This window comes from Elephas maximus, chromosome 16 (assembly GCF_024166365.1).
Source record: "Elephas maximus indicus isolate mEleMax1 chromosome 16, mEleMax1 primary haplotype, whole genome shotgun sequence".
NCBI lineage: Eukaryota > Metazoa > Chordata > Mammalia > Proboscidea > Elephantidae > Elephas > Elephas maximus.
The window spans coordinates 68,654,947-68,799,125 of NC_064834.1; the positions used below are offsets into that span (position 1 = coordinate 68,654,947).

The 144,179-nt window shown below is 38.8% G+C and overlaps 1 protein-coding gene, 1 non-coding gene and 1 pseudogene across 2 annotated transcripts; 2 read left to right on the forward strand and 1 right to left on the reverse strand.

Annotated features, from left to right (window-relative positions):
• Positions 1-60,872: 60,872 nt before the first annotated feature.
• On the forward strand, positions 60,873-60,978 carry LOC126060067 (U6 spliceosomal RNA). Its single transcript, XR_007513532.1, has one exon. It is a non-coding gene; the product is annotated as a U6 spliceosomal RNA (small nuclear RNA).
• Positions 60,979-61,093: 115 nt separating this feature from the next.
• RAB11FIP2 (RAB11 family interacting protein 2) lies at positions 61,094-119,847 on the reverse strand. The gene is made up of 5 exons (XM_049855075.1): positions 119,048-119,847; positions 104,700-105,142; positions 103,530-103,998; positions 79,852-79,897; positions 61,094-73,974 (listed from the first exon to the last, which is right to left on the reverse strand). The coding sequence occupies exons 1-5, from the start codon at positions 119,398-119,400 to the stop codon at positions 73,747-73,749; spliced, it is 1,539 nt and encodes a 512-aa protein (XP_049711032.1). The 5' UTR covers positions 119,401-119,847; the 3' UTR covers positions 61,094-73,746.
• Positions 119,848-128,949: 9,102 nt separating this feature from the next.
• LOC126059374 (40S ribosomal protein S15a-like) lies at positions 128,950-129,333 on the forward strand (annotated as a pseudogene).
• The last annotated feature ends 14,846 nt before the right edge of the window (positions 129,334-144,179 follow it).

Here is a 144,179-nt window from a genome sequence, read left to right on the forward strand (position 1 = left end):
CAGGGTGTCGTCCCTGTCGATATCTCCTGAAGCCTCTGAGGGAGAATGTGTCCCATGTCTGTCGCCTAGTTTCTGGTGATGGCTGGTAATCTTTTGCATTTCTTGGTTTGTAGATGCATCACTCCAATACCTGCCTCTGCCTTCACATGGCCATCTTCCCTCTTTGTCTCTGTCTCTGTGACTCTTATCCTGTCTTCATAAGGACACAGGTCATATTAGATTAAGGCACACCCTACTCCAGTATGACCTCATGTTAACTAATGGTATCTGCAAAGATGGTATCCCAAATACGGTCACATTCATAGGAGTGGGGGTTAGGACTTGAACATATCTTTCTGGGGGGCACAATTCAATCCATAACACTCCATATTGGCCTATGGTAAGTACTTAAGCCATTATTATTATTGTTGTTGTTGTTGTTATATTGTTATTATCAAAATAAAGTAGAAGCGTATGGTTCTCAAAGTATTACAGATGTAAAAGGTTGAAATTTCTATTGTAAATACTTCTAACTCCTAGATTCTCTAACAACTAACAAGACAAAGCAATCCTACCCACAGCAGAATGAAAAGCTGCCCAATCCTGCGCCATCCTCATAGCCATTGATATGTTTGAGCCCATTGTCGCAATCACTGTGTCAATCCATCTTAACAAGGGTCTTCCTCTTTTTCGATGACCCTCTGCCTTACCAAGCATGACGTCCATCTCCAGGGACTTGTCACTCCTGATAACATGTTTAAAGTGCATGAGACAAAGTCTTGCCATCCTTGCTTCCAAGGAGCACTCTGACTGTACTTCTTCCAAGACAAACCTGTTCGTTCTTTTGTTAGTCCATAATAATATTCGATATTCTTTGCCAACACTTTCACTCAGAGGCATCAGTTCTTCTTTGGTCCTCCTTATTCGTTGTCCAGCTTTCTCATGCATATGAGGTGATTGAAAATACCATGGCTAGGGTCAGGTGTACCTTAGTCCTCAAAGTGACATTTTTGTTGTTTAACACTTTAAAGAGGTCTTTTGCGGTAGGTTTGCCCAATGTAATACATGGTTTGATTTCTTGACTGCTGCTTCCACTGGCAATAACAATAACCAAGCAGACTGAGTCCTGGATACACATACAGGATTTTGAATACCCATAGAGTACACATTGCATGGAGATGGTGCAGGACCAGATGTTTCATTCTGTTACACGTAATGTCTCCATGAGTCAGAGCAGATTCAACGGCAACTAACAACACACTGCAAAAAATCATTTTCCTCCACTTTAGTAGAATTCAGCTCAAAGCTTGGTAGCACCTTCAGAAAACACAGCAGGGAAGAAAAGGACTGTGGGCTAGCAAGCGCCTAGATGCCAGCCCTGAACGCCCAAATCCACGATACCATTCCACCATGTGTAGGTAAGACAGAGGCTAGATGCTATTAGTCGTGCATGTGTGTTTGTGTGTGTGCATGTGTGTGTTTCTTTTGCCCCTAGTAACGTGCTATTGGAAACCCTGGTGGCACGTGGTTAAGAGCTACGGCTGCTAACAAAAAGGTCAGCAGTTCGAATCTACCCTTTGTTCCTTGGAAACTGTATGGGACGGTTCTACTCTGTTCTGTGAGGCCGTTATGAGTTGGAATTGACTCGACAGCAATGGGTTTTTTTTTTTTTAGTTTAACATGCTATCAACAGAACTGAATAACCATTCATATTGCCTGGAGGTCATTTTTTTCTCCAAAGAAACTTAGAGGAGGTCACTGAGGCAAAAGGGAGAAAAGAGTGTTCAGGATGATAGGGCGAAATCAGAGAGGATACGCAGTTTCACTCAGCTTCAGATTAGTCTAAATTAAGTAGCGTGGCCTGCGGAGGGGTCTGGGCTTCGAGGGCAACCTGATAGTGAAGCTAGGATCTCCGTCTATCGATGTACTAAATTGATGGCAATGAAAAGAATCCTCCTCAGACACAAAAGTACACTTGTTTCCAGATTAATGTAACCTGAATGTCAGCTTTTCAGCCTCTTCTCTGAAGGAGTTAACGCATGCTTGCCTCTTTTTTTTTTTTTTTTGCCTCAGGTTATTATTTTTTAAAGTTTTTATTTGCAAGGGTGACCTGACCAGTTGCTCAGGAGTGTACTGGTGGACTATTCTTTTCTAACATCTCAGGATGCAAATTCGCAAGGACATTAGGGGGTTCGTTTCAATTGATGGCGACAGAGGGACACCGCAGAGTGATTGCTGGAAGGACATTACACGCTTCCCTCGGCCAAGTCTAAAGTCAGCGATGGTTGCAGCCCCCCACTTCCTCCTTCCCCTTGCTACAGACCATCTCAGTTACCCGCTGTTAAGCATCTCGGCCTTATCGCTGTGTAACCAATGCCTGTTTCTCTTTTCAGAAATGACTAACAGGAATTCAGGGTATTGTGGTGAATTTTAATGGGTTATTTTGTTTCTCATGGGCTGGTTTTAAAAGCTCCATGGTGGTTTTCTCCTTTAAAAAGAAGATTGGGAATCCTCATCTCTGATAATGCTGACAGTCGGCATCGTGCTAGGAAGGCTCAGTGGTGTGAGTGAGATATTGGGGTGGGGGGGAACAACACAGGAACTCATATTTTAGGTTCCGTTCCTTTGAAATTCACATATAGGGTTTACTGGAAATCATAAAGTGAGCAGGGCCAGGAAGTGTAGCACTTCCCCTCGGATGTGTACTGTTGAACTGGCCTCTCACAGCAAATGGTGAGCACTGCTAATGTCGTTTTGGTTGGACCTTGACTTCACACAAGTGGCAAGATGAATAACTACATATGTTTTATTAAAGCCATCTCTAGGTTTTTGAACACTGGTGGAGTACAGATGTAATTCATGGAAACATATGAGCCTAAAGGATTTTCTTTTCCTCTCTTTCTTCTCTCTCTCTCTTTCCCTTCTGTGATGGTTAATGTTATATGTCAACTTGGCTAGGCCATGATCCTCGGTAGTTTGTCAGACATTGGACTGATTGCCCTTCTATAATGTTATTCCATGATGAGATCTGATGTAATGTAATCATCTCCATGATGAGATCTTCTATGAGCAGCCAATCAGTTGAAAGGGGAGTTTCTTTCCGGACGTGGCCTGACCCAAGTATATAAATGGATGTTCCAGCAAGGCTCACTCTTGCTCTGGATCCTGCATTTGACTTGTCATCGTCTGACCTCCAGCTCTTGGGATGTGAGCCAGCAGCCTCAGCCTGCCATCTGACCTGCTGATTTTGGGTTTGTCAGCCCCTGCAAACACGTAAGTTAGGAGAAGCCTCCAGTCTGACTCCAGACTCATGGGTTTGGGACTTGCCAGGCACCACAACTACATGAGCCATTTCCTTGAATTAAATCTCTCTCTCTCAGTCTTGATCTCTCTCTCACTCTCTCTCTGTATATACATACACACATATATATATTCATTTCACTGGTTTTGCTCCTCTGGAGAATGCAACCTAAGACACTTTCCTTGCCCTTTCTCCGTCTCTCTCTCTTTCTTTCTTCTTTCCCTTCTTGCCTTGCTCTCTACCTTTCTTTCTTTTTTTTTTTTTTTGTGATAAACGAAATTCAGAACTTTTGCCTTCATATTTCAGTAATTTTCTAGACTCCCTGCCATAAGAAGTTTTCTATATTGCAACTATTGGTCTCTACCCATCTGGAGCAAAAGAGAAAGAAGGAAATCAAAGACACAAAGGAGAAACTAGTTTACAGAACTAATACTTGTTATACCCATTGCCGTTGAGTCGATTCCAACTCACAAAGACCCTATAGGAGAGTAGAACTGCCCCATAGAGTTTCCAAGGAGCACCTGGTGGATTGGAACTGCCGATCTTTCGGTTAGCAGCTGTAGCTTTTAACCACTATGCCACCAGGATTTCCCACAGAACCACAAGTCTACACAAACAATGGCCTCACCTACCTTGAGACCAGAAGAAGTAGATGGTTGCCTGGCTACCACTATCAACCATTCTGACCAGGGACTCAATAGATGTTCCCAGATAGAATGGGAGAAAAATGTAGAACAAATATCAAATTCCTAAAAAAAAAGGCCAGACTTACTGGGTTGGTAGAGGCTAGATGAACTCCCGAGATTGTCACTCTGGGATACCCTTTAAACTTGGAACTCAAACTACTCCCAGAGGTCACCTTTCAGCCAAATGACAGATAGGCTCATAAAATAAATAACATCTCTTGTGAGTACTGTGCTCCTCAAAACAATCATCTAAATGAAACCAAAGGGTAAACATTTTCCCTAGACCAAAGACGAGAAGATAAGGGGAAACGAGGAAACAGAACAACCAGAATGGAAATAATCCTATATTGTGAAAAAAGCATACAATGCCACTGAACAATGTGTATAGAAATTGTTAAATGAGAACCTAATTTGCTCATAAACTTTCACCAAAAATACAAATATTAAAAAAGAAAAAAGAAAGGGAAAGAAATTCAGAGCTGTATTTGTCAAATCCCTCCTGTCTTGGAAGAAGAGGTTCTCCTGCTCCTAGCTCAGCCCATCAAAGTCCATGATCCCCTGTCTCTATCTTCCTGTTTCTCTAGATCTAGCCACCTGACCACCTCCACTGGCCCTCCACCCACAGCACTAAATGTGCATAACTCTGTCCATAAGGCTTTGCAGCAACAGCCCCATTCTTCCTCCCTTCATGGCATACTTGCTGGCTGTGCCCTCCTTCTCACCATCCTCCTGGCCTCCTCACACCACGTCTCTCCAAGGGTCAGGAGGATCCTCTTCTCCTTTACATGCAGAGCTATCTGTGCTGCCTGCCAGTCCCTCCGCTCTCCTCCCCCACCCCCGTTCAAAAAGGGAAGGATTCGGTATCCAATGACCTTGGTTTAGGCTGAATTTGGTGTGAGCCATGATGAAGTTCTCATATATAATCATCACCTTTGCCAAGATCTCCAGGAGGGATTGTGCTCTTTACACCATACAAAAGGACGATAAACTGGAATACCTTTTCCCTAAACAGAATTTGGTCTCATCTCAAGTATAAACTCCCTCATTTTTGAAAGAAGCCACGTCGTCCTGGTTTTGAAAGCTGGGGGCAATAGAAGTAGCTCTTCCAAAGGCAATTCTTTGAGCTTTTTTATGGTTGGTATCTACTGTACAATGATGGTTTTAGTTTCTTTTTGCATTTATTGTAAGGTATGTGTTTGATTTCTAGGTAAGCTATAACATCATTTTAATGCAGGCTTAATTTTTGTTGTGACTCAAAACCTTGTTTGGATAACTGATACTTTGGGCAAATATAAGTCTGTTTCAAGAAACACATCTTTTATTCATTCAGTGAATATTTATGGCCCATGTCTGATGCCATCGAGTTGATTCCGACTCCTTGCAAACCTATAGGACAGAGTAAAACTGCCCCACAGGGCTTCCAAGGAGTGGCTGGTAGATTTGAACTTCCAACCTTTTGGTTAGGAGCTGAGCTCTTAACCACTGCACCACCAGCGCTACAAATAATTATTGGGAGCATTCAATTTCCAGGCCCTATTTATAATTCATCTTCTCTCCCGTGAAGTTGTATTGAGTCAGTACCCATTACTCGGTAGCAAGTAAAGGTTTGCTTGCTTGGGCTGTTGTAGTAACCAGTGTTCTCTCCATGCCCTAATCCAAGAACCATTTCACATACCACACCAGCTACATATTCCCACATCATGAGTCAGATCCAATCTACCAAAATTTTCAATGGATTCCATCAATTCCTAGAAAATTGAGTAGAAAGATTCCTGTTTGGCTTTCAAAGCCTTAGTTACAAGGTTCCAAACCACTTTTTCACCATCATCTCCCTCCTCTTCCACGCTAGTATTGTAAACTCTAAAACTGGACTCTGTGTTGTCTTGGACATGTACTGTAATTTCTATTTCAGTTTTCTGTTAATGTTGCCCTTTCCACTGGAAGTCCCTTCTCCACTCCTAGCTTTTGCCTGCTGAAAGCCTCCTATTCATCCTTCAAATTCCATCGGTCCATGATCTTTCCCTACTTTGTCAACATAGCCCTTCCTTGACACTGCTCTTATTATAGACTTTTGCTCATTCGTAATACCATCCCTACCAAATCATACATTTACAAAAGGCAAAATCAGTGTCATCTTTACATCCTAACAATGCTTTGCATTTAGTATTTTTTACGTTGGACTAATGGGCTGTTGGTGCCCTTTGAATCCAAAAGCTTCAGGAATTGAGGAAATACCAATTGAGACGTTTCAACAAACAGATGCAACTCTGGAAGCACTCACTCATCTATGCCAAGTAAATTTGAAGCAGCTGCCTGGCCAATCAACTGGAAAAGATCCATATTTGTGCCCATTCTGAAGAAAGATGATCCAATGGAATGTGGAAATTATCAAACAATATCATTAATACCATATGCAAGTAAAACTTTGCAGAAGACAATTAAAAAATCATTGCAGCAGTACATTGGCAGGAAACTGTCAGAAATTCAAGCTGGATTCAGAAGAGGACGTGGAATGAAGGATATCATTGCTGCTATCAAATGGACATTGGCCGAATGCAGAGAATACCAGAAAGATGTTTACCTGTATTTCATCGACTAGACAAAAGTGTTAGACTGTGTGGATCAAAATAAATTATGGATAACATTGCAAAGAATCAAAGATATTAGCAATATGAAACAACTCTAGCCTATACCAGCAGTTGATGCTCAAATTGAATCAGAATCACTTGGGAACTTTTTCAAAAATATTCTGTCTCACATCTCCATCCAAGATTTCTTAAAAAGAACCTTGCCAAAAGGAAAAAAAAAAGTCGGGAGGAGAAAAAAGGGAAAAGATTATATAGCTGATCAGTGGCAGAGCCCTGATCACAGCTGGTGTGACATAATAGAAAGAGCATGGGCTTTGAAATCAAATGGATCTTGAGTCAAATTTTGTCTCTGAGTAAGTTACTCAACCTCTCTAAATGTTGGCTCCCTCAGCTGTAAATTGTGGATACCACCATCTTAAGAAGTATTATAACAAAGAAGTGAGATGGCTCATGCAAAAGCATCAAGTGTGTTATGTGGTGCAAAGTAGGCATTCTAATAAATGTTAGTTCTCTCTTCCTCCCTCTTTCACGGATCCCCAGTTCAGTGTCTGACCACAACACCATTCTGCGGTGCTCAAATGAATAAAATCAGCATTTGTTTACCAAAATGTATTGAGAACTTTTACATACCCAGCGCTGTATATTAAACCTCAGTGTGTGGTTGTTATTGAGTTTCAACATCATCTCTTTCCACAGATGTAGCCAGTTTGATTCCTGTGTATTCCACTTGGCAAGATCCATACGTGTAATGTTTATGTAGTTGAAAAAAGGTAGTTGCAATGAAGAAGTCTTTGGTCTCGCAAAATTCTATCATGCAACCTCTGGCATTGTTTCTATCACCAAGGCCATATTTTCCAACTACTGATCCTTCTTCTTTGTTTTCCAACTTTGCATTCAAATCACCAGTAATTATCAATGCATCTTGATTGTATGTTTGATCAATTTCAGACTGCAGAAGTTGGTAAAAATCTTTAATTTCCTCATCTTTTTTTTTTTTTTTTGGCATTAGTGGTTGGTGCATAAATTAGAATAATAATAAATAGTAATATGAAATTTGATCAATAATAAAATTGGTCTTCTTTGTATACGGATATTATCCTATCAATGACAGCATTGTGCTTCAAGATAAATCTTGACTTCATCTGTGGAAAGAGTCAATGGAGAAGCTCAATTCCATCAGTTAGAACAAGGCCGGTGGGCAACTGCAGAACAGACCATCAACTGCTCATATGCAAGTTCAAATTGAAGCTGAAAGAAATTAACACAAGACCATGAGAGCCAAAATATACCACCCCTAAATTTAGGGATCATTTCAAGAATAGATTTGATGTGTTGAACACTAATGACCAAAGACCAGACAAGTTGTGGGATGACATTAAGGATATCATATATGAAGAAGGCAAAAGGTCATTAAGAAGACAGAAAAGAAATAAAAGACCAGAATGGGTGTCAGAAGTGACTCCTAAACTTGCTTTTGAATGTGGAGTAGCTAAAGTGAATAGAAGAAATGAGGAAGTAAAAGGGCTGAATAGAATATTTCAAAGGGCAGCTCAAGAAGACAAAGTAAAGTATTATAAAGAAATGTGCAAAGATCTGGAGTTAGAAAACCAAAAGGGAAGGACACATTCAGCATTTCTCAAGCTGAAAGAACTGAAGAAGAAATTCAAGCCTCAATGCAATATTGAAGGATTCTTCAGGGAAAATATTGAATGACACAGGAAGCATCAAAAGAAGATGGAAGGAATACGCAGTCATTGTACCAAAAAGAATTAGTCGATGTTCAACCATTCCAAGAGGTAGCAATGGTTCTTACCAAAGGTACTGAAGGAAGAATTTCAAGCTGCACCGAACGCACTGGTGAAAAACAAGGCTTCAGGAATTGAGGAAATACCAATTGAGACGTTTCAACAAACAGATGCAACTCTGGAAGCACTCACTCATTTATGCCAAGAAAATCTGAAGCAGCTGCCTGGCCAATCAACTGGAAAAAGATCCATATTTTTGCCCATTCTGAAGAAAGATGATCCAATGGAAAGTGGAAATTATCTAACAATATCATTAATATCATATGCAAGCAAAATTTTGCTGAAGACAATTAAAAAATCATTGCAGCACTACATCCACAGGAAACTGTCAGAAATTCGAGCTGGATTCAGAAGAGGACGTGGAATGAAGGATATCATTGCTGCTATCAAATGGACGTTGGCTGAATGCAGAGAATACCAGAAAGATGTTTGCCTGTATTTCATTGACTAGGCAAAGGTGTTAGACTGTGTGGATCAAAATAAATTATGGATAACATTGCAAAGGATGGGAATTCCAGAACACAAAATTGTGCTTATGCAGAATCTGTACACAGACCAAGGACCAGGAGGATACTTCGTGGTTTAAAATTAGGAAAGGTGTGTGTCAGGGTTGTATTCTTTCACAATACTTATTTAATCTGTATGTTGAGCAAATAACCTGAGAGGCTAGACTATGTGAAGAAGAACGCAGCATAAGGATTGAAGGAAGACTCATTAACGTCCTGCCATATGCAGACGAGACAACCTTGCTTACTGAAACTGAAGAGACTTGAAGCACTTACTGATGAAGATCAAAGGCTACAGACTTCAGTATGGATTACACCTCAACATAAAGACAACAAAAATCCTCACAACTGGACCAATAAGCAACATCAGGTTAAATGAAGAAAATATTGAAGTTGTCAAGGATTTCATTTTAGTTGGATCCAGAATCAATACCCGTGGAAGCAGCAGTCAAGAAATCAAACTACATACTGCATTGGGCAAATCTGCTGCAAAAGACCTCTTTAAAGTGTTAAAAAGCAACGGTGTCACTTTGAGGACTAAAGGTGTGCCTGACCCAAGCCATGGTATTTTTAATTGAAGAAGAATTGATGCCTTTGAATCATGGTGCTGGTGAAGAATACTGCCAGAAGAAAGACCAAATCTGTCTTGGAAGAAGTACAGCCAGAATGCTCCTTAGAAGCAAAGATGGTGAGACTCCGTCTCACATACTACGGACGTGTTATCAGGAGGGTCCAGTCCTAGAGAAGGACATCATGCTTGGTAAAGTAGAAGATCAGAGAAAAAGAAGACCCTCAAGGAAATGAATTGACACAGTGGCTGCAACAACGGGCTCAAACATAGCAATGATTGTGAGGGTGTCGCAGGATCAGGCAGAGTTTTGTTCTGTGTACATAGGGTTGCTATGAGTTGGAAAAATCTCAATGGCACCTAAAACAACAGCAACAACATTGTTGCTGTCAGTTGCTATCAAGTCAGCCCTGACTCATGGCAGCGACTTTACATATAACAGAACGTGTAACGGGTAGATTTGCCATGAGTTGGAATCAGCTCAATGGCCGCTGGTTTTTAAACCTCCGTGTAGCCCATTTGAATGCAAACATTTTCCCAACATAGTTTAACAATGGATCTGGAATGACTATTTTAAAAAGCTATGTCATTCTTTGGAAATCCTGGTGGCATCGTGGTTAAGAGCTATGGCTGCTAACCAACAGGTCAGCAGTTCGAATCCATCAGGTGCTCCTTGGAAACTCTATGTCATTCTTTGGAAACAAATGTCAGACTCAACTTCTGTCATCAACTACTCCACGAAGCGTTCAAATATCACAAATCATACCTATTTCTTTCTTGCTTTTATTAATCTATTTTAACTCGTAGTAACATGAATGAGTGGATTTCCAGTAGAATTAAGACCATGATGTAAATTCTAATACTCCAGGGAAATAGAAATTTGTTTTGCCAATACCAGTATAGTTAGCTTTTCACTTGGGCATCCCTTTTCTTTTCTTAGTCTGGTTTTTAATAAAAATGTTCTATAGTTTATGGGTTACTGTTTTTCTTAGGAGACTAGAATAAAACTGAAATGGCCATTTCGATGAATCTGAGATGGCATGAATGAGTAGACTGCATACATTATGATGCTGTAATGCATTTCACAATCAATATCTGTTTTCTTTCATTGCTCTGCCTTCCTGCTCACAATTCAATCTAGTTCCCTAGAACCTTGTTTTTAAGAATACATTGGTTTCAAGGATGTATCTTTTATGTTGTGCTTGTAAGTAACTTGTAAGATCAATAACGTGTTCATAGTTAACTGTTCCACTGAATTGGCTGTTGGGAACTGAGAATGGTTTCGTATATAAGTCCAACGCTTGAGAGAAGTCTCCAGGTTGTCAAACGAAGTCGTAACTCTAATTTAGACAAGTAGAAACATTTTTTGCAAAGAACAATTGGAAAATGAAATGTGGATTAGGTTGACTCATCACCGCATGTGGCGAGAAATAAATAAGTGCACACGGTTTGGTCCAATCCTATGCCACCTCCCTTCTCTGACTTACAGGGATAGCAATGACAACAATAACACATGTGGAGAGTCTGCGTTTTTCCAATGTTTTTATATGTATTTACTCAATTGGTTATTCAGTCATTCAACAAACATCTGAACACTTAACTATACTTCAGGCACTCTGCTAGATAGTGAGGGTTCGACGGTGAAAGAGGGGGGAAAAAAGAATGGTTTCTATCCTCACGGAGTTTAGAGTCTAATGGGGGAGAAAGTAACTAATCAAAATATCAAATAAGCTCCAAAGAAGAAGGGCCAATTGATACTACACAAAAGTGCAAGAACAACTCAATGCAGGAAGGATAGTCTTTTCAACAAATGGTGCTGGAGTAATAAGACATTCACAGATAAAAGAGGAAAAAAAAAAAAAAAAAAACAACTTGACCTAAACATTATACTTTATACAAAAATCAGTTCAAAATGGATTGTAGATCTAAAACTATAAAATTTTTAGGAAAAAAAGATAGGAGAAAATCTTTGTGACCTCAGGTTGGTATCTTAGTTTCTTAGTGTTGCTATAACAAAAATACCACAAGTGGGTGGTTTTAATGAGCGGAAATTTATTTCATCACAATTTAGGAGGCTGTTGTTGTCATTTGGTTCCGACTCGTAGTGACCCTACATACAACAGAACAAAACACTGCCCAGTCCTGTGCCATACTCACATTATTCATAAGGTTTTCACTGGCCAGTGTTTTCAGAAGTAGAATGCCAGGTCCTTCTTCCTAGTCTGTCTTAGTCTGGAAGCTCCACTGAAATCTGTCTGCCAAGGGTGATGCTGCTGGATTTTGAAATACCAGTGGCAAAGCTTCCAGTATCACAGTAACATAGCGCAAGACACCACAGTATGACAAACTGACAGACCACGGTAGTTTAGGAGGCTAGAGGTCCAAATTTAGGGTGCCAGCTCTAGGGGAAGGCTTTCTCTCTCTGTTGGCTCTACGGGAAGGTGATTGTCTCTTTTCAGCTTCTGTTCCTTCGTTTCCTGGTGGTCTTCATGGAGCCCTGGTACCACAGTGGTTAAGAGCTTAGGCTATTAACCAAAAGGTCAGCAGTTCAAATCTACCAGCTGCTCCTTAGAAACCCTGTGGGGCAGTTTTACTCTGTCCTATAGTGTCGCTATGAGTTGGAATTGACTTGACAGTAATGTTTTTTTTAATGTGGTGTGCCATCTATCTTCTGTCATTTGTGCTTCCTTGTTTCTGTGCCTAATCTGCTCATTTTATATCTCAAAACTGATGGGTTTAAGACACACCCTACACTGATAGGTCCTCATTAACATAATGAAGAAAACCCTATTCCCAAATGGGATTACATTCACAGGTATAGGGGTTAGGATTTCAACGCATATTTTGGCGGGGGGACAAAATTCAATTCAATCCGTAACAGCTGGGTAAAGAGTTTTTAGACCTGATACCAAAGGTGTAAATTCATAAAATAAAAAATGCATTGGACTTAATCAAAACTAAAAAGCTTTTGCCATGCAAAACATCTATTAAGAGGATAAAAACACAAGCCCCACACTGGAATAAAATATACGTACATCATATATCTGACAAAAGACATGGATCCGGTACATATAAAGTGCACTCTAAATTCAACAGTAAGAAAACCAGAAGCCCAATCAGAAAATGGGCAAGACTTGAACAAATACTTCACCAAAGAGGATATACGGATGGGAAATAAGCACATGAAAAGATACTGGACAACATCGGCCCTAAGGATATGAAAATTAAAGCTATGATGAGATACTGCTACACAATTATTAGATGGCTAAAATGAAAAACACTGACAACACCAAGGTGAGGAGACAGAGCAAGTGGGCCTCTCTCACATTGCTTGTGGGATATGAATTTTTACATCTGTCCTAGAAAGCCCTTTGTAGTTTCTCATGAAGTTAAACGTACACTTACCATGTTGTTGTTAGCTACCGTCAAGTTGGCCCCCTGTTCATGGTGAACGCATTGCACAACAGGATTGGACCGTTGTGATCCATAGGGTTTTCAAGAACTGACTTTTCAGAAGTAGATCACCAGGCCTTCCTCCCTAGTCTGTCTTTAGTCTGGCGTTCCACTAAAACCTGTTCAGTATCATAGCAACACACAAGCCTCCGTTGACAAGCAGGTGGTGGCTGCTCAAGGGGTGATTTGGCCTGGAATTGAATCCGGCTCTCCTGCACAGAAGGTGAGAATTCTACCATTGAACTACCACTGTCCCCACTCTTACCATGTGACCCAGCAATTGCACTCCTGGATCTATATCCAAGAGAAATGAAAATGTATGTTCACACAAAAACCTGTACATGAATGTTTATAAAGTCTTTATTTGTAACAGCCCCAAACTGCAAAGATCCAAATGCCTTCCACAGGTGAATGGATAAGCAAACTGTGGTACATCTGTCTCATGGAACCACCAATAAAAGGGAACAAACTTTTGGTACATGGAACAACTTAGATGGATCTCAAGAGAATGATGCTAAGTGAGAAAAGCCATTCTCAAAGAGTTCGATATTGTATTATTCCATTTATAGGACATTCTCAAAGTATAAAATTATAGTGATGGAGAACAGGTCAGTGGTTGCCAAGGGTTAGAACTGAGGAAAGGGTATGACCATTAAGGGATACCATGAGGAAGTTTCTTTGTTGTGAAGAAATAGTTCTGTGTCCTCATTGTGTAGGTAGTTAGTAAAATCTAAAATTTCATAGAATTACACACCAAAAAAAAAAAAGTGCATGTGAAAACTGTTGAAATCCAAATAATTTCTTTTTACCTGAGTTAATAGTATCAAAACAATGTTTCCAAGTTCTGACAATACACTGTGATTACATAAGATGTATCATTGGGGGAAGCTGGGCAAAGGGTACACAGAATTCTAACTACTCATTTTTCCAACTTCTTGTGAATTGTAACAATTTCAAAATGAAAATTTACATTAAAACTGCACATAAAAAAGTGTAAAATTACAATTATGTTAAGTGCTACAAAGGAGAAATAAGTGATGCTCTGAAAGCCTGTGATACTGGAGTTGACCTGGTCATGAAGGTCAGGGAAGGCTTGAAAATGAGCCGAGATCTAAAGGAAGGATGGAGGTTAATGAGGTGAAAAGGGCTAGGAAAAGTTCAATAATGTAGGAAAGCGATCTTTCTGTGAACCCCTAAAGCTGGAAGACATATGAAAATGCAGAAAAGCAGTGATTGCCTCATCTAAGGTGGGTGGGGAAAGAAGGGCCCAGGGGCCTAGAAAACCTCTAAGTTTCTGGGCAAATTAGAAAGGCAGGGGGAAGGGAAGTAAGAGAGATAAGACCTCAGGACATTCCCAAAAGAGACTGGTCAGGAGTCCTTGGAGTTAGAACAGGAATCACTACATGGCTGTTGGGATGTGGCTGACTGGTAAACCCCCAACCACCCCACATTTACAGGTGTTTTCTTATCTTCAGGTGTTTGTGACAGCTAGAGGGGAGCTATGGAGAGTAGTGTGTGTCAGTGAGCTTCCTCTGACTTTGTAGAGTGTTTGGGGAAGAATGAAGAGTAGAAGTCAGGCTCTCTCCCTTCTTCATAAGCCTTCACTTTCTCTTATCCCCCAGCCTGGGCCATCCACCCCAGGGGTCCCAGGAGTGAAATTAGATCCAGGATCCAGGGTTCCCATCCAGCAAGTCACTTTACCTCTGTGGACTGCAGCTTTCTCATCCATAAAGTGAACTTAGACCAGATGACCTCTCAACCCTTGCATTGGGTGATTCTGGGATGTTGTTGCTGTTGTTAGGTGCCATTGAGTTGGTTCTGACTCAGGGACCCCGTGCACAACAGAATGAAACCTTGTCTGGTCCTGCGCCATCCCCACAATGTAGTAGGTATGTTTGAGACTCTGTCAGCTATCGTGTCACTCCATCTCATTGAGGGTCTTCCTCTTTTTCATTGACTGTCTACTTTACCAAGCATGATATCCTTCTCTATGGACTGGTCCCTCCTGATAACATGTACAATGTAAGCAAGATGGACTTACCATCCTGGTTTCTAAGGAGCATTCGAAGGAACAAATCTGTTCATTCTTCTGGCAGTCCATGGTATATTGATATCTGTATTCAAATTGTACTTTCACTTTTGCCTAATAGCCCATCTTTATGAAACCTGTTGCCATCTAGTCAACTCCAACTCATGGCAACTCCACGTCAGAGCAGAACTGAGCTCCACAGAGTTTTCAATAGCTGGTTTTTCTGAAGTAGATTGCCAGATCTTTCTTCTGAGGTGCCTCTGGGTGGACTCAAACCTCTAAACTTTTGGTTAGCAGTCAAATGTGTTAACCATTTACACCACCCAGGGAGTTCAAATTCTTTAGGAATGTTGTTGCTGCTGTTAGCTGCCATCAAGTTGGCCCCCGACTCATGGCAACCCCATGAACAACAGGACAAAACATTGTCCCTTCCTGCGCCATACCCACGGTGGGTTGAGGCTCAGACAGTCGTGATTCATAGTTTCTTCCACTGGCTGATTTTTGGAAGTAGATTGCCAGGCCTATCTTCCTAGTCCATCTTAGTCTAGCAGCTCTGCTGAACATCAGAGAAATGTGCAAGCGTCCACTGGCAGAGGGATGGTAGCTGCATATGAGGTGCACTGGCTGGGAACTGAACCTGGGTCTCCCACATGGAAGGCATTAATTCCACCACTGAACCACTGGAACTGAGAGAAATCATCATATCTGTTTTACAGAGAGAAGCAACTTTTTGAAGTTTAATTGAGAGAAGTAAAATGAGAATCAGGAAGCTCAGGTGCAAGAAGGTACAGCTTGCGTCTGTCCATCCCGGGAAATTATCTCGGTAGGTCAAAGACAAAGAACCGTTTCACTCAGTAAGTTCCAATGAAAGTGAGAAACTGGATGTACTGCTGTATTACTTTCCCACTATGGGAGAATTTCAACTTTCTCTTACTAGTTATTTGACTGAGCTAATATTTATACATTTAATAAAAATTTCAACTTTTTAGTTAAAGTGTTATTTTTACAGTAGACTTCTACCCAGAAAGATTTAAATTATATTCGTTGGTGACATCACATGCCATGACTGAAAGCATAACATTAGAACGAACCTAACAGATGGGCAGAAATATATTTGCTTAGCAAAAAAAAAAAGGGCAAATGAAAGAAAGACAGTCAAGAGTAGGAAGGTTTTTTTTGTTCCCACTTTTTTTTTTTTGGAAGGCTGAAATTTTTCTCCTGATGTTCTCCTTCCTTCCAACCACGTTATTACATCCCTTTCCACCCACTCTGATAAAATAATTGCAAATATTTTGAAGGACGGCATTGAAAGGTGGATTTAGGACATTCAGTCCTCACAATGGCCAGGGCCAGGGGGACAGAATGGTTATGTATGGTTTCATTTTAACTCTCAACCAACCAAAACATGGGTGTTTATCTTTAAGCCTGTGGAGCAGAAGCATCTAATTGATCCCACTTGGGAGACAGACTGTGAATAATGGGCCATTATATTTTGACGAGACACACAATTGCCTTGAACTTGTCAGGAGTTCAGGTGTGGGGATCCAGCTACCTGGAGCAGGAGTTGGAATGTGATGGTGTGCACGCTCTGACTCACGCATCTGCCTGCTGCAGTTCTTGTAGGGCCCGGCTCCATTTCACGGGAATAACTCACCTATTCATGAACAATGAGGTTCAAATTGTACTTTTCTTTAACACAACATTAACTCTCAAAGAGCTGGAAATTCAGTACTCTGTTCCGTGAGCTTAGATTGTAAATCAGTCACCGAGAACATTATATGAGCGGTAATCCCATTAAATATATCATCTTGCAAATATCTAAATCCAGTTAATTAACTTGTATTGCAAAAGAGTGCAGAGATAGAGTTTTCAGAGAGGAACCATATATTTTAGACCCCTAATTACACTTAAAGTGAATTTTAGGCTTCACTTTTTATACAAAATAGGTGAAAAACTGCCTTCTAACAAAAAAATGAATTTGGTGGAGGGCTGCGTTTGTAAGATTTGAGCAGCAAAGATAGTCAAACATTTAAAAAATTAGCAGTTTTCTTGCATAAACTTTTTACCTGCGTCGTAGGGAGCTGTTTTAATAAAAGGATTAAACGAAGTCTGCCATTTTAATTAAAATTCATAGCAATACAATGTCATCTTTACAATGGTTGTAGAAATTAACTAGCTCATGGATTTAGCTATCCTTCAGAGTTCATAATATGTTGACTTTAGCTTGATACCAAAACTCGCAAGATTTTAAAATAATCACAGCAGGACTCGAAAATAAAAATAACTAATTTCACTGACTGAAAAGTTCTTACTGAGTTAGAAATGTATGACAACAATGACTTAATATTTTTTCAATGGTCAGTAATTATCTGGGATGTGTATGTAACTCTATCACCATTTGCTATATATACATAAAACTCGTTGCTGTCCAGTTGATTCAGACTCATAGGGACCCCATAGGACAAAGCAGAACTGCCCCATAGCATTTCCAAGGTTGTAATCTTGACTGAAGCAGACTGGCACATCTTTCTCCTGTGGAGCTGCTGGTGGGTTCAAACCATCAACCTTTCAGTTAGCAGCCAAAGGCTTAACCATGGCACCACAAAGGCTCCTTGACAGTATACAAGCATACTTAAAGTCCCTGGGTGGTGAAAACTGTTTTCACTTAGCTGGTAAGCAAAAGGTTGGCAGTTCAAACCTACCCAGTAGCACTGTGGAAGAAAAGGCCTGGAGCTCTGCTTCCATAAAAATGACAGTCAAGAAAGCCCTATGGGGCAGTTCTGTTCTGTCACACATAGGGTTGTCATGAGTTGGAATCGACTCAATGGCACAAGACAACTGTATATACACAGACATACACATATATGTACATCTCTCTGAGTGATATAAAAGGTTTGCTTTTTGACTACTTACTGAAAAGTTGTTGGCTGCTCGAATCCACCCAGATGTGATGCAAAAGGAAAGCCTGGCAATATACTTCTGTAAGATTAAAACAAACAAACAAACAAACCTGTTCCCATCGAGTTGATTCCAACTCATAGCAACCCTATAGGACAGGGTACAACTGTCCCGTAGGGTTTCGAAGAAGTGGCTGGTGAATTCGAACTGCCAACCATTTGGTTAGCAGCCATTTGGTTAGCAGCCATTTGTTTAGCAGCCGAAAGTCTAACCATAGTACAACCAGGGCTCCTCTGTAAGATAATGGCCATTAAAAACCCCGTGGAGTGCAGTTCTACTCTGAAATACGTGGGGTTGCCATGAGTTGGGACTGACTCCATGGCAATAGGTATATATATATATGTACACACGCACCCACATATACATATATATATTTACCAATATACGTATACACACATGTACATTCCACGCCTATTCAAAGTCGTCTTAGAAAAACTGAAGTTATCAAGAAGAAAGAAACTGGGGTTGGTTTGGAGGCAAGGGTCAAAAGCAGTTGCCCTCCGATGATACCCCTCCCTGCGTTCCTGCTCTGGACCAGCCCGATACCATCCACTGCAGTGGATCTTCAGTGGTTTTTGTCAGTAAAATAAAGTCTCCCAATATATGCTTTTCATTATGCATCCTGAAAAATCCACACCGTCTAAGTGTGAACTGAAGACTGGCTTATTTTGAAACAGTTTAAATTGTGGTTTCTTTAGACTATTGTTCGTGTATATACATATACACATTTGCTATTCTAAAGAGAATAGCAATAAAGTATAAGATTTTAAATATAAACGGTGCTTTTCCTCCAAATAGTTCAAATTCTCATCCTATGTGTACATCCATTTATATGTATGAAGGATATATGAAATAAAAATTTTTTTTTTTTTTTTTTTTAATCTCAGTGCCACTTGAAGTCTGGGGCAGAGACTTTTTTTTTTTATATATATATATATATTGTACTTTAGATGAAGGTTTACAGAGCAAATTAGCTTCTTATTAAACAAGTAATACACCTACTGTTTTGTGACATTGGTTGCCAACCCCACAACATGCCAACATTCTCCCCTTCTTGACCTTGGGTTTCCTGTTACCAGCTTTCCTGTCCCCTCCTGCCTTCTTGTTCTTGCCCCTGGCCTGGTGTGCCCATTTAGTCTTGTTTTGTCTTTGGTTGAAGGGTGAACCTCAGGAGTGACTTCAATATTCAGTTCAATACTGAGTATGGCCAGGGGGCATACTCTCGGAGTTTCTCCAGTCTCTGTCAGACCAGTAAGTCTGATCTTTTTTTGTGAGTTAGAATCTTGTTCTGCATTTTTCTGCAGCTCTGTCCAGGACCCTCTATCTTGATCCCTGTTAGAGCAGTTGGTGGTGGTACCTGGGCACTATCTAGTTGTGCTGGACTCAGTCTGGTAAAGGCTGCAGTAGTTGTGGTCCATTAGTCCTTTGGACTAACCTTTCCCTTTGGGGCAGAAACTTTTTTTTTTCTTTAGTTTTTTTTTTTATTGTGCTTTAGGTGAAAGTTTAGGAATTTCTCATGCAAAAATTTGTACACATATTGTTATGTGACAGTAGTTGCAATCCCTATAATGTGACAGCACACTCCCCCTTTCCACTCCAGGTTTCCTATGTCCATCCAGCTCGCTCCTGTCCCTTCCTGCCTTCTCATCTTGCCTCCAGTAGGAGCTTCCCATTTGGTCTTTTGTATCTGCTTGAACTAAGAAGTACACTCTTCACGAGTATTATTTTATATTTTATAGTCCAGTCTAATCTTTGCCTGAAGAGTGGGCTTTGGGAATGGTTTTAGTTCTAAGCTAACAGAGTGCCTGAGGGCCATGGCTTCGGGGGTTCCTCCACTCTCAGTCAGACCATTAAGTCTGGTCTTTTTACGTGAATTCGAGTTCTGCTCCACACTTTTCTCCCGCTCCGTCAGGAACTTTCTGTTATGTTCCTTGTCAGGGCAGTCATGGGTGGTAGCTGGGCACCATCTAGTTCTTCTGGTCTCAGGCTGATGGAGTCTCTGATTTATGTGGCCCTTTTGGGCAGACATATTTTTTTTTTTAAAGATGTCAATAAGAGCTGATTTATTCATGCTAAAATCCATGACCCCATTTGGCTCATTGTCATGATAATATTCAGAGAAGCTTTCTAATATACCATTTTATGACCCAAATGTGACCAACACAGGGTGCACTGTTCCTATTAGGAAAATGTGTCTTATTTCATACTTACAGGAGTCCTGATGGTACAGTGGTTAAAGAGCTTGGCTGCTAACCCTAAGGTTGGCAGTTTGAACCCACCAGCCACTCCTCATTAGAAAGATGTGGCAGTCTGCTTTCCGTAAAGATTCACAGCCTTGGAAACCCTAGGGGGCAGTTCTACCCTGTACTATAGAGTCGCTATGAGTCGGAATTGACTCTACGGCATTGAGTTTGGTTAGGTTTTTGGTTTGGTACTTACACCAAAATAATTTAGAGGAGAATGTTGTATTCAAAAGCAGATTTAGAAAATAAAGAATTAAGCTCATCAACCAGCCTTTAGGCACTTTGCAACTGGAATTTACAGAAAGTTACTTAGCATCTGCAGTGGGTTGATTTATGTCTCCTCAAAAGATATGTTCAAGTCCTAATCCTGGCACCCATGAATGTGATATTATTCCAAAATACGGTCTTTGCACATGTAATCAAGTTAAGATGAGGTCATACTGGATTAAGGTGGGCCCCAAATCCAAAGACTGGTATATTTACAAGAAGAGAGAGATCCAGACACACACAGAGGGAAGAAAGCCATGTGACCACGGAAGTGGAGATTGGAGTGATGCACCTACAGCCCGAGGAACACCAAGATGGCTGGCGAGCACCAGAAGCAAGGAAGAGGCAAGGAAGGATTCTTCCCTTGAGCCGTTGGAGGGAGAGTGGTCCTTCTGACACTTCGGTTTCAGGATTCTAGCCTCCTGAACTGTGAGAGAATAAATTTCTGTTCTTTTAAGCCACTCAGTTTGTGGTACTTTGTTATGACAACCCCAGGAAACTAATATAGCACCTAATCTCAGAAACAGGAAATCAGCCAGTCAGGTTCTTCATTATAGGAGACTCATCTTAAGAAAACTTACAGAGACTACCACTTCACAACCATTTTCTAAGTGCTTGCTCTATGTTTTCTAAGCACTGTTAAGTGCTGTACAAGAATCATCTTACTTGTTCCTCCTAACCGCTCTGTGAGAAAGGCACTATTATCCCCATTTTATAGATGAAGAAACCTAGGCTTAGAAATTCCAAGTAATTTATGCTAGGTCACAGATCTAGCAGGTTATGAGGCTGAGCTTCAAGTCCAAATCAAACCCACTGCTGTCGAATCGATTCCGGCCCAAATTTAAAAGCCATACTTTGAACCACTAAGCTACATCGCCCCATGGACACACTGCCTTATATACTTCACTCTGCAGGACCCAATTTTCCTGTTGTGAACACACGATGGAAATAGGAATGTTGAAGTACCGTCGTGTGGTCATTCATTGCCCAGTGGTGTGGAAGCAATTAGAATGATGATATAGTCCACAGGAAATATTGTGTCCATTGGCTGAGCTTTAGGGAACTTGGAACATCACAGTATGGAAATGGAACATAGAAGTGATGGTAGGTGCACCAAGAGTCTTTCTCTAATAAGTCTTCCCATGGCAACATACGCATTGCTTCTGTTGACGCCTCTTCTGTGCAATGTGAGGAGAATAGTGCAAAACAGATTAACAACACTTGGGTTTGATTTTAAGGACTTGTGTTGTGTCTAGCGAAAGGGTTAAGTGCTTCCCAGGCCTCCCAGCTTTCACTGTCTCCTGGATCATGTTGTCTAAAAGCAAGGCTCCCTACACCATGACCAACTGAAGACGTATCCTAATGACAGTATAATTAGAAGTATCATTGTGGTAATGATTCTTTTCATCTGGAGCGAGGGCTGCACAGAAAAGGGCTCTCATTCAGCTAATCCCACCTGCCTATCCTTTTGCCTCTTTCCTGACTTTTTCCCCTAGGTCAGTAGCACAGGGTTAATACCAGGTGTTTGACAAGTCCTCAGACTTGGGGCTCATCAAACTAATTAAAGAGAAACACATCCAAATTCTAGTGAATTATTTTGCTTTAAAAAATGCTCCCCATTCATCTGGCTTGGTGGGTTTGATTAATGAAGACGACAAAGAAGCTCTTGTTCCTGCAAGCCACAACCACTTGGTTCGGGTTCAGTGGGCTCGGGGAGAGGCATCCGTGCCTAAATCTGGTCTTTCTTTCCTACTTAAAAATCCGAAGGGTAGAGAAGTTTCTGATTTTATCAGACCCGCCAAGGCAGGAAAGGAAAGACAAAAACCATCTTGATCCACTAACTGAATGCAGCCAGAATTTGGTTGTTTAACTTAAATACCCCTCAGAGGACTTTCATTGTGTATTTGACACACAGAGAACAATCCAAGACATTAGGAAAGCATTAGATTCATCAGTGTATTTTAATATCCCTAAAACTAATAAATCCCAGAAGGATGCCCTTCAGAGAACCCTTCACAATACCTACCCACCCACCTACCCCAGGCCCAGGACTCTACCATGGTGTCACCATGACATCTGTGTTTGTGTGTGTGTGTGTGTGCGTATAGTATATAATGAAGGTCTGAATTGGGGAGAGGAAAATGAAGTTTTTGATTCTAATGGAAGTGCTTTTTTTTAATCAAAGGATTTTTTATTCTTATGGATAATTAGGCATCAAAAGTGCATCTTGGATGGAGGTATTTGCTGCATTAGCAAGTTATGTCTGTATAATTAACTAAGAGAAGCATTTGAAGATAAATTCAAGCATTTAGATTAAATTTAGATTAAAATGTATACGTGCCTATCAGGTTAAAAATAAAATCCAGCAGACAACTGTACAAATAAATTTAATATATTAAGCAAAGCATAGATATTTAAGATGTAGCTTTAATAACATTAACCAAATTCATCATCAGATTTTTGTTTTAAGACCCCATATGCTGTAAATACTCTCTTCAAATCTCCAAACCCTAAAATGCCAAATTATCCAATCCAATATCTACCCATTTGGTATTGAGACATTAAATTTCTTTTTAGTATTATTTTTAAAATATTTAGGGATTTTGAACATCACTTTTTAATTTCATAATTTATTTGAAACTAAAATTTATAAGAGATTTTTTTACCAGCAAGTTTCTTTTAAAAAATTGAGTAATTTTTGGAACTTAAACATATTGTTTATTAAAACCGTGTGATGAAAAATACCTTTTCCCTTCTCTTGAAGGACTGAATACAAATTCAGTCTTGTCACATTACTGGTACTAATCAAAAAAACAGAAAATAACAAATGTTGGAGAGGTTGCAGGGAGATTGGAACTCTTATCCACCGCTGGGTGGGAATGTAAAATGGTACAATCACGGTGAAAAATGATATGGCTCCTCCATAAAAAGCTAGAAATAGAAATACCATACAATCCAGCAATCCCACTTCTAAGAATATATCCTAGAGAAATAAAAGCCATCACAAAAATAGACATATGCACACCCATGTTCATTGAAGCATTATTCACAATAGCAAAAAGATGGAAACAGCCTAAGTGCTCATCAACAGATGAATGGATAAACAAACTATGGTACATCCACACAATGGAATACTACGCAACGAGAAAGAACAATAATGAATCTGCATAATGTCTTACAATATGGATGAATCTGGAGGGCGTTCTGTTGAGTGAAATAAGTCAATCAAAAAAAGACAAATATTTTATGAGATCACTATTATAAAAACCCAAGAAAAGGTTTAGGTGCAGAAAAAAAACAATCTTTGATGGTTGGGAGGGAGGGGAAGGGTAGGAAGGAGAAATCACTAACTAGATGGACAAGAGTTAACTCTGATGAAGGGAAAGACAAAACACGATTTAGGGGAAGTCAGCACAACTTAACCAAGGCAAAGCCATGGAAGCTTCCTAGACACATCCAAACACTTTGAGGGACCAAGTTACTGGGGCTGAGGGCTGAGACCATGGTCTCAGGGAGACATCTAGGTCAACTGACATAAAATAGTTCATAAAGGAAATGTTCTCCTTCCTGCTTTGGTGAGTAGTGTCTGGCATCTTAAAAGCTTCCGAGTGACCATCTAGAATACATCTATTTGTCCCATCTCATTCGGAGCAAAGGAGAATGAAGAAAACCAAAGACACAAGGAAAATATTAGTCTAAAGGACTAATGGACCACATGAGCCAGAGCCTCCACCAGCCTGAGCTCAGAAAAACTAGATAGTGCCTGGCTACCACCACAGATCGCTCTGACAGGGATCACAATAGATGCCTGAACAGAGCAGGAGAAAAAATGTAGAACAAAAATCAAATTCTTTAAAAAAAACGACCAGATTTGCTGGTCCGACAGAGACTGGAGGAACCCCTGAGACTATGGTCCCTGAACACCCTGCTAACTCAGAACTGAGACACTCCTGAAGTCCACCTTTTTTAAAAAAAATTTTCACCTAAAACACAACCATTTTTTTTAAATCCAGTTTTGTCAATACCATCTCAATAACTTTGACTAACAAGGAAAAGTACTGTGTGTTACGCAAATAACATGCACTTTATACGTCTTTTTTGCCAACCTTGCAACTGCCCTTGCTATTTTCATAAGATAGCTACTCATGCATTATACGTGCGGGTGCATTATTTGTGAAAAAATAGCGGTATTTTAGATATGAGAAATGAATTCGCAACTGTGATGTCCAATAGTTTCCAAGTTCTAAAGTTTCCTTGTTTAATCAGCAAGTCCTTCTTCAGATGACTCTCCTGTTCATCTGAAGAGAAGAAAAACTTAGCAAATAGATGACAAAAAGGGTTCACTTAGAGCAATGTGTCCTATGAGGTTTTTGGGAATGCTAACTCTGTAAAGCAGTCTATGGGTGATACAGATGCTTAATGCACTCGGACGCTAACCAAAAAGTTAGAGGTTCGAGTCCACCTGGAGGCATGTTGGAATAAAAGTCCTGGTGATCAACTTCTGAAACATCAGCCCTTGAAAACCCTGTGGAGCATGGTCCTACTCTAACACATATGGGGTCACCAGGAGTCAGAATTAACTTGAAGGCAAATGGTTTTTAACTCTGTAGGATGTTGATAGGCATTGTAGGAAAAAAAGTAAAATTATTATAAACATTTAAGAATAGAAGAAAAGTTAAAAGAGTAGTTTAAAAACAAAACTCCAGGTAAAAGAAAATTAAGCAGGTTCCTTTACTGCAGGACTTCTCAGGGCCTTTAATATGCCAGTGTGCACGAGCAGTTTCCAAGACGGAAAACGCACCATGTTCCAAATTTATTCGGCGCCTTGTGTGTTTACTGTCCCTTCTAATACACTTGAAAAACGCTGGTTCAGGGCAAGTTTAGAGATTCTGCGGTTTCCACTTAGAACTCTACTCAAAAAGCAGAGTACCTGGTGCCAAACAGTGTATTCCAGAAGAAAGATGCCTTAGAAAATCATGGTTTAAAAAATTCATCAACATTTCAAAGGTCCACAGTGCAAAATTTACAAAAGAGTTTGAAAGCAGATTCTCTTGTGGGTAATTTAAATATGCTACCTTGTTCTGATTCGCTGAACTTGCCTCTCAAATGGACTCACATTTTTTTAAAAACCAGGCAAGGATTTGAAACCAGCAAGAAAATAATCCCAATGAATAAAGGTTTTGTTTCTCTTTAATCCTTTACCTTATAAAGTCCTTTAAAAAAAGCGAAATTTGGCAAGTTAGATTCTTTTTTTTTTTTTTTTTCAATTTAATGTGAACCTTGAAAGTAGAATTATTGATGGTAAGTCAGCTAGAGGTTTTAGCAAAAGTTATTCTGAAATTCTCATTTGATTCTTGCTTAAGACTATGGCATCCAATCAATGCAAAATGTCAAGTGCTGGGTTGCAGTTTCCTGCTTCCTTTCTAATGGTAAGAATCGGATTGGGGCATGCATGGGTTTTCACATGTTAATGGTAAATCAGATTCATTTGTGAGCATGTTGAAAGATACGATAAGAAAACTATTATCAAAAAGCAGCTGCAAACCTTTACTTTTTTTTTTTAATCATTACTTTGTTTTACTTCTTGCTCTAACCCTAATAAGCGCAAACTCAACCCTTTAACCAGCCTTCTAAAGAAATTACTAATATCCACAAAAAACACATCTTGTCTTTCACTCTTATTTCCATACCAAATAGTTCATTATTATTATTGTTATTTTTTCCAGAGTCTTCTTTTACCACCTAGGGAACAAAATCCCAGCTATGGATTCAAAATGACAGATTTTGTGGGTTTTACTTTTCAGAGATGATGTCATTTGTGGGGAATTGTTGGGTAAACCATATACTCTTTTCAGAAACCTGCAATTACCTCTCTGAATAAAGACATCAATGTCATGTTTCTAGAAATAATGGCTAATGATATGTCTCCCGAAAGGAAGTGGCGTTATTAATTACCTCACTGTGAACACACAGTTTATAGACAGCTCAGAGGGCCACTCGCCCAATTAAGTATAATGACTAAAGCTTCAGTTAGTCCATCTGCACAGCCTTCTAGATTAACAAGCCTGCAGCTTTACAAGACTTGGAAGGCTGATCTGCTCAGTGAAGAGAACTCAGAGGCAATACCTGGGCTGCCTTGGAGATTTCGTATTATCACACAGCAGGAGGGGAAATCCACACCTCTCATTTTTTTTAATCACCCAGCTTTGTTTCAATGAGAGCGGGGTTAGTCTTGGCCCACCGCTCCCGAATCTCCATCCTAAGGTGCATTCGTTTGTTATACATGTAAGTATATATATATTTGTCTAGTAAAGATATTTTATATGTATAACTGAATAAAATTTAAATATATTTTTATACTTATATATAAATTATATAAGTATTTTATATAATAAAATATAATGTACAAATTATATGTTTATTTATAAACTAAGTAACAACATAAGCATATACTTACATAAAAATAAAACACATAAAATATATTAACGTGCTTAACATACGAAGGTGATAAGAACAACACATTATAACATGAGCGGGGGGACAAGGTTAGAAGCTAGAATTTGCCTCAGTTAAAAATAAAGATCTGTAAAGTGTAATTTATTATACACACACATACATACATACTTATACGTGTGTGTATACACATAAAAAAAATAATACACATACACACACATATATATAATATATATATTTGTTGTTGTTGTTAGGTGCCATCAGGTCGACCCTGGCTCACAATGACCCTGTGTGGTAGAGTAGAACTGCCAATAGGGTTTTCTAGGCTATAATCTTTTGGGAGTAGATGGTCAGGTCTCTTCTCCTGCAGAGCCAATGGCTGGGTTCGAACTGTCAACCTTTCAGTTAGTACCCCAGCACTTAACCATTGTGCCACCAGGACCCTTTACACAGACATATACACTTCTTATTATTATTAAGTGCCCTTGTTCTTCCAAGTAGTAATGTATGGTGATTATGGAGCGCTTGCACATAAATCCATGTTTTAAAATTAGTTTATGTCTCTCAAAGGACATCCTGTTCCTTTCCGTTACACCATCAGCACCGTTTACTGGATGGCTCATAGCCGGCTTGCTTGCTTGTTTCTTTCCTAGATGGCTACAGGGCTGCATGTTGAACTCTAAGGAACACACACAACCTGTAGGGATGAATTGGCAGGCACCAAAAGGTCCAGGGCGCCTGGGTCCTGGGACCCAGCTTTCATCCCCATACTTCAATGACCTCAGGTGAGTCCCCAAATCATGCTCTGACAAGGGCTCCTGGACTCTGGGCCCCCATTTTGGGATCTCAAGTCCTGAAGATTTCTCGGCTGCTCTCAGCTGCCCAGCCCAATGATTTATGGCTTCCACAATGATCAGGCCTCCCCACCCCAACCTGGAGATAATACTACCATCTCACCAGGGCTTGGAGGGATTAGGTATTCCTCCTTATAAGTCTTTTGAAATCCTGCAGGGAAGTCAGGGATGGCTTACTGTCTGGGGGCTTCCTGAGCAAACACAGAATTGCCAGTGTTGTGACTACACCTCCAGAGACCAACATCTGCCCTGCCAGCTGTTGCTGCACTTTAGGTCATTCACTTTAGGTCACAAAGTGTGAGGATTCATCCAAGACAGGTGGCTGTGCAGAGCCCTGGGCATTCCTCAGGGCAGAGTCCCCTCGGCCACTTCTACCCTGCCCTTCTGTTCTGCCGCACTGATGGGGTCCCAGAGACAAGGGGGCAATCGCAGCAATAAGCTAATTAACTCTGGACGTATGAGTCCTCAGAGTTTTCTGTTTTGAAGATCTAATCATTCCGTTTCTTTCTTCCTCCCTACCTTCATTCGACAAATATTTACGGAGCACCAGCCTTGTGCCAGGCACTGTTACCTAAGAGAAGAAATGATAAGGCAAGACTGGATTCTCACCTGCACCACCTACTCATGGTAACCTTGAGCAAACAACTCAGCTTCTATGAGCCTCAATCTGTCTACCTGCAAAAGGGAGACAATACTCCTTATGTCAAAGGGCAGCTGTGACAATTAAATGAGATCACAAAATGCTCCATGTAAAAACCAAATCAGACCTAACTCGTTGCTTTTGAGTCAATTCCAACTCACAGCAACACTATAGGACGGAGTAGAACTGCCTGTAGGGTTTCCAAGGAGTGGCTGGTGGGTTCAAACTGCTGACCTTTTGGTTAGCAGCTGAACTCTTAACTGTGCCACCAGGGCTCCACTCCATGTAAAGCGCCTGCCATTTTCTTAATATGTTTTAGATACTCAATACCTGGCTGTTCCCTTCATCCTGCTCTCAAACGTTAGTCAAATCATTGTGGCTATTTGTCACCAAGTAAGGAGATGTCACACTCCACAGCTCAGGCAATGGTGGACTCTCCACAGCCTCTACCTGGGCTGGAAGAGCTCTTTCCTTGTGAATGGATAGGCAGCTGGTGCTGCAGAAAAGGAATTAGGAGCGTTGCATGTCTGTGTGTCAAATGTACCGTTAACTCCAACTCGACTGTCAGGGAACCCCTGAAACTTTCCCCCGGCTGCTTTAAAAATGCCTATACTTTCATTATAAAAGTCCCTGAGTGGTACAAATGGTTAAACGCCTGGCTATTAACCAAAAGGTTAGTGGTTTGAATCCACCCAGAGGCGCCTTGGAAGAAAGGCCTGGTGATCTACTTCTGAAAGATCACAGCCCTTGAAAACGGTCTGGAGCACAGCTCTACTCGGACACACATGGGGTTGCCATAAGTCAGAATCAACTTGATGGCAATTGCTATACTTTCATTGTAGAATGTATAGATTTAAGCTATTGATTACATTTATATTCATGAATATGACCCACCGATGTGCATGTGCCCCTGGGCACAGGGACAAAATGTTCACAGCAGCATTGTTTGTGCAGCAATTATAAAAAACAGCTGAAATCCCATTGTGGTAAAATTGTTAAATAAACCATGACATAGTTACTCAAAGTAATACTACAGAGCGATGAAAAGTAATAACATGTATCCACCACTTCTAAGTCTTAGAAACATAATACTGACTTATTAAAAGCTCATCACAGAAGAATGCATAGGTTATGACTCCATTTATACACAGGTCAAAGCATGCAAAATAAAAATATGAATATATATTTTTAGGGAATATGTACACCTACAGGGGTTAAGAGCTCGGCTGCTAACCAAAGGGTTGGCAGTTCAAACCCTCCAGCCGCTCCTTGGAAACCCTATGGGGCAGTTCTACTCTGTCTTTTAGGGTCACTATGAGTCAAAATTGACTCGATGGTAATGGATAGTTAAACTAAAAGCAAAGGAACGCCAATTGTAAGATTCCAGTTAGTGACTATGGCTAAAGGGAAGGATAAGATCATCAGAGTCCGGGGCAATGCACAGTAGAGGGACGGGGCACTTCGTATATATCGTTAATGTTCCATTTCTAGAGTTGGGTGGTAGATTCACCAGTGTTAACTTCACAATTACTCCTTAATTCACAGATACGTGTGATATATACTCACGTGTGTGGTATACTTCTTACATAATAACATGTTTTACTGTTTCCCTTTACATTGGGTTCCTGGCAACCAAGGAGTTCCTAGGAAAGCAAATATGTAAGCAAAGACACATGCATGTTCATTACAGCATAATCCACTGGAACAAAAGTGGAAGCAACAAGACTATTCAACAATATAATTATTATTATTTTTTTACTAGTAGCAGTTAAATAAACTATGGCTCACCTTTTTTTAAGAAAAGTCCTTGGGTATTGGTTTATACAAAACTAATGAAGCTGCCACCTTCCAAACAGCACTCAGGAGACAGGCTAGACTAGAAATTAGGTGGCAGGGTTCCTCTTGCTGTTTGGACCATTTATTGCTCAGAGATGTTCTTTTAAATTTGATTCCTGCCTCAAAGTCTAGCCACATCAGCACAATGACAAGTAACACTAAGCTCACGTTTTCTAAAATTTTTCTTAAAAGTATGAGTAATTGCTGACTGATGCTTTTTAAAGACTGTCTTGAAAAGCTTATGTAAGCAAAAGAACTAGATTTTGAAGCAAAATATGGTGGTGAAAGATCAATGCTTCCCTTTCTTCCACCCCCAGCACCCTCCCCACATACTGGGAGGTCAAGTGATGATGCTCTGGGGCCATGCCCTCCACCCAGCCATTTGTTTTCTCACAACTGTGTTGTCTTCAAGTGTCCACTGAAGCCAGAATGGGAACCCCACTTGTACAAACTCTCCAGGCATCCTCCGTTTTGACATCCCTTGGTTCTAACATCCTGATGTCACTCACAATGATCAGCAAGCCGTCCTTCAAACTTCCAAGCCTACCTTTCTATTTCCCTCCTTATCCCTCCAGATTTGAGAGGGACTCATTGATTATTTGGGCCAACATCCACCTGTTGGCCAGCAGGTAAGATGAACACCACCTCCTCAGTCTCTGTCACTCCCTCTCTTGAGGTGGAAGGATAGCTCTTCTAGATGGCATGTCTTAGACTCAGTGCACAAGTCCAGCCTTGAGCCACAGCAGCCATGAGCAGTAGGCAGCCACTTTATGTTGGCTCTGCTTTAGAAAACACTACAGTGGTTCATCACACATTCAGGCATTCACTTACTCATTCACTCAGCAAACATCTATGGAATCCCTACTATATGTGTTCTAGTTGCGGGTATACAATGATGAACAAGACTGACGCAGTCCCTGACCTCATGAATATTACAATTGAGGAGGGAAGGCAGAGAAAAAGCAGATTAGCAAACCAGCAAATAAAAATTACACTTTCTATGGTAAAGAAACAAACTAGAAGTTGGAATAGAGAATAATCGGGTCAGAGTACAACACACTTGAAATAGAAGAAAGAGAGAGAAAGTCCCTGTATAAGCGGCCCTTTGGGTTGAGAAGGATGAAAAGAAGCAGGCCATGCAGAAAAGAGAGGGGGGAAGGGTCTTCCCAGAATTAGAAAGAGAAAATGCAAACATCTTGATATGGAAAAGTATCTGGCAAGTCACCTGAGCTGCACAAAGCCCAGTAAAGTAGAATGGAAGGAACAAAGGGCAGAGTGGGAAGGTAGACATGGGCCAGGTCATGCAGTTCCCATTCCATAGAGTACAAGGTCTGCTCAGCCTCCTCTGCCTGTTCTTGCCAATTAACGTGGGCCTACATCACAGGGCCAGGTCTTTGTTCAGTCTCAGAGTGGGCACCCCAGTGAGTCTGTTCCAGAAGGCAGGTGTCTGGTCACTCTCTGATTGCCTTCTCCAGGGCCATGTCACACACTCACAAGCCATGGGCACCCTGTATCATTGCAGACATGTTATTTGGGGAACTGACCTTCAGGGAAGAGGAGGCAGATCAGCCAGTACTCACAGTTGGCAGTCCCCCAAGCTCCTAGTTACTCACCATAAATTCCTATGTATGGAAATGGAATCATCAGAAAATTTTCAACATTCTCAGGCCATTCAAATATCCTTGCTCTTCATAAAACTGGACTGTGGCCCAATCCGCCTGTTGATCCAACTGGCCAGCTGGAGATAGGGTTGTTCTGAGAATGCAGAGCTGTGAACAGAGGGAAATGGAGGGGGTCTGTCTGGCTCACGGGCCAGATGGAGAAAGCAATGCTTTTGCCATCATACGCAGGCCCTCCTGAGCACTGGACCTGTGGCTGAAATCTTAACAGCCAACGGCAGATAAAGAAAAAGTTCTTATTGAGAGGCTACTAAAAGTTTAATGGCAGCTTCAATTTTTCTACTGTTTTTTTTTTTTTAACTATAAAAAACTATCATGCCATGAAATAAAAGGTAGAAGAAACTTTTCAAACACCTGTAATTTCGCTGCCTGGCACAAATATTTTCTTCTTTATATAGTTACGTCTAGTCTTTGCCTTTAAACTTCTTTACATAGTTGCAGTTGTAGTATCCACATACTAGTGAGTTTTTATTTCATATCATAAACACTTTCCAAATTCCTCACAGACTTTATAGTTAACATTTTAATAACTGTATCACTATACTATCAAAGATATGTACTATAATTTAAGCAATACTTTCCTTTAAGACATTTATATAACTAGTATTTTATCATTATGGACAACCCAACAATCAATATTTTCATGCATATCACTTTTTTCCTTTAATTTTTTGTTAGAAATTTGAAAACAGTAAATTTTTTTTAATACTTCTTTTCACGCTTCTGTTTCTGTCTCTTCTTTTCAACTGTCATTTTCTTTTCTGAGAGACATTTCTGTGTGCAGGCAATTTAGTGTGAAGCTGCTTCTTGGTGCTAAAGACGGAGGTGTTATTTTGGCAAACTTCCCATTCAGACTCCTTTTGGATGTCCTGTACTTTTGTTCTATAGAAGAGAATTTGGGCAGAAGGTATTCTCTAGTTTCAGTTCTTGCAACAACCTTTCCTTCTTACAGCCACCCTCTTTCCCTCTGTAGTGTCATAGAATGAAGAATGTGGCCTTCCCTTGGGAGGGGTGGAGAGTGGAAAAGGGGCCTGTTCTTAGACAACAATGGTCAGGCACCAGGGGAGGAGCTCTGACCTGAGATGATTGAAGAGCCATAGATCGTGGTACAGCCCATGGGTGCAGCCTACCCTGGGGTCTTAGTGTCCTAGGGTTTCCGAAACAAGGCCTCACAAATTGGGTGGCTTAGAAGAACAGAAATTTATTATCTCACAGTTCTCGAGGCTAGTAGTCCCAATTCGGGGTGTTAGAAGGGCCATGTCCTCTTTGAAGGCTCTACAGAGAAGATCTTGTCTCTCAGCTTCGGTAGCCCCAGGCAATCCTTGACATGTAGGTGCATCTTCACATGGCCATCTTCCCTCTCTCTGTCCCTTTGTGCCCCTTCTCTTTTATAAGGACACCACTCAGATGGGATTAGGATGCACCCAACTCCAGAATGGCCTCTCGTTAACTAATAACATCTTCAAAGACACTATTTCCAAGCAAGGTCATGTTCAAAGGTACTAAACCAAACTAGTTGCCACCCAGTCAATTCTGACTCATAGCAACCCTATAAAACAGAGTAGAACTGTCCAATAGGGTTTCCAAGGAGTGGATGGTAGATTCAAACTGCCAACTTTTTGGTTAGCAGCCCAACCCTTAAACCACTGTGCTACCAGGGTTCTTCACAGGTACTAGGGGCTAGGATTTCAACATGTCTTTGGGGGGGACACAATTCAGTTCATAACATGGTGGGACATCCTACACTCACACTTTCTTAATCTGCTGAGTTAGAGTCATTCACTTCTTGATGTGAACTCAGAAAATGATGAGCAAACATCGTAACTCTTAAACCCACATTTAGCTACCCCTTACTTAGCATGTACAAACAAGGACACCAAAAACATAAATATTCTCTTAAAGGGATGCTTAGAAAAGAAGCATTTTCCCTGCAGATATATATTTCTTTTCTTTTGGATTAAAGTTTTAAAAAGGAGTGAGGGAGTGGGAGATTAAGGGGCAAAAAGCACAGCTCTCAAAGGTTTCACCTTGGATAACTCAGTGAAAATTGCCTAATACTATTTCTAGTTCTCTTAAACAGATGGAGTCAGAAGTTAGAGCTGTGACAATGTCTATAAATCTCAAGAATGACATTTCTGAGAATGGCTTTTATCAATCTATCCATAACTATCAATGGAGAATTTATGTTACATAAAAAAAAAAGGAATCCACTTCTTTACTGTCAAATTGAGATTTGATGGAAGAAACAGCCGGGCAATTAATTATATTTAGGAACCATGCATCTTGGCTTTGAAGTTAAATGTATTTCCCTGTGGTTTTATATTGAGAACGGCTTTTATTGAATTCAATTACTTTTCCCTCTGGTCTGCTCCATAAAGGTACACTCATAGAGGAGGATGGCTCTTAACAGAACTCTTTCCACTGGAAAAGATGGTGATCCAGTGGGCTTGGCCACCAAAAGGGTCGTTTCTTTATAAGCAAAATAACAGATGATAGGGTTGTGTTTCTGGTGGTCTTCAAGTTTCACCAATTTCTCATCAGCCAGCAAAACAAATAATGAAGAAGAAAGAAATGGAAGGACCTTTTATTCTTCATTTGGTCTCCTTCTTGCATATCTCCCCACAACTCCATGAATTCTTGGACCATATGAATCCTCCAAAGATGCTCCCAGAGTTATAGCTGGTTGGCATTGGAAAAAGCCTGAGACGCATGGTCCAGAAAAACCACTGGCATTAAAGTCATCAGTTCCAGACCCACCTCTGTCTCTAACAGTATGAGACTTGATCATTTCTGCCTCATGAACCTCCTTTTCTTCATCTGATCAGCAGCTATGACTCTTGACCTCCCCATCCACATGGCTGTTATGGAGATCAAACAAGATGGTGAGATACATAAAGAAAATAAAGAAATGCTAAATCACAAGGCATGGGTACTATTGTTAATAATAATAATTTATAAACTAGCAAATTTCTGTTTCAATGTCATTTAAAATAAACCATGGCATTGTTCAAAAATTTTCTTGTCAAAGTGTGCTCAGTTGTATCTTACTATATATCAAGAATCATGTTCTTTCTGTAAGCCACACAAGGAAAGATGTTTTAAAAGCCTAATATTTTATTTGGTTGGAAAATGACTCCAAAAGTTGACTGCATCATCAGCCAACCAGGTAGCAGCTCTCAACCAGTGCAATTTCTGACCAAAAGTACAACGTATTGCTGTAATAAAATGACCAATTTTACAAGTCCCATGCATTGCTTAAAAAATAGTGGTATTAGGATCAAAAGCTTCAGTGCCATCTGGGACCAATAAGTGGCCTGTTTCCTTCAGAAACATCACCTACTTCAGCCCAATTCAATAGTTCTGGCTTAGTGAAATTAAGAAGCATAAAAAACACAAGGCAAGTCCAAAGAGCTTGTAGAAGAATTATGTAGTTAAAACTCAATATTATGGGCAGGTAATTTTTCTCCTCGTTGTCCCAGAAAGGAGCCAGGCCTGCAACTACAACTGGCATGCCTTCCACCAGCAAGGTGCTTCCAAAGTTGGATTCAAAAGCTCAGCAACAAAACCTACAAGAAGTGACCTGTCTTGGTGGACTGGCTACATGCCATTGAATTGGGTTGCTTGCAGTCTGTGCTGTCCCCTCACATTTCATCATTGTTATTGCTTGGGACATGAGTTCCAGGCAGAGTCCACTTCATCAGGAACATCATTATCATCACTTAGAGAGAACCTCCTTGATAACAGAAGATCATTAAACAGTCACATCAGGAACCGAAGTGAATGGAATATATCTTCTGGTATTTTCTTTGGGTACATTTTTGTAACCTATTGGGATTGGGTTTCCTCACTCAGCGTAATTATCTGGAGAGTCATCTGGGTTGTTGTGTGCATCAACAGTTCATTCCTTTTTATTGCTGTGCAGTAGTCCATAGTATATATGTATCTCCACAGCTTGTTTAACCATTCACCTGTTGAAGGGCATCCGGATTGTTTCCAGTCTTAGGCATTATGAATAAACTTCTATAAATATTCATGTACAGGTTTTTATGTGAACATAGTTTTCATTTCTCTGAGATAAATGCCCAAGAGTATAATTGCTGAGTTGTATGGAAGTTACATATACAGTTTTTGAAGAAATCTCCAAACTGTGACCCATTTTCTCCACACTCACCAGCATTTGGTATCACCTGATTGCTTTTACAAAGCATTATTTGATAAGCATTTCCCTAAGACACTGGCGGCATAGTGGTTAAGTGCTACAGCTGCTAACCAAAAAGTTGGCAGTTTGAATCCATCAGGCATTCTTTGGAAACCATATGGGGCAATTCTACTCTGTTCTGTAGGGTCACTATGAGTTGGAACCAACTCAAAGGCAACGGGTTTGGTTTTGGTTTTAAGAAATTACAGGTTTTGTTTTTTTTTTTAAGTAATTTTTAATTTTAAAGGAATGTTTCATTATATAATCATAAATTATCTGGTAAATTATCCAATCCAATTCTTGTAATGAATATAAAAAAGGAAATCTCAGTAAAGAAATAAAAAAAAAAAAATGAAAGAGAACCAAATAAAAGTTTTAGAAATGAAAAGATACAATATTTGAGATAAAAAATTTCATTGGATGGGCTTAATAGCAGAATGAAGATAGCCAATAAAATAATCAGAGAACTTGAAGATAGATCAATAGAAATTATGCAATCTAAAAAATAAAGGCAAAAAAGATTGAAAAATAATAACAGAATGTCATAAACCTGTGGGACAATATGAAAATGGATCGCACTCATGTAATTTGAGTTCCAGGAGATAGAAAGACAGAGCAGGGCAGAAAAAAATATTTGAAAAATAATAGCCCAAACCATCCTAAACTTAATGAAAGATGTATAGGGCAGATTCTAGAAACTCAGAAAACCTAAAACAGGAATAAATAAAAATAAAAGCAAGCTTAGTTACATTATAGTCAAACCCATTAAAACCAAAGACAAAGAGACAATCTTGTAATCAGCCAGAGGAGACTGACACAATTCATATAAGAAACCAATGCTTCAAGTGACTGCAGACCTTTCATTAAAAACTGGAGATAGTGGGACACCCTCATTAAAGTGCTAAAAGAATTAATGTCGACATCCAATTCCATACGTAGTGAAAATATCCTTCAAGAATAAAAATGAAATAAAGACATTTTTAGATAAAAGAAAAATAAAAAATTCATTGCCAGAATTGTGGTGCCACAAGTAATGCTAAAGGAAGTTCTTCAAGCTAAATGGAAATGATACCAGAGGGAAAGTTGGATCTCCATGAAGGAATAAAAAGGATCAGAAATAGTAAGACTATTTTTCTCTTTATTTCTTTAAAATACAAATGACTTATTAAAATGTAATTTATAATATTGTAAGGGTTTATAATGTATATAAATATAAAACATATGAAAATTATAGTATAAAGGATGAAGTTAGGTAGTAATGGACTGATAAGTTTGCAAGATCTCCACATTTTATACAATATTAACTCTAAGTACTGTGAAAAGTAAAAAATGCATTTTGAAATCCCTAGAGAAATCGCTAAAAAAAAAAATCAAAGAGAGTTACAGCTAAAAAGCTAGTAGATAAATTTAAAGAAAATTCTTAAAAATATTTAAATAATTCAAAAGAAGTCAGAACAGTAGAAACAGAAGTTAAAAAAAAAAAAAGGATAACAATTAGAAAATAAATAATAAAATGGTAGACCCAATTTCAACCATACTGATAATTACATTACATTTTAATGCAATAAACTCTCCACATACAGGCAGCTGCTGTCAGTATAGATAAAACCAAAACAACTCATTGCCATTGAGTCAATTCTGGCTCAAAGAGACTCTATAGGATAGAGTAGAACTGCCTCAGAGGGCTTCCAGAGCTGTAATCTGAAGCAGACTGCCACAACTTTCTTCCACAGAGCATGTCTTAGTTATCTAGTGCTGCTATAACAGAAATACCACAAGTGGATGGCTTCAACAAACCAAAGTTGATTCTCTCACAGCCTAGTAGGCCAGAAGACCAAATTCAGGGCATAAGCTTGGAAGGCTTTCTCTCTCTGTCGGCTCTGGAGGAAAGTCTTTGTCATCAATCTTCCCCTGGTCTAGGAGCTTCTCCACACAAGAACCCCAGCTCCAAAGGATGATCTCTGCTCCCAGCACTACTTTCTTGGTAGTATGAAGTTCCCCTGTCTCTCTACTCACTTCTCTTTTTTATATTTCAAAAGAGGTTGGCTTAAGACACAATCTAATCTTGTAGATTGAATCCTGCCTCATTAACATAACTGTCACTAATCCCATCTCATTAACATCATAGACACAGGATTTACAACAGGTAGGAAATTCACATCAGATGACGAAATGGTGGACAATCACACAATACTGGGAATCATGGCCTAGCCAAATTGATATACATATTTTTGGGGGACAAAATTCAATCCATGTCCTCTACATCAACAAAAAGAACACCGAAGAGGAAATAACCAAATCAATACCATTCACAGTAGCCCCCAAGAAGATAAAATACTTAGGAATAAATCTTACCAAGGATGTAAAAGACCTATACAAAGAAAACTATAAAACTCTGCTACAAGAAACAGCAAAAGGACACACTTAAATGGAAAAACATACCCTGCTCATGGATAGGAAGACTTAACATAGTAAAAATGTCTATTCTACCAAAAGCCATTTATACATACAACGCACTTCCAATCCAAATACCAATGTCATACTTTAAGGGAATAGAGAAACAAATCACTAATTTCATATGGAAAGGAAAGAACCCCCGGATAAGCAAAACATTACTGAAAAAGAAGAAGAAAGTGGGAGGCCTCACTCTACCTGATTTCAGAACCTATTATATAGCTACAGTAGTCAAAACAGCCTGGTACTGGTACAACAACAGGCACATAGACCAATGGAACAGAATTGAGAATCCAGATATAAATCCATCCATTTATGAGCAGCTGATATTTGACAAAGGACCAGTGTCAGTCAATTGGGGAAATAATAGTCTTTTTAACAAATGGTGCTGGCATACCTGGATATCCATTTGCAAAAGAATGAAACAGGACCCATACCTCACACCATGCACAAAAACTAACTCCAAGTGGATCAAAGACCTAAACATAAAGACTAAAACGATAAAAATCATGGAAGAAAAAATAGGATCTACCCTAGGAGCCCTAATACAGGGCATAAACAGAATACAAAACATTGCCAAAAATGATGAAGAGAAACCAGATAACTGGGAGCTCCTAAAAATCAAACACCTATGCACATCTAAAGACTTCACCAAAAGAGTAAAAAGACCACCTACAGACTGGGAAAGAATATTCAGCTATGACATCTCAGACCAGCGCCTGATCTCTAAAATCTACATGATTCTGTCAAAACTCAACCACAAAAAGACAAACAACCCAATCAAGAAGTGGGCAAAGGATATGAACACACATTTCACTAAGGAAGATATTCAGGCAGCCAACAGATACATGAGAAAATGCTCTCGATCATTAGTCATTAGAGAAATGCAAATTAAAACTACGATGAGATTCCATCTGACACCAACTAGACTGGCATTAATTCAAAAAACACAAAATAATAAATGTTGGAGAGGCTGCGGAGAGACTGGAACTCTCATACACTGCTGGTGGGGTTGTAAAATGGTACAACCACTTTGGAAATCCATCTGGCGTTATCTTAAACAGTTAGAAATAGAACTACCATACAACCCAGAAATCCCACTCCTCGGAATATACCCTAAAAATACAAGACCCTTCACACAAACAGATATATGCACACCCATGTTTATTGCAGCTCTGTTTACAATAGCAAAAAGCTGGAAGCAAACAAGATGTCCATCAACGGACGAATGGGTAAATAAATTGTGGTATATTCACACAATGGAATACTACGCATCGATAAAGAACAGTGACGAATCTCTGAAACACTTCATAACATGGAGGAATCTGGAAGGCATTATGCTGAGCGAAATGAGTCAGTTGCAAAAGGACAAATATTGTATAAGACCACTATTATAAGATCTTGAGAAATAGAAAAAACGGAAAAGAACACATACTTTTGTGGTTACAAAGGGGGGAGGGAGGGAGGGAGGGAGGGAGAGGGCTTTTTATTGATCAATCTGTAGATGGGAACTGCTTTGGGTGAAGGGAAAGACAACACTCAAAACATGGAAGGTCAGCCTAATTGGACAGGATTAAAAGTAAAGAGGTTTCCGAGATAAAATGAAAGCTTCAAAGGATAGCGAAGCAGGGGCTGGGGTCTGGGGAACTTGGTTTGAGAGGACTTCTAAATCAATGGGCAAAACAATTCTATTATGAAAACACTCTGCCTCCCACTTCGAATTGTGGCACCTGGGGTCCTAAATGCCAACAAGCAGCCATCTAAAATACATTAATTGGTCTCAACCCACCGGGAGCAAAGGCAAAGGAAGAACACCAAGGTCACACGACAACTAAGAACCCAAGAGACAGAAAGGGCCACTTGAACCAGAGACCTACAATATCCTGAGACCAGAAGAACTAGTTGGTGCCCGGCCACAATCGATGTCTGCCCTGTCAGGGAACACAACAGACAACTCCTGAGGGAGCAGGAGACCAATGGGATGCAGACCCCAAATTCTCATTAAAAGACCACACCTAATGGTATGATTGCGACTAGAGGAATCCCAGAGACAATGCTCCCCAGAACTTCTGATGGCACAGGACAGGAACCATCCCCGAAGACAAATCATCAGGCATGAAAAGGACTGGTCAGTGGGGGGGAGAGAGATACTGATGAAGAGTGAGCTAATTAAATCAGGTGGACACAGGAGAGTGTGTTGGCAACTCTTGACTGGAGGGGGGATGGGAAGATAGAGAGAGAGGGAAGAAGGTAAAATTGGCACGAAACGAGAGACTGTGAGGGCTGACTCAATAGGGGGAGAGCAAGTGGGAGAAGGGAGTAAGATGTATGTAAACCTACATGTGACAGACTGATTGGAATGGTAAATGTTCACTTGAAGCTTAATAAAAATTAAAAAAAAAAAGGGTTCAAAAGGACCCCACACCATGTGATGACAGGAGTGTAAACAGAACAGACCAAACCGGGAAAGGTAATTTCGAAAATTACTTGGTTTTTACTTTTCCTTTTTAATCTTCAAAATATTTTATAGTACACCTGTGCCTCTGCTACAAGAGATTAAAAAGTTTTTCGAGAGAAAAAAAAAAAAAATTCAATCCATGACAGAGTAGCTGGTGAGTTCCAACTGCTGACCTTTCAGTTAGCAGCCAAGTGCTTTAGCCACTGCACCATCAGGGCTCCACATCAAAATGGATTTTAAAAAAAAAGAAGCCCAATTATATGCTGTCTATAGTTGATTCACTTTAAATAAAAAAAAAAAAAAAGATTAAAAATAAGTGGAGATAAAAAATATATATATATGCCCTGGATACATTAGAAGATTGGAGTGATTGTATTAACATCAGATAAATTCAATTTCAAGACAAATAGCATTTCCAGAGATAAACAGGGACATTTCATAATGCTAAGAGGGTCAGTTCTTCAGGAGGACATAACAATTATAAACACATTCTTGGCTTATGGTTAAGTTTCAAAATCTATGAAGCAAAAAATGAAAATTCCATAATCCTACTAGATTTTCACCACTTCTTTCCCAGCAATTGCTAGAGCAACTAGGCAAAAAAAAATCAGAAATATGCAGATGATCTAGCCCATCTCATCCAATACCTTGCCCTAACATTTATGGAATGCTACACCCAACAACTGTACAATACACAGTCCTTTCAAGTGCACATGGTATTTTCATCAAGGCAGAGTATAGGCTGGGCCATAAACAAGACTCAGTAAATTTATAAGGATTGAAATCGTATAGCATATGTTCTCAGACCTCACAAAATTAAAATCAAATCAATAATAATAACAAACCTAGGAAAACCTCAAATACTTAGAAATTAAACAACAGACTTCTAAAAGATGTATGGGCCTAAGAAGAAATAAGGAAAATCACAAAACATTTACAACTAAAAGATGAATATAAAACATTTCAAACGTTGAAAATGTCTAAGCAGTGCTTAGAGGGAAACTTATGATTTTACACTTATACTTTTAATACTTAAATTACAAAAAAGGAAGGTCTAAAATAAATGACGTTAGGCTCCACCTTAATAAGCCAGACAAAGACAAGTAAAACAAATACAAGATAAATAGAAGGAAAAAATAATAAAGAACAGAAAAAGAAAGAAAAGAAATAATAGAGAATAAAGATAAAATAAATTGTTAAAATCCTTACTAGAATGATTAAAAAAAAAGGAAAGAGAACACAAATTACCACTTTATCAGGAATGAAAGAGGAATTATCACCATAGACCCTCCAGATAGAAAAAGGATATAAGAGAACATTGTGAAAAATTTTAGGGCAACAAATTTGAAAATTTACATGAAATAGAAAAATTTCTTGAAATATAAAACTTATCTAAGCTGATACAAGAAAACAGGAAATCTGAAAAGCACTGTATCAATGAAAGAAAATTAATTATCAAAAATTTTCACACACCAAAAACACTGTTTGCCTAAATGGTTTCATTGGTGAATTCCATCAAACATTAAAGGAAGAAATAACACCAATCTTATCTAAAAAACTTACTCAAAAAAAGAGGAAAAGGAAACACTGCCCAACTTGCTTTATGAAGTCAGCATTACTCCAACACCAAAACCTGGCAAAAAACATGGTAAAAATAGAAACATAGATGCAAAATCATTAACAAAGTATTAGAAAATTGAATCTGACAATATTTTAAACGATAATACATCATTACCAGGTAGGGTTCATCCCAAAAGTGCACACTTTGTTTAATGTTTGAAAATAAACCATTGTAATTCATCATATTAGCACAGTAAATGAATACAAACATACCATTTCAATATATGCTGAAAAATCATTTGACAAAATTTATAATAGAGATTCTTAGAAAACTAAATCTAGTTAAGAACCTCTTCAAACTGATTTAAGGAACAAGGCATGGATGCCCACTTTCATCATTCCTATTCAATATTGTATTAGTGGTCCTAGCCATTGTAATAAGGTAAGAAAAAAAAAAAACAAAACCAAAATGCATAAAGATTGGGGGGAAAAAAAGAAGTAAAATTGCTCACATTTGCAGATGATATGATTATTTTTGTAGAAAAGTATCAGGGAATCTATATAATATCTACTAAAACTAATAATGAATTTAGCAAGGTTACAAGATATGCTAATAAACAAAAATTAAATTTCAATTTATGTACTAGCAGCAATTAGAAAATGAAATTAAAAAGCAATTCCATATACAGTTAGAACCAAAAAACATAAAATAACTAGGAATAAATCTAATAAAAGATGTTCAAGACCTCTACACTGAAAAAGTATAAAATATTACTGAGAGAAATTAGGAAAGACAAATAAATGGAAAGATATATCATGTTTGTGGATTGGTATACTCAACATTTGTGGGATCTCAATTCTCCCAAAATTAATCAGTAGGGTCAATGTAATTATAATAAAAATTCCAGCATACTTCTTACAGAAATTTTAAATTCTGAAATTTATATGGAAATGTAAAAATTCTAAAATGGTTGAAAGATTTAAAAAAAAAGAACAAAATTGGAATAATTATAGTACCTGATTTTGAGACTTACTATAAAGCTATTTTACTTGGATCCACAATCAATGCCCACGGAAGCAGCTGTCAAGAAATCAAACAACGTATTGCAACGGGCAAATCTGCTGCAGAAAACCTCTTTAAAAGTGGTAAAAAGCGGAGATGACACTTTGTGGACTAAGGTGCACCTAACCCAAGCCATGGTATTTTCAGTCGATCCATAAGCAATCAAAAGCTGGATAATGAATAAGGAGGACTGAAAAATTGATGCCTTTGAATTATGGTGTTGGTGAAGAATATTGACTATGCCATGGACTGCCAGAAGGAAGAATGAATCTGTCTTGGAAGAAGTACAGCCACAATGCTCTTTAGCAACAAGGATGGTGAGGCTTTGTCTCATGTACTTTGGACATGTTATCAGGAGGAACAAGTCCTTGGAGAAGGATATTATGCTTAGTAAAGCAGAGGGTCAGTGAAAGAGAGGAAGACCCTCAATGAGACGGATTGACACAGTGGCTGCAATGATGGGTTCAAGCATAGCAATGATTGTGAAGATGGCACGGGACAAGGAAGTATTTTATTTTGTTGTACATAGGGTTGCTATGAGTCAGAACAGATCAATGGCACCTAACAACAACATCAACAATGGTTTGTTTTTGGTAAGAAGATTGATAAATGGTTCAATGTAAAAGAATAGAGAGTCTAGAAATAGACCTATACATATCTATGGACAACTGATTTTGACAAAATTAATAGCAAAGGCAATTAATTCAATAGAGAAAGGAAAGTCTTTAAAGAAAATGGTGCTTGAATAATTGAATACTCATATAGAAAAACATGAACATTGATTCTTACATCACACCATACACAAAAATTAACTCAAAATGGGTCACAGATCTAAATGCAAAACCTAAAACTAAAACTTCTAGAAGAAAAAAAAAAGAGAAAATCTTTGTGACCTGGGGTGGGCAAAGGTTTCTTAGATAAAACACAGAAAGTACAAAATTTAAAAGAAAAATTGATGAATTGGAATTCAAAATTAAAAACTTTTACTATCTGAAAGATGGTATTAAAAAAAAATACCAATGAGAGACTGAAAAAAATGTTTGCTACACATATGTCAGATAGTGGACTTGGATCTAGAATATAGAAAGAACTCTTAAAACTCAATAGTAAGAAGATAAACAGCTCATTAAAATAATGAGCAAATAGACAGTTGACCAAAGATGTACAGTTGGCTGGTAATTATATGAAAAAGATGCTCAATATTGTTAGTTAGCAGGGAAACGCAAATTGAAACCACAATGAGATACCACCATATAGCCATTAGAATGGCTAAAAATAAAGATTGAGTATATCAAGTTTTGGCAAGGATGTGGAGCCATCAAGACTCTCATACACTGCTGGCGGGAATGTAAAATGGTGAACAACGCTGGATACTGGCAATTTCTTAAAAGCTTTAACATACATCTTCCATATAACCCAGTCATTACACTCCTAAGTATTTACCCTCAAAAAAGTGAAAACATAGAGACTTCTATATGAACACTCACAGCCACTTTATTCACAATAACATCAAATTGGAAATAACTCAAATGAATAAACAAAATATGATGCATCCAAACAATGGAATACCCACACACACACACACACACACACACAAAAAACCAAACCCGTTGCCATCAAGTCAATTCCGACTCATAGCGACTCTATAGGACAGAGTAGAACTGCCCCATAGGGTTTCCAAGGAGCAGCTGGTGGATTTGAACTGCTGACCATTTGGTTAGCAGCCAAGCTCTTAACCACTGTGCCACCAGGGTTTCAACAATGGATTACAACCTAGCAATTAAAAAGAAGGAGTTACTGATACACACAACAACATGGGTACATTTCAAAGTCTTTACGCTGACTGAAAGAAGCCAGACACAAAAGAGTACATACTGTACAATTCCATTTATATAAAATTCTAGAAAGAGCAAACTGATCTATAGTAACAAAAGACAGATCAGCAGGGGTTGCCTGGGGATGGAGGCATAGGGTAGAATGGGTTGTAAAAGGGCATGAGGAAAGTTTGGGTGTGGTAGATATGTTCTGTATCGTAATTGTGACAGTGATTTCATGGGTAGATACATTTGTCAAAACTCATAGAATTGTACACATTACACTGATGCAATTTATGATATGTAAATCATACCTAGATCAGATTGACTGAAAAGACAAAGACAACTTCAACATAAGGGCATAGAAAGACTGAAAGTTAAAGGATGGAGAAGCTGTACCAGGCAAACATTACCCAGAAGAAAGCTTGCATAAATACACTTTTTCAAAAAATCAATATCCAACGGTCATGGATTGAATTACATCCCCCCAAAAACGTGTGTATTAACTTGGTTAGGCCATGATTCCCAGTATTCTGTGGTTGTCCTCCATTTTGTGACTGTGATTTTATGTTAAAGAGGATTAGGGTGGAATTGTAACACCCTTACCAGGTCATATCCCTGATCCAATGTAAAGGGAGTTTCCCTGGGGTGTAGCCTGCACCACCTTTTATGTCTCAAGAGATAAAAGGAAAGGGAAGCTAGCAGAGAGGAGGGGACCTCATACCACCAAGGAAGCAGTGCTGGGAGCAGGTCCTTTGGACCTAAGGTTCCTGCTCTGAGATGCTCCCAGATCAAGGGAAGACTGATGCATCACAACAACATTTCTCCAGAGCCGACAGAGAGAGAAAGCCTTCCCCTGGAGCTGGTGCCCTGAATTTAGACTTGTAGCCTACTGGACTGTGAGAGAATAAACTTCTCGTTGTTAAAGCCATCCACTTGTGGTATTTCTGTTGTAGCAGCACTAGACGACTAACACACCAACCTAAGAGGATGTGGAGACTGAAACCAGAGGCGATGTACTTTCACCATTAGGTTAATTTTAAATCAGCAGTTTCCTTTTCTGAAGTCAGCTTTATGCCATTTTAAAAGTCAATGGAGTGGAAATCAATACATTTGGATTCTAAAAGTGTTGTGTAGAATACCCTTAAGTTTGAGAGTAGATCTGTCAGTTTTTGTTTAGAAGGAAATGATCAAAAGCTTTCTTTTTTTTTTTTTTAACATGATTTCAATGGAAACATTTTCATAAATCTTTGGTTATAATCTCGCGCCGCTCGCACAGCTCAGCACAAACAAAATAGCTTGCCCTCTGTCATTGTCATTGGGTACCTGGGCTACCCTGTTAGAGGATGAGACATCTAGAGTAGAGCCAAGTTCCTAGTCATCCCAGCTGAGGCCATCCTAGGTCGGCAATCAGCCAACTGAATCCCCGACACGTGAGCAAGTACAGCCACCATCAGCAGAAAGACCTCATCAACCAACAGCTGAACCGCAGATGCCGATGTGAGCTCAGCTCAGCCCCAGGAAGCCCAAACCAGGTAAGCCTTGAAGAGTCTTGAGCTACATAAATGCCTCTTGCTGTATGCCTCTGAGGATTTGTGGTGGTTTATTACACAGCATTGTGGTGGCACAGATCATCGATATAAAACTCGGTATTAGTTTGTAAGGAAAAAGGCATTAGAAGATAAAAGAGGATCACCACCAATGACAAAAGATTCAATTCAGCAGGATGATACAATACTTCTAAATTTGTATTTATCTAATAACATACCTTCAAAATATACGGAGCAAAAGCTGACAGAATTACAAGGAGAAAAAAATCCACCACCATAGAATGAGTTTTGATTTTCTTTTTAAAACAAACTCCTCTTGGTAATTCATAGACTTACGAAAAGTCAGAAAGGGAAAATTTGAACAACACAGTTAACAAGCTTGATCAAATAGACTATAAGAACCTTGTGCCCAAGAACTAGAAAACATATGAACCATTTAAAAATTTATTCATAAAGCAAATTACAAATTTATTTTAAAAATTCGATCATATTTCTGATCACAGCACAATTAAATCAGAAGTCAAAACCAAGAAAGTAACTTCAAGAAACCCAAAGGTTTAGATATCTGAAAACGGACACCCTAAATTAAGACAAAGAAAGTAGAATAAAAGAAACTACAAAGATAAAACCCCAAATTAATGAAGCAGAAAAAAAGATAAAACAGAAAGGTTAACAAAATGAAATGCTGACTCTTTGAAAAAAACTAATATATGTAAACCTCTGGCAAGTAATAAACAAATTAGGTATTAAAAGGAGGAAATTCCTAGAGATAGAGTTGAGATAATGAGAGAATATTATGAAAAATTGTATGCCAATGAAAGGGTAAGAGACACAAGAAGAGGAGGATGTCCACTGTCATTGCTTCTGTTCAACACTGTACTGGACAATCAGGCACAAAGAGAAAAGACTCTAAGGAATAGAAACAAAACTGCCATTAATTTAAGATGACATACCTATCTGCATAGAAAAGTCCCAAATAATCTACCAATTATTTGAATTAAATAGAATTCAGTAAGGTTTTTAGTGTACGTTTTACATAAGGAAATTAATTGCATTTCTATATGTCAACAACAAATAGTGTTATAACGTGTAAATTAACCAAAAAAGATACCATGAAAAATAGAAAGAAATGTCACCTATGTATTAATATAATAAAATATCTGTAAGGCCTTAAGGAGGAAAGTTTTAGGTTTTTATGAAAGAACATAAAGATGACATAAGTAGATACACTCTGCTCATAAGCAGGGAGACTAGGAAATATAAAGATGTTCATTTTTCCCAAATTACAATGAAAATTCAATAAAAACCCCAACAGAAATTTTCTTAGAACTTGATAAGCTTTTTATATTTATATAAATTTAAAGTTATATAAAGAGTAAAATACAGCCAAGTTGCTCCTGAAAAAGAACAAATAGATCAATGTTACAAGATAGCCCATAAACAAGCCTACTCAAATTTGGAAACTTGATAAATAACAGAAATGGCCTTGGAGGTCAGTGGGGAAATGGTGGAGAATTCAATAAACGGTGCTGTGACAATTAGCTATCCACATTGAAAAAAAAAATTGGATGATGACCTCATACTGGACCCCAAAATAAATTTTAGGTAAGCCATTGTGTGAGATGCAAAATTTTAAAACTTTTAGAATGAAGGAAACCATGTTAATGATATCACAATAAGGAAGGAGTTCTGAAATAACACAGAAGGCACAAACCATAAAAGACTAATAAACATCACAACAATAAAGCTACAGTTTTTCAGTCAGGCCAATCCATATTGCTGGGTATGTATCTATTCTGTTACTTCCAACTGCTACATATCACCCCCATGATTTACCTGTCTACTCTCCCCAGTTGCTTCCAGGTCCCACTAAGAAAAACGACTTTGCAATGAATATCCTTGTACCACTTCCTATTTAGGAGCCTGTGCAAATATCTCCTTGGGATATACATTGAAAGGCAGAATTGCTGAGAACTAAGACATGCATCGACCACTTGTCTGTCAGTTTGTCGTACTATGGTGGCTTGTGTGTTGCTATGATGCTGGAAGCTATGGTGGACAAGTCTCCGTGGAGTTTCCAGACTACAAGAAAGGCCTGGAGATCTACTTCTGAAAATTAGCCAATGACAACCCTATGGATCACAACAGAATATTGTCTGATACAATGCTGGAAAGTGAGCCTCCTAGGTTGGAAAAAAAAAAGGCACTCAAAATACACGGTGGCCATAACAATGAATTCAAGCATGCCAACAATGGTGAAGATGACACAGGACTGAGAAATGTTTCCTTCTGTTATACATGGAGTCACCAGTAGTTGGAGCCCTCTGGATGACAACTAACAACAAGGCATGTAAGCTTCATGTGCACAGTTCAGCATTCCACTGTCTCACCTGCAGTGCAGGAAGGCTCCTATATTCCCAACTCCACCAACACTTGGCATTGTCCAGCTTTTGCTCTATGAGTCCAATGTCTACTTTCCGAATTAATACAATCATTTTTCCTGGAAACCTCAAAAGAGTTTAAAAAGTCTTTGTGCTCATCTCAGATCTGGAAGGTAGACAATTCTCCCCATTTTATAATTGACTCATTACATACGAAAAGGCAAGGCCAAAATCTTTCCCTTCCCAGTGATGCTAAATTCTGACTTCCAACCAATTGGCAAGGAGGGAAGGACGAGGACTGCCTTTCTAGTCATTTCATTCCTCTGTTCTTCAGCTCAGTATTCTAATCCCTAGGATATACTTCTTGGGTTGGGAATAAGAAGACATACTTTGTACTATGGTACTTTGTCAACTCCGAAATGAAAGCTACATAAATAGAAACTCAAATCATAATCTGTACAGTGAACCTTTTCAAATGACACAGTGCCAATTTGAGATGAAATACACACAAGAAATGCAGAAGCCACTCTAATATGAGAACAATACAGTCATCTGGTCTACAGTCTTGACTGGTGTTGCCTAATCATCATAGAAGTTATTGTCTTCCTTTTTATACAGCGTAATGTAATCCTCAAATTCTTGGAGACTTAATTATTTTTTTCCCCTAAAGCAGCAGAAGTGATTAGCATGAATGATAAGTAAATTTGTCAGCATTAGCGCTCCAAAGTGGCGTCCATCAATCTACCCAGAGACTTGCCTGAAGGTGGACGGGCCAGTGACCCACGGGCTGCAGGACACTGCACAGAGGCTCTTGGTGTGTTTTGTTTTCCCTTCTGACACTGCAAGAGTATTACGTGTCATTTAATATTTGCTAAAATAGTGGAAATCCTTTTAATTGAATAAATTTTCTGAAAAGCTTCACAGATTTAAATGGTCTTACAAGTCATTTACTAGAAAAGATTGATTTCTCTAAGAGGATCCAGCTGTAACTTGCCCAGAGCATTGTACAAATTCTTTAGGAGAACTGGTGACTTCTTTGTGTGTATGTGTCAGTCTAGCTGAAAATGATACGCAACAGTTCTATTTATCAGCGGGGAAAACTTGTTTAAACACATTCAGAATGCTGCTCCTATTTTTATCGGATCTAATCCTTCTGTTTTCCTTGTTAGAAAGGTTTGAATATAAACACAATCAAATTTGTTCTCTGTGAGCTGTTAAAGCCCTAAAATGATACAAAGTGGACCAAAATAGCTCTCCCATAATTCATCTAGAAATGCAGTCTATTTAGTATTAGGACAGAACGATAACACCTAAGGAGATTAAAAAAAAAAAAAAATGAGGGAGAATCCTGTTCACAATTAAAGTTAATGAAATTGAGTTTCATAATTTCAGAGTGCTGTGTCCTGAGGACGGGGATCGGCTCTTAACATTTCTTATAGGCCCCACTCCTGGGACAGAGATTGGCTTGCTGCAGGTATATGTTGATTGACTTGCTGCAATTACAGCAGCCAAAAAAAAATAACACCCCCTTCTCCCCAGCCTTAGAGACACATAGGAGTCAGACAACGAGAGACAAAAATATCAGCTTTCTCAAAGAAAGCTTTCTTCCTGAATTAGATGGAGTCGGCCCCCTCAGTCACAGGCAGCTCTGGCCAACCCAGAGTCCCCTCTAGGCATGGAGACCACCCCCTGAGCTCACTGGGTGACTAGATGCCCCTGAATGCATGCATCTTGTAGACAGGCTGCTTCTGAGCCAAGAATGCCAAGTTCCCTTTCCAAACTTACCAATCAGGTGAGCCACACACCTCCTGGCAAGGGATGGGGCAGAAAGAAGCTGGAACTGTTTCAGATGCTTCCTCCTTCTGTAGAGTGGGAGTTTTTACCCCCGTACAGAATGCGGTTTAAAAGTCATATGCTTTATTATTCTATACGCGCTTCACCATGGCAAGAGTTCTCAACTGTATTCTCCTTGGGGTAACCAGGCGTAAAACTGTTGGCAAACATCCTTTCAACAAACTTTAACATCCCCGCCATTACTTATGTTTTAAATCTGCCTTCTATTTAAACTATATGATTGTCAAAGGAATTACTTGATCCGTTCCCTTGATCATTTACACATTTGTATTTTCCTTCTCTTCTCTGTCATTATTTGGTATGCTCCCTTTGTAACCTGTTGCTGGGGAACTCAGCAGTTCTAAGCTTAGACAACTTTTTAAATCAGGAAACTGTTCTTTAATAACTTAACTGGCTGGAAAGACAAACCCTTGTTAGAGCGTGCCTTCTATTCTGCTTTGGGTTTTAGATTTTCCGGAAGTGTGACAAATATTAAACAAGTGATCGCTTTGATTTGGGGATTCAGGGTCAGATCAAAGGTGGTGCTGTTGTTAGGTGTCATCAAAACACTGCTTGGTAGTGCGCCATCCTCACAATCATTGCTATGTTTGAGCTCATTGTTGCAATCACTGTGTCAGTCCATCTCATTGAGGGCCTTCCTCTCTTTCCCTGATCCTCTGCTTTCCCAAGCTTGATGTCCTTCTCCGGGGCCTAGTCCTTCCAGATAACATGTCTAAAGTATGTCAGATGAAGTCTTACCATTCTTACTTCTAAGTAGCATCCTGGCTATATTTCTTCCAAGACAAATTTGTTCGTTCTTCTAGCGGTCCATGGTATTTTCAATATTCTTCAGTAACACCGTTAATTCAAAGGCACCAATTCTTCTTTGGTTTTCCTTATTCGTTGTCCAGCTTTCAAATGCATGTGAGGCAATTGAAAATTCCATGGCTTGGATCAGGCACACTTTAGTCCTCAAAGTGACATCTTTGAGTTTTAATACTTTAAAGAGGCCCTTTGCAGCTGATTTGCCCAATGCACTGCTTCTTCTGACTTATTTTTTTATTTTTATTTTATTTATTATTACTGCCATGGGTGTTGATTGTGGATCCAAGTAAAATGAAATCCTTAACAACTTCAATCTTTTCTCCGTTTATCATGATGCTGCTTATAGGTCCAGTTGTGAGGATTTTTGCTTTCTTTATGTTGAGGTGGAAACCCTGGTGGCATAGTGGTTAAGAGCTACGGCTGCTCACCAAAAGGTCAGCAGTTCAAATCCACCAGGCGCTCCATGGAAACCTGATGGGGCAGTTCTACTCTGTCCTATAGGGTCACTATGAGTCGGAATCGACTCGACGGCAGTGGATTTGGTTTTTGGTTCTTATGTTGAGGTGTAATCCATACTAAAGGCTGTGGTCTTTGATCTTCATCAGTAAGTGCTTCAAGTCCTCTTCACTTTCAGCAAGCAAGGTTGTGTCATCTGCATATTGACGGTTGTTAGCTTCTGGCATCACAGCAACACCCAAACCACCACAGTACGACAAACTGACAGATGAGGGGTGGAGATCAAAGGTACCATCATCAAACACTTAGAGAGAGGTGGTGAAACCAGGCAGGGCTGTACAGTGCCAAATGCAGACCCGCAGGTTTGGGCATCCAAAGGGGTTGCAGAGCGGCTCCTCCGAGATTGAGGCCTAAAGGAAGACACCTCGGTGTTGATGCACTTATGTGTTTCCCATGCTCCCTTCTTTGATTCTCCCACAGTTCTGTTTGTATTGTCCTCGCCCTAGGTTCAGATCAGGTTTGATTGCTCAAAACTGAGTTGTTAGAATTATGTATAAGACAAAGACCTCTCTATGTTAAAAAAAAAAAAAAAAAGGCATTTTCTAAAATAGATAGGGGAAAATGGAAAACCCCAGACCATTGTATTTCATAGTCATGGAGTTTTAGAGCTGGGGGACTTTGGAGATCATCTAATCTACCCCCTCCCCCAACTCACTTTTAACATTTTATGAAATGGAGAAACTGAAGCAAACAAGTTTAGTAACTTGAACAAAATTACAAAGCACTTCAGTGACTAAGTCAGGACTAGAACTCAGTTTTTCTGACTTTTCATCTCTCGTTATTGATCTGTGCTCCTCAAATGTTGGAAACTTTAAGGAAGACCACCCAAGAGTTAGGAGCCCTGGTGGCACAGTGTTTAAGGGCTCGGCTGCTAGCCAAAAGGTCGGCAGTCCAAATCCACCAGCCACTCCTTGGAAACCCTATGGGGCAGTTCTACTGTCCTATAGGGTTATTATGAGTCTGAACTGACTCGAAGGCACCTAACAACAACAACAATCCAAAGGTCATGAGAAGGTAGTATGAATGAATGCTCCCTTGTTGCCTGTATTCTGTGTATTGTGTTAATTTGTTCAAGAATTAACTAAAGTCAGCAAATAAGTTGCAGATACCATGTTCTAGTACCAAGCATGACTGAGTCTTGGTTTGGACAGTTTTTCAGTCCTTGACAGCCTTAATTTCTCTTCTCAGTAAATTGCATGCTGAAGTCACTGTACTAATAGTCCAACTCCATTGGACAGATAGTTCAAATCTGGGAAATCTAGATAAAGATTGAGTTTACCTCCTTGCTTGAGAGGTCCAGAACTTCAATAGTTAAATTGGCCTCAACTGTTTAGAGTTTTTTTTTTTTTTTTTTTTGGTGTGGGGGGTGATGTTGATTTGGGGTTTTGGGGATTCCGATGAGATGATAGGAAAGGTTTTGGCATCAACTTTCAAAGTGTGAAAATGAAAGGGTCAAAACCAGGGTGAGGGAAAGGGGCAGGGGAGGCCCCCACTGAGGACAGGGCAGCAGCACCCCTTCCTGCCACACAGTTACTGGGAATGAGCAAGCCAGACCAGGACTGTGCCCTAGCTGAGAAAACAGATGTGGGTGATTAAAAACACCTCCTAGGTCACCCTGTTTTGGAACCTGAGTCTGGAAAGGCATCATGGCAGTCTCAACCAGGCTTCCTTGGTTTCTGAAACGGCCATCAGCAACTCGCATCACAACCCAGAACCGGGACACCTGGGGAAACCACAGGCCTATCTCGGGGAAAAGGAGGGCAGGAAAGGCCAGAGACATTGACAAGAAACTCATGACAACCCCAGAGGGGAAAAAGGAAAAGGCCCTCCCAGAGAGGCCCAGGAAGGAAGACTTTGCCAGGTGGCACCACTTCAGTCTAATTAGACAAAGGCTGGAGGGGGTGGGGTGAGGCCTGAAAGCAGAGACACCTGGGGAATGAGAGAGAAAGGGGGGTCGGGGGCAAAGGTTGAGAAAAACAAGCCACCTGGGACCACTGATGGAAACACTACCCCCGGGATGGAGTGTGAAGGAGGCAGGTCAAGGCGGCTCACAGAAACCAGGGCAGAGATGTGGAGACCAGGCAGCTGAGGAGGCAGGCAGCCATTAGGCGGCTGCTGTTAGTTCAAAGAGGTCAAAAGAACCAGGAAGAAAACGACAATGCTGACAAGGACGATACTGCGAGAATGCCCTCACTTGGTTATAATAATGAGATGAAAGTCAAAGGCATGGCAGCAAATATGGGCACCTAACCTAAGAAATCTTTTTTTTTTTTTTTTTTTTGCTACAGGTATCTTTTTTTCTAACAATATGACTTTGTGAAATTCAAATCAGATTTTTCTTTTTTCTTCCCACCTATTTTGAAATTTTCAAACTTAATAGAGAAGTTGAGAGAAAAGTACACTCTGTACCCATGTGCCCTTCACCTGGAATCACAGACTGTCAATGTTTTGCTACCTTTGCTTCCGCTCTCTAGCTAAATACGTTTTTTTCTCTGAACCACTTAAGGATAGGTTGCAGACATTAAAACATTCACTCCTAAATACTTCAGCAGGCACTAACTAAAAATGAGGCCATTCTATTACATAACCACCCATATTTCAAAGAAAATTCACACTGATTTTATTTAATATGTAATTCATATTTGATTTTCTCAATGGTCCCCAAAGGACTTTTATTCTACTCCAGAATTGAATATGTGCACAATGCTTGAAGTTATGTCTCTTTAGTCTATTTTAATCTTGAACAAGCCCACTTTGGTTTGTTTGTTTTTCATGACATTGAAGTTTTTGAAGAAAATTAGCCAGAATATATCACATTGTAGATTTGTCTGATTGTTTTCTCATGATTAGATTTAAATTAAATATGTTCAGCAAGAATATATTGTTTTTCTTGAAGGAAATTCTCACCTGACAGAATTCGTACATCATGGTGGACTTAAGCCTTTATATTTCTTTCCATTTTATGGTCAATGTCATGGTTACCCCCCGAAAAAATTACCATAAATGTCTTAGTCATAATCAGATCATTAAAACAGATAAAGTTATTAACTGCCCAGTTATGTACTGAACACTGAATTTAATACTAAAACTCCAGGAAAATGAAGCAACCTGGGAAATATACTGAATTCTGGTAAATAAGCTGTCCAATTCATACAGAAATTTTTTTTTTTTTTTTAATTCCTGGACTGAATTCAAAGGGAAATTTATCACGAAGAACCTTGAGAAAACGATGAGCAGTGCCATCCACTATGGTTTCCCAGCAGAGGCTCCATCAATCGTCAGGAGAGAGCCTGGGTCACCGGGCTCCTGAGCTCGGATGGGGAGGGCCCCACGTGCTCTGGAAGCCAGGTGTGCAGTAGGAAAGCTGACAGTTTTGAAAATTGAGGAGCCTGACTCCTATTCTTGACCAGATGGCAAACCACTCCTCAGCAGGGCAGGGCTTTACTTGAGGGTCCGTACACATTCTTTCCCAAACACAGACCCAAAATTTTATCGGTTGGCTGAATTCAAAAAAAAAAAATTTTTAATATTCCTAAAGTTGATCAAAAGATGTATCTTACTTAATTCTGAAAATGGCACACACGTGTGATAAAAAATTAAAACAGACTAAAAGGAGTTTATAAAAAAATCTGTGTCCTGTGCAAATAGTCCTTTTCCTCAGAAATAACCACCATCAGTCTCTCATAATCTCCCAGTAATGTTCCATGCAGACACATACAGGCATATAAATATTTAATATACAAAGTACTGGAGCACACTACCTATACTTTTCTATTGTCTTTTTCTTTCCCCTTAACAATGTATCTTGAATATTTTGGCATACCAGCTTATACAATCTCGTACTTTTTTAAACTGGCTGTATAGTATTCCATCAAAAGAATGTACCAAACATTGTTTAGCTAGTCACCTATTTCCAGTTTTTTGTTATTCTCAACAATGCTGCAATCATCATCCTGGCAAATGCACATTTCTATACATGTCCCAGAATATTTGTAAGAAAAACTCCTAGAATAAAATTGTTGAGTCAAAAGGGGTATGGTTAATAGATGTGAAACTGCCCTCCAAAGAGCTTGTCTCAAGTTATGCTCTAATTGATGGATGAGCAGGTCGGTTTCTCTTCCTCCTTGCAAACCTAGTGCATCAACAAGCTTGACCAATCTGATGGGTCAAACATGGCATCTTCTTTGTTTTTTCTAATTTGCAAATGTTTATAAGGCTATTTGGATTTCTTCTGCCTGATTGCCTTTTTCTTACAGGTGTATAAGGGCTCTTTATATAATAGAAAAATTAGACCTTTGTGTTGTAATCTTTCCCCCATTTTTTCCTTTTTCTTTTGGCTTTATTTATAGTATTGTTTTGTTGTTGTTGTTCAAATTGTAAAATTTTTATGTAGTCATATATATTTATCTCTTCCTTTATGACATTTAGATTTGGGGGAAAAGTATACAAATACAGCAGAGGAACAAAAGACAATCAAAGAAATCCAAGTACAAAAAAAAATGCAGTATTGAAGTTAGAAATTCAAAGAATAGGTAAAATAACTAATTAAACACAACTAAAGAGAGAATAAGTGGAGTGGAGTATAGCTGAGAAGAAATTACACGGAATAATGCATACAGAGACAATGAGATGAAATACAGGAAAAAAAGGTTAAAGGCTATGGAGACAGAATGAACGTATCTAGTAGCTAATATATATATAATCAAAATTGCATTAGAAGACACTAGAGAAAATGGCAAGAGGCAATATAATCTTCAAAGAGATCAGGGCTAAAAAACTTCCTTAAGGAAAGTATGTTGAAAAATACAAATCCTCATTTTCAGAAAGTCTAGTGAATACAAAACAAGACAAATAAAACAAAGTGTATACAAGAACATCATGGTGAAACTTCCCAGGACGAAAGACAAAAAGAGAAAAAGACGAATGAGCCAGGAAGGAACTAGAAGTAGGCTGACAGGAGACACGGCATCAGTGATGCCATTTTCAAAGGGCTGAGAGAAAATTGCGTGACGGCATGTACAGATGATGAAACTATCTTTAAAAAAAGAACCCTGATAAAACACGGCTATTTTCTGCAAACAAAGCAAAAACTTAAAACCTTTATAACATACAGACCTTCAGTAAAATAAATTGATTTCAGATATACTTCAGTAAAAAGGAAAACAATTCTAAGAAGGTCAGAGAAATAATAAGAAATTAAAAAAAATAAACAAAGCAAACCAAAAATGTTTTTATAATGCGTGAAATTAAAAAAGAAGCTAGAACTAAATTTGGACAATAACATAAAATTGTTAGGGGGATGACCAGAGTTAAATGATTCTAAGGTCTTTATATTGTTGAGAAGACAGTAAATTTAGATATTGGCAAGTTAAATATGCATGGTAAAAAATCAAAGGTAATTACTATAAGAATAAAACTAAAATGTATAGCAACTTTCAATCTTGTAGAGGGGAAAATGGATTCAGGAGAATAATAAAATTTAATCCAAGGAAGGTTTTTAAAAAAAGTGGTGGGGACGGAAGGGGAAAGGCATTATAAAGGGACAAATGGGAAGCACAAAATAAAATGGTAAAAATAAATCCAAAGACTTCCGTGAAAATAAATGTAAATATTTTAAACTCTTCATTTAAAAGACCAATTGTCAGACAGGATCTAATAAAAATCTGGTTACTAGAATATGGCCATCAAAATCCATTCTCCCTTATGTCTATGGTAATGAATTGTACTCTCTTAGGGCTTGGATTGACTGTGATTGGTTTTCATCATTTAAGAACGATATTGCTGTGTGCCTCCTCCACAGTCCCACGGTGCTGGCTCCAGTGTCACTCAGCAATAAGACTAGCTTTTTTTTTTTTTAAAGATGGCAGAGCAATGTCATGAAAGGTGATCCCTGAATGACTGTCTGGAGAAGAACCACTCTTCAAAGTGTTCAAACATCTTTCACTGTTACACGAGAGGGAAATGCGTTTAAACCACTGGCTTATTATTAGGTCTAATCTTACACAAATTCTTTCACAATATTAGATAAATTCAAAGAAAGCAGAAGATCAAAACCAAACCCATTGCCGTTGAGTCAATTTCAACTTATAACGACCCTATAGGACTGCGTAGAACTGCCCCATAGTGTTTCCAAAGGGCGCCTGGTAGATTCGAACTGCCAACCTTTTGGTTAGCAGCTGTAGCACTCACATTCCTTCAAACTTCCTTTTCACCCCTCAGGGTATAATTAATTAGATTCTGTTCTGTTGTTGCTGTTAGGTCCCGAAGAGTAGAACAGAACAAAACGCTGCCCCATCATGTGCCATCCTCACAATCCTTGCTGTTCATCAGCCCATTGTTGCAGTCACTGTGTCAATCCATCTACTTGGGAGGTCTTCCTATTTTTTGCTGACCCTCCACTTTACCAAGCATGATGTCTTCTCCAGGGACTGGTCTCTCCTGATTACACGCCCAAAGTATGTGAGATGAATCTCCCCATCCTCACTTCTAAGGAGCGTTCTGGCTGTACTTCTTCCAAGACAGATTTTTTTGTTCTTCTGGCAGTCCATGGTATATTCAATATTCTTCAAATTGAAATGCATCAGTTCTTCTTCCGTCTTCCTTATTCATTGTCCAGCTTTTGAATGCATATGAGGCAACTGAAAATACCGTGGCTTGGGTCAGGCGCATCTTAGTCCTCAAAGTGACATATTTGCTTTTTAATACTTCAAAGAGGTCTTTTGTAGTAGATTTGCCCAGTGCAATACATTGATTTCTTGACTGCAGCTTCCATGGGTGCTGATTGTGAATCCAAGTAAAATGAAATCCTTGACAACTTAATCTTTTCTCCGTTTATCATGACATTGCTTATTGGTTCAGCTGTGAGGATTTTTATGTTGAAGTGTAATCCATACTTTGATCTTCATCAGTAACCGCTTCCTCTTTGCTTTCAGCAAGCCAGGTTGTCATCTGCATTTCCCAGGTTGTTAATGAGACTTCCTTCAATCCTTACACCGTTTTGTTCTTCATATGGTCCAACTTCTCAGATTATTTGATCAGCATACAGGCTGAATAAGTACAGTGAGAAGGTACAACCCTGATGCACAGCTTTTATGCTTTTAACCACATAGTATCCCCTTGTTCTATTCAAAAGATACTGCCTGTTGGTCTGTGTACAGTTCTGGAATTTCCATTCTTCAGAATGTTATCCATAATTTGGGTATGATCCACAGTCAGCTACCTTTGCATAGTCAATAAGACAGAGGTAAACATCTTTCTAGTATTCACAAGGTTATACTCGCTTTACTCTCAATAAAAAGGCTAAATCAGACATCATCAGATCTTGGGTATGAATATTTTTCGGTTAGATTTATTCAATTTAGAAAAAAAATTTAGAAGCTACTGTAAAAAGATTCCTTTTATATACAACTCTAATCCATTCAGCTGTTAGGTGCTTATTTTTCTGCAGACCAAAGGACTCACATGTTGAAGGTTTGTCTCTTAACTTTCATACATCTTTCATTCCTAAATAATATGGTTCCAAGTGGAGAATAATAGTCAATCCTCTGCAGTGCAGAAAAGAATTGCAATTGCATCATTACTCTCATGAATTGAATTTTGTCCCCCCAAAATATTTTTTTTTTTTTCGATTTGGCTACACCATGATTCCCAGTAATGTGTGATCGTCCACCATTTTGTCATCTGATGTGATTTTCCTATGTGTTGTAAATCCTATCTCTATGATGTTGATGAATGGGATTAGTGGCAGTTATGCTAATGAGGCAGGACTCAATTTACAAGATTGGATTGCGTCTTGAGCCAATCTCTTTTGAGATATAAAAGAGAGAAGAAAGCAGAGAGACAGGGAGACCTCAAACCATCAAGAAAGAAACACCGGGAGCACCGGGAGCATAGCTTGTCCTTTGGACCTGGGGTCCCTGTGCTGAGCATCTCCTAGAGCAGGGGAAGAGTGATGACAAAGACATTCCTTCAGAGCCAAAAGAGAGAACAAGCCTTTCCCTGGAGCTGGCGTCCTGAATTCAGACTTCTAGCCTCCTGGAAAGTGAGAGAATTTCTGTTTGTTAAAGCCATCCACTTGTAGTATCTCTGTTATTGCAGCACTAGATAACTAAGACAATTACTTTTAATTATTTAAGAACTGTCCCTATACTGAAATAATTCAATATACTTTTCAATCTTGCTTGGAAACATCTCCCAGGTTTCAACTAATTTTGTTTAAAATTAAACTCAGATTAAAAGAGAGTCATGGATGAATTACATGTGAGCTGGTAACCAGTTCTTTATACCACAGGGTGCATCTATGGTTAACTCATTGTCTTGGACCAACATTGATCAAATGATAAGAAGTTCCATTCTCTCAAGAAGATAACACTCAAGTACTCACTTAAGCAGCACATGTACTAAAACTTGAATGACAGAGAAGATTAGCACGGCCCCATATGCAAGAATGACATACAAATTCCTGAAGTGTTTCATATATTTTTTTATTAATTTAAAAATCAATTCAAAATATTAGTTAAAAAAAGTTAAAAATCAAATAAAAACATAAAGTCAGGAAAAAAAGTAACACTCAAATTCCATCAGTTGGTACTTTGTGATTACCTCAAGAGTTTTCCATTTGTGACCTTGAGTGGGCATCAAAAGGTTCTTAAAATGCCCCTTTAAGAAATGGGGGAAAAAATATGGATGTCCTGAGTTCTTGGTGGACATCACTAATCGATCATGGCACTATTTTCCTTTGTCCATCTTGTTCAACTCTGTATCTCTGGCGCTCAGAATAGTGCTTTGCACATAGCAGGTATTCAATATTTGTTGAGTGGAAGGAAGGATGGATGGACGAATACTGGATTGGACTGGTGAATGAATATTGGACTGGATCAATGGATGGATGGGTGAGCCCAAACGGGGCCTCACAAACCTCTACAACACAGCAGCAACTGTTGATTGATTAATTAACACTCCAGATGAGATCAATTTGCTACCCTGGACTGAGGCTTCTTTCTGATTATTCAATGGAAGAAATGTACAGTAAGCAAAGCACTTGAATCAGAAAAGCCCATCTTGCTAGTGTTCTCATCAAACTCATTTATTTATTTTTGCATCATAAAATAATTTTTAAAAGGCTGCTTTTATATCTAGAGTTTCTATAAGACTCCTAAACAAACAAAGTGGATCCTCATATTCCTTGTTTCAATCAGGGACCACCAAGGTTTCTTTCTCATTAATTACAAATGTAAGTCATATTAAAATGGTCGTTCCTCCCTTCATTAAGGACAATGGAAAGTGTTTTATAATAACCATGGTTGCAATATTTTAAAGTGCAGATAATTAAAATCTCAGCATGCTGCCATCCAAATCACACACAGCAAAAAAGTAAAACCTTCTTACTCTGTATTTCAAAGAACCAGCCACTAAACAACTCCCTCCCCTGCTTTCTTTCTCTAACACACATTTACTGAGGACCTGGAATGTGACATGTGATCTGCAAGCAGTGGGAAGCAAAGGTGAGCAGATACTTTATTCTGTTCAATGTACACAGATAAGCAGTGCACATAGACACATAAATATCTACAGTAGAATATGACAATCCCTGACTAAAATAAAGGAATGAAGAAATTGTTCTATCACGCTCATCAAACTTTGGTGGACTGCCTGCAATTGGGACTGAACATTTATTTCAGTCCGTTCCCAGACAGAAAAGTTTTTATAGTAATCCTTTCTTCTCTAGATCCAATCCCCATTGCTGGTAAAAATCCTCTTCTTATTCATTTAAAAGGAGCTTCTTTATATGATAACATCACTGTTTATAATTTTCCATAACGATCCTATGGGTCTTAATAAAAATAACTCCATCACCCACTCAACAAATATTTACTGAGTACCAGCTATTACCAAGAACTGTGCTAGGTGTCAGAAACCCTGGTGGTGTAGTGGTCAAGTGCTGCAGCTGCTAACCAAGAGATCAGCAGTTTAAATCCACCGGGTGCTCCTTGGAAACTCTATGGGGCAGTTCTACTCCGTTCTATAGGGTCGCTAAGTAGGACTCGACTTGACAGCAACAGGTTAGGGTGCTAGGTATCAGTGCTACAATGACTAGACGCTCCTGCTCTTTGCCGGGAATTCTTAGTATATCTAAAAAAAAAAATAGCTGTACATCTAGAAATAAGGACAAATAAATGTACAAGAAAGGAGTTTGCTGGAGGTCAGCCAAGATGAGATAGGCCACTCTGGAGTAGAAAGAGCAGGACTGGAAGAAATGCCAGATGAAAAATTTATTCATACGATGTCCCATCCACAAAACATTTGGGGTGGTTTATAAAAGCACATACAGTCCAAAAGAATGAAATAAAAAAACTGAAGGAGCCAAGACAAAAAGAAATAGAGATATGACAATAATAAAGGTAGGAATAAAACCATTTAGAGATACACACTAAAATTCATTTACAGCTCATGTCCACTTGACTCTGACTCCTGGTGGCCCCATTTGTGTCAGAGTAGAACTGTGCTCTGTAGGGTTTTTTATGAATGATTTTTCAGAAGTAGATCACCAGGTCTTTCTTCCAAGGTACCTACGGGTGGATCAAACTGCCAACCTTTTGGTTAGCAGCTGAGCACGTTAAGCCTTTGCCTGTAACACGCATTGGAAAAAAAAAAAAAAAAACTACGATGATTTTAATTCCCACAAGATCTGGTGTAGGCATCAAAACACAGGACTTGAAAGCAGTTAGGAAAAGCAAAGTTAAACAGTTGAGTACCAGGATTAAGACTTACAGTGAGCCAGATACTCCGGCCATCTGGTGGGAACCAGATTTTGCCTCATGTGTATTACCAACTTTTTTTTTTTTTTTTTTTTGGTATTACCACTGGACACATTATTAGAGAAGGCATTATAAGCAACTAAGTTATAAACAACTCATCAAATGGTGTAGCCCTGAAGTAAAAGCATGCCTACCAGGAGTGGTGGAGCTCCTTAGGATTACTCATGGCCAAAAGGTGGATGGGTCAAGAATCCTAGGGTCTATAGGCAGCTAAGCAACCTGGGAGCCCTCAATTTTCAATCTTTCACAAGGTCCCTTGCCTGGAAGCAGGGAGAGGCAGTTGGGGGACCATACATGCTGTTAATCCCCTGTCCTCTCCACCAATTCGGAGGAGAGAAGTAAACAGGTAGTCTCAGCCTCCAATAGTTGAGTTTTCAAGACTACAAAGCTAAACCTGGTGCCTCCCCCAAATCCACTTTTCTGAGGTGACCCCTGGGACAACCTGAGACGTCCCCTGCTACTCACAGCTTCCGAAATAAAGTCTCACCCTGAGATGAAATAATACTTCAGAGTGCTAATAAGCACACTTCTAATTAGTATTAATTCCAATATTTTTTATCTAAAATCTATTCACTTCAAAATCAAAATGACGGCTTAATGCCTCCTCGGCACAGGAGCATCATTTTTGGAAAGACTTACTGCTAGACTTCAGGCCACATTTTTTTTTAATTAAAATACATGGATTGTCTTCATCACACACTCTTGCTGAATATTTCATGTGTTTTGCACTTTATTTGCTGTACATATCTTCACAGAATGCATATTATTCAAATATTCTCAACAGATGGTCTCAAGCGCTACATAGTATATAGCATTAAATGAATAGCTTGGTAAACAAAATAAGTCAAGGATTAAAACATTTTTACAGCTTATAAAAATCATGAAAGATGTTCAATAACAGTGCATTAATAAAAAAACTTCAAATGTAAATATAAACATTTAATGTCTGGTTTATTGGCTCAGTCAGCAACTGTTTGTGATAAATGAATCCTTTCTTACAACAGGTGTTCCTCCTGCCTGGTCTCTGAGGGTATATGCCGAGTTAGCCGGAGGCTGACAACTGCTTTGCCACCAAGCCTGGCCTCCCGCTTCCCTTCTCCACCCAAGTCCCATGGCTTTCTCTGCTATATTTTCTCCTCCTTAATGCCACCAACAGAACTAGGAAAGGAAATTAAAGTCATAGGCATTTTTGTTACCTTTTCACTTGTATTTAGCAAAATTTTAGTGAAAGAGGTTCAACTACAAGTTCAGATGGGGGATTCTGAACTACTGTGATTTTAATTATGTTTTCTCTAGTTCCTTAATATTAGGTTTCTACAGCTGGCTAATCTAATGTTTGGCATTGACATTTTCTTGAGGGTTTGTATGATGATTCAAAAATAGTAACAAAAACCCACACTTGACAACTTTTACCTGTGTTCAGCTGTCTTTGAACCCATTTCATATTGGTAATCTTCCAGATTCCAATCCACTAAGAAAAACCAATAAATCGCTCTCCTGTTGGATGCTTGCTCACACCACCCTTATTTTGTTATTTAACCTAAAGCATGATGACCTTTTCCTAATCCTTTAGTGTTGCTAACATCTGATGCAAGACCTAGTAAGATTTTTAAATTTGATTCTAGATTTCTCTAGTCTGATACCACCACCTGACCAAAGTTTTCAATGCAAGCAAAAATGAGAACTCAGCTCACTTGTGGCTGTGAAAAGAATGTAAGCTTCATATGAACAAATAAATTATTTGCCTAAATGATTAGTAAGCTAGCAAAGTTACAAAGTGCTGTTAAGTGAAGTCTCTCACCTAAGGTCACAAGGCTGCTTCATTTGTTACGTGAAGGTCCATTTCACAATTTCACACATATATTCAAAACTTTATTCTACCACATTTTCATATGTGGCTGCATTCTCTGTTTCTTTTTCTACAGCATTACCTTGTACCTCAGGTAAAAAGTCCTTTGGGAGGCTAAGATGGCCTACTTAACCAAATGTGGGACAGCAAAATCACACCAAACAAAAGAATATTCTGGCAGTTTTACATAAAATGCTCACGTGTATTTTTTCCTTCTCAATCAGAATACCAAATCTTGTCACACAAACATATCACATGAATGAGTCCATAGTATTCATCTTGCATTATCTTATAAACATTTTACCTGTATGAAGCTTCATCATACTTGATAATTAAGTTTTTCCAAAAATATTCAGTTCATAAAAATCTTTTTAAAAATATAAGTTCATAAACACATTCAAGACTGGCAAGGAAAGTTACCTTAGCCAAGAAAGTGTTGCCTAAACCACACTGAGATAGACATCTCTCTCTCAATGGTTCTCAAATTTGAGTGTGCATAAGAATCAGCCACAGGGCTTTTTAAAACCGAAATCTGTTTTCAGTTTTTCCAGAGAGATCAGATAAGCTGGAAGACTTGTTAAAACAGGTTTTTAGGTTCAACCCCGAGAATTTGATTCAGGGGGTCTAGGGTAGGGCCTGAGATTTTGCATTTCTAACAAGCTCCCAGGTGACACGGACATTATTGGTTTTGGGACAACACTTTGAGAAGCATTAATCTAAACCATCCATCTTTCCTGATCTGGCTGGGATCAAAAAGAATGGTAGAATTTTAAATGGTTCATGTACAAAATCTGTAAAAACTATGCAGTCAATGGTCATTATACTTTAATGGAGATATGTATTACATACCTTAAAACTCAAATGAAAATACATCCATTTTATATTACTGGAAATGGTCATATACCTTATGTGATTTGGCCTTAACACACACCACAAATACTATGCACTAAACTGATATTTGGGATCCCAAAAACCCCAAAACCCACTGCTGTCAAGTTGATTCTGACCCCTAGCGACCCTCTAGGACAGAGAAGAACTGCCCCATAGAGTTTCCAAGGAGCGCCTGGTGGATTCAAACTGCCAATCTCTTGGTCAGCAGCTGTAGCACTTAACTACTATGCCACGGGGGTTTCCATCTTTGGTATACTAGTTGTTTTTTTGTTTTTTTTTTTTACAAAAAGATTGACATAAATAAGGTATCGGAAAAGTCACAACCACCATAAAAAGGGTATATGACAGACCCTGAGACAACAAAATGCACCAAAACTAAAGCAGTGTCCCTTGAACTGTCACTCAGGTCACCCATACTGTTTTGAAAGCATGTGCACAGCTGGGCTTAGGGACAGGCATACTGGAGGGTCTTGACCTGTGGTTCTCAGTCTTACATATCCCATGCAGCCCACATGCCCTTTGGCCAGCCAGTTTTTGATTAAATACAAAACCATTTTAGCAAGGAAGGTCAGCCTAATTGGACTGGATTAAAAGTAAAGAGGTTTTCGAGATAAAATGAAAGCTTCAAAGGTTAGCGAAGCAGGGGCTGGGGTCTGGGGAACTTGGTTTGAGGGGACTTCTAAGTCAATGGGCAAAACAATTCTATTATGAAAACACTCTGCATCCCACTTTGAATTGTGGCACCTGGGGTCCTAAATGCCAACAAGCAGCCATCTAAAATACATTAATTGGTCTCAACCCACCGGGAGCAAAGGCAAAGGAAGAACACCAAGGTCACACGACAACTAAGAACCCAAGAGACAGAAAGGGCCACTTGAACCAGAGACCTACATTATCCTGAGACCAGAAGAACTAGTTGGTGTCCGGCCACAATCGATGTCTGCCCTGTCAGGGAACACAACAGACAATGGGATGCAGGAGACCAATGGGATGCAGACCCCAAATTCTCATTAAAAGACCACACCTAATGGTATGATTGCGACTAGAGGAATCCCAGAGACAATGCTCCCCAGAACTTCTGATGGCACAGGACAGGAACCATCCCCGAAGACAAATCATCAGGCATGAAAAGGACTGGTCAGTGGGGGAGAGAGAGATACTGATGAAGAGTGAGCTAATTAAATCAGGTGGACACGGGAGAGTGTGTTGGCAACTCTTGACTGGAGGGGGGATGGGAAGATAGAGAGAGAGGGAAGATGGTAAAATTGGCACGAAACGAGAGACTGTAAGGGCTGACTCAATAGGGGGAGAGCAAGTGGGAGAAGGGAGTAAGATGTATGTAAACTTACATGTGACAGACTGATTGGAATGGTAAATGTTCACTTGAAGCTTAATAAAAATTAAAAAAAAAAAACCATTTTAGGGGGCAGTAAACGACAACCACAATCTGAGTTGTTCTTATTTTTCTTCTCATTACTATTTTTAGTTCATCTGCAGTAGTAACTCAACTAAGAAGCGATATAAACTAGCAGCCCCCAGACTGGCCTACATTATTTTCAGGAAAACAATTACTCAGCCGCCAACAACAGAAATCAAATTTCACATAAAAATCTATATTTTCAGTTCTTCTAGAAATGTGTAGCAATTCTGGCCTTGCATTCATTTCCACACAGCAACAATGCACTGGAGCTGAGTAGTCGTTGCTTCCTTTTAGTGGGGAAATGGACTCTCTAGATCACCACTTCCCCAGTAAGCCCTCTTCTGCACCCAGCTTGCCGCGTACCTGACCTTACCTGTCTGGCCCTGGAGATGTCTGAGTTTGCAATCCCTGTGTTAAGGGCTGTAGTACAAATACGAAAGTTTGCTGGGGACTGTAAATAACTTGCATTCGTACTCTCAACACTTTTCTGTCATTCAAATTAGCAATAATAGAATGTGAGCAACACAGGAATAGCAATAACCTTTAAAAGAAAAAAAAAATTATTTATTTATTTTTTACTCTGGTCTAATTTACAAAGAAAAATAGCCACGGACGTTAGTACTTAACATTAGTAATAAACTGGACCACATCTTACACTTGACCACGACACACCATAATTGAAAACCTCTGATAGAAAAATGTGATTTTGTGCTTCCCAGCATAAACTCTGGCTTTTCAGTACGCGTTGCAAATGACGGGACCATTGAAAATTTAAGAATCAAGTTTTAGGGTGCAAGGGGTGTAACAAAATCCAGCACTTCCAGTTCATGTAATTATACATATATAACAGTATTGTTTATAAGGACTAACCTCGTATGACCATAAAAGTGTGAAATATGATGTCTGTGTTATCACATAATATTATTTAGGGGAAAATGTAAAACGCTGGACATCCAGGTCATAAGCCCACTACTTTGAAAAACTAAACGGAAACACTTCTCAGAAAGGCACTGCACTGAAACAAAATCAATGTGATAAATGGCCACTTTAACAGAAGGATAGCAATGCTCCACTTCCAAATTGCCCCAAGTATGTTTGTCTCAGGAGACTAAGCGAAAATAAATACATGTGCCGGGGCTAGGTAGAAAGAGCAACCTAGAGGAGATAGGCAGGGGAAGTGGAGGCAGTGAGAGCAGAGAACAGGGAAGGTGTTCTCTGCAGAGAAATCCCTTGTTCCAAATGTGAGATTTATATACAAGACTACATATGGACCACATCTTGTCATCTCGAATACAACTGCCTAATTCACTGCCAGTGTGCAAACACATATCCACACTAACACACTCACACCACCCCAGGCCTTTGGGCCCTGAGACCCACATTTCCCCTCAGATAGCACCGCAGACGGACAGGTGTGCACTTGGACTGCTACGCTGAGAACTGATGTGATTTCTGTCACAAACTGGAGGATAAGAAGTGATGACAAATGCTATAGGTTTGCCGAACCTACTCTATCTACTCTTTCTTGGGTTCCACAAATGGTTTCTTCATTAGTTGTCTTACATTTCCTCTGAAAGCTTGTTTAGTCCTTACCTTATAGGGCTGCTGTGAGGAATGAATGAAATAACGCGTAAACAGAAAGCACTCGGCAGAGGCCTTTAGCCGATACAGACACACCCAAACATCATTTTCAACCAAACCATAAGCTCCACCCCTATGAAGCGATCTCTATATTGTTTATTTCCAAACCGTAAGCACAGCAGGAAGCCTTGGTGTAGCAATGGTTAAGCTGTAACCAAAGAGTTGGCGGTTCAAACCCACTAGTTGCTCCATGGAAGAAAAACGTAGCAGTCTGCTTCTGTAAACATTTATAGCCTTGGAAGCCCTATGTGTCAGTTCTACTCTGTCCTGTAGAGTCACTATGAGTCACAATCGACTCAACGGCCACAAGGTTAAGCACAGTGTCTTATATACACAGGGCATTCACTTGCTCCTTAAAGAATGTTCACTCTAAGGTCTCTGACTGACTTTCAGAACTCTTCGTAGTAAAGCCGTTCGTAGGTCATACAGAATACCTGCTACAATATGTCAACTGAGAGGCAGCCTAAGTTTTAAATAAAAGACAAAGACTCGTGTACTGATGCATTACGGTAACACTGTTTCATCTGCAATAAGAAATTTTGACAACTGAAATAAGATTAAACACTTTAATCAACTACCATAGATCAATGATCATTGGATATTATATAAAAATTCTGCTTCATGCATCAGATTACATAAATTATACAGCCATCACATTATGGAATGCTTCCATATTTTTGAGTTTATACCTCCAAAAATGTACACAAGTACTAAGAGCATTTACTGAGTAAGATTAAGTGCAATACTCTTCACTTATAAATAATGCTTCCATTTTTCAAGTACCTACTACATACATACATACATAACCAGATCTGCAGCGGTTTTTGTGCCTTAAAGTACAAACCATCTGGAAGCTTCAGAGATTAATAGGCCTAAATGTACCATTTGTTACAGACTTCAATTCCATTGTAAGAGTGGGTTTTTTGACAGAAAATAAATGAAATAAAACGTCAACTCCAATGCCTGAAGAGCTTCTACGCTTCTTATTCAATACATCAGAAAACCCTTCGTATGCAGATTAATTACTTAAGGTGCTACCTATTGCATATTAAATACTTCCAATGATTGCATCTGGATTATTAAAGTTATAAATCTGTGAAAATCGGGGCTTTCAATGTGTGCTGACAGACCCTTCCATTTCCCCTCCTGACGGACAGCGCTGTAGTTCTTTTTCCTCTTACTTCAAAGAGATCAAGTCCATGAACATGCCTGGCACTTCACCTACACACACAAGTGACACCTAGCCTGTCTCTAAGACATACAAGTACACGAACATCAAAAGTTTCAGCTTGCTTTACAAATCTAAGGTTGCTTTTTCTAAAAAGCTACAGAGGAAAATAAAAGCTCTAGTGTAACAATTACTGTAGATATATTACAGACAGCAGTTTTTTTGTTTTTTTTTTAAGATTCTCTGTGTTAAAGAATAAGCACCCTTACAGGGCTGGTAGGAAGAGGGGGGTGTGGGGGTGCTGAAGGAAGGATGTGAGGAAAGCCAGTCTGTCACTAATGAGCTTAGTTTTAGGTTTCCATTCATGAAACCCTTTTAAATACAAGGCAACATTTTCACAGCTGGAGAATTACAACTAAATCTTGATTTACTGCCAAAAGCAATAGATGTAGTTATGTATAATCTATGGGTAATACTACATTCACCGGAGATGGCAAAACTAGGCTCAATGCAGAATATAGCAGCAAAAAGCAATACTTCAACATTTTGCATGAACAGGCGATACACTATTATACATACAACTCTAGGATATGGCCCTGGTATTCCATAAATGACACCTGAAGCCTAAGTGGGAGAACAGTATGTTCAATACTCTCAACACTGAATTTTAGAATTGGTCATAAAACAATACTGTCTTTAAAATAATAGCAGGAATATTTTGAATATGTAACAGAAGTATGTTAGTTTAAGATAGCTTTGAAATAAATATCAATTGGGGGATTTTAAAAAATCCTCTGGGTGAAAATGTTTTTGAGCATGCATTTTTTAAACATAAAGGAAAAAAAAATGTTTATAAGTCTGTGCTGTGCATTATTTAATGATATAGGTGTTTTATCTCCATTTCTAAGATACTAACAAAATATATCATTAGAATGCTTAAAGTTACATTTTGGAAAAATAAACTAAAGTGATCTTTCTGGCCATTTTTCTACAACGCTAGAAATTAAACCTGCTCTGCCTGTACCTCTACCCAAACACAGGAAACACTGATAGGTTTCCTGGGGAATTCACTTCAACTTTTTGTTTTTAGTTTATTATGTTGACTGATTATGAAAATATCTAATACGGTCTATTCTAGGTCATGAGTGAAAATTCATAAACATCGGAACGGAAATTTTTCAGGCAGTGATAAATGTAGATTCAGTTTTCAGTACAACACTTTTCAGATTTAAAGATAAAAATGTTGATTCAGTTATAGCCAAAGCACTCCTTGTGAATAAGTTTAATCCTTGATGGTTTTTTATGCCGGCAAAGAATTGTTCTTGCGAAATGAACTTCCCCATAAAAAGAATGGCAGGACTTGAACCATACTTTTGAATGAGCTCTATTTATATAAAACAACCCCCAGATACAAAACTGACATCTTGGTTCATTCTATAAAGAGCAAATGTGGCCAGAGCACATTAAACTATCTGCAGGTCTCTGTCATAATACTAAAAATAAATGAACTTTGGTGTTTAAAAAAGTATACAAGCCTCAATTATACAAACAGAAAAACCAAATGCTAAGAATTTTGTAATACTTAACAAATTTTAAATTAAAAATGGCACCACGATAAGAACAGTAATTACCAAAACCTCTAACGAGAAAATAAAATTCTGTACTAGATTTTGAGATTAATTACAGAACTTTAATTGTAAGTAGAGGGAAAAACTGGCAAAAGCAATTTTTCTTTCCCTATCTCTTAATTTTAGAAAATTATTTAATTTTTATATTTGGGGAAATTTCTCAGAATTTCAAAATTATGTACTCATAAGAAATATAAAGAAACTCAGAAAGTAACAGTAACAAGGGATTTTAGCTTATGCTCTTTACATAAGCTTAGCCCAGTGTTATCTGATTCAAAACATTAAAAGGAGAAAATTATTATATCTGCTTTTAACTTTATTTTCAATAAAGTTTAACAGGGATAAATATTAGAAAAAATGCAGTTCATTAAAAAACTGGGGGATTATATGGGTCTCCATATGTAGATAAAATTTTCATTTTAAATTCAGAGAGAGGGATACTCTCAGTATTTCATGCTAAGTATTTTAGATTTCTAAGGTTGAAAAATAAGCACTAGATGATTGGTAACATTTTTATACCATTGTTTTCCACTTTAAATTTCGGATTAATTTTGTACAAATATTATACAGATAATTCATGGAAGTAATCAACATTCTGGGGCAGTGGATTTCATAAAAAGACATAATTTTGTGATAAGCCAACTTTTAAAGGGTAGTGTAATGTACAATGTCACGCTAGTAAAGATCTGCTCTAAAAACTCACTCCTCCTTCAGTAACTCATATTTTGGTTCAAGACCCAAAGGCAACCATCTGTCCCATTATTTATGTAACTTGAAACCAAGCTTAATTCTTCATCTCCCTAGAATTTGCCCATTGCTTTGGGTTATCAAGCATCAGATGAGTACCTACATTTTCCCCCCAAAATCGTCTTCAGATATAATTTGCTAATATTTTCTTTCCTAGTGATTTAACGGCGGCATGCAGAATCCCTACAAAACAAATTACGTTAGCTTATCTTTTGCTTATAGCTTAAACAAAACCCAAGATGTTAGGATAAAAACATTAATTCAAGGAAATTCATGCTGTCGTGAAGTTAATGACACTTCCCAAAATATGCCATTCTTTAAGAAAGGGCTATGGGTCACTACTTTCAGTAAAAGAGCAAAAATGTGAAGCTGGAATAATATATAGCAGCTCACTTTGAAACCAAGCTTCATGTAGTCAAGAGTGATTTGAAGCAGCTTCTGCATAACAAATCAAATACTAGTAACAATGATTTGTTCTGCACCAATAGGTCACACATCTATTTTCAAATTATAAGTAATATCCCAACCTTAGAGGCAACCAGTTTTTGTTAATGTTCTAAAAACACTTACATATGAGGTATATGCATGTACTTTATATACAAAGACACGTGGACATATATTCATGTACATATATATGTATATAAAATATGAAGTTTTAGTAGTGTTTATAATGAGCAGTATTCCTGCAGCTAAATATGTCTACAAATTGACTTCTGAGAAACCAAACACAGTATCAATTCTGCTCTGTGAGAAATCTATTCCTGAGGAATAAGTCATGTACTTCTGAAGATATTTCTAGGCCTCTGGTAGATTCGTGGGCCGGCACCAGCACCGAAGTGAGTCCTAAGAAACTGCTTATTCAGAGAATCTGGCCCATTTTCACTTTAAAAGTTTAAATTATTAAACTCACTTCAATATTTACAGGTAAAACAATTTTTAGAACTCAAACAGGAGAATATGTAATGAGACCTGGTCTCTTTCATGAATAAGTTTTTCTTTCTCTTTCTTTTTCTCTCTTTCATTTTCTTTTCCCTCTTTTCATTCTCTTTTATTTATGTTTTAATTATAAAAGCAGTACAAGTGGCTTATTAACTATTGGAGAATTTGCCAGCTTTCCTGGACGGTTCATATGGCACTCTGAGAATACTGGGTGTTTCTTCCATGACCCTTACAAGGAGGTTGTCGATGTAGTCCTCGAGTTCCCGGATATGGGTGTCCTTCCTCCTAAGGAGCTCTTTGTGCTTCACTAGCTCCTGTACTACCTCCTCGTACGTCAGACTACGATACCCTGCAGTGGCATCAAAAGGGTTGCTGTCCTAGAACAGAATAAAGACAGTCAATTTGGTAGATATAATGCCAAGGACAAACATTAAGAATTATTTTGAACTTCAGTTTTTGGTTTTTTCAATCCTGAAATCACTTTGTCTCTGTCCTTGGCTAGAACCCATGTGATAGTTCACAGCTTAGCCTGCCAGTTCTAAGACAAGGACAAGAGCAGACACACCACAGCTTTCATTATAATTCTAAATTCTCCTCAACCCCCCCTCCCTTTTTTAAAACATTGTGGGCAATTTCCTAATATCAGAGATTGACCATACAATTTAAGAGTAAATTAAAAAGTGTTCTACAATACGTACAACTAACACTGATTAAAACTAAAAGTCTCTAAGAATTAACTGTAGGAACTATAAAAAGCTACTGAAAACTATAGACTTGGATGTTTAGATTAGCCCCAGGAAATTCAAAATATTAAAATGAGCAAAACTATTATATCTGTTTTTAATTTTATTTTCAATAAAGCTTTAATAGGGGTATTAGAAATAATGCAGTTTGTTAAAAAGATTGGAGTATAGATAAAAGTTACTCCACAGGAGTAACTTTTGTTTTAATTTAGAGGTAGGAAGAGCTTTTTCTACCCAAGTAACTGATCTATTTCCTCCTTCCAGTACTAGTATCTATCTATTTCCCTTTTTGCCCTGGTTATCAGGAAACTCAAGAGTTTCTACTGCAACCATGTTAACATTTAGGGTTAATATATTTGTATTCTCTTCCATTTCACTTATTTACTTATTTTGTAACCTTGTTTTACTGATAAAAATTCTTTTTAAGCAAAAGTATAAATATAACCCCCCCAAAAAAGGCATTGATTTAACCCATTTTTACTACAAAGCATTCTAATATTTTTAATGTTAAATCAAAGCCCAAAGAAGAACATTTCTCAGGCAGTCAGTCAAGAAGGCACTGTAACTACATCTTTTGTATTTAGTATTTAAATTTTTTATTATATAAAATATAACATACCCATAAGGTAGCAATTTTTATGCTTTTTCATACATAGTTCTATCATTAAACTCAACAACTTATGATTTTCATCACTTTCTTTCAAAATGGTTCCATTTGGCTTTAAAGAAAACAAACTAAAATATTGAGGAAGTTGGTTTTCTTGCTTTTAAAGACTAATAGTATCTATTCAGTGGAGGGTAGAGACTGGGGACTGGTCAATAGAGAAGAGGCTTTTCTTCTTTTTTTGTAATGAATTAAATTGTTTTTAACTGATTTTCAGGATCTACTTTAATTGTGCTATGTGTCTTAGGAGTTTTCATCAGTAAAGTCAAAGTTTAACTTTTTAAGACTCCTTGGGGTAGTATGACTTTGCCAGCACCAGAAAACCAGAAGCAGCTAGAGTTCAGATATCAATTCGATGCTTGGGTTACTGACTGAAGCACACACACCACCCTTCTGTCCAGAATAATGGAAAAAATTCAGGATTGAAAAAGCTCCTCCAATTCCACAGAATCTCTCAGGTTTTGTAGGAAAGATATAGTTTGCACCAGCTCTTCAAAGATTTTGGCAGGCAGAAATGGAGACTGGGCAGTTCAAGCAGGGGGTTCTGCTTTTTCGAAGGAAGAAAGGAGGCTCAAGGCGTAGTGGTCAATAGTAGGTAATCAGATGAGTGCAGATGGAAAACAAGGAACAGGTTAGGGAGCAGAGAACAGGCTGAAATGGTAGAATGGCAATAAACCACCGAGCACTGGAACGCTATTATTAAGGATCTTTAGGCTTTTTGCTATAAGAAATAGGAAGCCATTGGAGGTTTCTAAACAGGACAGTGATGTGATTAAAGATACGTTCTAGGAAAATTAAAATGGCAACAAAGGGTAAGATAAGTCTGGAGGGACTGAGAAGATTAGTTTTAGGGCTATTGACAGCAAGAGAAGAATTACTAAGAGCTCTACTAGATTAAAAGAATGAATAGAGAGAAAACTGAAGAGAAGTGAGTTTAAATTCTCTAAGACATATTTAAAACAATGTTATCTTAGCATTAAAAACTAGGAACAGGTATAATTTCATGAGTTATAGTACCCAAAATTTTTTGAGAATATTGCTCTAAGACAGGACAATTCTGAAGACAAGTGTTGGTTTACTTTGTAGTCTCTTCTCCCTCAGATCAGTTAATTTTTTTTTTTTAATAAGTCTATACACACACACAGACGGGATTTTACTAGTTTATTTAACTGGTCATGAGCAATTCAGAGATATACAGCATATTAAAAATGTCCTAACTCCATTCCTACAAATCATTTACTATGCTAAAAAAGTATAAAAAAGATAAGACATACTAGAGATAAATACCTTTTTTTAAATTTAAAATAGGCAAAAATTTCTTACTTTATCCTAAGCAATTTTGCAGAGATTTGAGACATAAACCAATCTAGGTCTCACTTTCCTTATCTGATAAATGAGATGTTCTCCAAGGTTCCTCTCAACTCTAAAATGTCCTGATTTACCAAGTGATTTTTCTGAGCTGTGTTTTTAAAAGTAATATAAAGTCCAACTAACGTGGTATAATAAAACATTTACTGAAAAATAGGAGTTCTTGTGAGCATCGGAGAGATTAATGAATTTAAACTAAATAGGAGTCATTAGTGATTAGTAGGTTTCAGGGTTTTTTTTTTTTTTTTTTTCTCCTAATTTAACAAAATAATCTGCTCCAGTCTCTCCAATCTTAATCAAATCTGCTGTGGTTCCTCTAATTTTAATCAAATTATCCATATATGAACTGATTTCTCCAAACTAATTAAGTGACAATATACAGTCAAAAATCCCCTTGCACTGTTGTTATATTCAACACTGTCCCAGCACTACCGCATAATGGAGTTATTTTCTCCCCCTAACATTTCTCTAAAGGCATGGAGGATAAAAGGCATGTCAAAAACCTCTTATTTTGACAAATAGTTTAAATTAACGCCAGGGTATCATATCGATCTAACAATTAATGTAATCTCTCAAAGCAATAATTATTATCTCAGAATAGTGCTTAACACTGTAGAGCAAGAATCTAAAATATACAGACCCATTATTTGCTTTATATTTCCCTTACAACCATCTAAAACTAATATATAGACAGATTTCCTGGAAATATATTTCTGGTCTTTTCAATAATTGTTCATTTGTGTTTTTATGTGAAAATTTCTGCATCAAGTTTCTGGCCAAGAAAACATCTTAGGAGCACATGTACTATAAAGGACATTCTGGAAAAGAATACAAAATAATTAAAAACAGTTTCATGCTTAGCTCCAAATCTTATCTCATATCTCATATTAGAAAACTATGTAAACCTTCTATTTTTAGACTTCTTAAATTGACTGATACACACATTAAATATATATCCTTCTGTTTATTGATACCATTCCAAATAAAATAATAAAAATTGATATTAACTAATACATACATTAGAAAATTAAAATACTAGTTACAAAAATTATCTTGTTAATAGATGAAAACTTTCAGGCAAATATAAAAAAAAGTTTTGTTTTTCCTAAAAGATGCTTTTAATGTTATTTCTGGAAAAACTTCTAAAATTACGAACCCCCAAACTGGTAAAGACTCAAGTGCAACCTACAACGGGACTCCTACATACTCTACTTTTTCCTACAGCTCTAGCATATAGACAGCACATATGTTTTTAAGATGTTTTGTTTTAAAATCTAGTGTAAAATTTTCTTCTCTCTTCCCCTTCTCACCCAACCTCTGTTGAAAATTTCCATAAGCAGATATTAAAAAAATAAGGGGAGGGGGGAACTGGGCAAGAGAAGAACAGTATTACAGTAAATTTTCTAATCAGAATGGTAAATAACATAGTTATGGAAAAGAATTTAAGAATTACTGGCAATCTGTTTTTACTTTACACATAGTCTAGCCTTTTAAACTAGGAAATGTATATATTTTTTTACAATACTTAAATTTAAACAAAAGCAAATTACCAGGACTCAAAATAACTGAAGATTTAAAGAAAGGTTGTCCTGGTAACCAAATATTGGTGGAGGACTAACTGACATCCAAGGAAGCCAGAGGGGAGAGAGAGAGATAAGACGAAGGCTTGGCATTCTCTGATCATCTCATTATTGTTCTAATGAGCAACTTTGCTCTGGGAATATCATCTCAGCTACTTTCACATCTTTTGTCCTACTCCCTTCATCTCCCTTTCAGCTCTTAATTAGGCCTTAAAGAGCTCGCACTGCCCTTTCAACTGGCTACTGCTCCTGTTTAAACACTGCGCTTTCACAGACAGGTGTTGGCACTAGCATAGGAGACATACAAACTTAATTACAAAATACTATGTCCAGAAGGAGAAAAAAAATAACTTGGTGGATGGCTATTATTGGAGAACTTAATGTAAATTACTTCAAACATCTTATAATCTTCCGCGTAAAAATTGTTCCAATACTTTTCCGCCAAAACGATCAGTACAAGGACAAGCTCTCTCCTCTTAATTGTATCTTGCAGTAAATTAACAACACCTAGTAATCCTTTAACTGTCATTTAGAATCGTTAGTATTCCAGAGAGAAGTAATCACACATCAAGGATTCTTTTATCACCTTTAAATCCTTTAACTAAAACAATTTTCACATTTTATTTCTTTAAAGAATTCTAAGGATGCTTTTACAGCAATAAATCACAAGATTTGGAAAAGTACATTTACAAGCACATAAAAATTATAATTAAGGTTACTTAACAAACAATGGCTACACATTAAATTGATTTTTTGATGTTGCATTTTGTTTGAGATTAAGTAACTGCCTGATAGAATTCATTTTACTATCTGATCAAAGGCTGACTTCATATATTCTGACATTTCTCTCCAGACTGCCATATTAAAAAGACTTGAGTATTTATGAAACATATAAACTTATAAATCATTTACATAAAACAGCAAAAACAGAGTACAAAATCATCTGCTTCTATGTTTTCTACAGTTTTAAAGACAAATAACTACATTTAGAGTGGTTTATAAAATAAACCCGAACACCAGGAGTTCTTCTAGCATAGCACATCATAGAAAATTGTGGTGTGTTATCACTTAAAAAAATTCTTATTAAACATCTGGATCACACACAGTAAAGACAGATGGTTCAAACAGCAACCACCAGCCTCTTGGAATACAGACCCCATCTCCGCTGTTCAGTGAGAATTAGTCTTATACCAAGAACACTTGCCCATGTTTTTGTAAAGTAACTTACTCCCTAGGTTTAATATATTTAGAATTGACTGCAGATGCAATGGAACTCTGAAGAGAGACCCAATGCTGAATTTCAAATAGCAATAAAGTGAAATCAAGGTATCTAAATCCATGTGAACTATCTGAGCTGAGTTAGCTGGTCACTTTGTTGGTGTTGTTAGTTGCCACCACCAATCCTGCTGGTATATTTGGCATTGTCGACTAGGAAGATAAATGCCCTAAAGATTCTTTCAAATACTTTCCTGGTTAATTGGATCTCTTGCCAGGATGCTTTTCCCATTGTTGAATGTTAACAAGCCACTTTGTGCTTTTCTTCAATCCTCCTCCAAACAACAACAACAAAATGTTAGTCTTCTCCACATGCTCTTATTTCATGACCATAAGGCTGACCTTTGACATAGTTTTCATATTAATTTCAAAACAGGCAAACGAAATATATATATTCTAAACTACCTTCAATTGTAACTATAATGTTTGCTCGAACTTTTATATATAACACAGAAGTCACCTATCATATGTCAAGGCAATACTTGCATTTTGCTTTCCTTCTTTCTCTCAGACTTACTACCTAGGTAGCTGAGGTATCGGAGAAGACTGAGGTAGTTTTACGGATGTGTGCCGGAGAGATCAGCTCTGTTCTTTGGTAACTCTGTATCCGCCTCAGGAACTTACCAGTATTTTCCTGAGGTCTTCATTGCTTGTCGGATTCATATGAAAACTGAGTAAGAAAAGAAACATAAATATTAAAAGTGTACTACAGTCCATGTGGGAAAAATCATATGAAAAGAGAAAATTTTAAATCGACATTGCAATAACAATTCCTAAATGACTCAGATGAGTCACCATTAATGCAAAATGTGAAAGAAAAACAATATTAACTCAATATCCTTAAAGCATCTATAATTCTAAACTTTAAAGGAAAACCCTCCAATTATTATCAGAGCTGAAGAACTATACATCTAAATATGTAGTTTCTAAACATATTTAAATATAAGCAATTTTACCCAGTGAGATATTTTATAAAACTAATTTGTGTACTTTCAAGTATCACTCATTTTTTACACACACATTTACTCACCTTAGGCCTTCTGATATATAACTATGGGGAATTAAGTAATTTCAGGTTGGAAAGATTACAGAATAAGTGTTAAGGCAACCTTTTTAAAATGATACAGGTATTAGAAAAATTAACTTGAATTCATTACCCTATCAGTGAAATGAATTCAGAGTTGTATGAGCCATTTCTGTCATTAATGTGATTTTTAAGTAGTCTTCAAAATTTAAATACCCAAATGGACCAAAACAAAACGTATTCCTTTCATGCGGAGAATACGAAAACACCACAGCTGAAAGCTATAATCATGTTCTTCTTTGAAATACGTCCATTAGGGAAGGGGATTGTGACCAAAAGAAGCTAAACATCAAAGCCATCTGATGAGTAAATATTTCATCGTTGCTATTCAAGTTTAATTTTTACCCAGCACTTAAGAGTATTAGCCATTAGAATCTCTACAAAGCATTACTGTCCTGGGAAACTATTTATTTAAAAAAAAAAAAAAAAAAACTCTGAAATACGTATTTTTTCATTATCAATGCATTATTAAAATACATTGTGAATGCAAAATGAAATTCTTTAAAGATCTTAGAAATTCACTATTAAAACTCTTGAGGGTTTGCACAAGAAATGTAGACACTGGATACACTATCTAGAAGATATCCATTATTACAGACACATCTCCCAAGCTGTAAATCTACAGGGCACTCAAGCATGTACAGTTCAACCACCTCAAGAGAATTTCCCACATACACAAGATTTCATTTGTTCTGACTAAGATCTGCAGTACTAGTTTCCAGAACTGGTTGTTGAACTTTTCTAACTACAACCCCTATGGATAAATTTAGCGTTTCAGTAGAGTTGAGTGACATGATAAAGAATGAAACATGTTTTAAATACCTACAATGCACCAATTACAGGCCTAGGAACTGACACCTTTCCACATTCTCTGTATCCCACTGTCTTTATGGTGTTCTGTCCGACACTAGACTAGAGTCACTATACCAGTAACGCCTCAGAGCCCAACAAAAGGGTGGCTTAAAAGATAACAACAACAAAAACACAACCCAAAAAGACATTACCATATAGTACTCCTCAGTCTAGAGTGCTGTGGAAGCAGCTGCTAACACGTGTTCTCCATCCTCTCTGATTCTACCCAGGTAGTCAACACAAGGGGCCAGTGGGACTAGTCTCTCCTTACCCCTGTTTCTCAAAGCATGTGGTTTTCTAATACGTCAAGGAAAACACTCTGCTACACCTCTGTCCCCCTCTGTCTGACTGGGGTATTCTCAAGGACAAAATGATTTATACTCAGGTCTGACAGTGTACCATGGTGGTTACAAGTAAAGTAGTGGCTAAGGGCCCTGGAGCCAGGCAGCATGGATTTCAAATCCTGGTTCTGCCCTGTACTTGCTGTGAGGCTTTGAGCAAGTTACTTCATTTTACTGTATATTTTGAAGTTTTATTCCCTCGTGTGTAAAATGGGAATAGCAGCAGCATGTACTACATAAGGCTGCTGTTAAGACTGAATGAGTTAACAATGCGTAAGACACTCAGTGCAGTGACTAACAGAAGGAACATGTTCAATACATTATTTTATTTAATAAACATTAACATAGTACTTAGTCCGTACCAGGCAGAGTTCTAAGCACTTCACCAATACTAGCTCATTTAATTTTCATAACCCTTAAGGTAGGTATTATTATCCTTATTTTAAAAATAAGGAAACAAGTCACACAGTCCATACAGTTGGTAACTGACGAAGCTGTTTGGGTCTAGAATCTGCCCTCCCAACGTTACACACACACCTTGCCCAGCTCTCTGCTTATGGATCTACTTAGTAATCACTAACAGCACTGTTGAAGAAGCCCTAAACACAGAGGACACACAGATTAACGAGAGTAAACATCACTCCATTTGTGAGTTAAGCACCTGGTAGAGCTGCTCTTGTGGGAGCTAAAGGGACAGCACATTTGATATTTAAAATTTTTAGGCCACATAGAGAAATGTTCTATCACAGCAATTAGTCAATTAAAGGCCTAATTCTTGGAAAACGCAGGATGTAAAACTACACGAACGATAGATGTGGCAGACTAGAGAAAGAGGAGTTACAGATGAACGGTCTGGCCTAGGGCTGTAGGCAGGGGCATTAACACAGACCCTGAAGCGCCTGGAATACAAGGCAGCAGGGGGGGAGAAGGAACCCTCAAAGGGTTCTGGTGCAAAAGATGAGAATCTCAGAGCTGACCTCTGAGCGACACGCAATTTTTTGACAATGGTCATCTTCTCGCATAAATATTATTTAAATGTTTCACGTTTGGTAGCACCATCATCCCAATCTTATCGACTATATAATTTCAGTACATGCCTCAAACGTTATTAAATTAATATGAATAATATTATACTTAGTGCAAAAAGGGTTTTCAAAGAACAAATATTTACGGCAAAGATTTTATCAAAATGACAAAACTAACAAAATGTCAGACCCAATGGCTTTCGCCTACGGAACTCAAGTGAAGCTCAATGACCAGCTGAAAAAATGTCTGAGAAGTCTTAAGAATGATAAAAACAAAAAGGTCACGACTGTAAGGGGAAAGAAGTGTCTAGTGCAGCAAGTCCCAGCTTCTTCCCGTTACACCTGTTCCTAAAAGTGATCTGATACCACCATCCCACCCATCCACCCCCACCGATTCTCCACCGTGCAGAGCTGGGTGAGCAGGCTCTTGGAGTGGGTATTATCTAAAATCTAAAGCCAGAAAACCTTCCCTTGTGGTCTGCTTTTTACTCACACATTGACGTGTCAAACACAGGATTAACTCAGTCATTCATGGCTGTCTTTCTTGATCTGTTCTTAAGTGGGAAAAAACAGTTAACTGAACTGGATTGAATTAGCTTGGTGAAAAATAAAATGTCTCTATTTACTGAAGTGTGGCACCAATTTGTGATACCTTTCTCTTTGGACTGCAGTCCTCATGTCAGACAAGATATTGGGTAATACTGCCTGACTGCTCCGCTGAGTTGTCGACAGGTTAGGGGACGATGGTGTTTTTCGTCAGGTATCAAATCAATCTAGACACACTCACGTTCAGAAAGTCTACAGAAATGTAACAGCATTAAAAAAAAATTACTTTTAAAAATCAGAACTGAAGTTTGTGGTGGCAGAGAAATTTTAAAGTAACTTTGAAAGTGATAAAGTAATTTTTTAAAAAAAGGTTTTAAGCTGACAAAATGTTCTACCTTAACATTCTAAAGATTTGGGGTAAAAGCCTCAATCTTTTTAAACAAACTTTAAAGACTTTTTCCAACTAACCTCTAATTTGAAAATAGTAACACTCAGAGATCACATTTCTAGGCACCATTAGCAGTTCTCCCATCACATCGCTTACTAGCATACCCAGAAGTTAGGGTACATAATGAATAAAAAAATAGGATATCAAGTTTGTGAGAACTTGAACCTGTCCTTCAATTTGTGTGATGGATGAGTTCTCTACGTATAGGCCAGAAAAGCAAACCAATCTTTATAACGGGATAAAAAATGGCCACCACAGTAACCCCTAAGGCATGTGGCAGAGAGCAAAGTGTTTTTTTTTTCCCTTTCTGTTCTTGAAAAACATACATACATTCTTTGGGGGCAATGCCTAAGAAGAACAGGTTATTCAGAGCGAAAAAATATAAATTGCTTGTAAACTCATAAAAAACACAAAAGAACAAAAATTAAAACTGCTGAACAGTGCTAATACAAAACAATGCAAACGCACCTGTGTGAATTCCTGGCTCTAGGATTTTAAATCTTTCAATGAGAAGTCACATAACAGCCCATGACATTCTTTCAAAGGCATTTTAAAACAAGTGTTATTAGAGTGTTATTACATCTCCATAGTCTTTTTCCAAACCCCATTACTGCTGAAATTATAAAGCAAAGTCCATATTGGCCCAACTTAATCCATTTTTTTTTTAATTTAATAAGTGATTTCAAGTTATTTGCAAAATCCTGGAGGTATTTCATCTATAATTCTCTCCCTGGCTGGGTGGGTGGGGGAGGGGTGAGAGAGGGTAAGACGAGGCCTAAAGGGGTAGCTTTTCAAACACTATTCAATTCCTTGTTGTATATGGGAAATAACTAACTCTAAGCTCTCTCAAAAGAACTTCTGACATCAATTATTTTCAAAGGAGAGCATCTTCTTGATCTTCTTGTTTAACCGGAGTGTGAGAGAGTGGGCTCCAGATACCTGGGGCTTCACTTTGGTGACAAATGCAGTGGGAAGGGATATAGACCAAGAACTGTGACATATTCTAAATAAAACCTTTAATGAGATTCAAAAGAAGAGAGCTACTTCATTCTAGAGTAAAGCAAGGGCCTAGAATAACACTAATCCTAACAATGGCTGATAGTTACTGAACGTTAGTCATGGTACCGGACACCTTTCTGGGCACCTTCCACGTTAGCTCGCTTAATGAAGTAGGTACTACTTTTATCTCCATTTACAGATGAGGAAATGGGCATAACGAAGCTAAGCAGAGCGGGGGTTCAAAGAAAGACAACCGAATTCCATAGTCAAAGCTCTTGAGCCATAAACTTAACTGCTTCCTCATAGGAACTTTAAACCGTGAGCTCCTACTGAGCTCAGAGTTGGTTGGATTCCAGGAGTCCAGTACAAGTTCTTGAGGATTCTTCCAACCAGAAGTGACTAAGACCTAGGCTTAGGCAGTTTTAAAGACATAGAACAATGGCAATGTAACAGGTTTTTGAAATAACTGTGCTCATTATTTTCTGTTTGCCCCTTCTGCTCCATTTGGCCTCTGCCTGCCCCTCAGGAGGCTGACCTCAGGACTGAGTACCTCACCATGGCTCCCCTGCCCTTGCCCGTTGGCTTCCAACCACGCTCTGCAGGAGACTTGGGGGTGTGGGGGCAGGAAGAAAGGGAGACATGGCATTCATTCCCCCAAATAAGCCCCATCCCTCCACTCCCTCCCTGTTGGCTGCAGTGTTAGCAGCAACTCCTACACCTACAGTCCCAGCTGTAGCTACAGCTGTTTCTTCACACCTTCGCATGGCAGTGGCTTCCACACACTGCTGGTCCCTGGTGCTTCACTACCCCTCCTCGGTGTCCTTAACCCTGCCTGCACGTCTGTAAATAGTCTCTTCATTAAGCTTTCTTCAATTACCCCTTTTGAGTGTGTCATTGGTCTCCTGCTGGGACTAACAGATACAAGGCTGTACAATAAATGCCATAAGCTATTCACTTAATTTTAAGTGGTTTAGAACAAAGGTTCTACTTCTCTATTAGAAAGAAAGAAGAACCAAAGAAAAACAATATGATTAGTCACATAAATTCTCTACACTCCTCTTTTCAGTTTCTGGCTTATGCTCCATAACTACTTATTTTAACATATCTTTTTTCCTCCTCTAAATATAGTCTTCCACTTTGTAAATGACAATTCGTTGCTAGCCACTAATAGACCATCTTCCAGGCCTTTACTTAACAACACCTTTCATATTCATAAAGCTAGAATACTTGATTTTCAAATTTATTTTCAATTTGTGGCGCAGTGGTTAAATGCTACAACTGCTAACCAAAAGGTCGGCAGTTCAAATCCTCCAGGCACTCCTTGGAAACTCTATGGGGCAGTTTTACTCTGTCCTATTTTTTATAGGGCTATGAGTCGTAATCGACTCAACGGCAGTGGGTTTGGTTTTTTTTTTAAAAGATTGACTGCTCTGGTGGTTTGGAAATGCTGTAATTGCTTAAAGTGACTCTGGTTTAAGTAATACCCCACTGTCACTTAGTTGATTCCGACTCATAGCGACCCTGTAGGACAGAGGAGAACTGTCCTACAGAGTTTCTTTATGGAAGCAGACTGTCACATCTTTCACCAGCAGAGCGGCTGCTGGGTTCAAACTGCTAATCTTTTGGTTAGCAGCCAAGCACAACTACAGCGCCACCAGGTAATACCACCTCCTATTTACACACTGCCTTACAGTTCACAACTGTAAAAATGGTGGTGGGGATGTGTCTGACCTTCTTTAACTTCACAAGGAGGAAGGAGAACCAACATCAACAGCCCAAGGCTGATTTCTATGAGGCAAAATCAGACAAACCTTTCTCTGAACTTTTTACCAATTCTGACACCAACCGTCCCTTCCACCATGGTACTCTACTTCTCTGCTGGGTTTGAGAATTCATTGCAATGGCCACACAGAACTGAGACCATACTCACAGTTATGGGGTTTATTAGGGAAGTAACAGCGTACAACTAGGGATCGGGATGAACTTGGAAGTAACAGAACAACTCAGGATACAGTTCCTCGATCAGGACAGCTTCTTCACACCCTCTACCCTGCTGGGGCCTTACGCTGCCAGGCCCTGGGGGGACCTTATTGGACAAGTGTCACAACTCTTAGCTTTGGGGATCAGCAAGCCCCACCACAGCTACCTTGAACCCATCTCCTGGTTCCTGCTGTCATATACCACCATCTCTTGCTGTCTTCCAAGTTAAAGCTACTCTCTCTCTCTCTCCGTGTCTCCCTTTAAGCCTAGCGGGATGGCAAAACTGACCAATCCCCTTTTTAGGGTTCCATATACCTTATTTGCATGTTCTCACCCCCATAAGGGTGCCATGCACTTTATTTACATTATTAGCAAGCTATCCAATCCCTCTGCCGGGCCATAAGCACCACATATGCACAGTCCCACCCAGTTATCTGGCGGAAATTACAAAGACTAAGGGGCATATTCAGTAATTCACTATACTGCAACAATACATTTTTACAAATAGACTTTCTCTGAACATGTTTCCAAGGAACAGTCATCAATAAGGTGGGAGACAGTTCCTCACTGTCAGAGGGGCTTCACTTCTGAGATCTCATAGAATCACAGTCTCATCTGGTCAATCTCTTCACCTTTTGATTCTCCTGCTCTCTTACTTCTATGGGACCTGGTATGTGGACCCCACTATCATCCCAATCCATCTCCTAATCCATTTTTATTTACTTAGCCCTCCCTCCCAAGCATATTTGCAACCCATTACTCCTTGGACCTTCCACCATCTTAATTCTGCTAATCTCTAATGCCTCCCAAGTATGTCTGCTGACTGCTACTCTCTCTCACTCACGCTCTATAATCCTGATCATCTTCCTCCTCTCACCCCTAGGTGAGAAACACTGGATACTTCTTAAGGTTTTGTTTACAGACCACCTTCTCTATTCTACCTTGGTGACTTCGTATTCTTCTACAACTTCACCTACCACCACTATACAGGCAGGTGGCTACTAAATCACAATCTCTTTACCCTTTATAACACCATTTTATAAACGCTTGTTGAAAATCTTGGACTGGATGTTCCATCTGTACCTCGAAGTTAACATGTCTCAAGCCTATCATCTTGTATCTGAGATCAGCTCTGCCTGATCTTCCTCCTCTGGTACAACCAATTTTCAGTTTGCAACCCTCATAAATAAATTGCCAGATTCTCCCGAGCCAGCCTCTATACTGTTTCCTAGCTGCTCACTTTCACTGCTACCTTTGCTGATCACAAGGCTACAACACCACTGCCCAGACTACTGCAGCAGCCTCTTAACAGCCTGCCAGTCTTCCTGTGCAATCCAGCCTACACATCACTGCTGGGCATGGCTTTCTAAACCCCAAGTCTAACCTCATCATTCATCTGTCAGAAATCTTTGGATCCCCAACTTCCCCCTGGATAATGATTAAAAACTTCAGCCTTGTATTCAAAACTAGCTGCAGTGACCGAATCTACCTTTCTGGACTTACTGCCACCACCTATTAACCATGTTTTAATTTAAGAAATAGAAATGCTACTATCCATTTCAAATAACTGGGATTAAAGGAGGATTAAAAGAGATGAATATGAAAAAGTTTTACATGACAAAGTTCTATTCAAATATTATTTCAATTATTATTGCATATCTATCTTAACTCTCCCATGCCTCTTTCTACTACTATAAGCCACTTTAAGGTAGGAACCACATCTCATCAATCTTTTCAGTCTCCAAATATGGCATAGTGCTGAGGACGTGGCAGATGTTTACTTAATGTATGCTGAACACATTAATAACTGGTGCTTATGAAAAATTGGGCTGATAGTTGACCAAGTAAATCACTGATAGGTCAATATATATTTACCAACAATATATCAAGTCCCCAAAGAGCAGAGGAATTCATTTTTCTGAATAACAAAGGTTACTTATATCTAGACCTGATGGTATATCCATGGTATGTCAGTTCTTTTTAAGACAAGAAGAATTATTCCAATATGTACAACTGTCAATATGATTTTAAGTAACTGTAATTTTTCAAAATGGTGGGCCTCCAATAAAATCAATTCAACTAGCCCATTTATCCGGTATACCTACCAGTTTATGAATTCGGACCTCAATACAGATTAATTTGAGATTATTCTGGTAAATCCTGAAAAGTTATTCAGTCCATAGAGATGACATGTTAAAGAAGTTTTTTTAAAAAAATGTTCTTTAATGACTCTCTTCTCAAAAGCCCTATAAAATGAAGTGCCCAAAGAGACAGTCTCTAGTAAACACTTCAATTATGTTTATTACTCAAGCAAGTGGGGCTTTAAGAGGCAAGGTAAAACTCAATATTGGTTTTTTTTTCCTTTTTAGAAAAAGCTAAGAACTCAGTACCACATTAAATTAATGGTATTATAGTCTGAAATACTGCATTCTCTCTCCTGGGACTGGGCATGCACACAAAACACCTGGATGACAAAACAGAACTGAATATACACACGTCTATGGGGACTAACAGTAATTTACTAACAGTAATTTACTTATTAATGTTCTCACAGGATATCTTTTATGAGATCTCATAGGCAAGACAATTAAAAATTGTGGTCAGTGACACCAAAGATCATGGACAGCAAATTCAGGCCTAGGCGCTTTTTATCATGAGTATTAGTGAACGTGTTGTTGAAGAAAGTCTTAAAATTTGAGAATTTAAAGATTTCTTGAAATTAGGACACAGTTCATCAAGAATATTTAGTCAAGCTTACTTACTATTTTCTCCTGGTAGAGAAGAGAAATAATTATTTCAAAGACAGTCAGTCAAGGAATTCACAAGTTTCCAAACACAGCCCTATGGACTCTAAATATTCTCCATTCCTCTAAAACTATGCTTCTCAAACTTTCTTCTCTTTAGTATCCCTAATAGATAGGAAGAAGAAATTTGTAATAACCATAAATTTTCTTTGATATTCCAAGTTTTAACTTAAAAATTCAGGTGGATTCTTGCATTTTGCTCCATAATATAATCATGTTTGTGTTGATATAAACATGGTGTTTTCCTTCTAAATCTTTATGAAATTTTGTCACTCTCGGAAGTTGTGTTGGGTTTATACTATTGTTCTGGGTAGACCCTGACCCACTGCCTCCTACCTATCCACTAGAGTCTCCCAGCTACACTCCAAACTGGGAAGTTCTTGGAGACTAAGAGCTTGTTTCAATTGTTGTTGTTGTTGTTAGTTGCCCTCGAAGTGGTTCCAACTCATAGCAACCTTAGGTACAATAGAACGAAACACTGCCTGGTCCCGGGCAATCCCCACCGTCGTTGCCATGCTTGAGATCACTGTTTAAGTAGGGCTATGAAATTATAAAATTTTTCTAGAAAAGAATGTATTGTTTTGTATAAAAATTCACTCTCTGCCCCTACAAAAAAATAGATGCACATAATCATCTTACTGGAAATTGTATATTATACTATAATCTCTCAGCCAGCTTTTTCTGAATGTTTCTTCTTATAAAAAAATACACTATTCAAGAACATTTAAGATACAAGTATCCACTGATTTAAAGAGTGTACCTATAAATTTCTAATGCCACAATAATTTTCCCATAGTTCTGTTCCTATAACTATGTAGTTAAAATTACTTTTCACTGCAAAATGCTTTTGTTCTGATTTAAAATCACACTTAGAAATGCAGTCTCACTGACATTTCCCTTTGATTTCATGTGTCTCTCTTCCTATTTGAGTCCATCCTGTGTCTGCAGTAGCAATGCCACTGTTCTGAATTTTCCTCAAATAGTATTTTCATCACATCATACATATGTTGAAAAATCTTTATACTTTCTATAGAATTCAGAAGCAAACTCTTCACTCTGGTATGCTAAGCTCCTAGTAAGAAGGTCCATCTCCACCACTGTCTCCAATCTTGAAGCTCACCTGAAACACTCATTTTTACTCTTCATCTTTCCTCATTTTAATTTCCATTCATAAAAGTCCTTTTCTCTATCTTTTTACAGATCTATCCTCTGAGACTTTGCTAATTCTACCTTTTCCATGATGTCTAGGCTGCCTAACCTTACCCAATTAATCTCATGCTACTTTTACCTCCATCCGCACTTACTAACTGCACCAGCCATTAGGACAATTAACTACATTATTTTCTATCTACCTGCCTGCAATCTTAAACGCAGAGACTTTATACCACAATATTAACAGAATCTTTACATGAAAAAGGAGAGCAACATAAAACCAAGTAAGAGGAAATATGGCCATCCCTGATTATCAAGTTCAAAAACAAACACCTGCATTTTAGAATGTCACCCAATATACTGTCTAGTAACGTAAAGACAGCAGGCACAAGAAGACGACGTAATAAGGCACTACCCATCTCTGTTAGTGCAAAAGACATTATTCTGTAAAACAAACTGATGATAATTCAAGGATATCTTAAATTCAAATTTTGGTTACGTATTTATTTTTTCTAAGTGAGGAATATTTTTTAAAACCAGAAGAATGAAACAACATTGAAAACACAACTATATTTCAGAATATTCTATTGTTAGTGGTTTTACACTTTCACATTATACTGTGAAAACACAACTATATTTCAGAATATTCTATTGTTAGTGGTTTTACACTTTCACATTATACTGTGAAATCACTGGTTGGAAGAATCAAATCAAATATACCATTAAAGGACCTTGAGTCCAGAGATGAGTTGAATCTTCTAATTTCAATGAAAAACAGAAGAAAGAGAGCATTTTCACTGACAAAGAAATAAACGCACCAACATCTGGATCCTGGCTGGGAGGGGAGCATTAGTGGCTGTGGGACTCTCCTGAGACAGGTCTTCGTTCCCCAAAGGGAGCTCTGAAATGTTCTGGAGAGTTCTCAGTGGGCTGCATTTGTCCTTTGTACTATGATAGCTTCAACTGCCTACTTTAACAATTCAATGTGACCTTGGCCATCTGAGTTTAGGAAATATTTATCACTCTAAAAGCCAAAGCTTAGATATCCACCCTACACTCTCTTTATTAGTGCTGTGCAAGCATTTCTGCCCACAGAACTTTGCATTGAATGTTTATTTATATCTTTGCCTTGCAAAATAATAAAATTAATTTTCTACTTAATATAGAGAATATTTTCACTTAATTTCAATGTGGCTTAGTTTATTTCATCTAAGATTATTACTCAGCATAACATCTTGACAGAAACTAGAAAAACTATCAAGTTGATTGATTTTTGCCAATGTATGTCCTTTATTGACATACAGTAAAAAAGGTAAGCCCCAAAATTCCACTTTAAGATTGAAAAAAAAAAAGTTGAGAATATAATTTCATTTAACTTATTTAAAGCAACTAGAATGTATTCTGTGGATACTGTGTAAAATCATAATAAGAGCTACCATTTGCAGGCTATGTGCCAAACACTACCCTCGGCAATGTACGCACATAACATTATTTAATCTCCTCTATGAAAAAAAAAAAGTTTTTTTTTTTTATAATACCAAGATCGTCATCCCCGTTTTATAGCTGAAGAAACTGAGGCTTAGAAAGGTTAAGTAAGGTCATACAGCTATTCAGCTGAGACTCAGTCCAGACCTAACTCTTAATATCTATCCGACATTCCCTTCAGAATATTCTATTGTTAGTGGTTTTACACTTTCACATTATACTGTGAAATCACTGGTTGGAAGAATCAAATCAAATATACTATGTGACTCTAATATTAAAATATGTCCAATACAATTTTCACTTTTTATTTATTTGGGGCATTTATAATTCTTTGAAAATGAAAAATCTGTATGAAGCGACTGTATTGTACATCTCTAGGAAACAAAATACGTGATTAACCTGAACACCCCCATTCACGCACCAGGCTCCATAACAAAGCGTTCATTATGTGTAAGGCAGGGCCGCGGCAGGGTACTCACTAATTGGCTCCTTGGTAGCCTAAAGTGGCAAACATACTTCCTCAGGAACCTACCAGGCAGGGAGGGAATGACAGACATCGAACAGAGCTCCATGACTCCAACTGTGGTGTGTCAACTAGAAGTGGTAAAATTACTAAGCTGTAGAAAAGAGCTTTTGGACATAGAGTATATAGTCCCTATTTATAAAATATTCCTCTAAAATGCATCTGACTATTTTTCATGAGTTTCTTTGCTATTTACTAAAACAGTTATCTAGCTACTCATTCCCCAACTTATAAAACCATATTCAATGATCATGATCAAGCTCAAAGGCTTCCTCCTTGAGGAAGCTTTCTCAATTTGCAGGAGACTGAACTGCTCCTTCCTCTACCTTTCCACAGCAAATCCCTTGTACACGCAGTCCCCAACTTACGACGGGGTTCTGTTCTGACGACTCCATCTTAAATCGGTTCTGATGTAAGTCAAATATCTTTTTTTTTTTTTTTTTTAGTTTCCATTATTATTGCCTTTTATTACCAGTATCTTTATAAATCTGACTTTTGTCTTGGGGGGGGTTGGAAACATTACATATAAACTCACAGATATATTTTACTATATACATACATAAAAAAAAAATCCATATTTTTAAAAAAAGGGCTGTAAGTACGGTTTGTCATACTTCAAATGCATCTTCAGTCAGGGACTACCTGTACTTCTGGTCCACACAGCTCACCCTGCTTGGATTGCAGGGCGTTGCTCACACGCCCCTCTCCCTGGCTGCTGTGCTCAGGGCTTGTGTCACTCTTCTAGAGTCATACCTCTGGCTTTCACCCCTGGAGGAGCTTTATACACTTGTCTACTAAAGGAATCACATCTACTAAAACAAAACAGAAATTGGTAACTTGAATTAAGTTTTACTCTAAGAAGATCAAGCCCATTCATGTAATTACTATTTAAGTGGTATTAGCACTGTTTTCAGAAAGATCTCCGAGCTTAAAATATACAAAATGCCATACTATGTTATACTTAATATATCAAATCAAAGAGCAATACTCTTTCCTCAAAATGTAAGTTCAAAGAGACAAATGTCAAATGTCTAAATCCTAATATTCTTAGAAAATAGTTAAATGTAAAAGGGATAATTTCATAATTCAATTAACTGCTTTATTTTGTACCATCAACAACTATTTAAAACATGCTGACCACAAGGCAACGCTGCCACCATCAATTACATATACAGAAACATTATCTGTACTTCAAAAAGTTAAGGCTTATGGTATAAAAAAAAGTAACAACAGGTAATGTGGTCATAGTTGCCCAATGGAAATGTTCTAAACATGGAAGCAGAAGGCCTGGAAAAAGTAGCCAGTACAGAAGGTATTCTCTTAGTAAGAAACTAATGAAAAGAGCCCAACAGGGAAAAGACTAGGTGAAGCCAAAACCAATGAAGAGAAATCTATGTACTAATTACAATGCTAAGGTGAAAACACTTTAAAGGCATAAACCCATAAACAGTTAAAAAAAATTGTGTTCAAAGTAGCCAAGGTAGTTTCAGTGCTTAAAAACAAACTAACAAGAATATTACTGTTTTGATACTAATTTGCTAGTCTCAAAAAGTTCAAACCACATGAATTCCTAGTCTCTTTTAAAAAGTCTAAAATAAACAAGATTAAAAAAACAAAAACAAAACTCGTTGCTGTCCAGTCGATTCCAACTCATAGTGACCCTACAGGACAGAGTAGAACCGCCCCACAGGGTTTCCAAGGAGCACCTGGTGGATCTGAACTGCTGACTTTCTGGTTAGCTGCTGACTCTTAACCACTAAGCCACCAGGCCAAAAAAAAAAAAAAAAGCCCATTGCTGTGGAGTTGATTCCGACTCATAGCGACCCTACAGGACAGAGTAGAATTGTCCTATAGAATTTCCAGGTGTGCCTGGTGGATTTGAACTGCTGCTGACCTTTTGGTTAGCAGCTGTAGCTCTTAACTACTACACCACCAGGGTTTCCAAAATAAACAAGATAGCACCTAATTAAAAATAAAACAAAAAAAACCTCAAAGGTCTCCATCAATACCAAAACCGTTTTCTCTTTAATTTTATTGTTGTCGAGAATATATCCAGCAAAACATTTATCAATATTCAACATCTACATGTACAATTCCGTGACACTGATTACATTCTTTGAGTTGTACAACCATTCTCGCATCCTTTTCCGAGTTGTTCCTTCCCATTAACATAAACTCACTGCCCCATAAGGGTCCCACCTAATCTTTGGAGTTGCTGTTGTCAATTTGATCCCATATAGACAGTTCTTAAAAGAGCATAATGCTCAAGGCAGACATTTTTTACTAGTTAAGCTTAACTATTGTTTGGCTTTAAGAAGACTTCAGAGGATATTTTTGCTTTAAAGTTTAAGATTATCTCAGGGCAAATAGTTTCAGGGGTTCATTCAGCCTCCACGGCTCCAGGAAGTCTGGAGTCCCTGAGAATCTGAAATTCTGTTCTGCATTTCCCCCTTTTATAGTCTGATTCCAAGACTCGAAGACTACAGAGCTGACATTGCTGCTGTACTGAATAAAACACAGCTTCTAAAATGCTGTGTTTTATCAAATTAAAACACTGATTGAAGACACAACACTGGAATAATCCCTATTTCTTCTCTCTTGATGATCCCACTACCAACAAGCAGAACGGATACGTGCTGTACTGTCTGTTTTAGCCCAGGGATACTGCTCAGGGATGTTCCCTTCTTTTCTATCCTCACTGCCAAGTGACCTCCATCAGCTCTCAACTCAACAACTATAACTTCCTAACTAGTTTTCCTGCCTCAACCTTCTCCTCCCCTCTCCTAACCCCTGCTCCCAACAGATTTTCCATCCTAGCTCTCGACTGTTTGTCTAAAACTTTAATTTCATAATATCATAACCCAACTTAAAAACCTTTCATGGTTCATCGAGGCCTATGCAATGTTCAGTCCTTGGCATGGAATTTAAACCCTTCACACAAACTAATAACTTAAATGCTTGTTCTGATGAGCGCCTTTCAAAGAGCAGGATTTGTATCTTAACAGTCTCTGATTTCCTTGAATACTGTAAAACTCAAAAAATAAATGAAAATCTCATTTGATTATCAGATCTGACTTTTGAGAAAAAATCATGCTGAGGTACTGAGAGAGAAGGCAGTGAAACGAATTTTTTAGAGTTGTAACACTGACAGCATAGCATGTGTATAGTAAATGCTCGCTGAATGTGCCAGGGTTCTGAATCAAAAATCAAGATTCATAACCCAACAATTTCAAATTTACACAGGGAATATCCAGTCCAAATAGTATTTGATATTGGGACGGACTTAAAGGGAGGACAGAAACATGACTTACGGGACCTATGTATAATACGTAAAAACCACACTGGTGCCATGACAGTCTCCTCTCTGGCCCAGGATGCTGACAGTCTGAAGGCAGTAAGGACAGCAAGGAAAATTTGGAGTCAGCAATATTAGTCCACTGGTGAAGACTAAATGTCCAAACCAACAATTCAGAATCACAGAACTTACGTGTTTCCAGTGTATTTTTCTCAAAATACTCATGTTCATTAATGGCAATTAATTAGTGAAGATTATTTGTCTATATGTAACAAGCTCCCTTTCCTCTTGGTTTTACAAAGAAATAATTCTCTCAAATTCTACCTTAAAAATTAAACCAAACAATCTAGATCCTGACGTATAAAAATTAGTGCACTGGGGTCACGGGAATATAATCTTAATACTTTGCCATCAGAAACCTCAAGAGGACTTACATACTTTATCTTGTATTTGATCATATCATAACAACCTGTTCTCCTTTAACGATTGGGCTTGCTATGTGTTATCCTGTGTCCAGTGCCTAAGAGCTCGTTAATTACCCAAACTATATCTCCATAGGTCTTGTTAATTACCCGTCTCCTGTCTCAGAGGACCTTGTTAATAACTTGTACAGTCTCTCTAAAGAGGTCCTAACAACACATTAAAATTAAAGATGCTTTTCTTTTAGCACCTGTCAAGTGCTGTAAATTGAGAAATTTTCACATCAGTTTATTAGCCTACAGTAGTTTTTGTGGATTTTTTTTTAGCTTGTTTTCTCCTCTCTCCCAGAATCTCTCAGTATCTCATTTTCTCAGCGCAAAATAAAAAATTTTTAAATAAAGTTTCACCTTTTTTGTTACAGAGCCTTTTTTTTTTTTGTTTTCAATTTTAAAGACTAGAAATATCAATTTGCATTAGTGAACGAGCCAAAGGATGCCATGGTTGGTATCTGCAAATTAACCCATTGAGAGATGCCCCAATTAATGGGAGCTATTATAATGAGTATTAGGATGACGAAGGGTAAAAAAGTTTCAAGTAGTATCTGGGGAGTTAAGCATAAAAGTTCTAGTTACCGTTTGGGGAACTAATCACATGGCATATTTCACGTTCGCAGTCACTGTCTCATTGGATACATTCTGTAAATCCCTGGGCACTAATGGATTCATGGCTCTAAAATCCATCTCAAAAGTTTTTGTTTTCTGTCTCATAAATGAGGCTACAAGTTTTCAGCTGTGTAAAAGACTTATAGCCTGCCATGAATAGCAGGTAACTTATCTTAGTATTAGACAAATCTGAACAAAAACTAAAAATGCTATGAAAATAAACCTTACGCATGTTAAGGTTTATGATGCCAAATACTAAACTTTAAACTCAAGGAACAAAGGCAAGAAGGGCCATTATAAAAAGGAAGGTTTAAAAACTACTAAAAAGATTTTTTCTTTCATATCAATGTTTACTATAACTTTTTCTAAATCAAAATTTAAGCCTATGGTAAATAGTCCACCAGTTTTTTTATGGACATATTATACAACCTCATAATAATGGTTACATGCTTTATAGGTCTGTGGTGATTTCTGATTTGTGAAAATTATAAACACATTTAATATACATTCTAGGTCACCAATTTTTAATACCTTCTAAGAAAGGTATAACACAACCATTGACAGGAATTGACTAGTCAAGGAAGAAAGGAAGGTCACTCTGGTCCTAAAAGCAAAAGGCATGCTGTCATGTAAAATTATAAAATATTACTCATAATAAAATAACTATTTGGCCTAAGCTCATGAGCTAAAAAATAGGGAGAATCTAGTTTCTACAGCAAATATTGGAAATGGAAATATATGCTCTAATATAATCAATAATACCAAGAATAATACTATAAAACATGCCATTAAGTTATCTCAGAGCTACCTAAGCGTTTGCTGTATGCAATTCACAACTACAGTAAAGCAGAAAATAATGAAGGGCAAGCACTGTCTTTGTGCAAGTCACAAACAGAAGGATGTTCCTAAAGCCTCCTAGTAAAGATAAACCCAACAAGCTGAGTCAATTCTGACTCTTAAAGACCCAATAGGACAGAGCAGAACTGCCCCATTGGGTTTCTTAGGCTGTAAATCTTTATGGAAGCAGACTGCTCCATCTTTCTCCCACAGAGTGGCTGGGGGGTTTGAACTGCTGACCTTTCAATTAGCATCTGGGTGCTTTAACCACTGTGCCACCAGGGCTCCCTCCTGGTAAAGATGCCTCCTATAAATTATTGCTCTCTTATCAGCTGTCCGCTTAACATCAAACAACACTAGCTTGTCATAGACTACACTTACATTATTTACTATATTACAAAAAAAAAAAAAAGAAACTTTCAAAATAAGACATACACAACCAATTTCTCTTTATATAAATGAATTCCCTTAACTAGGTAGAGTTCTTTAATCCAGAACTTTTTCATGGAGTCTAAATCTCCTTAGCTTGGAGGTTCAGGTCTACCCAAAGGCATTTTGGAGGAAAGGGCTAGTGATCTACTTCCAAAACACCAGTCACTAAAATCCCTATGGAGCACAGTTCAACTCCACACACATGGGGTCACCATGAGTTGGAACCGACATGAGGACAACTGGTTGGTCATACGTCCTCATAAGCATATCCACCAGTTTTTCTTCAATTTACTATGGGTAGCACATCAATAGGAAAGACCACTCTCTGGAGAAGGACATCACGTCTGGTAAAGTAGAGGATCAGTGAAAACAAGGGAAGCCTTCCATGAGATGGACTGACACAATAGCTGCAATGACAGGCTCACACTTATCAACGTCTGTGAGGACGGTGCAGGACCAGGCGGCGTTTCCTTCTCTTATACATGAGGTCGCCATGAGTTGGAGCTGACTCGATGGCAACCGACAACAACGGCATAGAAATATAAGGATACTTTTAAAGTGTCATTTGTCACTATTGCTGCCCAGGCTTTACCTGAATCCTGGGAAACAAATTATCCACGGATGCCATAAATCTCTTCTGTCGAACATTTCTGCCTGGCCTTCAATGACTACTAGAACTTAGGTGTTTCTTACCTATTCCTACAAACCTCTTGCTCCTCTCTGTATCTCAGTTTTAACCATGCTGATCTCCTCACTGTGCCTTCTATGTTAGAGCCCTGGGAGCAAAGCTAATGTGACCAAGTTGTCTATTCAAATATGAGTTCACCAGCACAACTCTTGACTCCTATTCACCAACGAGTACTTACTGAACGCCTATGAAGTAAGTGATACAACTTAGATCAGCAATTTCTAAATCTGACTGATAATTAGAACCATATGGGACATTTTTAAATGTTTATTTTTCATTTCAGGGCCCCACTCATTAAAGATTTTAATTTAGTCCGAGGTAGGAACAAACTGCAGTTAAAAAAAAAAAAGCTCTGGAAGACCTTGATATGTTCACTGAGGGTATGTTTCAGGTGCTATGGAACACCAAGAAGGAAAGATCCAGAAGAAATGTGAAGAAATTTATACAGTTTAGCAGGGAAGACTATGGCCTAAATCCTACAAACACAGCAATTATGTTCTTCTATACCAGGAGAAAATCAGAGAAGGGAGATGTCACATTATTAATCAAGAAAGACAAGAGTTTTTAGCTTCTAGACAGGCTTCAGACACTCAGAGATGACTTATGAGTACATTCCACTACTGAAGCAAAGAACAGAAATGGCATGGTTACACAGGCCTCAGGGAGAGAGTTACACTAAGGAAATGAACTTCGCTAGAACACAAAGGTAAGGGATAGTAAGAGAAAAGCTGGATGGGTGAGAAAAGCCTAGAAGACAACAAGCCTTGAAAGCAAGAAAGAAGAGTTTGGATTTCGTATTTTGTATCAGTGGTTCTTAAGTTGTTTTGACCTAGGCTTTTTTGAACAGAACGAAGGGTACCATGGTCCACCTTCTCTACTTATTTGAATAAATAATGCTAAGTGCTTAAATAAATAAATGTAAAAATTTCAGTAACTTAAAATTCTGGGAATTTATCAAAGTCCAATCAGTTTTTTGTGGTCTGGTGACCTTCCACATGCATTCAGGGAACCATCTTATGGCTCTGCCCTTCTCTCAAAGGCCCTCTCCATTCAGCTAGTGCAGGGGTCGGCAAACTCCTTCTGCAAAAGGGCCACTAATAAACATTTTTGCCTTTAAAAGCCATTAAGTCTGCCACAACTATTCAACTTTGACCACTGTGGCCATAAACAAATGGGTGTGGTTGTGTTCTAATAAAACTTTATTTATTAACACAGGCAGTGGGCTGGATTTGGAGCACAGATGTAGTTTGCTGATGCTCGGACCAGGGTATGGAGGAAGAGGGACAACATAGAGGAGGGTCGTGTAGGAGGTGTTCATCTCTTCCACTCATAAGTCAGTATGCCAGAACTTGGTTATATGGTCCCAACTAACTGAAGGTTGGTCGACCTGTATGCCCAGTTTAAAAAAAAAAAAACAAGAAAATTGGGTTTGGTGAACATACCCATTTCTACTTTCCAATGAAAAAACAGCCCAGTGTTGAAGAAGAGTTGGGTAAACACTGTACTGAAAATGGTGTAACAAACACCCAGGCATATATTTGTTAATGGGCAATTATATACTGGTACTGCTACAAAGCATCACTGTACAAAGTGGGGGAATAACCACACAAATTAGTTGATACTAATGGTGCCAAAGTACTTGTGATTTTTAATTAAAAAGCAAAAGCAGCAGCAATTTTAAAATACAAACAACTCAATACCAATAATAAACTAATAAAAACATAACTCCTATAGGAGAATTCCTACTTCTGTGTACATGTGTAGTATGACATGTGTACTGTACACATGTGCAGTGTATATGTACAGCGGGCCAACTTCCAGACTTCTAGTAGAAAGCTGAACTGGCACAGATGGGCACACACAATGCTGTACAGTCACCAGATCCAATTCCGTCTCCTCCCCGGTGTACAGCCAAACCCTACTTCTCAACCCCTCACAATAAAGTTGAGCCATGACTGAGTTCTAAACAAAGAGGAAAGATTCCACTTCTGAGCAATCGTGGAAATAATGTACACCACTGCCAGGCCTGGCACATAAAAATGTCCCTCACGTGACCTTCTATTCTCTTCCCCTTCTGCAGCAACCTCGGAGGCCAGGTGTTAAATGGTGGCATCACCTGAAGGAAGGAGGCTGGCTTCTGAGTGACTCTGTGAGTCTATCACTTCAAAAGTAAATTTGGTTTGGATTTTAACGTGAGAAGTCTAAAATGCCCCATACCTTGACTATATTCTCCCAAATTTCACTCAAGATAAAGTTGCTCTGCTTTAAAATTGGAGCTGTGCTCTCTTCTTACACCTATTTATATTCAATCCTTCTCTTTACAGTATTTATATTTATCATAAAACATAGATGGTCTGTGACTCCAAAGGAATAGTAACTTACAGGGAATCTATAAATGTGTTGGCTGTTAATCAAAAGGTCGGCAGTTCGAACTCACCATCAAACCCATGGGAGAAAAATGTGGCAGTCTGCATCTGTAATGATTTACAGCCTTGGAAACCCAATGGGGCAGTTCTACTCTGCCTTATAGGGTCACTAGGAGTTGGAATCAACTCGATGGCAACAGGTTTAGGTTTTTCTTTCCTTTTTTTTTTTTGGCCCTATTATGTAACATAACATCTCCAGAATATATACAAGGGAAAGTCTTAAAACTAAAAAAAAAAAAAAAAAAAAGCACTTTTTTAAAAACATACTTGCAGTCATTTTGTACACATATCATGACGCAGCTCTGATTTTAATACAAACAGCATTAATATGAAGCCTAAATTTGGCAAATGCCATATGCTCACTTTTAAAGCCCCTGGTGGTCTGTGTAAACGAGTCCATGTACAGACAATTCAGGATTTGAGGACACTTATTTTTCCATATGCTTCCACAGTTTAAAAACATTATATTCCTACCATTTCCAATTTTTCCTGCTTTTCTTGAACTCTAAATGATCTAAATTACCCAGTCTCTAAGTTATCTCGGACAGTGTTTTTACCAATCTTTGGCAAAAAAAAGTTCAGTAAAGGAGGAAAAAAGTTAAGATTTAGGACATAACACAATATGTGATGTACACTATGTGAAATACCAAAATAAAATAATTTAGAATAAACCCCAAAACCCACTGCCATCGAATCGATTCTGACTCATAGCGACCCTACAGGACAGAGCAGAACTGCCCCACAGGGTTTCCAAGGAGCGGCTGGTGGATTTCAATTACCGACCTTTTGGTTAACAGCTGAGCTCTTAATCACTACACCAGCAAGGCTCCAATGTAAAATACCAAAATAAAATAATTTATTTTATTTGATATAAAAAAAAAAAAAAAATTATGGACTCGTCAGTAAAATACTAATATCATATGATAAAAATATATTTCTTTGGAGTATAGTCCATAAAGAAGACTGAACGATACTTTCTAAAACCACATCAAATATTCATTTATTGATTAAAGAAAGCAGAAGAAATGCACACTTTCCTTTGAAAGTTTTAAATGCGTGTTTTTAAACATGTCATTGGAATATACACAAGAGAAAGGTGGGAGAGCACAGCCTAACAGGCTGATTGTTGATACATTTTCCATTTGTAGTGGTGCAAAGTCAAGCACTGTTTTTGAGTAAAACATGACATGACATATTAGCACATAAAACATCACAGCAGTCATCCTTTATGGAGTCCCTATTTGGGGCCTGGCTCTGTGCTCTGTACTTTATATATACACTTAATCCTCACCCTATCCTATCAAGTAGGTATTATTTTCTTTGTTTCAAAGATGGAAACGCTGAGGTTTATAGAGACCATAGCGCTACTAAGCCAGGATACCCACTCAGGTCTGTAGGCTATACATTATTATTTCCAGAAAAAGCCTCTATTTTATATGGCAAACATTCTACCATGAGTTTCCCTGGTAACTACTTCAGGCTCCAATAAACTCATTTTATTCTCTGTTTAAGGTTTCCTTAATCAGTTATCCCATTGTTCGTGTGTATAAATTTCATAATCATATTTAAATGCATATAGTTCCAACTTCGATCAAGGAATACGAAGAGCATCATCATATACGTAACCAAGAAGCTGCAGTGTGAAAGTCTACTCTTTACCCTAACAATGATCACTTCTATGACAATAAGTCATAGAGATACTCTTTGGTGTTACTGACAGTACTCCTAAGGTCAGTAAATTCTAATTCACATTCATAAATTAAAAGCTACTTCTAAACAGCCATTTAATTAGGATAGTTGGCCACTATTATGAAAATTAATACTTAATTTAAGCCAGTATTTCTTAAAGAATAGACCATGAGCAACTACTGGTCCAGGAATCCTCTCCAGATAAAAAAAAAAAAAAAAAAACATAGCCCTCGACTAATCCCTGGGAAAGAATATTTAGAAATACGACATATCTGAATTTCTGGCTTGAAGGAACACCCACCAGTAATTCATTCTCACCATTTCTCATCAAAAGTCATGTCTCTCTCCCTGTTTCAGTGGGTTTTTGGCTCACAGAAGTAGACGTAGTCTAGAATAAGGAGTAAGAATTTCTTACAATTCTAAATAAAAAGCTCAGTTCAAAGATGTATGCAACGTTACCTGGCTCCATAATTCATTGTAAAAATAAGGCTGTAAGAATTTTTCTCAAGTAAAATAAAAGGAATTTAAAATATTGAAGTATTTAAAAGGGACATTTGATACTTTCAAGTAAAATATTTCCCAAAATAGCATGACTTGCCCCATGTTAAACTTACCTTGAAGATGGCATTATATTTGAAGCCCTGAATTTGGTTGTAAACGGATTAGTTGACTCATAATCAAAATAGTCCTGACGATTTTCACCAAATGCGTTAGGTGATTTCAAGTCACAAGGGCTATCCGATCCCCCGTTATTAAGTTTGTCTGATCTTCTGCTATCTTTTTTTCCAGTTACTCTTTCAAACAGGCTAACTTTCTCCCTTTTCTCTCTCTTGTTTTCTTTTTTTACTTCAATTGATTTTGAAAATAAATTCACGCTGCTGTCCCATGATTCACTGCTTTCTTCAAATGGGTTTTTCTTCCTTGGCAGTGTTGCAAATTTTTGGGGTAATGAAGCAGTCACATTTGTAAAAGGGTCATTTTGTCTTCCAAAGGATGATTCACCTTCGTCCACACTGTTGTCAGGTGGGTTCATTTTAGAAGTATCAAAGCTTAATGTCCTTCTGTGTGGAGATTTGAGGCTTCCTGCAAACAAACCCATAGTTAGTGCATAATCAGTGACACAGCCCATCACACTCCAACGCATTCAACGAGCACACTGCTTCTGCTTTTAGAAGGACAGCAATTAGCTGTTTCAAGATATTAACCCTCAAAATAACCAAGGAAAACAATTTTACAATGCAGTCTAAAGTATCTAGACTAATAACAATTAGTGTGTTGCTAGATATTAGCAATTTACTCAGCTCAAAAAGAAATGGTTACATAAGAAAACAATGGTGTCAAAGCTCGAGGTTTTACTTGGCATGATAATGTTATAAATTGTCAGAAGATTTTTGTCATCATTTAGCATTAAATTCACTCCTTCTTCTGAACACAGAGGTTTTATTTTCCAGGTACTTTCTGATGAAATGGAATGTTCATTTACGCTTCTGGCTTTGGAGAAAGGAGAAACAATGAAATGAAGGCAGGCCATGAAAGGGGGTGGGGCTCACTTTCTTATCCTCTAATAATATAAGTATGAATGCAGACAAACTCTGACATCAACGATCTTACCAATTTGGGATATAGTAGGTGCTCAATAAGTATCTGATGAATGACTATATTTAGAAAATACTCCTGAGAAACTGCAATTTTTATTATCCAACTTTACAAGTTAAACGTTAAAAATTAAAAGCAAATTTCAGACCACTGAGTATACATACACTTAGAAAGAACATGCTGCTTACCACTTTCTGGAACTGCTCCAAATGAATCTATCTGGCGCCCAAGAAGATGTGTTTGACCAATGGCGCCAGACTTCAGTTTCTCAGAAGACATGTGGGACCCAGTTAAATCGGACATTGAATGTGCTGAGGAAAGTCTCTGAGGGCCCAAAAGAAAAGGCTTTTTTGGTTTGGATTTCATCTGGATTTCACCACTTGAAAAATCAGTGTTGGCATCAGGCATGTGAGTACTTGGAATGATTGCAGACGATGTATCAGAAAATGTCCCATCATTTTTTCTACCTTTCATCTTATCTTTTAATTTTGCAAAAGGAGATCTTGTTTTGTCCTTCATTGATAAGTCAAACATACTTGCTGTCATGTTGTTTCTCATAAATTGAATATTGACTTTTATCTCACCCCTGTTTTTGGCTCTTTTTCCTTGTTTGGATTCTAATCTAAACCACCTTAAAGAGAAGAAAAAAAAAAGGGTTGTAACACGTAATGAAGAGAAGACATGGAGCTTTGTTATATACAAATAGATTTTTAGGTAAAGCTACTATACAGCCAGGCAACCTAAGCACTGAATGAGAATCTATCAGCCAGAGAGTGTATTTCTGGTTTTACTCCTTGTTCAATTTAAAGACCTGATCATTGTTTCTGTGATGTGACAGTAATATGTCTTGAGGTTTGACATAGGTTTGAAAAGAAAAGGCTTTCAGATAATCTTTATTTTATGATTTGAAAATCACTCATCAAAAATTCTTATCAGGAGAGGCAGAGCCAAGATGGGGGAATAGAGAGACGATACCGTGGAGCCCTCTTTACAACAAAGACCCAAAAAAACAAGTGAAACGAGTATATCTGTGACAAGCTGGGAGCCCTGAGCATCAAAGGCAAGCTTAGACAACAAACCGAGGGGCAGGGGAAGGAAGAGGCCATTCAGAAGTGGAGAGGAGTTACTGGACCTGAATCGCGGGGAGCCCTCAGGCACCATTCCTGGAGCAACAGAGGCCGCGGCAGCAGCGGGCTGGTACTAACGTTCAGCCGCCGTTTCCGCAGGGTGAAGCAGCAGCCACACAGCCCACTCACACCTTCAGAACCTGAGGATAACAGCCCTCTCGGCAAAAGCTAAGTACTGTGCCCCACCGCTCCCCCTAAGCTGGCTTCAGCAGCTGAATCCCTGGGCCTGAGATAGACCCTGGTGGGCACCTGGAGCCATCCTCCCGGCCTTGGGGAAGGAAAAAATTTGCAACTGGGGGAAAAGATAATTTGCTAGCTTCATTAACCAGGGAAGCTCAGGACAGAAGCAGCTCCTGTCCAGGCATAAACCGTCTGTGGACCTGGAGCACCTTTCCCTTCTGCATGGGCCTATTTCGGGAGAATAGGCCCTTGCTGGCAAACTCCAACCATTTCAGCTGTGTGGTGGAGAGGTGGGTGTTTGACTTCTGACATTGCTTTGCCTATTAAAGAGGGTCCTCCCCTACCAACATCAGGGACCTAAGGACTGGTAGCTCCACTCGGGTCACCCTGCCACCCACGACAGGGATCCAGAGATAACTGGTACCTCCCAGTCCTTACAACCAAAAATTTTGGGTGCCCATGGTCCCTCTGCAGAACCCACCCACCTGCACGCTCTGGGGAACAGGGACGCGTTTTCCTCAGAGACACTTGGGGGTCAGTTCTCAGCCCCCTGCCTTGTTCAGAGCATGACACCCTGCTGCAATCAGATACAGGTATATACACCAATCGCCCCTGCCCTTCTAAGACTGTAGGACAGAGCCTGTACCACACACTTGATATCAGCTACCTGGAAACCTGAGCTGAATTCCTGAATGGATTCCTAGACTGATATACCTGATAACAGCTTTAGCCAGCTGGGGACAGGACACCAGGGCTCCAAAGGCGAAAATAATCAAGCTAGCTCACTCAAGCAACCCATACGGGTATACCAAAACAAAGCAAGCAGCTACAACACAGTAAGCAAGCATAAACTAATACAATAACTTAGAGATGGCTCAGAGACAACAGTCAATATCAAGTCACATAAAGAAACAGACCGTGATCACCTCAACAGGCTCTCAAAACAAAGAATCCAGGGATCTTCTGGATGAAAGTGCATTCCTGGAATTACCAGATGCAGAATACAAAAGTTTAATATACAGAACCCTTCAAGACATCAGGAAGGAAATGAGGCAATACACAGAACAAGCCAAGGAACACACAGATATAGCAACTGAAGAAATTAGAAAAATTATTCAGGAACATAATGAAAGGTTTAATAAGCTGGAAAAATCCATAGACAGACAGCAATTAGAAATTCAGAAGATTAACAATAAATTTACAGAATTAGACAACTCAATACAAAGTCAGAGGAGCAGAACTGAGCAAGTAGAAGCTAGAATTTCTGACCTCAAAGATAAATCACTTGGCACTAATATATTTGAAGAAAAATCAGATAAGAGAATTAAAAAAAAAATGAAGAATCATGTGGGACTCTATCAAGAGAAATAACCTATGAGTGACTGGAGTACCAGAACAGGGAGGGATAACAGAAGATACAGAGAAAATTGTTGAAGATTTGTTGGCAGAAAACTTCCCTGATATTGTGAAAGATGAGAAGATATCTATCCAAGATGCTCATCGAACTCCACATAAGGTAGATCTTAAACGAAAGTCACCAAGACATATTATAACCAAGCTTGCCAAAACCAAAGATAGAGAATTATAAGAGCAGCAAGGGATAAAAGCCACCTACAAAGGGGAGCCAGTAAGAATAAGCTCGGACTACTCAGCAGAAACTATGCAGCCAAGAAGACAATGGGATGACATATTTAAAAAATTGAAGGAAAAAAATTGCCTGCCAAGAATCATATATCCATCAAAACTGTCTCTTAAATATGAAGGTGAAATTAAGATATTTACAGATAAACACAAGTTGAGGGAATTCATACAAACCAAACCAAAACTACAAGAAATACTAAAGGGAGTTCTTTGGTTAGAAAATCAATAATATCAGGTATGAACCCAAGACTAGAACACTGGACAGAGCAACCAGAAGTCAACCGAGACGGCGAAAACCAAAAAAACAAAGATTAAAAAAAAAAAAAGCCCAAAACAGGATAACGGCGATGTTATTATATAAGAGAAGACAACGTTAAAATAACAAAGAGGGACTAAGAAATGTAATCATACACCTTCCATATGGAGAGGAAGATACGGCGATACAAAGAAATAAAAGTTAGTTTTAAATTTAGAAAAATTAGGGGTAAATAATAAGGTAACCACAACAGAGACAAACTATCCTCCTCATCAAAATAAAATGCAAGGGAAAAATACAGACTCAGCAGAAACAAAATCAACAACAAATATGAGGAAAGGACAATATATAAAGAAAATCTACTCAGCACGTAAAATCAAGTGGGAAAAAGAAACTGTCAACACACAAAAGAAGACATCAAAATGATAGCACTAAATTCATCCCTATCCATAATTACCCTGAATGTAAATGGACTAAATGTACCAATAAAGAGACAGAAAGTGGCAGAATGGATTAAAAAACAAGATCCATCTATATGCTGCCTACAAGAGACACACCTTAGACTTACAGACACAAACAAACTAAAACTCAAAGGATGGAAAAAAATATATCAAGCAAACAACAATCAAAAAAGAGCAGGAAAGGCAATATTAATTTCTGACAAAATAGACTTTAAAGTTAAATCCATCAGAAAGGATAAGGAAGGACACTATATAATGATTAAAGAGACAATACGCCAAGAAGATATAACCCTATTAAATATTTATGCACCCAATGACAGGGCTGCAAGATACATAAAACAAGCTCTATCAGCATTGAAAAGTGAGACAGACAGCTCCATAATAATAGTAGGAGACTTCAACACACCATTTTCGGTGAAGGACAGGACATCCAGAAAGAAGCACAATAAAGACATGGAAGATCTAAATGCCACAATCAACCAACTTGACCTCGTAGACATATACAGAACACTCCACCCAACAGCAACCAAGTATACTTTCTTTTCTAGTGCACATGGAACATTCTCTAGAATAGACCACATATTAGGTCATAAAGCAAGCCTGAGCAGAATCCAAAACACTGAAATATTACAAAGCATCTTCTCTGACCATAAGGCCATAAAAGTGGAAATCAATAACAGGAAAAGCAGGGAAAAGAAATCAAACACTTGGAAACTGAACAATACTCTGCTCAAAAAAGACTGGATTATAGAAGACATTAAGGATGAAATAAAGAAATTCAGAGAATCCAATGAGAATGAAAACACTTGCTATCAGAATCTTTGGGACACCGCAAAAGCGGCGCTCAGAGGCCAATTTATATCAATAAATGCACACATCCAAAAAGAAGAAAGGGCCCAAATCAAAGAACTATCCCTACAACTTCAACAAATAGAAAGAGAGCAACAAAAGAAACCCACAGGCACCCGAAGAAAACAAATAATAAAAATTAGAGCTGAACTAAATGAAATAGAAAACAGAAAAACAACTGAAAGAATTAACAAGACCAAAAGCTAGTTTTTTGAAAAAATCAACAAAATTGATAAACCACTGGCCAAATTAACAAAAGAAAAACAGGAGAGGAAGCAAATAACCAGAATAAGAAATGAGATGGGCGATATTACAACAGACTCAACTGAAATTAAAAGAATCATATCAGATTACTATGAAAAACTATACTCAAATTTGAAAACCTAGAAGAAATGGATGAATTCCTAGAAACACACTACCTACCTAAACTAACACAAACAGAGGTAGAACAACTAAATAGACCCATAACAAAAGAAGAGATTGAAAAGGTAATGAAAAAACTCCCCCCCCAAAAAGCCCTGGTCCTGACGGCTTCACTGCAGAGTTCTACCAAAGTTTCAGAGAAGAGTTAACACCACTACTACTAAAGGTATTTCAGAGCATAGAAAAGGACGGAATACTACCTAACTCATTCTATGAAGCCGCCATATCCCTGATACCAAAACCAGGTAAAGACACCACAAGAAAAGAAAATGATAGACATATATCCCTCATGAATGTAGATGCAAAAATCCTCAACAAAATTCTAGCCAATAGAATTCAACAACATATCAAGAAAATAATTCACCATGACCAAGTGGGATTCATACCAGGTATGCAGGGATGGTTCAACATTAGAAAAACAATTAATATAATCCACCACATAAATAAAAGACAAGAACCACATGATTTTATCAATTGATGCAGAAAAGGCATTTGACAAAGTTCAACACTTATTCATGATAAAAACTCTCAGCAAAATAGGAATAGAAGGAAAATTTCTCAACATAATAAAGGGCATTTATACAAAGCCAACATCACCCTAAATGGAGAGAGCCTGAAAACATTCCCACTGAGATAGGGAACCAGACAAGGATGCCCTTTATCACCACTCTTATTCAACATTGTGCTGGAGATCCTAGCCAGAGCAATTAGGCTAGGTAAAGAAATAAAGGGCATCCAGATTGGCACGGAAGAAGTAAAAGTATCTCTATTTGCTGATGACACGATCTTACACACAGAAAACCCTAAGGAATCCTCCAGAAAACTACTGAAACTAATAGAAGAGTTCAGCAGAGTATCTGGATACAAGATAAACATACAAAAATTAGTTGGGTTCCTCTATGCCAAGAAGAAGAACATCGAAGGGGAAATCACCAGGTCAATGCCATTTACAGTGGCCCCCAGGAGGATAAATTACTTAGGAATAAATCCTACCAAAGACGTAAAAGACTTATACAAAGGAAACTACAGTACAGTTCTGCAAAAAAAGAAGAGGCTTACATAAGTGGAAGAACATACCTTGCTCGTGGATAGGAAGACTTAACATGAGAAAAATGTCTATTCTACCGAAAGTGATCTATATATTTAATGCAATTCCAATCCAAATCCCAACGACATTCTTTAATGAGATGGAGAAACAAATCACCAATTTCATATGGAAGGGAAAGAGGCTCTGGATAAATAAGGCATTACTGAAAAAGAAGAACAAAGTGGGACGCCTTCCTTTACCTGATTTTAGAACCTATTATACTGCCACAGTAATCAAAACAGCCTGGTGCTGGTACAACAGATACATGGGCCAATGGAACAGAATTGAGAATCCAGATATAAATCCATCCACATATGAGCAGCTGATATTTGACAAAGGCCCAAAAACAGTTAAATGGGGAAAAGACAGTCTTTTTAACAAATGGTGCTGGCATAATCGGATATCCATCAGCAAAAAAATGAAACAAGACCCATACCTCACTCCATGCACAAAAACTAACTCAAAATGGATTAAAGACCTAAACATAAAATCTAAAATGATAAAGATCATGGAAGAAAAAATAGGGACAACGTTAGGAGCCCTAACACACGGCATAAACAGTATACAAAACATTATAAAGAATGTAAAAGAAAAACTAGATAACTGGGAGCTCCTAAAAATCAAACACTTATGCTCATCCAAAGACTTCATCAACGGATGAATGGATAAACTATGGTATATTCACACAATGGAATACTACGCATCGATAAGGAACAGTGATGAATCTGTGAAACATTTCATAACATGGAGGAACCTGGAAGGCATTATGCTGAGTGAAATCAGTCAGTTGCAAAAGGACAAATATTGTATAAGACCACTACTATAAGAACCTGAGAAATAGTTTAAACTGAGAAGAAAACATTCTTTTGTGGTTACGAGAGGAGGGAGGGAGAGAGGGTGGGAGAAGGGCATTCACTAATTAGATAGTAGGTAAGAACTACTTTAGGTGAAGGGAAAGACAGCACACAATACAGGGGAGGTCAGCACAATTGGACTAAACCAAAAGCAAAGAAGTTTCCTGAATAAACTGAATGCTTTGAAAGGCAGCGTAGCAGGGGCAGGGGTCTGGGGACCATGGTTTCAGGGGACACCTAAGTCAATTGGCATAATAAAATCTATTAAGAAATCATTCTGCATCCCACTTTGAGGGTCGCTATGAGCTGGAATCGACTTGGTGGCAATGGTTTTTTTTTTTTTTTAATCCCACTTTGAAGAGTGGCATATGGGGTCTTAAACACTAGGAAGCAGCCATCTAAGATGAATCAATTGGTCTCATTCCACCTGGATCAAAGGAGAATGAAGAATACCAAGGACACAAGGTAATTATGAGCCCAAGAGACAGAAAGGGTCACATGAACCAGAGACTACATCATCCTGAGACCAGAAGAACTAGATGTTGCCTGGCTACAACCGATGACTGCCCTCACAGGGAACACAACAGAGAACTCCTGAGGGAGCAGGAGAGCAGTGGGATGCAGACCCCAAATTCTCATAAGACCAGACTTAATGGTCTGACTGAGACTAGAAGGACCCAGGTGTTCATGGCCCCCAGACCTTCTGTTGGCTCAGGACAGGAACCATTCCCGAAGCCAACTCTTCAGACATGGATTGGACTGGACAATGGGTTGGAGAGGGATGCTGGTGAGGAGTGAGCTTATTGGATCAGGTGGACACTTGAGACTATGTTGGCATCTCCATCCTGGAGGGGGTTAGAAGTTGGCGAAATGGACACGAAAAGAGAGAGTAGAGGGAGAGAGCAGGCTGTCTCATTAGGGGGAGAGTAATTGGGAGTGTGTAGCAAGGTGTATATGGGTTTTTGTGTGAGAGACTGACTTGTTTGTAAACGTTCACCTAAAGCACAACAAAAATTATGTAAAAAAAAAAAAACCCTGCAAAATGAAGCCTAGAAGAGAATTTCTACAATGTTTCTACATTACTTAACAAAGAAGCTTAATATTCATTCCTGCAGACAGGTTATTATTTAAATATAGCTCTAATCAAGTGTAACAAATTTTCTTAGCTACAAAGGAACTCTGATCTAATTTAACATTAGTTCTTTCTCATTGTTACCAACAGGCTATGCCAAAAGATTACATTTAGTAGCCATCAGGTGGAAGGCTGGTTTACTGGTTCACAGGGAGGAGAAGCTGCCCAGGATATACACACCAACTGACTACAGTCTAAATGGCCTAGGGTGGGATATTTAAGGTGAACTGTACATTAATACATTTAAATAATTACACAAAGTATTCAATCACTTCTGAATAGATTGGAACTTCATTCTTTGAGAAGTACTTTAGAATGAGAAAAGATAAAACACACTCACCTATATTATCATCAGTCTTATCCCACTGTTTTTTTGTTTTTTTTTTTTCAGCAAGAGACTACTTTGCAAATTCTTGCCTACCACTCCAGGAAATTAAAACAGTTAAATAGTAATTGAATATACACTTATTAGATGAAATATTTGAATAAGGCTAACAAATGACAATTCTAAAAGTACCTCCCATGATCCAGGAAGTCTGACTCCAACAACTGAAACTCTGGCAACTACAGAGGCACTGGGCACTCAAAGGCCCTAGAATAGGCTGCCATCCTAGCCACTGCCCCGTTCTAGGACTTCTCAAGAGGAGTCAAAATGCAGGGCAATCTTAAAATGTTTAATATATGCATACAGTCATCATTCTGACAAATCTACATTAAGGGAGTTTTATATATCCTTTTTTTATTCTACTAGCTGTATCCCCAAACTCAAGGTAAATATTCCAAAGTTCCTTAATTAAGGTTGGTACATAATTTTAAAAAAAGAAAAAAAACATTGCTATCAAGCTGATTCTGACTCATAGCCACCCTACAGGACAGAGAAAAACTGCCCAATAGGGTTTCCGAGGTTGTAATCTTTACGGAAGCAGACTGCCACATCTTTCTCCTGTGGGGTGGCTGGTGGGTTTGAATCACCAACCTTTCAATTAGTAGCCAGGCACTTAACCACTGCATCACCAGGGCTCCTCTGGTCCAGAATAACAAATATTATTAAATAATTAAAATCTACATAGATTTGAAAGAAAAAGTACATCCCAAAGACATTATTTTTCCCTTGCTTTGATATACAGGCCATTCAGAGATCCTAAGCTTAAATAAAATACTACAACACATTCCAAGAGTCTTCCCTCATCTTTGGCAAAGATGACCAAAGCAACTAAACTTACATCCTTCCAAACAACCTTCAAAATCCACAAAAGTCTTGAATTAGCTGGGAATTATGTTCATGAGGCTCTAGTTAACGCTAATTCTCACTAAATGAGAACCAAGCAAAATAATGGGAACAAATCAGTGAAAATCCATTCCTACCAAGAACTTAAGACTATCATAGCACATTACATAAAATAAACAATAAGAGTCTAATGCTTATGACCAGTTTTAGGCTCTAGAGCAGGAAGGAACACTGTCACTCCTTTACGATCTGAGAAAAATCAGCTTTGTAAGGGAAGTTCTTTACATTTATAATTCTTCCTTCATCAACAGAAATACAGGTGCCTCACTGACTTCCATTATCAATCAAAGTAACCAGTGGGAAGTTGCTATATTTCCACTGAATCCTAGAAGTGGAAGATACTTCTGAGTTCATCTAGGTATTTCCGTGGTTAAGTGCTACAGCTGCTAACCAAAGGTTTGGCAGTTCGAATCTGCCAGGCACGCCTTGGAAACTCTATGGGGCAGTTCTACTCTGTCCTATAGGGTCGCTATGAGTCGGAATCAACTCGACAACGCTGGGTTTGGTTTTTGGGTTATTCTTTTCATTGGAGCCCTGATGGGTCAGTGGTTAAGAGCTCCGCTGCCAATCAAAAGGTCAGAAGTTCAAATCCACCAGTTGCTCATTGGAAACCCTACGGGGCTGTTCTACCCTATCCTATAGGGTACCGACTCGACCTGGGATACTGGAATCCCTTTTCCTAAAATTGAAAATCTTGAGGTCCAATATGTACCTAAAAACACATTTCATCTTCATAATAAACTTCAGCTCTATGAGCGTGTCTTCTACATTGATCATTCTCATAAATTCTTAAGCAACACACAAGAAAAACATTTTCTTGGTTAGCTAAATTGGAGCAATTCAACCAATTAAGATCTAGTTACATCTGGAAAAGGATTTTTTTTTTTTTTAAAGAATAGGATATTTTATAATAGACAGCATTAACCTGAGACCCTAAATTGAGAAAATCCCTAATCTGAGGCAGATGATAAAATCTGAAGACACTGGGATTAGAAATAAGAAATCACAGCAATAAACTCTCTGGAATACAGAACCTTGAACAACACAAAATTGAGCACTCAAAAAGTCTGGAAATGAAATAAGGTTACGTGCCCAGTTATTAAGTCAGAGCTGTGGAAAACAGAGCCATTTTTAAAGGGCGGGGGGGACTACTTTTGATGGATGGTACCTCAGAAACATTCTGTAACATCATCGGGCTACACAGAAAACAGGTGAACACACTTTGCAACAAATACCAAAAATAAAAACCAACAACAAAGCAGCACATAAGATTCTCATGTAACAAATCACAGCAAATCTAAGAAAACTAATCACTCAGTTAAAGGGAGGGAGGGTAATCAAAATTAATCAAATCTTAGAAATAAGACCAAATAAACTACCTACTTAACACCCTTATTTCATAGACAAGGAAACCAAGGCACAGAGGATAAGTAATTTTCCATGTCGGACTAAAGTCAATGAGTAAAAATTCCAAAGTCAAAGAATAACATCTGCAGGAAAATGGAAGTTCTCATTCGATGAACCACATGTTATTAAGGTTAAAAACATAACTGGTCACATATTACAGGATGCTGGATGTAGTCAGGACGCTCTGGTGGCACAGTGGTTAAGAACTATGGCTGCTAACCAAAGGGTTGGTAGTTCAAATCCACCAGGTGCTCCTTGGAAACTCTATGGGGCAGTTAGTTCTACTCTGTCCATAGGGTCACTACAAGTTGGAAAAGACTTGATGACAATGGTTGAGTATGTAGTCAGGAGACATGACAGCCGAAGATGAAGACAACACACATACTCCATTGCTAGAGTATAAGCTCCTTGAGGGCAATTTTCCCTGCACTAAAAATAAACCTTACTGAATTTGTTTCTAGAAACATATTCATAACACAATCAAGCTATAACTCCTGTGTGTGGGTTTTTCTTTCTTTCTTTTTTTTTGCTAAAGAACTCCAAAGACTTAGGTAACTCTTAAAGAAAAAAGCAAGTCAGTGTTTGAATGCAAACTGTAAATAAAGTATAGTTTCCATCTTTCCCCATCTCAAAAAAAAAAAAAAAACTGCAAAGAATTTTCACAGATATATTTAAAAATGTAAGCATGACAAATAGCTTTAGCTGCTTCATTTTGAAATGGGTCTAATAGGGAAGTCTTAATGAGACCTTCAGGAATCATTCCAGAGATAGCATTTGTTTTCCCAGGCTTCAAAAAGATAAAATGAAGACATAGCATTTGGGGCTTAGGGGATTAATGTTGATTTTTTTTTTTTTCCACCTCTGGAGTGCTGGATTTAAACTGTACATGGCTTCAGTTCAATTTTTAGTGGCACAGGTCCATGTGTAAAAACCACCACACATTTGGGAAATGTTCCCAAGCAACTGGTGCTGTGTGGTCAGAAACAGGACAAGATTGGCAATAAGGGTGCCAGAGGCCAGGACGCAGGTGCGCTGCTGAGGCACACACAACAGGCCTGGACTCTCCATGTGTTTGCACCATACCTAACTCCAGGGACTCTGAGCATCATTACTTTTCACGAGCATTAAAAAAAAACCAACATCACCCACTTCTGTTGTAAAAAATCGATAGATATTACCTAACAGCATGAACAATTTTACCACTCTATTATTAAACACTGGATTATTTCCTTAAATCTCGTGCCAGAATCAATCCAGGCACCCATTAAAGCGAGAGATACAGAAGTTCTCTTTCCATGCCCCACAAAAAGAGTTCTGGCACAGACCCTTTTTCCCCTCTCCTTAAGAGAAAAAAAAGTACGGAAAATAATGGTTTTAGCCATCATGCTTCTTTGCCTATCACGACACAACTGGAAGACAGGCTGTAAATACTTGTCTTCAGCGTCAAAAAAGTAAAAAGCCTCACACCCAGCACTTTCATGGGACTTCTAAAGCAGCTAGCAGCCTTCATCACTCACACTGGTTCTCTACAGAGCACTTGGGAATATGCTGACAAGGTACAGCAATGTGCAGAATATTAAATATCTTTCTTGCAATACACCGGTGATCCAAGTCTGTTTCTTAACTGCGCCACATGTACAGCTGTGCTGGAAAAAGGAAACTATTAAATATATTAAAAAATGAGAAGTATTATCAATAAAGATACCTCATGAAGCACGTGGTCCCCGTTTATCCACAAAGTAGGAAAATGTTAAGGGCACAGTACCATATGAAAACCACTTTAATTGCAGCAACATCACAAGCCCTACTGATAATATTTAAAAGCAGTTTTCCCCCCAAAGGTCTAATGAATTCTATGTAATAGCCAGTATAGAATTGCTATAGGCAGAGACTCTGATATTAGTTAGAGTACTGCTCATAGCCAAATTTATGGTAATTACGGTGCTGCCAAAGACAAGGAGTAAAAACAAGAAGAAACTTTAAAAGGTTACTTCATCCTCAGTATCTTCGGATTCACACTTGGGCCTACTTTCACTTGGAAAATTTATATTTCAGAGAAGGCCTGTAATACATTATTCATTAATATTAAAAAGACTGTAAATGTAATAAATTTGAAGCTACGATATACTTCAAAGTCTAAAAACACTGTCACTTAAAACTGGCAATTCAATACGAATTATTTGGAAATTATCCATTTTTTGTTTTAAATCTGATGAACTCAGAGAAAACTGAGATGACACTTTTTAGGAATCAAATAGTTTTGATATTAAAGTCACTGAGATGTATTCAACTTTACAATTTTTTTTAACCTTTTCTGTTTCTTAAAATATCTTCATCTTAGTTTAAATGTTTACTATTTTTCCTCCTGAATTCCTACTATTTCTTATCTCTCTACCCTTTTACTCTATATAAAAAATCTTAGGTAAAGACCTCATTAAAAAAAAAGAAAAAGCCCAGTCAAGAGAAGCCTGCAGGCAGACATGCATAAAAAAGAACAATAGAGAATTTAAAACATAAAAAACTCATATAAACTTTAAGAAAGTTATTATTTTTAAAAAATTTTAAGAGAAAATAAATTCCTGACTGAAAGAAATATCAAGGCTGTCTTGGAAATTTCAAGATTTAAGTTCAACCTGTATTTTTCTCTCATTAATTGCATTAACCTTACTGTTCTCTCGGACCGGAAAAATTTTAAGTTTAGGGAAGCAGTGAGTGTATCTATCTCTGAAAACACACTATTTTTCACTTTAAGCTATGATATTCTATGTTAACTTTTATTATGGCTTTTTTTTAATTACAAAATATCTAACCCAAGCTTGAAAGTCATAGAAGACCACGTTTCCACTGAAAATGTCATTAAATCATTTAATCATAAGAACTGTCTCCAATCTTAGAACATTTAATATGGCCTACACACGACAGCTTTGCAAAACTAATTCTAACACAACACACTAGCTTCAACATATTGTATATTCAAAGGAAAATACTGTGAGTGTGTTCAAAGTTTAGAATGTTTGTACACACTTTTAAAACTTTTTTTTCTTAACAGCTTTAGACTTCACCAAGATGTACAGACCCTGAAAAATGGTCGAGTTAAAATAAAGACCAACTGTGTTTAGAGTCTTGAAATGAAATACTGAGTTCTAAATTTGGTCATTTATCTCTGACACCTTCAGAGTTCAATGTTTATATTAAAATGCTGTATTGGCAGATTTCATTTTCTGATGTTCCATTTTACGGAAAAGTTTCATGTTTAAAACTCATTAACAATTTACACATGTGAAGTTTTAGCTGTTAAACACTGCGATCCAATCCTTTTATAAATAGTGAAACAGTGTTAATTTGCTTAAAATCCGGTGCAAAATATTTGATTATTTAACAATGTTTACCTCAAACAGAAATGAGAGGAGAGCGGTCTTTAGCGACTCCATTTAAAAGTGTCTCTTCAACGACTATTTTTACTTCAGGACCATGCAAACAAATATGGTGCTTAAAACCTGGTCCTTTTGCAACCCCAAAACCAATGCCTCAAATACACAAATAATTTCCAAGAACAGAAAATCCATAAATAAGATATACTTAAAGTCCACCCACTGCCATCAACTCCATTCCCACTCAGAGCGACCCTACAGGACAGAGTAGAACTACCCCATAGGGTTTCCAAGGCTGTAAATCTTTCTGCCACATCTTTCTCCCGCGGAGCGGCTGATGGGTTCCAACCACCAGCCGTTCGATTAGCAGCCGAGCGCTCTAACCAGTGTGCCACCAAGGCTCCTAAGATATACTTAAAAAAAAAGCACCCCCAAATTCAAAATAAATTGCATAACTTACTCTGTTTTCCTTCTTTGTTTGTCCTCAAAGATGTCATTGAGATTGATTGCCACCTGCCCTAAAAATTTATCCAGCCCCACCAGGGACCTGTGCATAACTATGAGGAAAAGGATGTATTTCTCTGGATTCCCCTGCATTAGCAGCCCTGGTAGCTCAAAGGAGGCCTCTTCCTTCCAGACTGGCTCAAGGGTTTTCTCAGCTACAGAGGTGGAGTACTTCTCCTTGCCCAGCTGAATGATAGTGTACGTGTCATTGGTACCACTTTTGCCTTTGGGCTTGAGATCTTTGGCTTGGAGCACTGTGACCTGCACGTGGGTTGGAAACCACTTTTGGGCTTGCTCTGACAGCATCATTCTGCCCTTTTTCTCTGCTCCGAGTCCCCAAGCGCAGGCAGTGCCCCTCGCCGGGGGACAGCCTAATGCTTTGATCACTGCATCTTAAGGGCACTTAAGGGACACCAGGCGAACTCGGCGCTGGCCCACTTCCCTGGGGATGATGATGTCAAAACGCCAGCCTGGGGCAGCACGGGGGTACGGCTGCTCTGGGGGTCCCCTTTCCTCCGGAGCAGCAGGGGCCCACCATCACCTGGCCGCGCTCCAGGCCTCCCCGCGGACCCCCGCACCTCGCCTCTCCACTTTCCCGCTCCGCCCGCCCCGGAGACCGGTCTCGGCGGCGGGCGGCCCCCGGGCCTGCCGGCAGGTGAGACCCGGCCACCTGGGCCCGGCGGAGGCTGCAGAGGTGGCAGGAGGCCTCTTGGGAAGCAGAGGCTTCCGAGCTCCCCCTCCGCCCGAGTCCTGCGGCCCCAGCTCCCGCCGCCTCCTCGCGGCCCGGCCACCTCCGCCTGCCGCGCGCCGCCCGCCCGCCCGCCCCGCGCTCGCCGCGGGCCCGGCCCGGCTCCTCCGCCCGACCCGGGTAATACGAACCGCCGGCGGCCTCGCTCCCTCTCTCAAACCTCGCCCTCCTCCTCCCCCTCTCGCCTGGGCTCCTCCTCTCGGCGGGGGCGGCCGCGGGGGTGGGGTGGGGCGGGGCGGGGCGCGGGCGCCGGCAGGACGCCGACGGGCCCGGCTGAGGCGGCGGGCGCGGGGCCTGAGCTCGCGGGGCCGGCGGCTCCTAGCACCGGCCGGGCGGCGGCGGCGGCACTTCCGGGTTGCCCTTCTCCATGTTGATCTCGGGAAGGCGAAGGGGCGGGGCCGGAGGGGCCGCAGGGTCAGAGGTCAGCACCTCCCTGGTTGCCGTGGCGACCGAGGGCGCCGGCTGCAGAGCCACCCCTCCCCATGCTGGGTGCTGCTAGTTTGGATGCTGCACCTGATGCCCGCGCCTGGCACCGTGCTGGGTGCGGTGCCTGCAAGGCCAGGTGGAGAGCCCCGGGGGGGAACTGGGGACTGCTCCCGAGAGGAGGTAACCAAGGCCCCGGGACCTGCTGGAAACTAGCGAGAGAGCCAATTTCAATTTTTGAAGGCAGGGAACCCGTCTTGCTGTCCCCTGGTTGCCCGGTGCCTGGCACAGAGCGGGCGTTCCATCAGTGGTGGTGGAAGGAACTGGTCCCCTTTTTTTGACGGAAAACCCTTTTCCCCACACCCTTTTCCACCCCTCTGTGAAAGGAGAGAAACCTGTCAATAGACTGGAGATGACATCCGCACGCAGACGAAAGGAGAGAGGGAAGCAGATAACAAAAGATTCCAAGACTAACACATGAGTTAATAAAGATCGCGAGAGGCGCTGGACTGGAGTCAGAAGACCTGATTCCGATCTCACCTCTTCCGCGCGACCCTAGTCAAGTCATTTCCCCTCCTTCGGCTCCAGTTTTTCTTCACGGGTAAAACTGAAGCCTCCATCGTGTCTAAGACTCAGTGTCGACTCAGAGGCTCAGCATGGAAAGCGGCCCTCCCCTGTGGGCACTCACAGTCTGGTAGACTACCCAGATCATCTGGAGACCTTGCCCCAACTTGGAATGCCAAACCCACAGACTTTACTCCAGTAATACTCCTTTCAGCTCAGAAAGGCAAACAGCCCATTTACTTCATCGTGGGGACCTTCACGCGTGCCTTACCTGCGCTAAAGCCGAAACCAAATGGCCACCAACGCGGTTGGAATGGAGGGAGCTCTGTTCAAAGAAGAATATGGGGATAAATTAATTGTGCGCTTTTGGGGGTGGGGGGGGGCCGGTGCTAGCCTAATCCAGCGGAGAAAGTACTGGTAATGGCTGATGATGAGGCAAAAGCTTTGTACAAAGCTCCTGATGGACACCTCCAGAATGAGGCTGGAGATAGCTTCTGGGAATCTCGGTTTCCTTGTCAATAAACTGTAGATAAAATACCTGTTAAAGAGTTAAGACGAGTGGTATGAGATAGTGTACATTTCCTAGCGCAGTGTGGCACCTAATTCTCTATTTCCATTGGCCTCTCTACTTCTCAGTTATAAGGGGGACCTTTGTACTACCTTTTATTGCATTTACTTCTGTTGGTGTCTTAGGTAACAGCAAGGGAATTTCAAGCACAGGTATTATGGACTCTCCTCATAGAGCCTGGCATGCAGTAGGTACTCCAATTTATTGAATAACTGAATACCTTTTCTCCTTTACACAGATTTTGAGAGTAAAGCAACATGATAGATGGGAATACTCTTTTCCAACTTAAAATGGCTGTGCGAACGTAAGGCATTGTGTTCATTATTTTCAGGCAGGGTTTTAAACGTCTTCATTCAAGGAGGACTTTATGCACTCCATGTTTTCTCGGTGTCCCCATGTTTACAGGATCCTAGCTGCAGCATTTAAAACTCTAAGGAACAAAAAAAAAAAAAAAAAGGAACAGTGAAGTTAAAAAAAAGTTTTTTTTTTCTTTCCATTAAATGCTTTTTGCATGGGGGGATATGAAGACCCAATATATTCGTGTCACAAAGTCAGCTATACAGTTGAAGAACCTTAGAGGGGGTAACGTTATGCAGTCATTTAATCTCCTAGAGGGAAGATACTTCCCTGAGCCTGAAGGATAAGACTACAAACCTCAAAGACCACCCAGGTTCCAGCACATTCTTTCAGGAGTCTGCTGACACTTGCTAGTGTCTATAAATTTCCCTTCATTTATTATAAATTTCAATTTTTTAGTACTGTTTACCCATATAGTAGCTGGTGTGAGTTCTGTATAAAGTAGGCGCTCCCAAAAGAAACACTGGATTAATTTACTACCAAGATCTTCAGGGAGCCTAACTACAAGTAAATCTTGAATAATCCTGAGCTAAATACCATTTAGGATGAAAAGTCCTAGGTTTTAAGTCATTCAAATGAAATTTTACTATGAAGCATAAAAAAAGAGGCAGAATTTTCCATCTCTGGGAGCTAGTGTGTGAAAAGGCCATGTGTGGAAAACAGAACAAAACCAGAGTCCTACAAATACAGCATCTGGATCCCAGAGTGGGCAACTGTCAACTTTAAAGAGAAATAGTCTTAAGGATTTTTAAAGAGTTCACTGAAACAGTCAATGGTGGAATCTCATCAAGATCTCCAGGGAGAAATAATTCGACACCTGAAACTTACAAAAACAAAATAAACATCATAAAGTCAAGCTTAATTAAGTTTAGGATTTTTATAAGGTGCCTTTTTAAAAGTCTTCACATCTCTATTAAAGGTTATAATTAAACAATAAGCAATTATAATAGCGGATGTGTGTTTCTAAAGAGCTTAAATTGTTTGGTACGCTTTATTAATGATTATAAACTTGTTTACAAGTATCATTTCACTCATCTCTGAAACATAGCCATCTCTAGGGTGGAAGTTGGCAGCAGTAGTTCACAGCAACACAACAACACACTCCAACACAATTCAAAGAATACTCTAAAGGCAAGAACTGAACAAACTAGAATTACTAACATCTCTTCCTGTAGTACCTACATTTCTTTGGAGTTCTCCAAAACCTAGCTAGAGCCAAAATGGTTTAGTTTTACTATCTGGCAAGATCAGAAGTTATGACTTCATGTTTGTAAATCAGAATAAGAAAAACAGCATATTTTTGCTCCTGAGGGAAACAAACAAAATGGGCTAAAGAGAATCTGGAATTGCTTTATAAAAGTGAAATGATTTCCCATAGAAGAGTAGTTTTGTTGTTGTTGTTTTATTGTTTATATTAAGAGAGGAGCCCTGGTGGCTCAGCTGCTAACCAAAAAGTCGGTGGTTTGAACCCACCAGCCACTCTGAGGGAGGAAGACGTGGCAGCCTATCCATAACAATTTACAGCCTTGGAAACCATATGGGGCAGTTGTACTCTGTCCTGTAGGGTCACTGTGAGTCAGAATCAATTTAACGACAATGGGTTTGGTTTTGGTTTTGTACTAAGAGGGTAAAAAAAATGTCACTTGGGTCAAATATACGGTTGGCTCAGAGTGAAAAATAATGGCAATTACGTAAGCCCTGGGATCAAAGCAGTTCTGCCAAAATGTTTACTGGCTCTGTTTTAAATATTCTTTTTACTAATTTTAAGATGTGCATGAACGATAATTTAAAAAGGAAAGGATTGTATGTGTAAGGACAACATACCAGAATAGAAGACAGTCTTTTTTTTTTTTTTTAATCCTATGACTAATGAAATGTTTGGCACAATTTTTCCAAATTGGGGGAAAAAGTTCATATCGTAAAGGGAGAAAATCCTGAAAATTCTAACTTTAAATTGTCAAAATGCCTGCTGCGATGAATAAAAATGATTGGACCAGAAAGTAAAAATAGTATTTATTCCCTAATGGTGGAGCATTGTGCAGATGACAGTACTTTCTGAAGGGTGTACTTTTCAGTCCACTTCTGTAAGGGGACTCATTTCAAGCATTGTGGAGGATTTTTCCTTTGGATATCACTATCCGTATGAGAACATCTTGCAAATCTGTTGTAGAACAATTATAGTACTTTGTGTTCAAATGGCCCATTTGGTCAAGAGTGTTAAGATTCTCATTTTATAATGGATGGTAATTATTTTCCAGATGGGGATTCAGGGACCTAAAGATAGGAAGAAGTTTTCTCCAAGGTATCATTACAATATTCAGATTTCAGACTCATATGTATTTTATACACACACACACACACACACACACACACACAGGGTTCCCCGGGTGGTACAAACTTAATAATTAAGTGCTTGACTGTTAGCCAAAAGATTGGCAGCTCAAACCCAGAAGACAGGCCTGGCAATCTGCTTTCGAAAGGTCAGGGACTTGAAAATATGATGGAGCAGTTCTACTCTGCACTCATGGGGTCACTATGAGTCAGCACACACAGGTACACAATTCAAATGTATATAAAATTTATATACATATGACAAAGCCCCAGGGGTATATTGGAGATATGTGAATAGACAGATCCCCACGTCCGTCAAAAAGTTAAAACAAAAAACTATTTGGCTAACTGATTTGAAATTATATTTGCAATAAAGCAGTTTGGGGTTTTTTGGTGGTTTTTTGTTTTGTTTTCCTCACTGAACTGATGCCTTTGTCTTCTGGCGCTGGGCAGAGTGTGTACCCAGTGTGTGATGCCTGAAAAGCAGGGTGGAGTGTGAAGACCTCTATCAATGGCTGGGTCTTAATTCCGGTGGTTAAGAGCTCAGGCTACTAACCAAAAAGTTGGCAATTCAAATCTACCAGTCGCTCCTTGGAAACCCTATGGGGCAGTTCTGCTCTGTCCTATAGGGTTGCTATGAGTTGGAATCGACTCGATGGCAACAGGTTTGGTTTATTTTGGTTTTCTGCCTATTACTAGCTATATATCTTCAGGGAAGTAATTTTCCGTCTTCAGGCCTCTATTTCTTCACCTGTAACATAAAAGACTCTCTAAACAGGAGCTACTAAAGTATCCTCTAACATTTAATAATACTACATAGTACATTAACAACCCACAGAAGCCAATTGCATTATAATTATCTAATTGAATTTGGTGAACATACTAAAGCAGATTTCCTTTTTAAGTAATTTATTAATGAAGGATCCTCTAATGAGGGGGGAGCGGGAGGTTAGGGGGTGGGTTTTCCTCAAGATGTCCTGAGAGTTCTCTCTCCCCAAAAGAATTAATGATCGCAGAAAGTAAATATTATTTTTATTAATTAGCCTACGTGTGAGGAAATGGATTTGGAAGAAATTAACAGGTAAGTGCAAGTAATTTTGAACAGCCATCACCTTTTCACTCGTAGCAATGAACAGCTTCTGTTCATACTGTCTGTAGTTTTTTCAGACTACGAATACATGCTGAGGAAGGGAAGATTTAAGGAGCAAAATACATATTTGTAGATAAGAATGTGTCGGGTAGATGTCAGAATTCCCTTTTCATGGTATCATACTATTATGTTATGCAGTTTTTGTGGCTCAACAAAATCAACGCGTGTTAATACACAGAAGTCGAATTCATTCACTTTAACTGCTATATGGTCTTGAGTCAGACAAGCCCCATTTGATCTCCTTGCAGAGGACTTGAAGCTGTTTCCAGTCTTTCACTACTGTAAACAGTCCTGCAGAGACATCCATATGTTTCCTCGTGCACATGTGCAGGGAAGTTTGTTTGTAATTATAGCTCTTTTTGACAATTAACAATGAAATTAATGGGGGTTTATGAGTGATAGTTTGGAAAACTCACAGGACTGAGCATCAAAAGACCCAAGTTCTAATCCTAGCTCTGCAACTAAATAGTTGGGGACCCAGCAAGCCCTAGTCTTTCTGACCTCTAAGACCCCTTCCAGCTCCAAAATTCTCAAAGTCTATGTATGTGTGCTTTGGTGTTGTTGGGTGCCAAGGAGTCAATTTTTGACTAATAGGAACCCGATGTGACAGAATAGAACTGCTCCATAGGGTTTCCTAGGCTGTAATCTTTATGGGAGCAGATTGCCAGGTCTTTCTGGGTGGATTCAAACTGCCAGCCTTTTGGTTAGCAGCCAAGCACTTAACCATTGCACCACCAGAGTTCACTTTCTCTCTAGTTAAGAGCTCAGCTGCTAACCAGAAGGTTGACAGTTTGAATCCACCAGTTGCTCCTTGGAAACCCTATGGGCCAGTTCTGCTCTGTCCTATAGGGTTGCTATGAATTGGAATTGACTGGACAGCAACAACAGGTTACATATGTAACTGTGTAACTGAAAAGCACTTGCTATGGGAAGAAAGTTTTGCAAATGCTCATGTATTTGTCTTCAAATTTCAATTATCTCACCATCATGAGTCTTTCTGGAATCCTCCAGACTTCAACCATACAGTTGCTACTTATATGGATTTAGGTCACGGAGAACTTTGATTATTACTGAAAGCAATGTTTAAAAAAAAAAAATTATTAAGTTATCATCCTTTGTAAACATCTGTTAATTATTTTTTATGTTTAGTTAAAAATAAATCTAAGACATGGGATATTAACAAACAAGAAGGGAATAAAACTATAAAACTTTATAGAATTCCATAAAATTTTCTGAAATGTTTTATATGTGTGTGTGTGTGTGTTCATTTGGAGACCATTAATCTGGTGGGCAGCTGGCAAAATCATTTGGTGATAGTTCTGTGTTTTCTCCTGTGTAAGATTTAGTGCTCTCTCCCTTTATACTTATTTGATCTATGCTGAACAAAGTAAAGGACTTTTAAACTATGTTGTCTTTTGTGTGTTTGATACAAAGTCGGGGGGGGGAGGGGCGGGTATTTTGACGCACAGATCCAACTCTTCTAGTTCCAGGATCAGATTTTAAACCATTTGTCCTAATCAGTTTTCAACTAGCCTGAGCAATGTTTAAGTTCATCTCAATATCTGATAATAAGAAACAGTTTTAGCTCAGAACTGGGTGCCTATCACGTATGCATTCTGAATTAGGTCACCTTCAGAGTACTAAAGGTTATGATGTAAAGAAGAAGTGGTGCAAATCTACATTGTAGCTTTTCTAGAATGGAATGGAGTCCCTGGGTGGTAAAAACAGTTGATGCAGTTAGCAGCTAACTAAAAGGTTGGAGATTCTAATCCACCCAGAGGCACACCTTGGAAGAAATACCTGGCAATCTACTTCAGAAAATTAATCATTGAAAACCCTCTGGAGCATGGGGCTGACTCTAGAACCAGTGACTTACTAGCTAGTAATTGGAATACTGGAGCCTTGTGGCCCAGTGGTTAAGAACTCGGCAGCTAAGCAAAAGATCGGCAGTTCAAATCCACCAGCCATTCCTTGAAAACCCTATGGGCAGTTCTATTCTGTCCTATAAGGTTGCTACGAGTCAGAATTGACTCATCTGCAATGGGATTTAATTGGAATACCCATGAATGATCCGCATCCAGGGACGGATTACCCAATAAGCAAGGTACGCACAGGCTTCCTTGTGCTTATTTACTAATCTGTAGTGAACAATTTCATCTGTTTTTCACCACAAATGTGAAAATGTTCACTACAGATTAGTAAGTAAGCACAAGGAAGCCTGTGCGTACCTTGCTTATTGTAAACCCATTCGTACCTTGCTTACTGATTAATCCGCCACTGTATCGACTACGCGCTCCTTGGAAACCCTATGGGGGCAGTTCTACTCTATCCTAAAAAAAATACCCCAGTGCCGTCGAGTGGATTCCGACTCATAGCGATCCTATAAGACAAGGTAGAACTGCCCCATAGAGTTTCCAAGGAGCACCTGGCAGATTCGAACTGCCGGCCATTTGATTAGCAGCCGTAGCACTTAACCACTACGCCACTGTCCTAGAGGGTCGCTATGAGTCAGAATCAACTACGGCAATGGGTTTGGTTTTTAGAAGCCCTGGTGGTGTAGTGGTTAAGTGCTATGGCTGCTAAGCAAGAGGTCGGCCGTTCAAATCTACCAGGAACTCCGTGGAAGCTCTGTGGGGCAGTTCTATTCTGTCGTATAGGGTCACTATGAGTTGGAGTCAACTCGATGGCAAGGGGTTTGGATTTGGAGTTTTGTTTTTTGTTTTTTTGTAGCAGCAGCAAGATGAAGTACAGGATTTAGCTTGACAACATAGGCCTAAAAGAAAGATCTTCTGGGACCTCAAGTAGTATAGTTGAAGGAGCATTGAATGGAGAGAAGTGATCTGGCTCAACCGACTGTGAGGTTTATGACCTAAACCCCTTGCTCTCGAGTCGATTCCAACTCATAGTGACCCAATAGGACTGGGTAGAACGTCCCCAGAGAGTTTCCAAAGAGCACCTGGTAGATTCGAACTCCTGACTTTTTGCTTAGCAGCCACAGCTCTTAACCACTACACCACCAGAGTTTTCCACGAATGACCTAGAACAACATAAATTCTCCTTCAGTAAACTGGTGACTTTTAAATTCTCTTTCATCTCCAAATTTGGAGCTTAGACTACTTAGAATGATTTCCTCGTAGACTCAAATCAATGTACAACTGTGTTTTACTTTGGTTATTTATCAAGTTTATGCAAAGTGGTAAGGTATAGATTGTGTAATTTGTGCCTATAATTGTACTCTTGTAACCAGAGATTTTAAGAAAATTATAGAAGTTTAAAAAAAAATCATATTCAAAGTATGAACTGCATTGCATGAATCTCTAAGGTAAAGTTTTGCCTAAATCACCTTTGTAATTGTGAGGGATTTTATTTTTTCCTTTTCTATATATACATGGACTTTTGAAAAGGAATGGAGCAAGCTAGTTTTGTAAAAGGGAAATGTGATGTAGTACACATCCCAGGAATCAAGGGTTTGCAGCATTTTCTAAAACAAGACTGTCTCCCAAAGTTCCTTGGCTAGAGACACTCACTCAACAGCTGCTTTTAGGGTTAAACATTTGTTGAGTAGGTCCCTGAGTGATGCAAATGGTTTGCTCTGGACTACTAACCAAAAAGTTCCCAATTTGAACCTACCTAGTGGAATCATGAAAGAAGGCCTGGTCATCTGTTTCTGTGAAGATGATAGCCAAGAACTTTCTCCACCACTTTCATGCCATCATCATGGTGCACATGAACATCTGGGCCGACACTCTTAAGGACATGGATAATGCTGAGAAGAGAGACAAGTGTCAGGTTCTTGTCAGACCTTGCTCCAAAATCATCATTCGGTTTCTGACTGTGATGAGGAAGCATGAGTACATTAGAGAATTTGAAATCATTGATGATCGCAGAACTGGGAAAATTGTTGTGATCCTCACAGGGCAGGTTAAACAAGTGTGGAGTGATCAATCCCAGACTTGATGTGCAACTCAAAGATCTGGAAAGGTGGCAGAATAATCTGCTCTCGTCCTGTCAGTTTGGTTTCATTGTACTGACAATCTCAGCTGGCATCACGACCCAGGTCAAAAACTCACAGGAGGGAAAATCCTGGGATTCTCTTTCTAGGGATGTAATACACACAGAGAGATAAAATGCCCCAATGGAAAAAAAAGATTACTGTCAAGAAAACTCTATGGAGCTCAGTTCTACTCTGTAACACACAGGGCCACCATGAGTTCGAATAGACTTGATGGTAAAGAGTTTGGTTTCGTTGGGTATTTGTCAAGTGCTCATCTTGTGAAAGGTTTTGCCCTTTGGGCACTAACTGCCAGTGTGATCTTGGGCAGATTATGTAAATTCTCTAGGTTCCCGCATCTGAAAAATTAGCTATTAGGAGAATTAAATGAGGGCATCCAGTAAAAATGCAGGGAGAGCCTGGCACGCAGGAAGTGCTCAAAACCTGTGGCTGTTAGGTCGAGGATGTGATGCCCTTCTCTTTGCAACCGCCTTTGTCCTAACTAAAGGCAAGGGCTGGACAGCTGGTTGTTCTGGGCTGTTCCTCACCAAGTACTAAGGCTCTGGCGTTGGAGCAACTGCCTCTCCAGACCCACGAGTGAGAGCCAGCATATGCAGACCCTGAGTTCTTTTTGTTTCAACCCAAACCTAATTTTTTGGACACTTTTTTCTATACAAAAACAAAATAACACCTTAGTAAAATTTCAAACCTTCCTTTAAAGTTTGATAATGATTCTTTGGTGGCACAGTGGTTAAGTGTTCGGGAGATGACCAAAAGGTCAGCAGTTTGAATCCACCAGGCACTCCTTGGAAACCCTACGGGGTAGTTTACTCTGTCCAATAAGGTCGCTATGAGTTGGAATCAACTGGACAGTAATGGCAATGGGTATGAGAATTCACCAGATCTCTGAGTTGTCAAAAAATAATGAGGATTACATTATACACCTTCTATCTCTGTAAGCAGCTGAATAGAAATCTAAATAATAGATTATATACCAGATAATGTTTTAATAAAAAAAATTATAGACTAGATTTTTCACTTAGGAGAGAATTGCACTAAATTTTAAAACAAGATTTTGGCATCTTTTGTTTTACTTTGTAACATAAATATTCTGCTGAACAGTGCTTTCTAACTCTCATTCATTGTTGTTAGGCTCCATCGAGTCGATTTTAATACAAAGTGACCCCATGTGACAGAGTAGGACGGCCCCACGGGGTTTTCTAAGCTGTAATCTTTATGGAAACAGATCACCAGGTCTTTCTCCCTCAGAGCTGCTGGGTAGGTTCAAACCGTCAACCTTCTTTCTGGTTAGCAGCCGAATGCGTAATCACTGAGCCATCAGGGTTCCCAATGCCCATTAGCCACTCAAATTTTTAGCGCATTATTTCCATTTTACTAATAATAATAGTAAATATTGGCTGATTACTCACCTTTGCTAAATTCCTCAACATCACAATCTCATTTCATTGGAAAGAAATAAAGCTCCAGCCACTGTAAACATCACCATTATTTTATTCCTTCCCTGTCATGAAGTGTGATGGAAGGTGGGTAAAGGGCTCTCCTCATCAGGCATTGCACACATCAGGAAATGGCAGGGAACTTGGAAACTGAGTGCTTCAAATCCTTTGAACTGCTCTTGTACTTCATTTGGTTTTAAGCGTTACCGGAGCATCCTTGACACAATCCCAACACCTAGCTGCTGAAGTGGAAGCACAGAGACCAGCAAAAGACAATTCATCTATTTTCCAGCTCCTGACACACTCAGTGTTTTAAGTAGCAGCCAGTACTTTGGTGTTTGCAATCTGTAAACCGCAGAGAGATTGAAATGTATTAGTGAACCCTACACATTGAAAAGGAGCCCTGGTGGCTTAGTGGTTAAGTGCTCGGCTGCTAACCAAAAGGTCAGAGGTTCGAGCCCACCAGCTGCTCCATGGGAGAAAGATGTGGTAGCCTGCTTCCATAAAGATTTACAGCCTTGGAAACCCTATGGGGCAGTTCTACTCTGACCTATAAGGTCACTATGGGTTGGAATCAATTCGCCGGCACACAACACAACAACACACATTGAAAAAACACACCTGGAACATCATTCCGCTCTGCTTTCATACACAAAGGACAAAATGCTAGTAGCCTGTCCTTCATGGAAAAATGTTGGGTTTTCAGACAGGAGACTAAGGCTTACACACCACGTTACATGGGTTGCTGCGTTAGACGTTTGCCAGAGAGTAAAACATGATAATGTATGTAAAATCTTTTTTTTTTAAGTAAAGAATGCTACAAATATGAAATTTTATCATGGATTTTAGGCTTTTATCTATTAAGTGTATACACACTTTTCCCTCTAGCATCAGTGGGTACTTAGAACAAGAGTTGAACACATATAAATTAAGAAAATCCTAGTTTACCATTATTCAAACTATGTTAAATCCAAGTCAACTTTATAAGGTGAGGAACATGTGAAAGATATATAAGAACTTGATAGCTAAGCGATTAAATATATGTGATGGGCCAAAACAAATTGAATATTACAGAACAGATAGAGTACCCTGTGTTATTGTTATCCTTCGGTGCCGTCAGAGGGGTTCTGACTCACAGTGACTCTATGCACGACACTGCCCAGTCCTGTGCTATCCTCACAGCGGTTGCTGTCTTTGAGCCTATTATTGCAGCCACTGTGTCAGTTCATCTCCTTGAGGGTCTTCCTCTTTTTTGCTGACCCTCTACTTTACTAAGCATGATGTCCTTCTCCAAGGGCTGATCCCTCCTGATAACATGCTTCAAGTATGTGAGACGAAGTCTTACCATACTTGCTTCTAAGGAGAATTCTAGCTGTACTCCTTGCAAGACGGGTTTTTTCGTTCTGGCAGTCCATGGTATATTCAATATTCTTCACCAACACCATAATTCAAGGCATCAGTTCTTCTTCAGTCTTCCTTATTCATTGTCCAGCTTTCCCATGCATATGAGGAAATTGAAAAATACCATGGCTTTGGTCAGGTACACCTTAGTTCTCAAAATGACAGCTTTTTAACGCTTTAGAGAGATCTTTTGCAGCAGATTTGTGCAATACAATAGTCGTTTGATTTCTTGATTGCTGCTTCCACGGGTGTTGATTGTGGATTCAAGTAAAATGAAATTCTTGACAATTTCAATATTTTCTCCCATTTATCATGATGTTGCTTATTAGTCTAGTTGTGGAGGATTTTTGTTTTCTTTATGTTGATATGTAATTCACACTAAATACTGTAGTCTTTGATCTTTGATCTTCATCAGTAAGTGCTTCAAGTTCTCTTCCCTTTCAGCAACAAGGTTGTGTCATCTACAAGGTTGTGTCATCTGCATAACGCAGATGTTAATGAGACTTCCTCCAATCCTGATGCCACGTTCTTCCTCACCTAGTCCAGCTTCTCAGATTATTTGCTTAGTTTACAGGTTGAATAAGTACGGTAAAAGGATACAACCCCGAGGCATACCTTTCCTGATGTTAAGTCATGCAGCATCCCCTTGTTGTGTTTGAACAACTGCCTCTTATTCTATGTACAGGTTTCTCATGAGCACAATTAAGTGTCCTGGAATTCCCATTCTCCACGATGTTATCCGTAATTTGTTAAGATCCACACAGTTGAATGCCTTTGGATAGTCAATGAAACACAGGTAAACATCTTTCTCGTATTCTCTGCCTTCAACCAAGATCCATCTGACATCAGCAATGATTTCCCTCATTCCACATTCTCTTCTGAATCCAGCTTGAATTTCTGGCAGTTCCCTGTCGATGTTCTGCTGCAACTGCTTTTGAATTACCTTCAGCAAAATTTTACTTGGGTGTGATATTAATGACAATGTTCGATAATTTCCACATTCTGTTGGATCACCTTTTTTTGGAATGGGCACAAATACGGATCTGTTCCAGTCACTTGGCCATGTAGCTTTCTTTCAAATTTCTTGGCATAGATGAGTGAATACCTCCAGCACTGTATCCATTTGTTAAAACATCTCAGTTGGTATTCCATTAATTCCTGGAGCCTTGGTTTTTGCCTACGCCTTCAGTGCAGCTTGGACTTCTTCCTTCAGTACCGTTGGTTCTTGATCATATGCTACCACCTGAAATGTCTGAATGTCAATCAATTATTTTTGGTACAGTGTCTTTGTTAAGACAGGCTAAATTTAAAATACTATGGAAGGGCATACCTGCTGCCTTCTTGAAAAAAACAAGCTCATGTGGTTGTAAGCTTGATAATGTCCTGATAATAACTTACATGTTCCTCACTTCTAGACTTGGAGTCTGGACTTCAGGCATAAATGTTTAAGTCCTGAGACCTTTCTCTAGTTTGGTGTCATATATAAGAACCTACCATTTTATATACATAATATATATCATGTATATATATGTAATCACTATATTCTTATTATTATATAACACACATTCATTGTAAATATTATACTATATTGTAGTATAAATAAGATACATAAACATATATAATTATATAATGTTCTTATGTATTAATTATTATATAAAATATGTATATGCAATTCGTAGGATTTTTTGCCAGCAGGAGCCTGAGACTCATGCCAGTTAATTTGCTTAGGGTGATTTTATCATACTGATATATGTAGAACAAGCTTAAAGATATGAAATCACGTGGATATTTAAGCATAGGCGCCAATCCTGGGCTAGGTGTCCTGGAGACTGGAGCTAGAGGTTGGGGAGTTTCGGCCACAGAAGGGCATGGATTGCAATGGGCTATACCATGGCGGGGCCTGCCTGATCAGGCTCTTTCTGCTTCTGTTTGCTCACTAGGACCTTGGACTCTGTATCTCATCTTTACCTCAGAGCTCCTGCCTGCTCCTGTAAAGCCCCCTCTCTTTGCCAGGATTTCTTCTGGCACTGACTTTCAGCTATAACCTTTCAGCTTTAACTCCCATTGCTGAAACGAAGTCTCATTTCCCAGCTCAACTTCACTTGTGGCAGGCCACTTCATAGTGGCTCTGTCTCCATCACCTGTGGCTATGGCTGGGGAAGAGCGAGAGGCTGGAGCTAGGTGCTTTCCCCGTTATCAGGGCTGTGGGAGAGGCCCATTCTCTTCCACTGGGCTGTTGGCAAGCAGATAAAATGATTGGCACATGCAACATTTTTAAACACAGACATGGATAAGTTTTTGGTGTGGTTCAAATTTCTGGGTCAAGTTTCATTTCAAAACATAAAATGCATTCTACTTCTCAACCTAAATGAACTGAACTCACTGCCATTGAGTTGATTCTGACTCATAGCAATCCTATAAGATAGAGTAGAACTGCCCCATGGGGTTTCTGAGGCTGTAAATCTTTATGGAAGCAGACTGCCACATCTTTCTCCCATGGAGCAGCTGATGGGTTCAAAAAGTCCACTTTTTGGTTAGTAGCCAAGTGTTTCAACCACTGTACCACCAGGGCAACATTACTAACCATAAACTCTTGTAACACAGATATTGCGTGATAGAAGCTCATATTACTAGAAGCATTTCTTTCTCTATTCTGTTAATGTTGGTAGATTTTCTTTCTATTGTTGAACTAATGATGATTTTACATATTGTAATTGCTAATATTCTCTAGAGTAGGAGGCTTTTCGAATCACCTGCCAACATTAATACCTATTCAAAACAAAACACAACTGAGTTGTGTTTGGAATTTCTTGAGTTCTTCTGTTTGTCATGCAAATATTCAGTTCTGTTCTTTTTATGATAATATGAAATAAAGTAGTTTCTCATCATAACATTGTAAATCATTTGCTTTCGATTACATGCAGCTGGTTTTGTTACTGTAATGATTTTCTACGAGTGTATATTGCAGAACGCATAAGATGCAATGTGATATTCCCCTATTCAGAATTTATATGCAATTATTGTTTGCCCAGAAATAATGAGACAATTTGGAATTATAGTAATTTATTGTAATACATTTCTCACTAATATGTATCTACTTTGAGGAAAAAGAAAGTTGAATTTCTAAAAATGACATGCCATCTCTTTTTTTATATAATAACTAGAGTTTCCATCTCACTGAAAATTCAGAATAAAAATAAAAAACAGCTGAGGTAGTTACTCGGGTGCTTTCCTTTAGCTTATTCAAAAGAATGTAGGATGAACGGTAAGAATTAAGTAAACCACAAATTATTTTGGAGTATCTGGTTTGTATTATAAATAAATTTTTCACTGCTGGTTGGTTTTTTTCAAAAATATTGTCTGTATTTTTGATATTCATTCCTGTGATCTAATGTAAACTATATCCTACCAGTTTAATGTATTGTTAGTTCATGACTACATTTTTTATTATACTCATATGCTGTAAATATTTCTCACTATGCTCTTTTGGATCTCCCCCAAATAGCAATGGTCTTTAAAACATGTCACAGAAAATGTTATTAAAATATCCCCCTTTTGTGTTGTCACATATTTATTTCACACCTTGGAAAGAGTCTAACCACATGGACAATGAAGTATCTACTTTTAAGACACTGAATTAAAGATCACTTATTAAGAGAGCACAAAAAAAGGCAAAACATAGTGTCATTCTGGCAACAAAATGTTGTTCCTTACTGGTTCTTGACTAGAATTTTAAGACATGAGTGATTTTAAGTGGTTTGCGATTGACTGCTAACCTACAGGTTGGTATTTTGAACTCACCCAATGGCTCTGTGGAAGAAAAGACCTGGCGATCTGCTTCTGTAAAGACTACAGCCATGAAAACCCTACGGAACAGTTCCACTCTGTAACATATGGGGTCACGTGGAGTCAGGGGCCGACTCAACAGCAGCTAACAACAACATTGGTTCTTGGCTAGAATTTTAAAAGACATGATGATAAACACACATTAGTTTATAATTTGATGAAATCACAATAAATTTTTTCTTTTGAAGTATAAATATTTGTGAACCTTTTCTTATATACTTAAAAAGGTTAAATTTATATAGTGTTCTCATATTATCATCCTTAAATATGTACAAAGGTATTAATACCAACATGATGTATTGCATATCATAGGGAAGAAAGAAGCATAATGGTTATTGTCTACGTGCCATATATTTCAGTAGAGTGTTTACCTCTCACTACAATTTTCTGTTATTATTCTCATTTCCTCAGCGGTTCCTGTGGCTCCATGTGAAAAAAGCACAAAGTTTATAAGAGGGGGGAGGACTGGGGAACGCTACACGAAGAAGGGTCTTTAGAGGGAAGAACTGATTGAGAGGGTGATCCTCTATGAGTAGGACATCACAACAGAGGGCCTAGTGTGACACTGATTATGTGCAGTGAAAGCCTTCTCAAGGGCCGCCATACTGAAGAAGACTACCAAAAACATATGGAACCAGTCTAAGCAGAAAATGACAAAGAACCTCTCCACACCACTGACTGGTGACTAGTTTCCCAACGAGATCCCTCCTCCTTCCAGAGATGTTAGATCTTCAAAGACTAGAGGGTAATCTCAAACCAGACTTTCCCCTACCTCTCCTGCCCCAGCTCCATTTAAAGAGAAGGACAAGCTGCCTCTGCATTCCAACTCCCTTGAGCCACATACCCGAGCTGAGGTAAAAGTGAGGGAGTACTTATGATTGGATATAAATTTAGCTTTGTAAGCTAGACCAGATATATGTTTTCATTCTAGACTGGCCATAATATTATGAAACCTGATGAAGATGTTAAGAGATGTGTCCACCATTCAAAAAAAAAAAAAAAAAAACCCACTGCCGTCGAGTCGATTCCGACTCATAGCGACCCTATAGGACAGAGTAGAACCACCCCATAGGGTTTCCAAGGAGCGCCTGGTGGATTCGAACTACTGACCTTTTGGTTAGCAGCCATAGCATTCAACCACTATGCCACCAGGGTTTCCAAACCCTTAAACACCAGAAAAACCCACTGACGAATCTAGTAAGGGAGAGTACCACTTTAAATGAGCCATAGTGGTACCTCAAAGTAGGGAAATTAGGAAAGGGTATTAAGGACCCTAGGTGGTGCAAACAATTTGCATTTATCTGGTAACCAAACAATTGAGGACTTGAACCCACTAAGTGGCTCCACTGAAGTAAAGCCCAGCTGATCTGCTTCTATAAAGATTACAGTCAAGAAAACCCTAGGGAGCGGTTCTACTCTGTAACACATGCAGTGGCTACGAGTGGAAATCAACGGGATGGCACAAGACAACAACAGCATTAGGTTCTGGGCTGGGTGATTTTAAGGTGCGGTGGTGGGTACTGGGTAAGATTGTGCAGTTTATGACATGACGACTTTTAGATTTGTACAAAGTAAGTTTAGGGTCTTAAAATAAATCTTGTTGAGCAAGCTGATAGTCTTGACAAGTAAACAGTTTAGTTCATAGGCTTGTCTTCTAGAACTGTTTTACAGTATTATCTTCTAGAACAAGTATTTTCTGGGTTAAGCAGCCAAGTTATTTTGCTTGGCCTCAGTATTGCTTAATATAGGGACAGAAAACTGTACGTGGTCTCAGTACTGTTTTACACAGAGACAAGCAATTACGAGGGTTTTAGTTCTTAAATGAGAAAGGTAGATACTTCCAAAACAATCCTAGAAGCAGTGATTGACCGACAACAACAACAAAAAACTTCAACAAGAATAATGTAAAAACCAAAAGCAAAAAAGTTTCCTGAATAAACTGAATGCTTCAAAGGCCAGTGTAGCAGGGGCAGGGGTGTGGGGACCATGGTTTCAGCGGACGTCTAAGTCAATTGGCATAATAAAATCTATTAAGAAAACATTCTGCATCCCACTTTGAAAAGTGGCGTCTGGGGTCTTAAACGCTAACAAGCAGCCATCTAAGATGCATCAATTGGTCTCAACCCACCTGGATCAAAGGAGAATGAAGAATACCAAGGACACAAGGTAATTATGAGCCCAAGAGACAGAAAGGGCCACATGAACCAGAGACTACATCATCCTGAGACCAGAAGAACTAGATGGCGCCCAGCTACAACTGATGACTGCCCTGACAGGGAACACAGCAGAGAACCCCTGAGGGAGCAGGAGAGCAGTGGGATGCAGACCCCAAATTCTCATAAAAAGACCAGACTTAATGGTCTGACTGAGACTAGAAGGACCCTGGTGGTCATGGCCCCCAGACCTTCTGTTGGCCCAGGACAGGAACCATTTCCGAAGCCAACTCTTCAGACATGGATTGGACTGGACAATGGGTTAGAGAGGGATGCTGGTGAGGAGTGAACTTCTTGGATCAGCTGGACACGAGACTATGTTGGCATGTCCTGTCTGGAGGGGAGATGGGGGGGGCGGTTAGAAGCTGGTGAAAAGGACACGAAAAGAGAGTGGAGGGAGAGAGCAGGCTGTCTCATTAGGGGGAGAGTAATTGGGAGTGTGTAACAAGGTGTATATGGGTTTTTGTGTGAGAGACTGACTTGATTTGTGAACTTTCACTTAAAGCACAATGAAAATTATATATAAAAAAAGAATAATGTGGAACTGGACAAAAGGATTTATACTTTTAGAGAGAAAGTCCAATTTTCAGAGGTCATTCCCTGTTCTTTGGCTGAATTTTGTCAGGGTCTTGTTAAGAAGTTTTTTGGCTGAGTTTTATCAGGGTCTTGGTAAGAAGTGTTGAAAATGGCGATAATCGGAACCCACTATGTTGTATATGTAGTTCATATAAGCTTTCATAATCGTTTCCACAATAAATTATCTGTGGTGTCGGCAGTTTTTAAAATAAATGATATATAAACCATTTCATGTTTGTACGCCACTTCATTGAGACTTTGAAATAAATACATTACAGTACATTATTATCCTCATTTGAAATTGAAAGCTCAAAGATGTCAAAAACTTGTCCCAGATTCCAAAACAAATGAATGGAGCAGCCCGGAGTCAAACCAAGATCTTTGTAAGGATGACCTGGCTAAGATACTTCCTCCCCATTGATTACCTGGATTGATTCTGCCTGACTTTAAAATCTGACCTGTTTTTTTCCACTGTACCATACTACCTCCAACGACGGGAGGGAGCAAAAGGAGTTAAACATGTTTTCTTAGAACAATTTATGTTGTCCTTTAGCACTTAAAAATATGCCCTTGGTGTGACACACATTGGTACTTAATTACATGCTACCTTGCAGAGTTCTTTATTCCTGTTTTTTCTCCTTGATAACTTTGAAAAGAGCAGGAATTGCATCTTACAGTTTTTTTGTATCTTCTAGCACTTTGAGGGTGCTAAGCACAGAGATGAAGCTCAATACATATATTGAATTGAATGGCAATGTTTATCATTCCTTGGGTGACACCCAGTAATATCTTCACTACAGAGTTTTAGCTACTATTTAAGACACAGTTGCTCTGCCAAATATTTGTTGTGGAGAATAAGCAAATAATTCCCAAACTGTACAGGCAAGCACATTACCACTGCAAACAGATTTTTCACTGGAAAGCTTTTCTCTTATGTTCAGAGACTTAAGAAAAATTCCATGGTGTTTCAAGTGCATCAAAAATAAAGATAAGATGACAGAAACATTTGCAAAACAAAGACCACCTGGCATTTCAGCTCTGAAGCATAGGGTAGTTTTGTTCACCATGGATTAATCAAAGATGGTTGCTTCAGCTGTCAGCCCTGTGGGAATAGCAGAGCAACTGGGACTGGCAAGGTGGTGCCCAGTACATGCTAACAAACCATTTACCATGAGTCAATCCCGACTCTTGATGGGCCCATGTGTGTCACAGTAGAACTGAGGTAGATCACCAGGCCTTCCTTCTGAGGTGCCTCTGGGGAGACTTGAACCTCCAACCTTTCTGTTAGTTAAGTGTTAACCGTTTGTGTCACCCAGGGACTCCTATGCTAACAAAACCGTCTCTTATTTCTCTGAATGTAGAGGGGGTGCAAAAGGGAACATTTATTTCCCTGAGCACCTTGTCCGAAAGCTGTGTCCTTGCAGTATTTCCTGACCTGCCCTGGTTCACCTCCACAGGCCACCTTCAGGCTGCCCTTCTTTCCTTCTTTAGGATTGCCACAAAGCTTCATATAACTTGATTTTTCACCTGGATGAAAATGTTGACCATCAGGAACCTTAGGCAATGTTATTTTCTTAGGGTCCCAAATTCACCTAGGGGCAGCCAGGGTTATAATCATTTGGATGGAAATTATTTGCTGAAATACAAAGGCTTTACAGTGACGTAAGATTCTGAATCGGTAAAAGATGGAGAAAGCAAGCAAGAGGAGGCCAATGGTCACTGAGTGAATTCAGTGGTTTATTTTGAAGCTTAGCGAAACAAAGACTTGAGCGTCAGCATTTTGACAGCTGTCTTGGTTATCTAGTACTACTCTAACAGAAATATCATGAGTGGGTGGGTTTAACAAAGAGAAATTAATTTTCTCACAGTCCAGTAGGCTAGAAGTCCAAATTCAGCGCGTCAGCTTGCGGGGAAGGCTTTCTGTCTCTGTTGGCTCTGGAGGAAGGGTCTTGTTATCAATCTTCCCTTGGCCTAGGAGCTTCTCCGAGCAGGAACCCTGGTTCCAAAGAATGCACTCTACTCCCAGCACTGCTTTTTTGGTGGTATGAGGTCCCCCCACTCTCTGCTAGCTTCCCTTTCCTTTTATCTCTTGTAAGATAAAAGGTGGTGCAGGCCAGATCCTAGGAAAATTCTGTTTACATTGCGCCAGGGATGTGACCTTAGTAAGGGTATTACAATTCCACCCTAATGCTTTTTAACATAAAATTACAATCACAAAATGGAGGACAATCACGCAATACTGGGAATCATGGCCTAACCAAGTTGACACTTACTTGGGGGGACACAATTCAATCTATGACAACAGGGATTATGGACTGTTTTTTCTTTGAGGAGACAGAGAGGTAGTTAGAGGTGGTTCTTAACCACTAATAATGGTTGTAGCCACCCAGTCAAGAACAGCAGTGCAAATGGGGTGTGTATTTCAGACTCTAAGAAACTATTTGTTTTATACTTCCAGCGAAGATCAACTTGCTGTTGTTGTCAGTTGCCATTGAGTTGATTCCGACTCATGACAACCTCAGGTGTGTGGAGTAGGACTTCTCCATAGGGCTTTCAAGGCTGTGACGTTTTTGAAGCAGATTGCCAGGACTGTCTCCCAAGGCTCCTCTGGGTGCGTTTGAACTGCCAACCTTTTGGCTAATAGTCTAGCACTTAACTGTTTTTGTCACCCAGGGACTCTGCAAGACTAACTAGCAGAGTGAAATAGAAAACCAGGTAATTAGATACCAAGGCTTTGATTCGACATTGCCCAGAAAACTTCCACGTTGCATTTTTGTTGTTGTTGAAATGGAAGCAATTTTTTAAAAAATTATTTAACAAATAGTTTAATTATCCGTTGTGTTGACTTAATGGACTCAATGTCAAAGATGCAAATAATATGGAAAACATCCAATCTTACATGAGAATAATTGTCACACCTTTGTCTGAAGCTGTGATAGGGAGGGCCCACTTTTTTTTATCTGGCAGCTGAAACAGGTTCCCTTGCTTCTCAGCGGGAAGGCTAACTCTCCTCCTGCTATGTCATATTTCTTCTCTCTCCTCTTTCTTTTCTCCACTTACCTTCTCCTTCCTACAGACTCATTGTTTTGCTGTTTCCAATTCAGAATGCTTTGATTAGTGTAGACAAAACATTTCATTGTTTGATTAAAAAAAAAATTCAATTTTTATCCAAGGTTACACTCAGGTTACTGTCTACAAGGTTATTACAGCTTCTTCCTTATATATTTACCGCCTTTGGAGGATCTGTTTCTAAAATATACTTTTTATTTAAGGTAAACTAAAGCTACTTGTTCTAGGTGGGCTTTGGGCTAGTAAGGGCTTTTTATTGCAAGACCCTCCCCTGCCCCAAGACCAGATAAATGTCCCAATCTCATTTTCAGGCAAGATGGCTACAATTGTCAAAATACAGAAGCTCTGCACAAAAAATTTTGTCTAACCATTTGATGGTTAAGAGGGAATACCGCCTACTCGTCAGCTTTTATCTCTATTTGATTTCCAGGCAGCTGGCTTCCAGCTTGATAAGAGTTGTTGCCCTTACCTTGTGGCCTAACCTGGTACCTGGTACCAGGTCCCTCCCTGTTTTATACCTCTGGGTGCCCACTCTCTCCTTTTGTCTTCTGCTTTGACCTTGGTTTATTGACCTCATAACTCGGGCTACACAAACCTCTAGCGGGAGGCCAGCAGCACCCCTCAGGCACGCGGCTGCCCCCTCCTGATACTCGCTGCTGTTAGCCAGGCCAGGCTAAGCGAGAACAGACACCTTCTCTTGGTTAGCATCTTCCCTCAGGGAGCCAGTGTTGAGTTCAAGTAGGTTAAAGCATTACATTTGTAAATTTGTAAAGGATCAAGTTGTGAAAAGAAGGGCAATCCTGTTCTTTGAGACTTTATTAGCCAGTAAATGCAATATGATACATTTATAGGAGTGAAGACCCAGATTTTCTGAACTTCACTGAGCCAGAAAGATGGGTTTTATTTCATGGAGTTTATGGAATGTCTGCAGCATAGGTGCATTTTTACAAGGTACTATGTCGACTTGGGGTAATCATAAAGTACAAATGGGCAGTGAGTACCTTCGTGTCTAAGTATAATTTATATGCACGTTTACCGAATCAAATGCAAAGACTCAAATCCATGTGTTTTTAATTTTTGGTTAAATGTTTAAGCTCTTTAGTTTGCTCTTTTTGATGTAAAAAAAATTTTTTTTTTAAAACCTTAAAAACATGGCTTGCAATTTTACTCAAAGCTGGTGTTAGCCATAATAAAATGCACCAACTACAGTAACAAAACACTCTAATCAGCAAAAAGTGACATCAGGTGACTTTAACAAGTTCTTCACTGGACCAAACAAATCAGAATTGTATGGTGAACCCATTATAACTTGTTATCACTGTGTTAAGAGAAATGAGCTCCTGAGACCTTTTACATAGAGCAGCAAGAAAGGTTTTTCAGATGATACCAAAATTCTAAAGCTATATTTTGACATAGATCCTCTATTGTTTGTTATTTCATGAATTAAAAAAAAAAAAAACTTTCTGAGCAGAGAAAAGCAGAAATTTGGGGGCTGGCATGAAAAGCAGTATAAGCTATCAAGGAAAGATAATAAAAATAACAGGCATAAATAATGGGTAGATAAGCAGATAGTAGGTAGGTACGTACATAATTGTCGTTAGTTGCTGTCGAGTCAGCTCCGACTCATGGTGACCCATGTACAACAGAATGAAATATTGCCTGGTCCTGCACCATCTTCCTGATTATTGGCATGCTCAAGTTCATTGCTGCAGCCACTGTGTATTCTGAGTGCCTTCCAATCCAGGAGGCTCATCTTCCAATACTACATCAGACAATATTAGGTTGTGATCCACAAGGCATTTTTTGGCTAATTTTCAGAAGTTAATTGATTGGCCTTTCTTCCTAGTCTTAGTCTGGAAGTTCCATTGAAACCTGTCCACCACGGATGACCCTACTGGTATTTGAAATACTGGTGGTATACCTTCCAGCAACATAGAACATACTACAACAAACCTACACACAGGTGATAGAGATAGATACCAGTTACTGTCAAGTTGATTCCAACTCATGGCAACCCCAAGTGTTGCAGAGTAAAACTGTGCTCCATAGGTTTTCATGACTGTGACCTCTCAGAAGCAGATCACCAGGCTTTTCTTCCAAGGCATCCCTTGTAGGTTAATACTGCCAACCTTTTGGTTAGTAACACAATGCTTAACTGTTTGCACCACTCAGGGACTCCTAGATAGATAAAAAAAAAAAAAGAATCTAGACAGGTAGATATATAGATTTGAATCTCTTGTTTGTATTTGTCATAAGCCAGAAAGTTCGCTAACTCAACAAGAAGTTTACAAGGTTGTTGTTATTAGGTGCTGTCAAGTTGGTTCCAACTCATAGCAATCCCATGTGCAATAGAACTAAACACTGTCCAGTCATGCGCCATGTTCCTTGCTATGT

Bases quoted from the DNA above. Each gene is read 5' to 3' on its own strand.
- RAB11FIP2 (XM_049855075.1), bottom strand. From the start codon at position 119,400: ATGATGCTGTCAGAGCAAGCCCAAAAGTGGTTTCCAACCCACGTGCAG. The intron at 105,143-119,047 runs GTAAGTTATGCA...CTTCTCTTTAAG, and splicing joins AAACAAAGAAGGAAAACAGA to GTGGTTTAGATTAGAATCCA. The intron at 79,898-103,529 runs GTAAGTTTAACA...TTTCTTACTCAG, and splicing joins AATATAATGCCATCTTCAAG to TTTTCATATGAATCCGACAA.